The sequence below is a fragment of the Amphiura filiformis genome, chromosome 5, assembly GCF_039555335.1.
Source record: "Amphiura filiformis chromosome 5, Afil_fr2py, whole genome shotgun sequence".
NCBI classification, from domain to species: Eukaryota; Metazoa; Echinodermata; class Ophiuroidea; order Amphilepidida; family Amphiuridae; genus Amphiura; species Amphiura filiformis.
The window spans coordinates 7,797,253-7,909,600 of record NC_092632.1 but is presented as its reverse complement, the minus strand read 5'-3'; the positions used below and the strand labels follow the sequence as shown (position 1 = coordinate 7,909,600).

Sequence of the window (112,348 nt, the reverse complement as noted above, 5' to 3'; positions counted from 1 at the left end):
TATTTAAACTATTCTCCAAACTTCTAGCAAATATATTTCTCTAACATGACCTAAAATTACAGCTAGGTTAGATGTTCAGAAATAGTCGCACTTTCGTAGAATATGAGTGAGGGCAAAGCATAGCTAGCTCATAGCTAGCCAACTCATTGAATGGAGATTTGACCGAAAATATTGAGCTATATTGGTAACGGACCGCTCCGTTCTGAAGAATGCCACAAAAAACGGTACAAGCTACATTTAAACTATTCTATGAAATTCTAGAAAATTTAGTTTTGTAACATGTCCTAAATTTTTAGCTAATTTAGGTGTTTGGAAATAGTCGCACTTTTGTGTTTTAGGAAGGATATGTAAACGACAGATATCACCAAAAATATGAAGAAATTATTTCCAAACCGTGTTAAGTCAACAATCATTATGTTGCTCATTTTCAAGAATGCTGGTTAACAAAAAGCAGGCCATTGTCTCATTTCGTGAACAAAGGTCCACATACCATTGTTTCCTTGTGTTTCCTTTATAATCAGATACCCAACTGAAGCTGTATTATAGCACCTCATAGCGATACCGCACATATAAAACAGACACATGTGCGCAACCAGAGAAGATCCGATTTAATCAGTTGAGCTGTTTCAATGAGTGTTATCTTGGTTTAATAGCTTTTAATGGGGTTTAAGTCCTGCAAAGGTCGAGATGAATTCTACTGTAGACATGACTGCATCATGAGCAGCAATTACGGTAGGAGTGTTCCTTTTTTGATACAACCTTCAACTCTATGACATCCATGACTTTGAACTATAATTTGAATGAAAATTACTGTGTTACCAAACCAACTGCATACGTTTGATCGTACACCTGTGCCACGAATAACAAAACAGGTCTACTCCCTTTGTGGGCTACCCTCGTGGTAGACTGCCTTTGCTCATCTTGATCAATTTACTTGCTGGCGATATTAGCTTAAACCCAGGACCAACCTTACCGAAGTCTACAAGCCGTCGGCGCGGCCGGGTACCGAAATGGCCCTGTGGTATTTGTAAGTACGCTTGTAAAACGGACTGTATCATGTGTAGCAATTGTGAAATATGGTTTCATAACATCTGTTCTGGTGCATCAGATGAAACCCTAGCAACCCATGTTGATTACCAGGATGCAGTATGGCTCTGCCCCCTTTGTGACAACACCAATTTTACTAGCTCCAGTGACTCTGAAATTGAAGTAAGTAATCATTACGACTGCCTTGATCCTACCATTATCATGCCAAACCAGTCCTCCACGCCTATCAGAAGGAAGATTTCCCCACTCAAGCTTAGGCAGACAGAAGACGGATGGACACAGATGATTACTAGTAATCGTAGATTCCATGAACATCCTTCATCTACCAATACTACCAGCACGACCATCCAGTCAACTAGACCAAGCAGACATCCTTCACTATGATCTACCAATACTACCAGCACGACCATCCAGTCAACTAGACCAAGCAGACATCCTTCATCTACCAATACTACCAGCACGACCATCCAGTCACCTAGACCAAGCAGACATCCTTCATCTACCAATACTACCAGCACGACCATCCAATCAACTAGACCAAGCAGACATCAAGTTCATCTACCAACGACACCAATACGACTACTCAGTCCTCTACATGTACGCCTATCAGAAGGAAGATTACCCCACTCAAACATGACTACCCAGCCTCATACACCTATGAGAAGAAAGACAACACCACTTAAATTTGTAATACTTAAGGGCTGGGGTATGAACGTTTGGACAGTATTTATTTTGGGACATTAGAGCACATCAGACATATCGAATTGCATTCTGAATACGAAGAATGTCATTCTGATATCAAATAATTTTGACTTTTTGAAATTCGCAATTTAATACACATTTTATGGCAAATCATTAAAAATTGATATTTTTGATATTTAACAGTAATTGAAGTAAACTTTATAAATCTGATGATTTATACTTAAAGTGTATGTAGGTGGGATGAAAAGCCGACGATCAATTGAAAATTTTGACCTTTCGTATTGAAGATATGGATTTTTTTCCCCAAAACACACAAAAAAAATTAGGTCGTTTTGGGAAAAAATCCATATCTTCAATATGAAAGGTAAAATTTTCAATTGACCGTCGGCTTTTCCTCCCTGCTACATACACTTTAAGAATATATCATTAGATTTATATAATTTACTTCGAGGACTGTTATATATCAAAAATTTGAAAAATATCAAATTTTTATGATTTGTCATAAAATTTGTATTACATGTATATTGTGATTTTCAAAAATTAAAATTATTTGATATCAGAAAGACATGCTTCGTATTCAGAATGCAATTCGATAGGTCTGAGGTGCTCTCATGTCCCACAAAAATACTGTCGAAACGCAATAAACGCTCATTTTAGATCCCTTAATTCAGAGTTTTTTATTCTGTGAACAAGAACAGTATATACGTTCTGTGCATTGAGAATGTCTTTGATTTTGATTTCACGAAGAACCTCCTGATAAACTTGATGGTATCATTAATGGTCTATGGTAAAAGTGGCACAATTATGATTTTACCTCTTCGTTGTTAACATAGCATAAAATAAGCAAATTGAACAGAACAAACGGCAATTGAAAACTAAGACTGCTCCCTTGACGTTTATGTAAGCATCATGTCACAAAAGTATTTTCTAATTGTCAAACAGGGCGCTTTTCACTTGCACAATGTTTTTAGACAGGCTGTTGTGATGTGCCCTGAGTAATTTAATTTGATGATTTATCTTTGTTTACAAAGTTACAGGAGTGATGACATTTTGGGGGAATTCCCCTCTCAAATTGAGCAAAACAAGTTGAATCATATCTAATTTGGAATATTTGGAAACCCCCTGAAAATGATGTAATGGGATTTCCCCTCAGGAAGTGATGTAATGGGATTTCCCCTCAGGAAGTGATGTAATGAGAAAGGTTAATGTTATAATTAAGGCTTGGGAATTCCCACAGTCACATTTGGCTATTAATATTTGGGGATTTCCAACTGCTTGGTATATAAGAAAAGGTAAACATATTTCTTCACAGTTGATAGTGTTGATCTGGGCTAGCTAGCTAATATGCTTACAGTCCAATTCCTTCAAAGAAAGGAAATTGCAAACCAGAAATATTTTATGTAGTCAAAGTGCTACTATTTGCCAGTGTTGTCGGAGAAGATCTAGAATACGTCAAAGAACGTACTTCTTCCAAGAAAGGAAATATATTCTTCTGTCGACTTGCTGAAGTCTGGTATTTTGATTCAACGCAACTGTCAATATAAGTCGGACAACTGCATCGCAGTCCTGCTTCCTGAAGATATAGTGTGAAAGGTGGAAATAGCACCGAGTTTGGAGCAAGCAGCGCAAGGAGTTAAAGTTTGGAGGAGAAAGCAATGCCATTTTTGTGTGAGGATTTCATACGCAAGGATATTTATAAACGCAAGTGATCACTGGACTTCGCTGATTTTCGCAGGACAAGTGAATAAGGATAGGATATATTACATCAGTCGTCCAGAACATTGCAAGAACTTTATGATCACCAAGAAGAAGAATGCTGGCTAAGTACTAAATAGATAAAGAGTAATTATATTTGATTATTGTGTATGTGCATTTGTTGTCATATATTGTACCAATCATAACGTGCTTTCAATTTGTGATGTTATTAATGTGTAAAATATTGTCTGATACCGGAATATAACAGGCATCATAGTCTTGTATTTTTTGAGACATTTTTCTAGGTAATTCCTACTCTCAACATTGTGAATAATATTTTTAAAGGCCGATATCTCAATTTCCAATTTTATAATACCATAACTTACGAACTCAATATCTTCGCTTAGGAATGTCCGATTTCATTGGGGAAAATGGCATTGTGGAGCAAAATTTCTCTATATTTAAGATATGTAAAAACCTCAAAATTGATAACCTGCCCAAAAGTGTCTCCTTTTGACATGACATGTCACATATTATCATTTCTGATCTTTGGTATTTATTTCAGATTTAAAGTAATTGTAAATGTGCTATAGTTAACAAAATGCTATTATTATCCATGCAGTTGTTGCCATAATCATACTTTGGTTAGATTGTTATTTATGTATAGTCTAGTGTTGACCAAGCAGAAAATATTAATCACAGTGAGTTTGACTTGATCTTTTGAACTGTATACAATAAACTAGAACAAAATATGACGCTCTAGTGTAATTAAGCGGCTGTGTAATAATTATGTGTAACCGCGGGGTGCAATTCTCAAAATGATCTGCCAAAATTCGCTTGCCCCCCCCCCCTGGTAATTATATGGCGTTATTTAAAACGTATAGAGTGTACCCACTTGATAAAGCCCATTTTGAAATTTTGGTAAAATGCCCAAATGGAGCTTTTAGCCTAATATAGCGCTGTGCGTTTGGAGGTGTTATTTTGCTATATTAGCGCGACCCGAATATTTGCTGGTAAATGAGTGAATGTTCTTAGTCATCCAGTAGTTTCAAGCAGAGTTTTGGAATTAAATCTAATACTGGAACTTACTTTTTGCAACTAATGCGACGTTGTGTCTGGAACCACCAGACTTCATCAGGCAACTGACCCGCTGGGCTGGTCACGTGATAGACGAATTGACCAACCATCACTGAACTAGAAAGGGGGCGGACCGGGCCATCGGGACAATACCTATAGCCGTCTATCACGTGACCAGCCCAGCGGGTCAGTTGCATGATGAAGTCTGGTGGTTCCAGACACAACGTCGCAATAGTTGCAAAAAGTAAGTTCCAGTATTAGATTTAATTCCACAACTCTATTAGCTGGTATATCCTTACCCTTCAAATAATGAACCCCTAATTTAGGGGCTGTGCAATAATTATGACCAAACGGCTCACCTAAAATCGCTCCCCCCCCCCCTCTCCGACCGCCAAAAATTCTTCCCCCGCCCCCAACATGCCAAATTTTTGGGATCCCAATTTGCCAACCTTAAATGGTCTAGATGCATGTTGCGAGCAGGAAAATTTGCATATTTAAGCGTTTCTGTACTGTTTTCCTAAGCCATTTTAGAATTTTATTAAAAAGGCGCCCCATGAATGTGTGCCAAAAATCGCCTGCCCCCCCCTCCTTTTCGGCTTGCCAAAATTGCTTGCCCCCCCTTCGGCTCGCCAAAATTTCTTGCCCCCCCCTCAATTTTACCCTCCCAGGGCTCATATTCATTGCACAGCCCATAGGCGTAGATCCCGGGGGGATGGGGGGGATATATCCCCCCCAATATTTTGCCAGGGGGGATGCTCCATACAATCATCCCCCAATGTTGACGCCTGAATATAAGTTTCTGACCAAATTAACCTCATATTTGCCCATTTTAGCCCCAAAAGTACAAATTTTCGCGCGCTTCGCGCGCATTTATTCCACTTTTGCACCATATTTTATCAGTTTAGCTTAAAAATAGCAAAATTTTTCGCGCGCTTCGCGCGCATTTGTACCATTAACTTATTCTGTTGCCAAAAGGTGCTGCTTTCACTATACTTCAAGAATTTTTTCCAACCCCATCCCCCCCAATGTCAAAAAGAAATCTACGCCACTGGCACAGCCCCTTTAGTCATGAAAATATTATACGAATCATGCATAAAACTTTATCAAATATGCAGCAATAAATGATCAGCCTCGCAATTCATTCTGCATGTATTTTGCTATATAGGCTAAACAGAAACGTAAAGATTTATAAAAACAAGAGAAAACCTTACCTTGTTATTATATTGGTAACATCGAAGATTGTTTATCATGGAGCAAAACATTTGCGGGTAGAAATTGGTACATTTTGTATTAAAACAATTTAACAACACTGCTTGGTAAGAGTTCTCGTGAGTGGAATACAACAGCACGGTCTGTAACTCTGTATGCAAGATTTATTGACCAGAATACTTTGCTATAAATAACAGTTTATTTTATTAATTCAACAAGCGAATGAGCATAATTATTCCATTATTCAGCATTTGATCGCTTAAGGGCTGGGGTATGGGCAAGCTTAAAGTACAGGTAACTGGAGAGGGGAAGCGACGAGTTATCTCAAATCACCGACGAGTGTGAATATAGGCCTATGTACTTATTTTGGAAGGTTCATATTTGCTTTAAATTTTGGGACGTTTTTCCAAAATTTGATATTTTTGCTGATATTTCAAAAAAGCGACATGGCAAAGACAAAATAATATTTGGGCACATACTTAATGTTATTGTTAATACAGTCCTTTTCCACATACCTACGTTACCATTTGCTTTGGTGATTTACTAATATTATATATTTTGTGACTGCAATTTGGCGTTATAAATGCGTTTTAAGCTTACCATGAAATTAACCCTGATATCTGGACATGCTCCTTTTAAAATTTACGTCTGATCGTCGGCTTTTGCAGGGAACAGAATGCAGATTGGCTCAGGATAGATGTCATATTCTTCCATGTGGGTCTCTTGACGATATAATTACTTTGAATTCATTGTGACAACATTGAAATTTTCGTCTGGAGACAGGGTTCTTGGCTGAGTTCGGAACTTCGGTGCCGTATCAATATCTAATAAAAACAGCACGACTATCTGTTATAAAGCATACAGATAACGACTGAGTTGTTTAGGACCTGGCCAACACATAATCCTACAGGGAACACAGTAGTTTGACAATGGAGTGAAAGACCCATTATTGATTAGGCGCGGATATCAAAAAGACAGCTCCTTTGCGTGTATAGTAGAAAATTATAAATAATAGAATGTTTGCAATTTTGTAACTTAAATACTAACTGCAATCTGCATGATGTATTTATTTATTGATGCCTATTTATTTATTTGTTCATTTACTTATTTTTGGTAGATTAGTAAGTAATTCATATGCCATGATTCATCGGTTTATTATTGATTGTTGATAACTTAAAAACTTGATCGATTGATAGCCATTTTCCATTTTCCTAGTTTCTTTGGAACGTTTATTTGAATAGCATCGTCCGTTAGATAAATATAAGTATTGATTTATTCTATTCAGCAATATCAAGGATTACTATCAAACTCCTCCCAGCTAATGGTCTCACAACCGCGAGGTCCCGGGTTCGATTCCCAGCGCTGCCTTTTTTTTTTTTTTTTTTTTCAAGGCTGGGGAAGATTTCAATTTCTGAACTGCTAACTTATTTGGCGCGCGGGCTTTTCTGATGGCTGTGTCTCTTACAGGCACACTCCCTCTGGACATGAAGGTAGCTACTAGCCTACTACCTTCATGCTCTGGAATCCAAACCAGGTTCCCACCCTCTTTACATCCCTTAACCGATAAAAGGACCGTGGTGAAATCAATCTTTCGACCCTTATTTATTGCCAGTATTTTCCCCATTTATCATGTTTATTATCTCGCGAGGTCATAATAAGTTTATATCCGAACTGGACAATGAGCATTCGTATCCTCGTTGTCGCAGTTCATCTTCTATTCTTGAGCAGCACGCAGTAAACATGTAAAGCTCATCACATCAGGTTATATTATGCAATACTAGTTAGCTTGAAAATACTAGATAACAAATCCTTTAAAAGGGAATGGCCCCAGCTCTCTGATGTGATGTGCTGAAATAGCTTTAAATGTAACCGTTTGGATAACATTTACTAAGGCCTATTTAAAACAATTGTAACATTGGCATAGTATTCAGAAAAAGATTATGAAATTTAAGCCATATATTGCAGTGGGAGAGGTGTAAAATGGTACTGCATAGGATACAAGACTGAGGATTCAAATAAAAGGAATAAGCTCAGGTTGCCATTTCGGTTACCATGGTTACTATTATTAGGCAATCATATCATGCTGGAGGGTTTGTTGGAGCAGAATTATTCTATTTAGAATATACGTATGGATTGTTTTCCAAACAGGAGTATTTATGTCTTATGAGATGACTGTATTGGTAAAGAAGACAAAAATTAAGAATCTGAACGAGTGTTATTTGACTTTATATTTAATCAATATTGAAAAAGATATGAATATAATATATATAAATATGAATTATCTCTATTGTATATAATATTCTATTAACCCTCCTCGTCCCTGCATCTTCTCTAGGCGTTAGGCGGCTTTTATGCGCACAATTGGGCGGTCAAAACACCAGTTTGGTGCAGCGGGGACCCAGTAATGGCCGACCAACGTGAGATTCGTCTATAAACGTAAAAACGCTGTGAAATATTTTTGGAAAATTTCGCCAACCCCCCCCTTTTTTTTTTTTTTTTTTGTTTTTAGATTTTCGAGGACCGCACTGCCAAAAAAAATTGGGGTCAACAATTCATAACTCTCGACGGCAAAAAATATTTCCGTCGGTACATTTACAAGTTGTGCCCCCCGGTTCCGAAAACCTGGCTACGCCACTGACAGTCAGTGCATTAACAAATACATATTTGGTGCATACGCACCAATATGAACCTCGCGCCAATCGATCCGTGTTCAACGTAAAAGTGACGTATATTTATTGCTTAAGCATTGGAAAATAGGTAACAAATAAAGACCCAAATATTATAATTTTTTTATAACTAGAAAACTATTAGGTGTACGTCTGTACGACCCCCAGGTTTTTTATTGTATTTCTGATTTTTTTATTCTCAATCATTTGACATCATCCTGGGGGTCATACTAGACACCATTGACCAACCATATAACCCTTTGACCCATCATGATATTCCTTGACCAACCATATTAACCTTTGACTCACCATGACACTCCTTGATGATCCATGATACCCCTTGACTCGGCATGACACCCCTTGACTCACCATGACACCCTATGACCCACAATGACACCAAATGACCTACCCCGACCCCCTTATCCCGCCATGCACCTATCACCTATCATTATACCCATTGACCCATCCTGACACCCCATGACCACCATTACACCCTTACCATCCGCCCTTCCCTTAACGTACTCCCCTTCACCCAACATGGCTGTTTAAAAGGAAATTTGACCAATAAGTAAATAAATAATAAAGTGACGTATATTTTATTGATTAAGCATGAGAGAAATGGGTAACCCTGAAAATCTTATGATTGTTCTTATAACTATAAAACTGTCAGATGTACGACTCTCAGGTTTGATTGTATCCTTATTTCTCTCATTCATTTGACTGTGACACCCCGAGGTCATACCAGACACCATTGACCAACCATAAAACCCTTTGACCCACCATGGTGTCTCTTGACCAACCGTATTAACCTTTGAATCACCATGACACTCCTTGATGATCCATGATACCCATTGACTTACCATAACACCCCATGACCCACCATGACACCCCTTGACCTACCCCGATGCCCCTTATCCTACCGAAACACCCATTCACCTACCATGATACCCATTGGCCTATCCTGACATCCCATGACCCACCATGAAACCCCTTGACCCATCCGTCTTCCCTTGACGCACTCCCCTTGACCCAAAATGGCACTCTTGACCGACCATGACATCTTTTGACCCTCCTTAAACCCCTTATCGAGGATAACTTTAGAACCAAGGATCCAAATCAAAATGACAAACAATTTTCCTTTTTTTTTCCAATTTGACCAATAAGTAAATAGATTTTACTTTCAAATTGACGTATAAGTGACGTATATTTTATTGCTTAAGCGTGGGAGAAATGGGTAACCCTGAAAATATAGACCAGATTTTTTTATTCCTTATTTTATTGTATTCCTTCTTTCATTCATTCGACACCATCCTGTGGATCAAACTAGACACCATTGACCCATCATAGCCCTTTGACCTACCATGTCACCCTTGACCAACCATATTAGGCTTTGACCATCGAAGTCTACATTGACCCACAATGACACCCTTATCAACCATTGACTCACCATACGGTAACACTTTTGACCCACCATGTACATGACACCCATTTACTCTCAATGACACCTCTTAACCAACCATAGTCTTCCTTGTACACTACGGTTTTCATGGAAGAAAGGCCCAACTCCTAGTTGGGCCCTTCTTCCATAAATATTGGATTAAAGAGGAATTTTGTTCATCCATGAAATCTGCTTTTCCAAACAACAAACTTTCTTGCTAACATATTACATGCTTCTATATACTTATGCAATAATGGATAATTTCCAAATTTCTGTAGCTATTTATAACACATTTGCTTACGGAACTGGCACTTGCAGTATATTAGTGGAAGAAGGGCCCAACTCCAGCTCGTATAAAAACCTGCACCGTTGCCATGGAAACATCATATATGATTCCGAATGTATGTAATACTGTATGTATTAAAGGTCCCCTGAAGATGAAAACATTCTATCTATAAAACTTTTCCAAATAATTTTATTACGTTTTTTCTTAATATCTCAAAAACAGTTTTGATGGAGTTGGGCCCTTCTTCCACTCAGGTATTCAATTAGTAAATCAACCACTAACCAGAAAACAAACTATCGTTTTGTTTAAAAACACTAGTCTATTTTCTCTGCAAATAGTGATATTGGTTTTTTATATCACACACTATCATCGCTTGAATATTTGTTTTGATGAAAGTATCAAAGGCCTAAATATTTTTAACTATTTTTAATTTAAAAATTAAGGTAAATATAATTTACTTTCATGATTCCGGCTTTTCTTCAATTCCCCATGGTCTATTCAGAAGTAACCACAAATATGGGGTCATTCAAAAAGTTCTACCTCCATCATCGCATCTCTGTTATCTTACGTGTCAGGATATTGAAATTGCATATTTTTGTTGCATATTGAACATGTTGAATAGATATCAAAATGTGGATCAGGGGCAGGAATATTGGCAATAATATTCGTTTAATTTTAGATATTATTGATTATACTGATGCAAATGATATTCCTGGTGCATTGTTACTTCTCGATATTGAAAAGGCATTTGATAGTGTAAGTCATGAGTTTTTATTACAAGCTCTAAAACATTTTAATTTTGGGGATCAATTTATTTCCTGGATTGAAACTATCTATTCTTGTAGAAAAAGTTATATTATTAATAATGGCTTCTTAACTGATTCAGTTGATATGGTTAAGGGAATTTTCAGGGTGCCCTATCTCACCATACTTATTCTTGTTGGTTATTGAAACGATGGCCATAGCAGTCCGTCAAAATATTAATATCAAGGGAATTCCTATTGGCGATACTGAGTTGAAAATTTCTCTTTTAGCAGATGACTCGACTTGTTTTTTGGACGGCTCTCAAGATTCTTTTGATAATCTTTTTGATACTTTGAACAAATTTGCTATTTGTTCTGGTTGTAAAATTAATCTCTCTAAATCAGAAGCTATTTGGATTGGTGCTAAAAAGGGGTCTTCAAATTTTCCTTTCTCAGAGCAGGGTCTCATTTGGAAAAGAAACCAATTCAAAACATTAGGCATTAACTTTTCTTTGAATACTCGGTCAACATACATGTTTGATACTAATTATAAAGTTAAACTAAAACAAATTGAGGGTATTTTAAATTGTTGGCAAGCAAGAAATCTTTCTATGTTCGGTAAAATTTGTGTTATTAAAACTCTTCTCTTGCCACAACTTCTTTATTTCTTTTCAGTTTTGTGTATTAAAGTCCCTAAGCATTTTTTCAAAGTCCTGGATAAGATTTTTTATAAATTTATTTGGAATGGTGGTAATGACAGGGTCAAAAGAGTTTTTGTTCGTAACAATTTTGTTCATTGTGGCCTTCGTATGATTGACCCTTATAATTTCTGTTTGGCTCAAAAAATGACTTGGGTTAAATTGTTACTGGATAATAATTTTAAAAGTTTTTGGAAAACAATTGAATTATCTGATATGGATCGTCATTTTGGTGATTTGTTATGGAAATCATATGCTCCTGAGAGTTTTCTTAACAAGCTTGATAATATCCAATTAGCTGACTCTCTCAGGACTTGGTATATTTATCGTGAGCATGTCATGATATTTATAATAAAAGTTTTTCTGATTTGGGATATTTCCAGTGTCTATGGTTTAATAGCAATATTAAGTCCAAAACTACGAAGTTCTTTCTTTATGAGGATTGGTGCGACAAAGGTATTGTGTATGTAAGTGATCTTTTAAATCCACCTCTCCCAGGTAGTAGACTCTTTGAAGAATTGATTCTTGACTTTGGTATATCCAAGTTAGATAGAAGAAAATTTAATTTCCTTATGAAATGTATTCCCAGTTCGTGGCTTCAGGGTTCAGATTCCAACTCTAATATTTTTGATGATGTCACAGCGGGTCTTCTTAATGCTCAAAAGGTCCCAAAATTTGCATACTCTATTTTGACAGAGACATGTATTCCGGAGAGGTGTGTCGAATTTTGGGAAAAAATCGCTGATGTCGATAATGTGGTTGATGACCCTGATGACACTGAGTGGGAAGAAATTCATTTGCGTAATTTTAAATGCTCTATTGATACAAAGTTCCGCTCTTTTTATTTCAAGGTTTTCCATAAAGCTATTGCTTTTAATGATTTTTTATTTAAAATCAAACGTAAAGATTCACCTCTTTGTGATCTTTGTAAAAAATTACCTGAATCTATTGTTCATATTTTTTGTGAATGTGAGCTCGTAAAACCAATTTGGGATGATTTGGTAAAGGTTATTCAAGACAAACATGACATTAATTTTTCAATGTCAAATTTTGAAAAAGTGTTTGGGGTTTTTAAAGACACTTTTCTTACATATCTATGCTTGTCTGTAAAATATTATATTTATTTGTGTAAATTTCAAAATAAGAAGCCCTCTTTTATTGCTTGCAAAGTATATATTAAAAATAACAGGGAAACTGAGTATTACATAGCTAAAAAAAAGGGTAAACTTTCTGCTCATTATAAAAAGTGGAGATTTGACCTTTAATTTTGTTTTTGTGTATGTACTGGGCTGTGTTGAAGACAATGTTAAATTACATGTATTTGGTAAAGTATACTTTTATATGATGTAACATTTTTATTTTGATGCTGCATTTGTGATTTTTCTTGTGTGATTTTTATTGATTCTTGTGATTTTGAAAATATATAATGAAAATAAAAGCACAGGGCACTTTGTGTCTTGTGGAAAGATAAAAAAAATGTGGATCAGGCCTAAATGGACATGATAAGCAAAAACATGAATTATTATGAAAAGTTAGAGCGATCTGCTTCTTGCACGTGTTCCTACGAGGAAAAGCTTCAAAAAGCTCATCATCACATCTCTGTTATCTTACGTGCCAGGATATTGAAATTACCCATGGTTAGGCCTATACTCTTAAATCTAACCTATAAAATAAAAGTTATTTGATGAAGATATGAATTTTGGTTGCTCAGATATGTTTGTTAAAGCGAATACAGATTTGGTACATCGGAAACAGTTAAAAACTGAAACCAAAAGTTTAGTAAGCATCATTATATTGTAGCGTTGGATAATCAGCCATAAAACTGTTTTTATGATACAGTTGTCCAACTGCTTACTCAGGATAAATATGTGGTTCCTGTGTTAGCTTCCTGACATGCCTTGGGATTTCAAAACAAAATAAAACACGTTTTATATGAGAAGAAATCATCGAGGGGCTCAACAGACACACAAATGTTAGTGAAATTTGCCAGATTTCGACTAGACCATTTTTAAAGGACAGGCCCGGACAGTCACAATGTGTCCCAATGGCACCACTTCTCTATACAAAGCATAAAGACTTAACTTCCCCCAGAAACGAGTCACTTTACATCATTTGCTGTTTAGGGAGTAAAATGGGCGCAACTTCAAAAATATTAGGAGTAGAACCCCCGGTGTTTTTTCATTGTATTACTTTTTTCTCCTGCATTTGACACCGCTTGGGGGGGGGGGTTATACATAGCTTCGTGGCATTTCGCGATCTGTCCTTTTAAGACCAAAAGGTTACTCAGTAAGTTAAACTACTCCCCATTTCAGAAAAATACAGCACTAATTTTTTGGGATTAAAAAAATATTATCAAGTTCTGCCAAATGAAACACTACTCAGAGATAACTGGAGATAAAAGAAAAACTTCATCATTTTTCGGCATGTTTTCTGACAATCGGGTCACAAATATCACAGACTTGGAACAAGTCTAAGCAGTCAAAATATTGAGTATATGCCGCAATTTTGCTCTATTTTTCCCTTTTTTGTGTTACTTTAATTAAATGGTTGGTTATAAGAATTAGGTTTAGGATCATAGGCCTATGTTTCATTTGGCAAAACAGGATAATATTTTTACTCAAAAAAATAGTTCTGTATTTTTCTGGAATAGGGAGTAGGAAGCAAGTAACATACACCAGGCACAAAAAGAAACTCGTCAGTTATATTCATCCTTGCTGTTCAATATACATAACATAACATAACATAACATAACATAACATAACATAACATAACATAACATAACATAACATAACATAACATAACATAACATAACATAGCGTAACGTAACGTAACATAACATAAAATAACGTAACATAACGTAACGTAACGTAACGTAACGTAACGTAACATAACATAACATAACATAACATAACATAACATAAAATAACATAACATAACATAACATAACATAACATAACATAACATAAAATAAAATAACGTAACGTAACGTAACATAACATAACATAAAATAAAATAACATAACATAACATAACATAACATAACATAACATAACATAACATAAAATAAAGTAACGTAACGTAACGTTACATTTTAAATATAATAACATAACATAACATAACAAAGTAACATAACATAACATAACATAACATAACATAACATAACATAACATAACATAACATAACATAACATATACAACATATAGCATAGCATAACATAAATGACAATAACATACCGGCATGATGATAGCACAAAAAGGCCTAACATAATATATCGCACACTCGGAACACTAATAACATTGGTTATAAATAAGTTTGTAATCTGCAAATGTTGGTCAAGTTAAAATTTACAGTCGGGCAACACATTTTAGATAAATATTAAAAACATAGGCCTATTGTTGACTCAGTGATGAATGATGATGATGATGATGATGATGATGATGATGATGATGATGATGATGATGATGATGACGATGATGAAACATATATTAACATAATAGCCTAAATAACATCATTGTAATGCATGTGTCGGAATTTCTACGACTTTTTTAAGCATCAAACAGTATGTTATAAATATCTCGATGGTGTTGAACCAAGAATATTCGATCAGATAATCGTATTTTTATGAGCATATCCATAAATAGACCTACTCCTCGTGTACTGCACTGTCTGGTGGATGAAACACATCGAACTACCAATCAATACAATCAATAAACAACCAACCTCTGACCTTAGAGCGTAGCAGGTTGCTGTGATACCAATGTAAACGATCTTGGGCCATGCAGGCATGTGTGTGTACACAGGCCTATTTATAATGCCTCTTTTGTATATAAAAAGCTGATACAGTAAACAATAGGAGTATAAACGAAAATGTACTGATCGTCAGAGATGTACATGTATCTTTTTGAGTTCAGAACGACAGGTAAGTGATGTTCATTGTTTTATTTTTCAATATAAATTGAATAACAGAATTAATTCACATGTTTTATACAAAATTAATTTTTGAGTCCTCAATATTTACTCTAGGCCTGCTACTATATAGTACTTGTAGTAGGCCACTTTGCGCTTATTTGGCTTAAAACAATTGCTGTCTGTTATCGTTTATCATCATCATTATCATTATCATCATCATCATCATCATCATCATCATCATCATCATCATCATCATCATCATCATCATCATCATCATCATCATCATCATCATCATCATCATCACCATCATCATCATCATCTACATTGCAAAGTACTATGCCATACTCGCGGCTTGTGTGTTTAATCTTAGAAATGTACGAATTATGTAAGTCAGTAGGTGTAGGCTAACATATCCGGGATAATAACGTTTCTCTATCTGTTTAATTTACCCATCAGATGTAATACCCACATCAGCTTGCAAGTTCTTATAGTTATACCAAGTCCCCATCATCTCAGCATGGAGACTCTTGTTGAAATTCCAGAAGAAACTAGCTCACAGTTACAGGATGACTTGACCTCGACAGGAATGACTGAAGATGATGCTGGTGATATGACATGCGACCAGGATCATCTGGCAGAAGATGCATCTGGAGATGGCAAAGGAAAGCATTCATTATCAGAGGATCAAGGAGTAGCTGCTTTAGCAAGTGGTGGAGATGCTGAATCCAGAGATCATGGAGTAGAAGAAAATATGGTTGAAGCAGGAGGAAATCTTGATCTACTCAGAAACGTTCTTGATCATGCAGATATTGTCCATGATCTTTCATCAAGAGTGTATTCAACTGAAAGTGGGAAATATTGTCTGAATTTGAGTGACCAAAATCTAGCTTCAGTTCCTCAAGCGACGTACGATCTCGAATACCTCAATTGTTTGATGCTTAATAGGAATAACTTTCTTGAAATCCCGTCAGGCTTGAAAAGGCTTCAGAATATAGATACATTGGAGATTCAAGGCTGCAGCTTGGAGAGTTTCCCATCAGAGATCTGTTCGCTACCAGACTTGGAAGTACTTGATTTGAGTTGCAATGAGGTCACTACTCTGCCGTCCAAAATGTCAGAGTTAAGGTATCTGAAACAGTTCCATATGAACGATAATCAGTTGAGAGAAATACCAGACGGTGTTTGCACATTGTATCAACTTGAGGATCTTAGCCTGGACCAAAACCAATTGGAGAAACTTCCTGCTCAAATATCTAGCCTTCGAAGTCTCCACACACTGAGCCTGTGCAATAACAACTTATCTTGGTTGCCAAAACCAGTATGTAAACTTGACCAACTGGTAACACTTTGTTTATCTGGCAATCATCTTTCAACGTTGCCGTCAGATGTAGAATATCTCTTCAATTTACGAAGTCTTCAGTTAGATAGAAATGATTTCCAATACCTCCCTATTCAGGTATACTGGCTTCCGTGTTTAGAAGAGCTTTCATTATCACATAACAAGCTTCAGGAAATCTCGAGTGAAATCAAACAGCTCACCAATCTAAAACATCTCAGGTTGGATCACAATGATCTCAATGATATTCCACCGGAACTTTGCAGTCTTACAGAACTAGTAACGTTAACTCTGAACCATAATCATCTTGCGAGTATACCAGATGAGTTTCGCTATTTACGCAACTTGCAAGAGCTGTTCCTGATGAATAACAAATTAGAGTCTGTTCCAGATGATCTGAGTCTAATTTCGAACTTGCAGGTGTTGGAATTAGGATACAACGATTTACCAGATCTTCCAATAGAATTCGCTAACCTGTTCCATGTCAAGGAACTTGAACTGAATAACAATGTCTTCCCCAAAGTTCCTGCCGGTGTCTGTCTGCTTTCTGAGTGCGAAGTGCTTGCTCTCGATGGGAATCACATCAGTAAGATTCCAAAAGAGATTCATCATTTGTCTGCCCTGAAACAGATCTCCCTCACTGACAACAAACTATCTGAGTTCCCAGTGGAGGTTTGCCAGTTGCAAACTTTGGAGTACATGGATTTGAGTAACAATCAAATCAGCTGTCTTCCAGACGAAGTCTGTTCTTTAAAAGATAATCTTGCAGAATTGTACCTTAACAACAATGTCTTCGTGGATTTCCCGAAACAACTTTGCGAGATGAGAGCCATCTTTAAACTTAGCATGTTGAGAAATAAACTGGAAAATGTCCATGAAGATGCTCGCAATATGACTGGACTTCTTGAACTTGATCTTTCCGACAACAGTTTCAATACCTTCCCAACAGAAGTTTGCTTTGTCCCAAATCTGGAAGAACTCCGTTTCTCTCAGAAAAATGGATCTAGGGTGAAGTCTCTTCCTGCCATGATTTGTGAGCTTAGGTACCTGAAGGCCCTCCATGTCCAGCATAATGCGTTGGAAGGATTACCTTCATCAATATCGTCCCTTCACCAGCTTCAAGTGCTTTCCGTGTATGACAACAACCTGACAGAGCTTCCTCCTTCCTTCTGTGACCTAGCCCAACTGAAGGTAAGTACATTTACCCCATTTGAAAATACATATAGCATAATTAATTTACAATGAATGGGCAAGGTTTAGTAGTTGCTGACAATACTCTCAGCCAGGAACTCAACTTTCCTGCTCTCAGCAAACACAAAACGTTTTCGACATCATTCGTAAAATGTTAGGACAGGTTGCCAGAAAACGTTTAATTATCGCGGTTATATTTAAAGGATATATAAATGGCATTAAACGTTTTCATAACATTCAAAAACATTTGTTGATAACCTACTGCATATATTCTAACATGAAAAAATATTTGGTAAAAAATATTTTACAATAATATTTTGAAATACAAAACGTTTCAAAACGTTTCCATGACCTTTATATAACCCGACATTTAACGTTATTAAAACGTTCTTATCTCAACCAAAAACTCAAAACCTAAAAACCCCAAAATAACATATTTAAAACGCTTTAAAAACATGTAGTGTTTGCTGGTCTTCTGCCACATATGGAAGTACAGGGAGGATCAGTGAGAATTTCATTTTTTAAGGGGATCTTTTTATTTCTTAACGCAATTAGAGAATAATTTTATTCAAAAAGCGGCTCATTTAATGATATGTTATTATGAATGGAATCTATTAGGCGATGATCCCATTAAAATAGGGTCATTCAGTGACAGCACGTTCATTAATTCTGACCAATCATCCCCAACGCCACGTTTTAGGAAGTGTGAACTCAAGTGTAGCACTTGTAGCTACAGTGGATTGAAAAAGTGCGCCAAAAATTGGGCACATTTTGGAAAACACACCTGTTAGAAATTACACATTCTCATTAGTTTATGATAATTAAATGATCTCCTCAAACAATCCGTTTATCATATTGTTTACGTGTCTTATTTTCTAGGTTCTTTATTTAGATGGTAACCAGCTAAGTAGACTTCCACCAAACTTCGATAAACTGGAGCATCTAGAGGACCTGCGATTGGAGACGAATAAGTTGGTTCATCCACCGAGTGATGTGTGTGATGGAGGAGCATTGGAACCCATAAACAGGTTTCTACTTCAAGCCGAGGACAGGGAAGGTAGGTCGCACTTAAAATTGCAATTTTTATTATACATTTTTTAACGTAGTCATATTACCCTAAACATTGCATAATAACCGGCATAGAAGCAGCATATTAAAGTTAACAACAATAACTATAAATAAGTTATCAATTCATTCATCCATTGTGAACTTGCTAAAACTTAAAGCAACAAATTTAAGGATTAGGGCCTACACAGAATTAATCTCCCAAACTGAAGAAAGAGTAGCAGACATGATGACCAAAGCAACAAATTTAAGGATTAGGGCCTATACAGAATTAATCTCCCAAACTGAAGAAAGAGTAGCAGACATGATGACTCAGCTGCAGAAAGACCTAACTCCGTCGCTGCTTTGAGTACACAATACATCTATATATGTAACGTGCATTAGATGAACTCATAAGGTATTTGTAATTATAAACACGGCGACATGGAGTTATGTCTCTCTGCCCATGAGTCGTGAAATATAGTTCATTCATTGTGAACTTACTGAAAGGAGTATCCTCTTTTTATGTCATTTTTCAGTAGATATCCACGAAAAAGCTTATTCCCAAAATTTCAGTTGATTCCGATTTTGCGTTTGCGAGTTATGCATGATTATGTGTATTACACTGCTCCATAGACAATGTGTTGTAATTTCGTTCTGGTGCACCAGAACGAAATTCAAATTTCACGATATCTTTGCTAAACGAATTAATCTGCAAGAAATATTTGTACATATACGTAGCCAGAGGTTTCCAGTGATATAAAAATCTAAACTTTGTTTGAGAAAAGTGGGGGATGAGGCTGTGGATCACGAAATGCCCTTTTAAGTGAAAAATTTAAGGATTCGGGCCTACGCAGAATTGATCTCCCAAACTGAAGAAAGAGCAGCAGAAATGAAGTAAATGACTTAAAGGCAGAAAGACGTATCTCAATCGCTGTTATGTGTATAAAATTGTGGTACATGTATTGTGCATTGAGTGCACTCAGAGGTATTATTATTGACACGACGGCTAATGGAATTATGTCTTTCTGCCGATGAGTCGTGACATATATATTAATTATTTGAATTTCTGAAGTTGTTACCTTATACGACATGATTCATTTTTAAAACATTGATCTTTTATTTCAGTGGCTCTGTTAGAACGCATGTTTCAATTAACTGCCGCGAATGTACGTGAACGAGAATGCCACGACCTCATGCGTGTCTTTCATTTCACCAAAGAGGAGATGAAACAACTGGAGAAACAGTACAAGAATGAGCCACCAGAGGCGCTAACCATGGATACCTTACATCAATGGAGGGAGATGAAAGGAAAACTTGCGAATGGTGATGAGCTGATGAGGTATCTCAAGCTGATCGAGATGCCTGTAATCGCTAGCAAGGTGTTTGCACTCAAGATACATGCACAAACTCATAGATTGTAGAAATAATAAATAGACTTACTATACAGGTTGAGTAAAAGAGTCCTATGTTTTTTAAAACATAAAAGGACAGGAAAGAAAGGACAAAATCACAGGGACAAAATCAAGCTTGAACTAAGTTCCCATTGTGCGCTCTCATTCAAACTATACCACCAAGGCGAAGCCTGGTGGACACCAATTATAAAATGGTATCGAAGTAATAAAAGGCCCATTCAAATAAAATAGTTGATGTGATTCACTTCTTTTTTCTTTTTTTTTCAAGTAGGGTTGCTTTTAAATGCAGCATTCATAGACAAATCTTCAAAAACTGATAATTTCGACATAATTCTAAAATAAATGTCTCCTTTGCCTGTTTACACATTTTTATTCGCTATGTACAGGGTGTCCCAGAAAAAATTACAGAGTGAATAAAATTGAACGTAAGTCGAGAAATAGACATCTGAATTAAATAATTTAAAATGTGGCACATAGCCTATTTAATTGTGTATGACATACAAAAATTTTGTTTGATTCGGTTGACTGGTTGCGAAGAAATTAACGATTAAATAATGCAAACATCAATACAGTTCATTCCAAGTTTGATGACAGGCACTTTTTTCATACTCGCTGACCACTTCCTAAAGTTTGTGTATCTCAATAAATGTAGTCCACGTTATCTATTTTATAATCCGACGTTGTTATGTTATTAATGCTTTCACTGAAGATAAACAACAGTTTGTCCGAGAAAGCTTTGATTTCTGCAATTGGAAGCTTTTCAACTTTAATTATTTAGGTTGTGCAAATATCGAGGGTTGACAAACAGAAGGCCTTAACTCAAAAAGTGCCTTTTTGAGAAAAATGAGTAAAAATAGTATTTTGCATTGAGATCTGACCAAGTATTATTGTGCTATAGATGAAATAGGAAGTTGAATTGAGTTAAGGCTTATGATTTTAAGAATCTGTGGGTATTACAGATTATTTTGGTACCAAAATCTCAAAATGGCCAAAAGTGAGTTAAGGCCTTCTGTTTGTCAACCCTCGATATGTTATATTTTAACTTTCCAAAGAACATTTGAGCCAAGAATGACAAAGATCAAGTGCTTACAGCTTTACGTGTGATTTTTGATACTATGCAACATTACTGTTGAAGTTATAAAAGATTTAAACTTTGCATTACGAATTCTTCCAAAAACATTAATGTGTGTGAGAAATTGCTGGCTTTCTTTATGCAATATTTATATCAACATTAACGGAAAAAGATATTTACAAGTACCGATCATCACCTTGCATGCAAGCTTTCATTTTTAATATCGTGCAGGTTTTTAAATTTGAACAAAACCTAATTAAATGTTGTGCAAGAAACAGATTGTTTAAAAAGAACCAAAAGGATTTCAGCCAACAAAATATGACACCAGTTGACAGTTAACTAGTGCGCATTGTGTTGAATGATCTTTCTTTCAAACTTGGAATGAAGTGAATTGACGCATGCGTTGTGTAATCACTCATTTCTTCGCAATCAGTCAACAGATTTCAGCAAAATTACCATATAAGATGCAGAATAAGATAAGCTACAAGCTGATTTTTAGATTGTTGGATTCTGATGCCTATTTCTCGACTTACGTCCAAATTCATTCGTCCGGTAATTTTTTCTGGGACACCCTGTATCTTACAATCTTGTCTAATCAAATGATGATTTTTTAAACAGTTGTGCCAAATATATTAGCCTAAAGAGCATCATTGTGTCAAAATATATTTGGTAGTATGTTTCGTTTTTTTTTAATTTAAAAAGTCTTTGAATCATGTTAATTATGAAGCAAATGTCTGTAAAAGTTTGGACGAAATCCGAAAATGCGTGTTTTGTGGGCACTTTACGGCATATCAGGAACTATGCCGTTTTGATTATCCTTGCTTTCATCCCCGGGCTTTCATCTTCCGCCGCCTCTTCTTTTTGGTCGCCCTCTTCCGGGGGGTGGGGGGGGGGGCTCGTGTCTAAAGCTCCCCCAACATAAGATTGCCTTGCCATTTTAAAACATTAAAGGAGTATTTCGTGATCCTAGCATCCTCGTTTTATGGTTCTTGTCAAAAATGACCAAAACTTGGAATTTGAATGATTTGTCCCAGAGGGGGACTTAAAGCCATAATGTGTGATTTGCTTCACAGCGACGCCCTCAATTTTACTCGGATTTCTACTTTTTGCATAATTATAATGTATACTAAAATACCACGTAAAAGACTATGCCAGAAGAGCTTTAATAACAGTAAAATTTAACTTTATGTATTAAAACCGGGTCGACCTGGTTTTATTCAGAGTTCAACGATCGAGTACTTGTTAACATGTACCGTGGATGCCAGCTTAGTATGTACAGACGTCGAGCGCGATGCTCCGTGCAATTACATGTAAATCGATCGGCGAGCGTACATGTAGTACACGCATTGTTGGCGTTGGAATGAATCGCAATTGTCTTCGTTGCACCTCATTTGTTTGGCTCGAAATTAAAAGGGGATAATGTGATCAGTGACAACAAACATTTAAATAAGAACCTATTCTTTATGCAAATCACACATTATTGCTTTAACAGAATCTTGTCAAAATGAAATGGATAATCTTGACAAATAATTAGAGATTGGATATCTTGTCAATTTGAATAGTTACTTCTAAAAATAAAACGAAAGCTATTCATTTTGAACGGTCGGTTCAAAGTGATAAAATACCAGTGATAAAATACCTAATCAAAATGAACAGTATATCTCATCAAAACGAATCGAATAGTTAGCCAATTATTTTAATAATACCACTCATTTATAATCAGCAACATAATGTTGACCATAATTTGCCCAACAGCTTCTACCCAGCAAACACAAAACGTTTTTAACACGTTTTATGGGTTTTGGCTTTGGTAAAAATGTTTAATATCATTAAATGTCAAGTTATATAAAGGTCATGAAAACGTTTTAAAACTTTTTGTATTAAAAATACACAATACAAAAAGAATTTGAAAATGTTTTCAAAATGTTTATTGTAAACTATTTTTTGCAAACATTTTGTCAGCACTTGAAATCATTATGATAGAATATTTGCAGTAAGTTATCAAAACATGTTTTGAATATTATAAAAATGTTTTAATACACTTTATAACCCAACATTTAAACATTTTTCTGGCAAACTTTTCTAACCATTTGAGAATGGTGTCGAAAAGGTTTTTTGTTTGCTGGGTAGTTTCCAAATTTTATTCTTAACAACAAGTTCCATATGGTAATAAATGTGACAAGAGCTCTTAAAAAGACATACCGGGATGGGTATGTTCCTGTGAAAATGCATGGCTCTTTCCAAATCTTCCTGATTTTAATAATCCTTCTTTGATGTACATGTTCACTAAAGTTTACTGTCTGTAACTACCATTTGACCCCTAGATGACATTGGACCTCACATGACCTCCAAATTGATTTTCCCCCATGTTCCCCTAATATCGATGATGATTTGCATGAAGTTAAAAACTTTTTGATCCCATTTGGACAAATATTAAGATTTTACCCCTAAATGGTCTTTGACTAGAAATTAAATGGCTACACAACTTAAAAATATGGCTCCTGTCACCCCACTCCTATCACCTGAGCCAAAAGGATTCTCTTAATATATAATTCGGGTTTTCAGTGTGATGAAGAGAACTAGAGTACTCTGAGCAAGAGAAATAAACAATGCCTAGTCACTTTTATGTAGCAAATAATACATTTTAATACACAATGTTCACATGATGTGCATGTACATTACAGCATAAAACGCATTTCAAAATGCTTGTTCTATATTCAAGAGACAAAGTGCTAATATACCATGTTTAATGCTTCATCCTTGTGAGCATTAACTAGCAGCGAGATAAATAATATTTATTGGTCCAACGTACTAGTATGCAATCCCGTACAATATCCACAATTTCTTCCCATTTTTGCCATAATAACTTTTATATTGCAACTTTTATATTGCAACTAATTGTATATCCAGTACTCATGTATGGTAGCAGCAAACACATATTTCTTGTTAGACGGTTTTGTCAGTTACTTATTTTGTTTCCTGATCATTTGCTCTTTGGGAAGCACAAATGGGTGGTATAAAATTGCCACCCTTTGGGCAATATTCAATTTTCAAATTCAAAGTTAATATAGGCCAAAATTTAAAACTATTTAAGAAAATGTGATGTGATCAAGCAAAATTAGTTGGAAATCGGAAATATTGATTTTGAGATATAGCCAAACAAAGGAAATATTTCCTTTTGGTTCCTCTTGTTTTGGAAACTCTTCAATTGCTCATATCTTTTGAACGGGTTGTTCAATTTCAATGGGGTTTTCTGCAAATGTTGCTTTACAAATGCTTGTTACAATCCAATAAACTGAAAATCTAATATGACCGACTTCATACTGATTTTGCTTGATCACACCAGAAAGGCTGCTCTTAAACTTGCCATAAGGATTCAGAAAATGTAAGGTTTGACCTATCTACAACTTATATATCAAGAGCTGTGAGCAAAAAAAAAAGCCAAATTATATTTGGGGCTCTACATAGTATAATAAACAGATAATAACTAATGTCTTGATTTTGATGAAAATTGTCAGAACTTCTTTTTGTCCTGATAAACAATTCTTAAAAAAAATCCACTTCCTAGATGTTGCTGCTCTCTGTCATGGCTCAGTCTCTGGCATAGAACGGCAACAAACTGATAATCTTATTGGGCAATTGCGCATCAATGTGGTGGTTGGTGCAGAGCGGCGCTTTTGAAGCTTAGGAACACATTAACGGAGCATTCACATCAATCAGAGCAAAAGATTGCGGTATTTCTCTGGAAGCTAGTGTAAGTAACGTACCAATAAGGTTAGATCACTGAAACGTCATGGTTTGCTGTGTTAAATCGCCCCTCACTGACAAATATAATATGTACTATCCATTTCACTTACATAATAACATAATAGAACAATCTTTTAATTTATAAATAAGGGAAGAGGCTTATGCATCATACACTGGAACATGGAAACATTGAAACATTACAAACTAGCGCACGAGATCAAAGTAATGATGCTTAATCATTATTCTTAATATATCAACATACCTGCCTGTGCCTGCCCGAGATTTTACTCTGGTATATGATCTGCCTATGCATGTCATGTTTCCATTTGTAAAATTCACGTCTAATTGTGCTAGCGTGCAATGCATAATTCTTCTTTCCCATGTATTTCAATTCATACTTGTTTTTACCATAAATGGGGTGAATAGGGACAACTTTGACCATCTTAAGATTGTAGCTTTCTATTACAGACTCAAGAGCCAATTTTAATGGTTCATTTTATGCTTACACCCTATGCCCATGTATCCCCATTATTAAGTTGAATATCTTTAGTGGTTAACACTTTTGGTTCCAAATGCATATGTCCCTATTGATTTATCAAATGTCACATCCTACAGGACATGAATGCACCATTGCCATAATTTTTGTACATTTCTGTAAATGGCAAACCCAAAGGCAATCAATAAAGACAAAAATACACATTTGAAATAAAATTGCAATGAAAAGGAGAAGCAAAATTACCACAATTTACAAAGAGTGTATAATAAGCTGTTAAAAATTAATTAATAGTGGTTACTAAATTTGTACACCTGCAACACTGAAGGAGGAACCAGAGATTATTAACAAACAGATCCTGCACAAACAGGCAAAGTCTCCATGCTTTTGCATAAAATAATGAGGTTTCCCGCATATTTATGAGGTCCGACTGTTCTACTGCCCGTCTCAAACATATCACGCACTGTGTTGTATGCCATTGCATTTAGTCCACAAAAAATATCACAACTGCGATTTGAAAAATATGCCATTAATGTACACACAGTGGATGTAGCAATTTTGTCTAGTACACTAATTGGCCCTCATTACTGATGGTGTACAGTGCAGTGGTGTGTGGGTATTTCTTGAGGGGGGGGGGGGCTCAGAAAATTTTCTTTAAATTGGGCAATTACATCACAAAATTAAGGATTTTCAGTGACTTTTTTCTCTCATGACTGGGGGCATATGGGGGGGGGAGAAGAAGAAAATGATTTGGGCAAAAATGCACTCCATCCCCCAGTACCGCCACTGATAATGTCAGTCAGTCTATTTGAGTAGCATTTAACAGGATGTTTGTAAAACTACGGGTCTAACACTTTTCGTTTGTTAGATTATTTAGATGCCACGAGTATACTATATGACCTCCAAATATTTAGCATGACTATTTGTGCAACTGTACTTGACAACCACTGAAGATTTACACTGTTGATTACCAATAGATCCATGTATTCAACTCTTAGTCTCTTGAATATAGACAAGTCAGTCCTTTCATTTCCAAACTGTTCTCGTTCAGCCGTTGCCATTTCTGATTTACTTGGTGATGGAATTCCTGCATAAGAAAAGCAAATTGAAGAAAATTGCATATAGAGTTTTAGTTTACAGTAACATACTGTATAAGCTAAAATTTTCCCTGTGGTTTTATTTTTGAACATTTGGCGATTTGACATAGGCCGCGAATTCAACACCCCACGAATGTAATCTATGAAGCTTAATTACTAAGAAATCTACACCCGCCACTCATCACCCGGTGAAAAAGCTTAAAAACCACAAAAATATCTGAATGTGAAAATCATGGCTTATATTATAATCCCACGCTTTTTTTGAATCAAATTTTACAATAACTGTCCTACAACATCAAAATGTATCTAGTGTCATTCTTTATTTCAGCTCAATAAATGTTCAGTTTCCATTTATATAATTTCCATTTATATAATTTCTATTTGTACAATTTCATTTATATTTCCATTTTGAATGCTTCAGTGAGAACACACATGTATACACTTTCCAACATATTTTAGCTGCTCCTTCCTCATTATTTATTATAATTCTTTAGAACTTTTCCTCCCAATTGATTCAGAGATCCACTCAGATATCCATTCAGAAAAGTGACATTAACAGACTCATCACTGTTGATACCACACTTGTCATATTTTGTAGCAGTGTACAATGTTTTCTATTGTAGCATAATAAAACAACTGAGAAATGTAGTCGCAAATTACTGTGTTTGTGTCCGGAGAGACTAGTATCAGATATTGGTAGTTCTTTGTCCCCATACACTATATGCAAGCAAGGAAGTCAACTTCAGAAAACATGCTGATAAACATATACAGACTACACTTGGCTAGACCAATGGACACTTGAATGACTTGACCAATTTGTAAAAAAGCATGAGTTATATCATCAAATGGAACTATTTATGCTGATTGGTCAATTCATAAAGCAGTTAGGTAAACAACTGTGTACAAAACATATCTGAATGCGAATTTAGAATACTTACGTGGATAAAGCCTTTGAGCCACCACTTAGATACACATAAGGCAATTGCATCTGTCTCTGCTTCTCCTGCATCATAGCAACAGTTCCTAATGGAGTGTCAGTTGAAGACATTTTCTTCATAGCCTGAAAACACAGCACATACATATTACTTTTAATTATTTTTTGTGACCATCCGCTTAGGCCAAAAATGAAAGTTTGTCTCTCAAATATTTAGCAAAAAGCTGAGTGCTTTGCAAGATTTTATTTCTTTTGTTTTTAGGCCATTTTTGCTCTCTTTTTTATATACTAAAAAATTCTATAGGCCCTGATAAAATTTGATAGAAATCATCAGGGCAGCGAAAAATAATTTCCTTTCTGGGAACGTGAACTGTTGTTTGAAATATTTTCTGCGTGGAGCCGGAGCGCGAGTATGAACACAATTATTAAACAGGTGGGGTCCAGGGGCAAAGTCCCAGCGCAGTCTTAGAATTAATTTGCGCGAAGCGCACAAAAATTGGCACTTTTTATTTTAAAATGACCAAATATGGGGTTAATTTTGGTTAGAAACCCATATACAGGCGTCAATTTTGTGGGGATGATTGTATGGACCATCCCCTAACAATATATTGGGGATTTATGCCCCTCCCACCCCGGATCTACCCCTATGTCATTAGCTAAAAATGACTGTTTGGAGTTATTACTCATTGGAGTCATAGTGTTACACCCAAATTGTAAAGTGCGCACATTTTGTTGATTTGTAGCTTGAGATTACAAAATTGAATACTTAACATTCGTGCTGCTGAGCGTGCAAAATTTTGGAATGTACATGCCTTCTTGTACATTTTACTCCGAATTTTGATCCCCTCTATTAAGGACTGAATTTTTTTTGATCCCCCCTTTTTAGGACCCCAAATCCTAGTTATTGAACATTAATTTAGTTCCAAAGATGTGAACAGTTGAAGTTTTTCCAAAACAATATGCAACAAAAGAAATTATTTCCCTTGGCAAATCAATGAAAAACCTGCTTTTCTGGGGAACGAATCCTACTTATGCTATATTCATTCCTGTCACTGGCGTTAGTTTTATTTATCAGTTATCGTCGCAGAAAGTTCGCAGAAAATATTTCACGAGTGATCGTGTTCACAGAATATTTTCAGAGCTTCAGAAAAATGATATTAAAGATTATTTTTCCCGTCTTGATTTTTTTCTGCGACTCTGATTTTTTTTCTGGGAATGCCGGTACCACGATACCGGTGATTTCGTAGCCCTGGAAATCATATATGGCTTTAAGCCGCACAAATTAAGTGTCCTATTGCAATATTGAATTACACACCTCTTCTTCCTGCCATTTCTTTAATCTCTTCTCCGTCTTCATCTTACCAGAACCTTTACCATGGAAGCGATGTGATAACTGCCTAAATGCCTGAAATCAGAAAACAACACATTATGAAGTGGTCATGGTTCTCGGATGTATTAAAGGGGTGAGAGTGGTGACATAATAAAATCCATTTTCTTACATGCACTCAGAAAGTGAAGATTAAGTTTATGGCAAATCTTTTGTGAGTCAACATTGCTACTGTTCATTCAACAATTTTCAAGTTCATCTGCTGTTAAATTTCAATGGTAGCTTGGATTCATCATATCTTCAGCCTAAAAGATAAGGACAAAGATATATGCACCCAACAATCTGCACGATAACAAAAGCTCCACACAATATATCATCATTATGAAGATGCAAATCTGTTATGGACGGTGCCAAGACAGCAATTGACCTCCCACTGAAAGTACCGCATATCGCTACTTACAAATGTACAAGCCTTACCTCTTTTTGATTTAGCAGCCTTCCCGAGTCATCAATGTATTCCAGCTTGACATCCGGTTTGTAAGTAGGTTTTTCCTTAAAGTCGGTTATTGGACCTCTAAATCTGTCATGCTTACTGTACTTGGCATCTATGTCACTGGAATCAAAGTTAAATGTGAAGTATGCAGGTTACACATGATACGTGGAATAAACAGGCTTTAGTATCACCATAGCTGTATAAGCAAGTTTAGACTATAAGCAGCTCTAATTTAAGAGTTGACAAACCATTATCAAATAAATCATAGGTATACCTGAACTAGCTGTAAATTTAGTCGTAAGGTGCGCACAGAACAAAATTTATACAGATGGACGGACTTGCTTAATAGGGGCCGTCGGTCTGGAGTTTATTCTTCTGGATGAGGCTAAATGACCCTTTAAAAATCACTGAATGCTTGAAAAATCTGAAATTCTTTTGTAAACATAATTATTTTAAAATAATTCTGATTTTTATTTCCCAAACAAATTCAGTCAAAATCAATCCACTTTAGCCAAGAAATGGCCGTTTTAATTTCATAGCTATAAAAAAAATCTTCAAAATGCTAAATCTGGGTAGGTCAGCCCTGTAGAACAAGATTTGTTTTCCATCACCTAACACACAATCAACTCACTTATAATTCTTTTCCTCCACCATGAAGTTTTGTGACTCCAATGTACTCCTTTGTTTACTTGCACCTTTGGCATTTTGCTCCTCATCTGCCAAGTAACCCTTGTTAACGGCAAGCTGCAAAGCCCCTGCCACGCCCACTCGCAATGCCGGTTCCTCTTCAAGTACTGGAGCTTGTTCATCCTAAGAGGGAAGAATAATAATACAAAAATTGATTTCTTATATGGTGCACCTTTAACATTTTACTCCTCATGCATCAACTGGTTTCTCTTCAAGTACTGGAGCCAGTTCATCCTGGAAAAGAACAACACAAAACATATTTTTACGACTCACATCTCCCTCTCGTTTGTCTAGGTAGACAGGACTCCATGCATGTATGCCCTCAATACCATCTCTACTAAGATTGTACTCCTTACTTTCCTGTGCATGAGTGCTTACTCTTAGTTTTCACTTTGTACTATGACACTTATGTGACTCTTCTTTTCTTCCTCTTGTTTGTCTGGGTTGACCATGATCCATGCCTGTATGCAGGATTGTACTCCTTGTTTCCTGTTCATGAGTGCTTACTCTATCTATACTTCAATGACTCACCTCTTCCTCCTCCTCTTCTCGTTTGTCTAGGTTGACGGTACTCCATGCCTGTACTCCCTCATCATCATCACCTCCAGTAGGATTGTACTCCTTACTGTCCTGTTCATATGCCATCATTTCTTCATCATCAGCTTCATCTTCCCTGTTACCTGACGTACCTGAAATAAACAGCAAAATTGCAACATAAGAAATTGCAGAACCTTTACTAATCCAACCCACGGCCCTCTGCGACTTCCAATGTGGCCTGCAAAACTCCAAGCTTGCATGTTTAAGGCGTGCAGCCGTGCAAGTGCAACACACACAGAGCACACCTTAAATCGCCTACCCAAGTGCGATTTATTGCTCAACTTACAAATTTGCCAGAGCCTTAGCTTCTTCACAATGCACCTAACAGCTCGCCGAACATTTCAGGAAGTGTGATATGTAGCACCTGGTATTTTCAAAATTCAAACCCTGAAACCCTCCTTATACAATTCAAGTTGACTGTTATTGTTACATAACCAGTAAATCATAGATATATTATGCCCAGGCATACAGACATCATCTTAAAAATAACCAAACAATTTTTTGGGGGGCTTACATTTTTGTACTGTGACAATGTTCTAGCCCTGCTTCAATACAATTGCTTAAATTGTCACTGTAGTCCAGTGCGGAACATCAATTATATGATGAATGCTGTAAATATCTATTATAAAAATAACAACTTAATAAATCTATAATAAGCTACCCTTACTTTAATATTGAGTTGTACAGATTGACCTACTATACCCATCATGCTATCACTTTGTAAATTTAAATTGGTAATATATACTGACCATAAGTAGGAATATCTCCCAGTTGTCTACAGAATTCTGATGTTGAGTTGAGTACTATTGATGAGGCAAAGGAAACACCGGCTGTACTGGATGTAACAGGTGATGTAGGTTCATCTTTGATTTGTGATATATCACCAGCTACCTGCCAACACAATATCAACAATTACATCACAAATTAGATTAAAGACAATATAACACCAGCTACCTACATGTACCAGCACAATATCAACAATTACATCACAAATTCCGACTAAAAAACAAATCTGTTTAATTAATTGAATTGATGAATTTTCATCACATTTCTAAGTGTAATAAAATACCATTGTTTTTACCTTTTCTTCCACTGATGGCACCATGTGTTTCCTCTCTCTTTTTTGCTTGAGTTTGCGAGCCTTGTGTAACACCATTTGTAGTTCATTCTCCGCCTCGTCATCAATTGCTGGGCCCAAATAAGTATCATTGCCAAAGTCTGGCCCTTGAATGGTACCTAGGATGGATCAAAATGCAGATTTATGTAAGGTATAAGTATCAACTATTGTTCAGCTACATCAGACGCGACATTACAAGTTAACTTTACCAGTGACTCACTCCAGTAATGCAGAAGTTACAAGAATCAGTCCAGCTGGATACTCTCTGTTTTCCCACTGAATGGTTATATTTGTCTCTCTTTAGGGAAATATAGAACCTTGTCAAACCAAGATAGTTATAAAGATCAATGATTCAATTGTAAAATGTGTTAGTAACATAACAAGTATTCAGAAGAGTTTGAAAGTTAAATAAATGTGCAGACTTTAAAAAACATTTGCATTAAAAGCCCTTGGTTATGAATTACAATAATGTAATAAAATTATTTAATTACAATAATATTAAGTATATTTTACATAATATTAACCCTCAACTTGCTCAGCCAGGTTTCTGTAACACTGTACCTTATGATTACTTTCACAGATCAATATCACAACAGATACATGTAAACCTGATCATCCAAACCAAATCCACTTTATATCTCTTAACCCCGTGGTTACTACTGCCTTTTCACAGTGATTGGTTAATTACATGATATAATAATCGGAGTAACCAATCAATTTTTAGACCTCTTTTAACCTTAACCCCCTTCAGTCCTAGAGACAATTCTTACCACATCTCTGATTGACTCAATAGATAATATCTTCTTTCAAATCAAACAAATCAAACAAAATAGTTCCTGGAGGCCGAATCAGCTGGTAGTGCCCATAGCATTAATTTAGTACTTTTTATTGGACTTTCAAGCCTAATATTTGGACAATCCTGGTGCAATAGAAGATTTTCTGGTAAAACTGAACCCATCCTTTTTACCATGTTTGTGATTTACCGGTTTTCACCCACCTTGATCCACATTAGGCAAGTCTAGTTCCATATCCATTTCTCCTTGCATTTGCCCCTCAACACCATTTCCTGATAACCCCTCTACAGGATTGGAATCTTCCTCACCGTCTGAGTCATGTCTACTTCTCCTGTGAATGCAAATTACACAAAATGTCAAGTTGCTACTTGAATTTAATCAAAAATACATTTTTGTCTTCCTGTGTTTGAAAACGTGAATTTGATGAGTGGCTCTGCAAGTGTTTTTAGGGTCAGTCAGTTTATGGCAGCAAAGGTTTGTTCCCAGGCAGAAGCAAGCGAGACCGTAAAGATTGTCATTTTGACAAAGCTTTTGAGCTGTACCTTGCTCATGATCATAACTCCTTACAAACAATTTTGATGTGTCTTATAGTCACCCATTAAAAAACGGCACAATTTCTCTATGCATTTGCCAGATCTTGCTTCACAAAACTGTTTTGTGGGATTTGTACAGTAAATAGTATTGAGTTTGTATGCTTGGTGTATAAAGTAGTCATATATTCCAGTAATTACAGGCTCCCTGTTTATTAATCACCAATGACAAAATTTTGTAAATAATACCTTTATATTTTTATCTAATTGCTATTCTAAAAAATAAGCCAATTAGTTTTCTGCTTCACACAATATTAAATAGATATTATCCTAGTTCAGCTTATAATTATTCAATAAATAAACCTCTTTTTAATAAGTACTTTTAAGGATCTGAAAGTCCACTTAGTTCCATTTTTTTGTTATGGGAATGTCATCTTTAGAGGCATATTACTCAAAAAACATGTCTAGGTTTTATTGGAGTGGGTCACATATAGAATGTTATCAGAGCACATTTTGTTACCTTGATCCGTGGTCTTGAGCTGATGATGATTTCTTATCTGGCATGAGTTCATCCACAGTAAACTTTCCTCTCAGTTTTCTTTTGATTTTTTTCCTTCTCTTTGGCTTCTTAAATGACTCCATTTCTTGGTAGGAGTAGTACTCACTAGCTATTGTGGGGGCTCTGGACTGAAGGGTAATCTGATGACAGAACAAAAAGAAGGAGAATATTATCCTCAGCTTTGCAAAGATAAGTCCTCAACAAAGATGCTAAGATGTAAGTTATTGTTTCATTTCTTGCTATTTGTTTGGCCAAATACATAATTTTTTAATCTACTAATGTAATACTCTGATTCTTTCCAACAGGTTACCGTTTTAAAAACATACTTCAACAGCCAAACATTGAAAAAAATAAACCTGAAGTCTTTGGTAATGAACAATGGATTCTAAAAGAAATGCTTTGAATACAGATGGGTGATACTTACAGCTTGTCTCTTAAGGTTGGCCCGTATCCTTTGCATCCGTGCCTCCTCATTCATTGATGCTCCTCCAGCTCCATCCAGAGTAAATGATTCTATTTTGGCTCCTTCAATCTCCTCATCATACTTGTCTAAGATTGCACGAGGCTTGAACTGAAATTCACACAATAACACATTTGATCATAAATCAAGAATCTTAAAGGAGTGTGACCCAATCAACAGGCTCATACTTCATTTTTATACATCACAACTGCGAGTTTGGTATGAGCCGAAAGCTCATATTTTTCTAATTTACCCATTAAAATTTAACACCCTAGATATGGTTTTTTTAGATGGTGTGAACAAAATGTAGTGAAATGAATTGTGGTAACCACAATCTAAAGTATACTACCCTATGGGACATTGTTATACAACTCAAAATTTGAAAGCATGGTAGGCTTCAATGTAAGATAGAAAATTTGAAAGCATGGTAGGCTTCAATGTAAGATAGAAAACAGGACATGAAACAATCAGACCATCCCCCTTTAAATTCAATCACACCCCAGTCCACACTTAGATTGCATGAGGGTTGAACTCTAACACAATAGGGTTACATCTTGTCATAGATTTAAAAAATGTTGAAATTCAATATCACTCAGATGTAATATCTTTAGTTTATGAATCCCTTCTTGAGGTAGGGATGTGTTGTTAAATACTTTGGTACTGGAAAAACCACACTACAAGTAATAATAAGACTATGATAAACTGTGCTTTACATTAATTTATTTATAACCAAATAAACCCATTTCTTTGGCCTTGCATAGTTTAAGTTGCCAAGGATACTTACAACACCAAACTCATCATATTCAGGTTCATCATAGGCCCGATATGCAGGTTTCTTTTTCTGTAACTCAACATTCTTTGTGGCCTTTTCATCATCCAGGAGGTTGTAGTTCATCAAAACATCATCGTCTTCTCCCAGGATATCTAGGAATCAAAACATATTTTGAATTATCATTTATATCATTATCTCTGAAATGGAGAATCAGCTGAACTAGGATCTGTTCCAGACACATGAATAATAGTTCAGACATAAAAAAAAAGAAAAAAAAGAGACAAATTAAACAATAATGCACTGCAGCTCTGTCTGGTAGTAGACATCAATACTATAATTCTGCTGTTACAACTACCCGAGGATACACCCTGGACATCAACCACCTACGAGCACTCATACTACTAGTGTCAAGCATCTTTGGGAGGATACACCCTGGACATCAACCACCTATGAGCACTCATACTACTAGTGCACAGTGTATTTTACCCATACGAAAAATCATTCCGTACGGACCGTACCGTGCATGCACAGATCACTGACAGTAACGCAATCAACCAATCAGCAGTTGAAAATCGTTAACCCAATGACGCTCATCGCTGCATTTTCATTGATAAAATTCAAAATCGCTCAAAAACACGAAGTTTTTAATTGCGGATATTTAATTTTTGTAATCATGAATGTCAATGCCTAACTCAAATTAACATCGTGTATTATCGTAGCGTTGAATGCGCTGAAGCTTGTGAGGCGGATCCTTTGCAAATTTGGCGGATCTTTTGTTTTTTGTGACATTAAAATCCATCTTTCGCATGGCCGCTGTGTGTGTGTGTATGTGGGAACGGGGTCAGCTGTGCACGTGGATTCTATTAATAGCGACCTGCATGCATAAACTCTAGTACTGTTGACTGAGTGTACCAATCGTAGCAGGGTGTAAAATATAAAACAAAGTCAATGTTAAATCTCAAATAAGTTATGGGTTAAATATAAGCATTTGAATAATTTAACAATAATTTGAACCTGAAAAATAAATGAACATGAAAGTTCATGAGTGATTTTTCAACATATTTGACTGTTGGATAAATATGGGTGCTGCAGCTTTGGAGCTAAGGCAATATTGCGCATTACTTTGAAGTTGGTAATGGGTAAATTACACTGTGTAGTGTCATGCATCTTTGGGAGGATACACCCTGGACATCAACCACCTACGAGCACTCATACTACTAGTGTCATGCATCTTTGGGAGGATACACCCTGGACATCAACCACCTACGAGCACTCATACTACTAGTGTCATGCATCTTTGGGAGGATACACCCTGGACATCAACCACCTACAAGCACTCATACTACTAGTGTCATGCATCTTTGGGAGGATACACCCTGGACATCAACCACCTACGAGCACTCATACTACTAGTGTCATGCATCTTTGGGAGGATACACCCTGGACATCAACCACCTACGAGCACTCATACTACTAGTGTCATGCATCTTTGGGAGGATACACCCTGGACATCAACCACCTACAAGCACTCATACTACTAGTGTCATGCATCTTTGGGAGGATACACCCTGGACAGCTTGCAAGCAGCTGTATTTTGAGATACCATACTGGATGCATTCAAGTAGGGGCTGTCCAGTGTCAACATCAAGCGACTTCGCCTATTCTATTGTTTTACCTTGCACTACTGTACACACATTTTTACAACAGTTTTCTGTTGAACTTTTTGTGCCACATACATGTGTTCCCCCACCAACCTCTTGGGTGTGATAATATACTCTGTTGGATGGATGCCTTATCCATCATCCCACACTATCATGCATGCACACCTGACTGACACAATCATGTGTAAAATGGCAGTACACAAACTTACCATAATCTTTTAGAGTTAAAATGACTTGCTTTCCTTCTTTGAAAGCTTCTTTAGAATGAACCACCCTCATGCCACTAATATTCTTGGCAGTGTACATCTAAAATGACAAAACAGAATAGCAGGATTTGTAAAAAAAGTTAAAACATAAATACATAATGTAAATGTTAAGGAAAGAACAACTTTGAAGTAACACCTTAAAAAGAGAAACAGGGATAACTTAGGGAAAAAATAAAAAGGTTGCTAAAACCCTGTGAATGAAAACAGCTTCATCATGGAAGGAGGGGCTTAAAATCTTAAAAGATAGCTGCTATCAAACTGCTATTTGAATACATGAGACTTAACCAGGGATATATAGTAAACTTACAGAAGTATTTGTGTTTTCCATACCATAGTTTCAAGAGGTGCTTATTTCTTCCATGACTCATATGGTATGTTTCCATATACATACGTACCAACTCGATGTTAGAAATTTACAAGCTAATACGTAGGTATGTTTCCACAGACTCCGAGTTATAAAGTTTACAAGCTAACATATAAAGGGTCATGCAGGACAATACATCTCAAAATCTACAGACCTTTGTACATTTTTAAGGGCCCAAACTCAAATTCCAAAAGTATTTTATGCTTATCTATACACAGTGTTGGAAGTACGCCAGAATTTCTTGGTCTATTCAGGTCCTTAAATGTAAGAATCTATGATCACTCATCAAATTTCAAGGGCTTTTGGCCCAAGGGCCTGCCTTAGGCTATAACATTACCATGTAGCCATAACCTTACCTCTTCCCGTTCTCGTTTCATCTGATCCTGCACCAATGAACCAATACCAAATTCTTCATCCATTTCTGCTAACATTTTTGCCTGAAAAATAAAGCCACAAAATATTAAAGCACAAGAACATACCTTTTTCAAATTTGGTACAAACTGAAACTATGTAAGTACAAAATCTGCACCTCAACCTTTTTATTTGCTCACTACTAAAACAATATATAGGCCACAAAACAGAAAAAGCATTACATATCACTAGTACCGGTATACAAGATCTGGAATGGATGTTTCAACCCACACAGTCAGGCCTCAAAATTGCAAAGGCCTTTGGTGCCATAGTACTGTCTTTTGCCTAGGAGCCCTTTTCAAATTACCTTGTATTAGATCCTGCCCTATTTTCTCATTCTTAATTTTTGTTGGGCTATGTGTTTTGCACCTATTTTCATCCAAATACTTCCAATCACTCTTTTATCTACAATTCACAAGATATCTGCCTTCAAGCCAAACAGAAACAAGACAATTCAGGATACATCAGGCTTTTGTACATTTGAACTATTTTGAAGTATATCGTTGATATCATAAAACAATAGGCCTATTTCATGAATATTCAAATTTATGATGAAATTAAGACTTACCTCTGTGTTGAGAACAAAATAATTAATTATAAAGTCTACCAACACAAATTAACTTTCATTCTGATATTCAACACTAACTAAACACTACTTAACCCTAACCGTACTCAACAACATAAAACCACAGTTCACAAAACAAAACATACGCACGGGCAGGTATCCCACGTGATGTGATTGCGTCATCATGCGAACAAAGCTACACCCCTGTGGTATAGGTCCGTGCATGTGTCTGCCACCCAAAACGCAGCGAGGGAGTTCGGCTTAAGAAATAACACCTTAATTTCCATTTTTCCTCCTATATGTGTATCTTAACCCTAACCATACTAAACAACACAAAACCACATGTTAATAAAAGATAGGCATGGGCAGGTAGCCCACGTGATGCGATTGCATCAATGATCATCATGCGAACAGTCATATGGTCGCGGAGATCTTGGCCGGGCAAGCTTCACCCCCGTGGCAAGGTAGGCCCGTGCAGGTGTCTGGCACCAGAGGGGTCCGTAGTTCAAAACAGCACGTGAGAAAAAATTTTCTCTTCTTCTTCTTTCTTTCTTTCTTCCTTCCTTCCACCTCACCAAAAAAAAGTGAGGGTGTTAGGGTGACCCACCTTTTTCTCTGCCTTTTCTTTCTCCTGTTGCTTCTTCCTGCTCTTCTCAATCCAGGCATGAGCATCATCATCTTCATCATCATCATCACCAAGTGTCTTCACTTTCCTGTTGGAAGATATTGAACATAAATAGTATTAAGTAATGATTGAACTTCACAAATTTATCATAATATAATACAATATTACATGAACTAAACATAGGTCTTATTAATAATCATTTCAAGGAGAATGTTCCGATTTTAACAGTAAAAACATAATCTGACACAGCACCAGAGTTCATCATGTTTTATCACCATATCAAATTTCAAGTTGTATGTCATTTCTGTGATGTGCATGGTATGGTGGATACTGTCTGGACAAGGGGTTGGTTGGCCCACTGGCCATCTCTCTTGTGAACCCTTGGCCTGGGAAAAACACAAAACATGATGTAAAGTGCAATAAACAAATACCATTACATGTAGTATAACATACACAAATTGCCAACAAATAAACTTGTAATATTATTTTCCACTCACTTGAGCTTCTTATTGATTTGTCTTTTCTCTTTGATAAGTGCCAGTTTCTCCTTGATCTCATTTGCTTTGCGTTGCTCCCGCAAATTAACTGCTGGTTTGTGGACATCTCCATCTTCTAACCTGGTCTCTCCTCTGCCTAACCTGGTCTCTTCTCTGAACTCAAGGGTAGGATCCGACGAAGAAGAGCTAGCAGCAGCGGTACTTTCCTTGTCTTTTTTAGCTGGAGACTTGCTATCTTCCAGCGGTGGCAGCCCAAGTTTAGCTCGTATTTTACTGTGAAATTAAATCACACATTAAGGTTACGTAGGGTGAAAATTCCACTCAACTTGTCTTTTGTTTTTTAATTTTTATTTATGAAGTATATGTATATATTAAACATCTCAGAGATGTAGATTGAAAAAATTGTATCAACAAAGTATTTTTTTAAATTATTTTTGTGTATCAATATTTGCTCTAGATATCCCACAGCACTAATTCTTTTTTAAAGACAGTTCTTGTTTTAAGGGGACACTACACTAAATCCTTCCGCATTTGGTGTAACTCATGGAAGAAAGAGAAGGTCTGAGGGCTATCATTTTCTTTGGAAGGGGAATCCCATATATACATGGGGGGCCCGTGGGTTAGATTTTAAAAGGTATGCCAACATTTCCTGTCATCCTCCCCTGGCCCTGCTCTCGGCCAGCCTAACTTTGCCAATGTGGAAACTTTAAATGGCCTAGATATTATGATGCAGATTTGAATGTTTCTGTAGTGTTTCCTAAGCCTTATAAAGATGCACTGTAAATGTTTGCCAAAAACTGCTCCCCCTCCCCCATTCTACCCCCCCCAGGACTCATAATTATTATGCACCTAGTTATTTAAATTGTATTTTAATGGGACATTTATTTAGTGATGTGCCCCCTTATAGTGATTATTATTCCAGTGCATGAACTGGCAACCCTATCATTTTCATTTGATTTCTAAAATCACTGAAGCATAAGCACAGTGGAGCATGAGTATTCAACCAGCACTATACTAGACAAAATCAATAAAATAAGTACTATCACCTTGGCCCTGGCAACACTAACTAGCATTGTAAACAAGTTAGCACATGGTTTGAACATGATATCTGATAGTGTGGAAGTTTTGGCAGAAATTTGTCAATTTCTGCAAGTTTTGTGAAAATCAATTGATACTTTCCATGCAGTCAGGATTATCAGTAGTAATACAGGAGCACTGCACCTGGAATATTATGGGATTGTGAATTGATACTGTGAAATAGCAGAAAATGTGAGTACTTGAAACTAAATGTGTGGCTTTGTGTGCATATCTCAGAACTCCATTTTGGACCATTTGGCCTGATATGCTGAGATAAAATAAATTATTTTTAATGTTTCCCGTAGCTGATTCATAAAATTTTGATATGCATGTGTTAGCTGATACTTCAAAGAAATAATGTAGGGAATAATTGTGTCATTATATTGGCACACTAAATTAATATTGTTGTTCCAAAAAAGACGACATTTACCCCATCATTTTCATTGACATTCTGTGAACATGTAAGCTTACTGTTTCAAATCAGGAGGACCTATCGAAAGAATAAATAGGTACATTATTTCATTGGTTTGTTTGTAACACATATCCGAAATCGCAATGAAATCGGACCCTCTCCCCATATTTTCCTGGCCTCTTTCCCAAAAAATCCTCATGCTCATGAAATTGAACACAAATTGAAACACTTACAAAGTACATTTGTGTATGAGCTATGACGTTAAAAGTATTACAATAATAATCATTAGAGTGTCAACTTTAAGATGAAGTATGATTTTTAGGCCTGCCATGTTTATTTTTTGAAAAACAAAATATTTTAGGTGGCTACGTGCAGCCAATTTGCCTACACAAAATTTCAAAATCCTGTATAACCTTAATCACAAACATGTACACATGAACTCTTTGACCTTTCCCTGACCCTCACTTCAGTAGTAGGACCTACAGTGCAAGCTTCTGCAAATGGGGGAAATGGGGGAAGGGGATAACACAATTATTTATAAAATAGGTAAAAATAATTATGAACCTTTCTAAAATAAAAACATAAGTAAATAAATAAACAATCAAAAATGCTTGCTTCTTGTGGGTTCTTTTTGTGGGGTTTGGTGATTGCAATTTTTAACAAATTACATACCGGTACTTCTTTGGTACTGGTAAATCATTAGATATTTAAAATATTAACCATTAGGACTCACTTTGTTTCTTCAATGCTGAGTGATTGAACCGCTTTTCCTCCACTTCCTCCTTTGCTCCGATCTGATGGTATAATAAAAGGCCGAAAATGTAATCATTTCATGCTGAGATCATGCTGAGTAATCTGACTTGTTTATTCTTTGATTTACAGTTACACATTACATGTACATTACATTGAAAAAGTTGGAAGTTCAAACAAAATTATATTTATTTTTACATTCGTTTGAACTTAACCAATTAACCCTGCCCCTTCCATGCAGAGGACGACTCTTGGACCCATCATTTGCATAGATATTATAATTTACATTTCCGGGAACTTTAGGCTCAAGTCATGAAACCGGGATAAATACCCGCGCAGAAATACCTGGAGAAATATGTGTGGCCATGGTCTTCGAAGTCGCAACATTAAAGCCATATTATAACATTTCCATACAAAATAGATTAATATTTCTTTGCCATAAAATGTTAGCTTTTATTATCAGATATGTCCCCTTTTAATTTTGAGCCGAACAACTGAGTATAAAAGCAGAGAAAATTGGAATTTACTACCACCGCCGATGTCGCCAATGTGTATCAATATTATCTAGTGAGAATTATGCACTTTCAGTTTCCCACAGGTTTGAATAGGAATTGGATTGCGTACTTTCCCAATGTTTGGTGAGCATATTTCTCCAATATTTTGAGAAGTTGACGTCGAATTTTCTATTCTATATTGTTTGGCAATAATGTCTTTTGCCAATAGTATGTTTAAAGTTGTAATTTTGTGTTTTTGATCACAAAGATCGGATATTTTTATTCCCGATTCGGGAACTAAAGAACTTTGACGATAGTTTTGCCTTTTTGGACACTAAAATGCATTCGATCCTTAATTTTGTTTCAACCAAGTCTTAAATTACTAAGCAAATAAGGTTGGTACAACTTTTATATACATTGATGAAATTTTAAAGAATTTTTTTCAAATTTCTGACCTGCGCAAATCGTTAAGTATGTATTTCCCATTGACATCCAAAATGGCGTAAGCCAGTCCTAAATATATATAGGTACGGCGTAAATATAAGACTGGCAAGCGAGTCTATATCAATCCGTTGGTTGTGTTACGGTACTATCCTTTGATGTGTATATCCGTCCAGCATGCCATGTACATCCTACGCCTAGGCTACGGTGTTGTGAACATCGTGATCGTGTATAGCCGGGATGCACTTTCAGTTTCCCACGGGTTTGAATGGGAATTGGATTGCGTACTTTCCCAATGTTTGGTGAGCATATTTTTCTAATATTTTGAGAAGTTGACGTCGAATGTTCTTTTCTATATGTGACCCGGCAGTACAAACGAGCCGTAAATTCCCTAAATTGTATTCTGTGTTACGGTGTAAAATGTGTACGAAGGTCGTATTCATCGATAACTTGCTGGCCCGACATCCGCTTATTTTGATAGTCAAAAACTAATCAATAATCCTATTGTTGAAGGGGATAATAAGCTTCTACATGTACCTTAGATGGCCGGCTATAGAACTTTTAATAGCTCTGGTCTTTGTTTGCTTTTGCTAAATCCTGTTCAAGTGGTGGGTTACCAGGCATTGTATTTTGTACAGGTATGCATAACCAACAATTAACAATGAGAGAACTTTCTTAAACCTCGTTGACTTGGGGATGATTTGAAATGACCGCCAATTATGACTGTTTGATATATATTGCCAGCAATGTGGAAAAAGAGACACATGTAAAAACGTATAAAGCTATAATTTTGTTGAAGGAGCAAAGTTTAACAAACCATAACCCCGCTTCTGGATATCGTTTGAAGTCAAATGATATACCATTTTTAAGTTTATGATGTTTATTTTTAAACACGAAATAAAACAAAATTGACCGGGAGGAATTTACGGCTCATTCGCCGTGGGACGGTCACATATTGTTTGTCAATAAATGTCTATTGCCAATGAATAGTAGTATGTTTAAAGTTGTAATTTTTGTGTGAAAGCGTGATTATTTTTCTACTTTTGAGCATGTAAGTTTATTGTAACGCATTATGATTTGGCCCCCCAATTCATGACACACGACCTAAATTTTTAATAATAATATGGCTTTATGCAGGGGTCGCTGTGAGCCTGAGACCCACCCTCCTCAAGCCTTCACCTCTCTTCACCCAAACTGAATAATTGTAAGGTCAAGATTTCACCCCACTTCACTTGCTTCCCAGAAAATATAGGCAAAGCATCAACCTATTGGCAAATGTGTTAGGTTAAAGCATCAACCTTCCAATTATTTTCATCGTTGAAGCTTCACTTGGGTCTATTTTCCACAGGTTAGGCTTCACCAGTGTTTCACACTTTCAGCCATTGCACAGTTCAAGTTTCTCTCATAGACTATCACACTTCATCAATGTTTTTACTGTAACATTTTGTTATTCCACACTTCAAAATAAGGACAAGTCAACCAGGTTTCAATCAAACAATACAGTCCACATCTTTATTTGCTCAATTTTGAAAGTTACAGACATGTTGTAATTTTGTCATAGGTTCAAGAACTATACTAACTACATTGTATAAATTGTGTCTCATGACCATCCACCATGCCTGCCTGTCATGACGTATAATATAATAGAATGAATCCAATCAAAGGTTATGCGTTTAATTATTGTTATTTTTATTATCATTTCTTTGCAAAATAGTAATATTTTTGCAATAAAAGAGGTGCAATTTTAATTGTTTGACATGATCATATCATTATTTTGATAATAAAATAACAACAACAAATTGTAATTTATGAAATAGAAAATAAACAAAATACTTTTGAAATGAAAGTTCCTTCGACGTATCCATTTTATCAAGCTGTCAAATGTCAAAATTGGATAGTCTCATGCACAGCCGTGTCTTGTCAGATCGATGCTATGGCATACATGAGTGAATGGACAAACTGTGTAGAAGACGAATTCAGATTACTATCTCTGCAACAGCATTTCAATTTACACTTTCGTAACACTAGCGAAATCAATGATGACAGTGGTAGAGGCTAATTCGCCACAAGATTGGTTGTTTACAAACTTCTTACCAAAATTATGCAAATTTCCTAGCACTGCCCCGCGCACCCACTGCATGACATCACGTGCACAGAACTGACCAATCGTGTGCGTAGGATCGGTGAAATTTCTGTAAAATTTGGTAAAAAATACGTCGTGCATATTGTCCGTCTCCGTTGAAAAACTGGATCCTCCGTAGTAAAATCCATCATGACCACTTGAAATGAGCTTCCAGCAAAGTCAGAAAAAATATACCATGTCCACCAAAAAATTATAACCAAAATTACAGATAAATGAATGGGGGGTACCGGTAGTCAGTTCTTGCACTGAGAAGTCAACGACCCACTTTCGGCCTGAGAAAATATAATTACAGCTTTCGACACTGTTTCTGTTTCGACACTGTTTCGACACACTCAGCATATACTATTCGATGTCACTTCACCGGAAAACACAAAATGTATGTCAAAGCTTCACTACTTTTCAAAATTTGTTCGGTAAAGCTTCACACAATTATTGAAAATGAACGTTAGGACATCACATCAACAAGAAGTTACTGACCAAAGACTTCGACGTGAAGCGTCGTCGTGAGCCTTAAGCTGAATTTATACTCGCTCGCCGAGCGATTGCGATTAAACGCTTTTGAAAAGCGATGGGCAATCGCCAAATTTTGCGATGCATCGCTCGTCGCTTTTGCATTTATACTTATCACGGCGATAGCGACTGCAGACGACAATTAAAATATTCTAAATGCCACAAAATACATTTTTAAAACATTCATTCCTGTCAATAATTATTGCTTTGAATTAATTCATCACCAAAAGTTAATAATCGAGAAAGGTAAATTAATTAGCAAAATAATAGATCCAGTTGGTTGTATATGATTGGTTGACGCATTCACGTGTCAAGCGATATCGCAGGGAAGTTGGGATTTCTTCAACTTGCAAAAGCGACATCGTTTTTGCCTCCGCGATTTGAATCGATTGATCGGCTTGACACTCTGGAAATGTAAGTAAACACTGAGCATGCGTGAAAATCGCTTTTCTGCAAAAGCGATCGAGTATAAATTCAGCTTTACCGTTGCCAAATGGGGTAATCAGCTTCCTGATTTCAGCAGTAGAGAAAGGTTCGAACTCGTCCATATTCGGCTCATCAGAGTTATAAACCTGATCCAACAGAGCAACTTTTTGGCTGACTAGCAAATGTGTTAACTGACGTTTCCCTCTCATACCTACTTTACTTAGCGAGTCCAGCGAAAACGGGATTTTCCCATTTGTATCTGACCGTATGTAAAAATACCTTCAAAGATCATTTGTTTTGAAAGCTTTCCAAAGTCTCTAAATTCAAAATAAGAAAATATCTTGAAAGAAAAACCTTGTACCTTTACATCTATTCCTATTTTGTTTGAAAAATGACGTTTAGGTAGTCTAATAGAGCATGCATCATAGCGTACTTTGAGACATCGAAATCTTCATGTGATGGTCGCCATTTTGAAAATTCAGGGAAGGGCGAAATTCTATGCATTACTTTTCTATTCAAATCACCATCTGACATCATTAAGGGGGTACTACACCCCTGCCCAATTTTGTGCCTATTTTTGCATTTTTCTCAAAAATTATAGCGCATTGGGGACAAGTAAGATATGTATATTATAGGGCCAAGGATTACAACTACTGCACTTGAAATTTTATTTCAGCACAGGCAACAGTTGTGGAGTTACAGTCAAAAATGAGGGAAAACCAATATTTGATCAATAAATCAATAACTACTTGCTTTGAGTTGCTGAATTTTCAGTACAGTAGTTATAGTCCTTGCCCCTATAATATACATATCTTACTTGTCACCAATGTGCTATAATTTTTGAGAAAAATGCAAAAATAGGCACAAAATTGCCAGGGTGTAGTAACCCCTTAATTAAATGAATATTCATATAATTTAAGACGTCAAGAAGTGACCTTTAACCTCATACCAAATTCATGCCGATTTACTATTCTAGGGAATGTAGGGAAAGGGTGAAAGTTGGACCAAAAAAGCAAGGTAATTTTGATGATTTTCACGGTAAAAATGTGTAAAAATGACATAGAAGGGATTAATGAAACCTATATGAAACTGGTATTAAAATAAAATATGGACTTTTTGTGCTGGGTTGCCAATGGCAACCCAGCACTTATTGCTTGGGTTCTGTTTTCTGTTGTTTCTATAAGTAATTCATGGAGAAAACTGAAACTTGTAAAAAAAGTGCACAAAATTGATCAAAATGGTTATGACAAACAGAAATACTAAAATTGGTCTGTGCAGATATCAGAAATATTGTGTTGATTTTGCATGTTAAGGTAAAATAGGCATATATGTTTTAGGAAAATAATTTTTCTGAATCTAGACTAGGAAGTTTTGCTGGTTCTCTTCACTAGAACACTGATCTTGGCAGGCTATGGGATCTGTGGGCAGACCAAGGGCAGACACACCGGGTACCATGCATGCTTTGTTGGCGTTCAGTATCTGTGTTGTATGGTATGTGATCCAATATCTCTGGTGAGAGCTACCTGCTGAGCAGTGAGCAATGATGACATATCCAATTTACACATGTTCCTTACTCTAGTCATGTTCCTATAGTGGTCTGTCTGTAGTTGTCTGTTATCAAATATGTGTTGGATAATTTTCAACTATATGTAACATATTTGACCATGCAACATGCAGTAAATATGGTAAAAGTTGCATCCCTCACATCGAAGACCTGTGTTAATAAATAAGCAAGATCACTGAATATTGGAAATAGGATCGGCCTGTGTACATTTGCTGCATGGTAACACAATGATGATCAAAAGCTATTGATGCGCACATCACCTTCAAATATTTGGGTCTATTTTTATGATGACAAAAATGTCACAACTAGAATGAAGCATTAGGGCATAGGTCCTACGTAATGATTGGATTTTGTTACTAAGAATATTTTGTTACTAAGAATATTCAATTCTTTGCTATAAAGGTGCTATTTTGGGGTTCAGTATGTGTAGGCCTGTAATATGTACTGGTACTTTCGAAAAATAATATTTCTCAAAATGATTTTGCTTGCTACTTTCTATGCTTAAATTCTCAAAAAACAAAAAGAGTTATAAATTAATCTATACTAGTTATAAGGTGCGAACATTGGTTGTTTTTTAGGCCACAAGATCATACAATCCATGTACTAGTATGTGGGGTATATGTGCAGGGGTGTTTGTACCGTAACAGAGTCTGCTTCCAACTCATGCCATCCAAACCGGGTGATAATAATATTTGAGTAGGAGGACATTACGTGAGTGGAGATATTTGAGGTCAAAGGTCATCTAGGTGTCAAATGAGGTCACTGTTGATTTAGATTAAGCGATGGGGAAATTGCTCTCCTTTGTAAAAGTAAATTTCAATGTCAAACATTACCTAGAGATAATAATCTCTGCGTAAGGGAGCATCAGGTGAGTGAAAATGTTTTGAGGTCATATGTCATCTAGGGGTCAAATTTTGAAATTGTTCGTATTGGGCTTTAAGCTGGTGAACGTAACAACGTAAAGAGCATAAGAATTGGAGTATAAGAATTGGAATGGAACTGATGTAATGAATCCAAATGAGTCATCAGCATCTGGGAAAAAGTGTCTGATTTTGGGGTGTGAACCAACCGAATCTTTGCACTTCAAATTATTTTAACTATTTTTACAAAAAGAAATAATGAAGTTACTCATTGTGAACAACCATGTCCCAGCACATCCCTTTTTAAAGGGATTTTTATTTACGTATTCTTGCAAAGTTTTGTTACGATTGGAGATTCCGCAAAATTCCTCACCTACATATTGTGATAGTACATGCCACTGGCTTATTGCTGGCGATGCATATGGCCGCCTGTTCTGTCACTACGATGTTTCGTGTACTGAGGCACCATGGGATGCGTAATGTATAACCATTGCTCAGTGAGTCAGTGTAGTATGTAGGGGTTACTGTCATTGTATCAAATGCCTTCCCATGATGCATTGCAGTTCAGAATGTCTGTATAATGCTCAATTTTTGTAGAATTGAATTGTTAGGTGTGCTGAAGCACCATGGGTTGTGTAATGTATTTAACCAGTGTACTACACTGTAGTATAAGGACCGTCGATGTTAGGATTTTTTTAAATCGATATATTGGTCACTCATTATCGATAATAATCGATAAATCGATTTTCCTCCCAATTTTAGTGACCTGAAAATTCAAGTCACTAAGCTTCAAATGTTTGAATACTTGTTGTGAAAAGATGTTTAAGTATGGGCTTAAAATCATCAACATCACTCGGTCTCATTGATTCTAGAAGTTTTTACATTTCAAAATATGTCTGTACTGACATAATTGCGGCGGTTAACACACTGCTTACGCCCAATTTTTTGGGTTTTTTTTCATTATCGGCAACTCCGATATATCGATTTTCTTCCGAAAGTGATATCGGCGATATTGATATTATTGGATAGCCGATTTTTTGATTATTATCGATTCATCGACGGTCCTTACTGTAGTATGGAGAGGGGTTACTCTTTCTTTCTTCCTTTCTTTCTTATGGAAAGGGGTTACTCTTTCTTTTTCTTTCTTATGGAAAGGGGTTACCGGTACTCTTTCTTTTTCTTTCTTTCTTAATATGGAAAGGGGTTACTCTTTTTTTTTTCCTTTCTTATGGAAAGGGGTTACTATTTCTTTTTCTTTCTTTCTTATGGAAAGGGGTTACTCTTTTTTTCTTTCTTTCATTCCTTCCTTTCTTCCTCCTTTCTTCCTCCTTTCATTCCTTCCTTTCCTTTCTTTCTTTCTTTCTTCCTCCTTTCTCTCTTCCCTTCTTTCTTTCTCTTTCCTTAATTTCTTCCTCCGTTTGTCCTCCTTTCTTTCTTCCTCGTTTTCTTTTTCCTTCCTTCCTCCTTTCTTTCTTTCTCCCTTTCCTTTTTCTTTCTTTCTTCTTCCTTTGCTTCTTTTCTTTCTTTCTTCCTCCTTTCTTTCTTCCTCCTTTCCTTCTCTTTCCTATCTTTCTTCCTCCTTTTCTTCTTTCTTCCTCCTTTCTTTCTTCCTCCTTTCCTTCTCTTTCCTTCCTTCCTTAAATTCTTCCTTTCTTTTTTCTTTCTTTCTCCCAAGTTCCTTCCTTTCTTTCTTCTTCCTTTGCTCCTTTTCTTTCTTTCTTTCCTTCTTCAACCAAATGTGTTACAAAAATTATGTATGGCCAGAAAGTTGACAGACAAAAAAACGCCATCTTGAAACCTTAAAACATGTAAAATAGACATAACTCCTGCATACTTTCATGTATTGAGCTGATTTTTGCACCATTGTCTTTCTTTTTTAATTATCTTTACAATGATACCACATTTAGCATGATTAGGGGTGTTCAATAGGGAGTGTTCATTAATACTTTGGTAGGGGGGGCTGGTCTACCTCAAATTTTTTGCTCGAAAACTTTTTTGACCCCCCCTTGATGGACCGCAAAACTTTTTTGACCCCCCTCTTTTGACAGATAAAACTTTTTTGACCCCCCCCCCCCATTATCGTATAACAAACATTATACTTAATAGTGTTGTTTCCAGTGAATTGTGCATGAAATACAAGCACAAGGAAATTTTCATTTTATACTTAATTTAGATTTGTCCCAAATCAGGGTGTTTATCCCTGTGTTTATCTGATTTTACAGGGATACGGTAAGTGAAATAGAGGATTTATTTGGAGGTTCATAGGCATAGCAGCATAATTTGGATCCGTGGCTATTATGATAGTACAAATGCGCGCGATCCGCGCACAAAATTGGCCATATTGAAGCTTGAATGGTCAAATATTGTTTAAATTGGAACCAATTTATGCAAAAAGCTAAAATGGTCAAATATGAGATTAATTTGGTCACGCAAATGTTCACAGCTAAAAACACAGGTATCAGTTTTGGCCCCCTAAGACCGTGGCACCCAAGCCTTGAAATAAGCAGGCGCGGGGAGCAAATTTACCCTCGTAAAGCCACCAATTGCTCCTGGTCCTTGTAAAATTCACATGAACCAGGAGCAATTTTTTAAAATAAATTGCTCCTGGTTACAGTTTTGCACTTGATGCAGTCGTGCTGGTATGCTGTATTGTAGGCCCCTATATATGCAGAAAAGGATTTAATATTGAAAATTGCTCCTGTTTCTTCAGAAATTGCTCCTGGTTCTTGTAAAATCCCAGTGAACCAGGAGCAATGTTCAAAACAAATTGCTCCTGGTTCCAGTCTGCTTATTTCAAGGCTTGGTGGCACCTGGGCCTGTGCCCACTCTGCCCTTATGGTATATACCTAGGGCTGCTAAGAATACGCAATTGCGTTATTTGCGCTGCAATTTGCATATTTTGGCTCCAATTGCGTTTTTTGACATTTTTGAAAAAATCTAAAAAAAAAAAAAAAATTTTTTTTTTTTTTTTTGATTTTTAATTTTAAAATTAAAAAAAATAAAAATTGGAAAAAGATACAAAAAATTACAAGTTTGTATCCAAATGGGACCAATTTGTAACTTGTGTTCACTTCAAAATCTATCTAAGATACAGACTTGTGTACAAAACCAATGCATTTTATATCTTCAATAGACTATGCAGTGAACACAAGTTACAAATCGGTCCCATTTGGATACAAACTTGTAATTTGTTTTGTATCTTTTTTCCAATTTTTTTTAAATCAGCCACAAATGATTGCAGTACCTCACTCAAGGTCAAGGGACAAATCCGCAAAATATTTTTTAAAAAACGCAATTTTTTATTTTTTTATTTTTTAATTAATTTTTTTTTTTTTTTAATTTTTTTCAATTTTTTTTTAATGATGGTAGCACTTGATGTTAGGCCCAGGTACTTTCCAAATCCGCGAAAAAAAATTAAAATCGTAAAAAAAAAAAAAAAAAAAAAAATTTTTTTTTTTTTTGATTTTGCGTTTTTGGCGGGAAATCGCGGATTTTTGCGTTTTTTGGAAAATCGGGGTGCGTTTTTTGGCCTCCAAAATCGCGTATTCTTAGCAGGCCTATATATACCCATGGGCCTATGTGTACAAAATAACTTCGAGATGAGAAATTTATAGCAAACTGAAGTGTGCAGTTTACGTGCAAAGAAATCCAATTTGATTGCAATATTTTCTTGATTTAGTTTTATCATTTTTTATCAGATTGGTAGATAATCATGTTTGTAGCCTACTGAAAGTGTAGAGATATAAAATTCTATGATATATAAGTGCCATTATTTCTTAGACCAACCCCGATGTTGCATGTTGCTGATCATCTTTAATGTTATATTAATTAATAGATATGTGTACACTAAGTGCCATCATTTTTTCAAACAAAAGCACAGAAAACCTAGTTCACCACGTAAACTTGTATGGCTCAAAATTCGGACCGCTCGCCATTAAGTTTACTGCTTTCTGTGTTTTGAAATTTGTTGACGTTTTAATGATCCCTGATCAATTATTTTAGCTGTGTCACATCACGTGCATGACGCTAGTAGGTACCAGCCAAACTTCAGAAAAAAAATCAAGATCGCCAATAACGATGTGATATGGGACTTACATAGGATTATTTCTTGCCAAAATTTGACCATTTCTAGGTAGCTTGGCTCTACTTTGTCTGCGTATATGAAAAAGGACAGTCTTAAGTAAGTAAATGTGCAACGCTTTTGATGTTTTGACGTTTTGGGAGACTGGGAGGGATCAGAACAAAAAATGATGGAGCCTATTCTTGACTGTGTAATATTCCTTCAACCAGCTGCCGTGCGGTAACAGTCTTATACGATGGACAGATAGTATCAGTTTGTAGTACGAGGAACCCATACCGTAGTAGCTCTGCACAATGGTATGGGACGAAGTGTATACAAAAAGCTAGTGCAACGCAATTGCATGGTTTCAATTAAGAGTTTGCTCTAAAAAATACAAGGCTCCTGTAGCTTAAAGGGGCATTTCGTGATCCACAGCCTCATCCCCCCACTTTTCCCCAAAAAAGTTGAGATTTTTACACCACTGGATACCTCTGGCTACATAATGTTTATGTGCCAAATATTTCTTGCAGATTAATTCGTTTAGCAAAAATATCGCCAAATTTGAATTTCATTCTGGTGCACCAGAACGAAATTACAACACATTGTCTATGGAGCAGTCAGCAGTATAATACACATAATCATGCATAACTCATAAACGCAAAAATCGGAATCAACTGAAATTTTGGAAATAAGCTTTTTCGTGGATATCTACTGAAAAATGTCATAAAAAGAGGATGCTAGGATCACGAAATCCTCCTTTAAATAGTTGCATGTTTGTCATAATATATTACACAGCTTCTTGTACTTCTTACCTAACTTCTATCATGCTTGAAATTGTAATAAATACTCCATTATTTTATCCAGAATAAATAAAAATTCATTAGCACATGATCCAAGTCGGCGCACCAAAACTGAGATGGCACTTCAGTGCAAACTTTGATAGGGCGTCACCAATTACGAAAATGTCATACCGATAAATGATGTGTCTGTTTGCCCGTTTTTCTAAGTTTGCGTTGCGAACTAATCAGTTTGTGAATGAGGACATCGTATAAGTTCCTTGTACTACGGAAAACCCCAACTTGTCCATTTTTAAAGTGATAGAGGGTCTCAATGGAATGCGTGCGAAGCGCGCGAAAATGTTGGGTTTTAAAGCGGAAAACTTTTTTGCCCCCCCCCCCTTTCCTACCACCTAAAACTTTTGGTTCCACCTATTTTAAGGTCCAAAACTTTTTTGGCCCCCCCCCTCCCTTTTTACCAGCCCCCCCACCAAAGTATTTCTGAACACTCCCATAAATATAATACTGAATTCCATTTTCCACCGGACTCGCTACTGATCCTCCATCGTATATTATATTTATACATGAAGAAATTATACAAAAATAAAGAAAGATAATAAGATTAAATAAATTTACCTGGGCTCCTTCTTCCTTCAACATCACCTTCAACTTCAAGGCTAGGACTTCGACGTTTTCTTCGACTCGACGATTCGTCCCTATCTTTTGAACGGGATCGATGTCGACGATGTTTGTGCTTCTTTTCTCTGTCTTTATCACGATCTTTGTCTTTTTCTTTATGTTTATGTCTTCTTTCTTCGCGATCCTTGTCCTTTTCTTTGTGCTTTTTGGATGATCCCATGATAAAAGCCGAATTAAAAGCCAACGGACCCACAAAACACTTCAAAGATTGAAACTCTGTTTACGACGTTGCGGTTCCGAAATTCTTACAAAATGGCCGATTTCCCATAATTCCAGAGCCGTCCCAAGACGCTTCAGTCAAATAAAGTCTGATTGGTTGGTTTTCCACTTCACCCAATTATGAGTTTATAAGCACCAATCAAAACATCTGTTGCTGACGGTCAGTCGTAAGGGTACAAGTTGTGTGTACGCATGCGTAAATGGAAAGCAATTAACAAATTGAAGGTCAACATGTGAGTGCAGTTGAACTTGTATAGCATGTAATTGTAAGTTGGATTTATGCTTCATAAATAACTCGTTAACCCCATAGGTAATTATACAACCTAAAGCTAAATCCCTGGCCTAGATCTGTTCTTAAAAGTGCTAATGCATTAGTTTTTAAAATGATTTCAGTTTTAAGCTTACTCAAATTTCAAAGCCATCATGCCCATCATGGTGGATGGCAAAGGCCCCATATTTTATTTGCCAGGCATTTTTGCAGGCAAACCTTAATTAACACATTTGCTAAAGTTTTATTCAGATTTCCTTTGACAGCTTAACCATCGCGTCTATATACGTGTGCATTGGATTGGACCTTGTGCAAATAATACGCGCTGGACGGCTAGCAGTACTCAGTATAGCCAGCACGCTTTAATTGTAAAAGGAAATCTGAATAAACCTTTAGTCAACCAAATTCGCCTAGAACACAATACATATATGACGTACATAGAAATTTAAAAGAACAGGCTGGTCAAGGAAACCTACATAATTCACAAATATGTTTTATATACTTCACTTGACCCAAATATATGATTTTTTATGGTGATAAGAGTAAGACAATCGCACATGGAGTTTTAGAGGAATTTTGATACATGTATCAGTTCCATTAAAAAAAGCAATTTTGCTACATTGTGTAGCAGAATCTTTTTGATGAAAGTCAATCTTTGACAAGATGTAACTCTGCTACGGAAAGTGCTATGACAGAAAGGTTTTCAGTTTTGGCTTTCTTTATTCAAGGGCTTTAATTTGATATATAAAATGATGCAGTTTGATGGCAAATTTGAATTCACCTGGCATACCTATTTTATTATTTACTGGTATACCATTTTCATACAAAATAGATTAGCATTTCTTTGTAAAATGTTAGCTTTTACTGTCAGATATATCCCCTATTATTTTTGATCCGAACAACTAAGGTCTAAGGCAAAGCAAAGAAAATTGGAATTTACTACCAGCGCGCCACAGTCCGACACGAACCAATCCTGTCTAAAAGTGTATTTTCTTATTTCTAAAGATTGGTTGCGCATCCACGAGATGCTAATTTCTATTGTGTTAATTTCTGTTGTGACGAACACGCATTTATTAGTGTATGAGAGGCAAGCCTCAGTTAACACATTTGCTAGTCAGCCAAAATGGCCTAAACCGGGGCCCAAACACAATATATATTTACATAGAAATTTAAGGGGGTACTACACCCCTGCCCAATTTTGTGCCTATTTTTGCATTTTTCTCAAAAATTATAGCGCATTGGTGACATTGATGCTAATTTCTATTGTGTTAATTTCTGTTGTGACGAACACGCATTTATTAGTGTATGAGAGGCAAGCCTCAGTTAACACATTTGCTAGTCAGCCAAAATGGCCTAAACCGGGGCCCAAACACAATATATATTTACAATGTACATAGAAATTTAAGGGGGTACTACACCCCTGCCCAATTTTGTGCCTATTTTTGTATTTTTCTCAAAAATTATAGCGCATTGGTGACAAATAAGATACATGTATATTATAGTAGGGATGACCATGAAAATTAGTTTCTCCTGTATTTTAGAATCATGAAAATTAGTTTCTCCTGTATTTAATAGAATCATACCGTACCTTATATTAAAGAGCTCATTTAAATGGAGCATTTCAGTATTTAAATGACCTCAATAGGATAAATGGTTCTGAAGTTATGGCCAATTTTATATGCGTGTTACGTGTTTTGAATAGGCAGTTTGGACAGATTATGGACACCAAGGAAAAATGGCACAAAATTTACTAATTTCCAGTTTCAAATTCAGTATTTTCAAAAAACACCTTTTCAGTAACCCTTGAAAATGGATTACGGTACATGATTTATACAAATTAATACTCACAAGAAAAAATCATTTATAAATACTGGTTTTCATAAATTGCATTCGGAGATCTGGTCTTGTGAAATTGCCTTTTTGTTCTATATTTCTTTGTGCAAATCCAAGATAGCAGACATGGAAGAAAAATTATGAACAAATTTGACCAAAAAAATGTATCACCAAATTTTGACAACTTGTTATTTAAGTCACAAAACATGTATTCATTCTGTAATGTTTTGTTAGAAACATTAAAAAATGATCATATCCAACAACCGTGTTTTGTTTGCCAACTTATAAATTTAGAAAATACCTATTTAATATTTCAGCATTAAGGAATAAGGATGGATTTTACTGAAGCATACAGTGATAGGTGTTCTTCCGTAGGCCATGCAGCAAGGATTGGCAATGTTTCCGCCTTGACCAAACTAATCCAGAGTGGTTCTAGTGTAGATGTCAAGGACAATCGTGGCTGGACCCCACTGCATGAAGCTGCTGCCCATGGACAGCTGAAATGTGTGCAACTATTGATTCCTCATCTAGAAGTTGATGGTAAATACCAAGATATAATTTTCTCTCAATTGGTTTACAAAGGTTCTATATGGCTGGCATAGCACTGGTGCAGTGCTAAGATGACAGGCCCTCTCTGCACAGCCGGTTGCCACACCGCCACCCTCCTGAACTGAAACCGGTTCTATGTGAGGCTGGCATTCAATGCCTTTAAGACTGTTAATGAACTTAAAACCTTTCCAGAATCCAGATGTACATGTATAGAGACATGCAAAGGCATAGCATGCTAGGAACAAGGACATGTCCCAGACCCTCCCAATTGGAATGAAAATGCTACACATTTTTCATTGCATTGAGAAATAGCTGATCCCTACAATTAGGCCTTGTGTCCACCTCGCCCAAATGGATGGCACACCTTAGCTGTACACATGTGACATTCATTGAATCAACAGTGTGGACATTCCAGTTAAATCCTTAAGCATCCCCTTCCCCCTCCTGCCCCTCTCCCTGAAAATCTGAAGATTATATTTGGCAACTCCATTATTTTGATAACATGCTGAACTCATTACAGGAACTATTACTATGTATCCATAATATCTATTCTAATGCACTCTTCAAGTCCTCCTGGGTTACTTCTCAACGCTTCCTACAAAACCAGGCAAGAAGGGTAATGTGCGCAGAATGTCAGATGCTTAGTTGTTTCGAGCTGTGCTCCTCCTTCCATCCTGGGATGTGTAGGGCATTGGTCGAGATTGCAAGCTTGAATTACATTAGGATTAACCAGTTAGTGTGCCCCAGGCTGCAATCCTACATTGGTCCCCATGGTCAGGGAATTTATTTAAAGGAAGTGTGCACGGCAATCACAACAGTACGTCTTTTATGTTAGAAAAATAATTATCAAGCACCAATCATCACATGGTTTTATTTTAAACAAACTCATATTGACCATAAAAACCAATAAAAACAGCCAGCTCACAACACATGATATTCAAAATTCTTGTGCCGAAATTGTCTAGAGCAATAACGTCCCAATGAAGGCTGACGACAAATGAGCACAAATAACCATGATGTCATTGCTCTAGACAATTTCGGTGCGGGGATTTTGAATATCACGTGTTGAGAGCCAGCTGTTTTTATTCGTTTTTAAATACCAAATGACAATTTGAATGACTTATCCTTCACATTCAAGTGATTTATAAACAATTATAATTTTTTTGCACTTGCGCTGATTACTGAATGGGCTTGTGTAATTTAGTCTAAAAATAACAAACCCATCATATTATCCATATTCCCGGGATGGGTGGGGAGAAGCACTAAGTACTTGAATAACAATTGATATTGTAACACTTGACAAACATCTTATATTGAGCACCATTTTATGTTAAGAAGAAGAAAAAATGAAAAGCAACAACATTGACCTATTTCATTCCAGATATCAATTGCCGTAGCTTTGAGGGAGAAACACCGCTATGGCTTGCAGCCAAGAAAGGACATCACCCGGTTGTGCTGACTCTAGTAGAAACAGCTGCTGACCCAAATATCAGCAATAATGAAGAGGGCTCTCCACTGCTGCAAGGTAATATGTTAGAATTAAAGCAGGGAAGGTGGTTAGCTTGGTCAGGCATTTGGAGAAATACAGTCTGCACCAATTTTATGCAGTAAAGTTAAAATATGATCTAATGCATGAAGTAATGTCCCCTGTTTTGATGTTCAAGTACCTGCATTCGGAGACTGGCAAAGGTCAAGCTTTAGACTGATAAAAACCAGTGCAAGTTGGTAATATTCATCTCATTAGCATAATTAATGCAAATATTATTCAAGAAAAGACATTTTGTTGTTTATAGGATTGTTTTTTAATACTCAAGATCTTTTAAGATCTTAAGTATATAAAAAGGAATTCTTGATGCTAAATTTTATCCTTAATTAATAAAAAAAATTTAACTTTTGGCTTTAGTTGTGTTATCTTGACACCATGGAATATATATTCATGATTTGTGGACCATATATAAACAGTCAAAGTTAAGTATATAAGTGGGGATGTGGAAGACTTGCTAGCCAGGCCACAGACTGGGAAGATCACTTTCTCAATTTAGCCTGGGGGAAAGTCCCCGGACCCAAGACAGCAAGTGTCAGGTCCTAGTAAGACCTCTACCAGACCCTCTTCTCATAACACTGGCTGAGATGTTGTATAACTGAGCCATGAGATGGGTCTGGTAATAGTCGTAGCACAGTGATGCAAGTGACAGGAAACTGTTAACACAATGGGGCTCACTCTCCATATCTCCTATTTTTTGTCCCTCCTGAAGCATAAACATATTAGGACCTACCGTTTTGCAATTGCATGTTTTCTGCACTATTGTACAATTTGATGTTACAAGAAATGGTTGCACAAATGCAGGGACTGCCTTTTGAGGAGAGCGAGAGCAACCGCTTTCTTTACTGCTCTCCTAAAAAAAACCTGATATAGGAGAGTGATTTTTAGCTGTCCTTAGTTGACCATTCTCTCCTTTCTATTGTAAAGCTCTAAAACAGCTCTCCTTGTAGCAGGGGCTATTTTAACGTGCCTCCTGGCACGTTTGTGCAGTGAGATTGAAATTCCGTGCAATGAGAATTAAAAATCCGTGCTTAAAATATTTCTATGCATTTTGACAAACTCAATTTGGATGCTTGTCATCACTTTCAGATAAAATTTCAAAATTTTCGCGCTGCGCTGCGCGCACTTAACACTTCATCACCCCGTTCCTCATGTTTTTCGAAAACTCCCAATTTTTAAAGGGCCTCATGTATATTATAGTTATACACATTACATAGTTTGTGAACCGCTTGTATCGACAACTCCCTCCCACATGCTTTGTTATTAAATGACAGTGTTTACCACCTAAACCAGGGTCTGGTAGCTTTCAAAGTTGCCAACGTGCGTGCTATATGGGGTGGTCATTCGTCAACGCCAGTTACCTACATCTTGGGGAAAGGGGAACGTTGCCCGGGGAAAGTTGCACCCCTGCTCGTAATATCGAGATCAAATTTACAAACATTTGCAATTTATAGCATTAATTTTTTCACGCTTCGCGCAGGACATCGGAACAACTTCGTAATTGTTACCTGTACCCTTTTGAAAATGTTTTTTTTTTAAATCTTGACCTTCTGAAATCTGAGATTTTAATTCAATCCTTTCTAAGTTATATAATCATGAATATGTTTTAGGGGAAGCTCTCCGGTCTGATGCCTTGAAAAGGCCTAAATGTTAAAACCTATGAGCTTGGGGTTCTACCCCCTGGGCCCCCGCCAGGGGCTTTGCCCTCGATCGACTCCACCTGGGGATCTAATATTATAAGGCGGATTCCCGGACCCCACCTGTTTGAGCTCGCAACATTGATAACTTGCCAATACAAAATAGATAATCCCTACAAGTGAGCAAAGCGTTGAACTGCGGTAATCCGAAAATTCATTTTGTTAGACCTTCGGCCAATTTGCTTTTTTTAATTCAATGTTATGGTGATTTTTTTAGTGAAAGTGGAAAATTGTTTGCACTCATTTCGTGGGTGATTTTTTTCTGTGTTCAAACAGTAACAAAATAAAAATATTTTGCAGGTTTGTTTGCAAACTGGGCTAAGTGTTGCTTTATAATTCAAGGTCAAGTGTCTGAATCGGGTTACTAATACGGTCAAAAAATAGTGATGGGTGATTTTTAAAATTCTCCAAAACTCGAGGGGGGAAACTCCCCTCCAACCAGGGGTGTAGCCAGGATTTATTTTGGGAGGTGGCAGATTTTGAAAAGGGGGACCTTTTTTGGACCTTTTCCCAAATGTTTGGACATTTTTGACCACGAAAGCATAAACAACCTAATTTTTTCGCTCGCAACGCTCGCAAAATGGGGCTTTTTGGTCTTTGATGATTGCAGGATCCTACCTACGCCACTGCCTCCAACACCACCTCCCCGCAAGCTCACCACCGCCGCTGGTTGATCACCGAGACTTTACATCGCCAATGTGCAGTGACTTTTTTCTTCTAAAATAGCCCCTGCCTTGTAGGCTCCTGAAGAGCTATTAAATGCTCTCGTGCAAATTCCAAAAGACAGTCCCTGCAATAATGGTGTAGTGCTGACTGGTTAACCATGCACGCTATTGAATAAAGTAAAGGCCCCAGTTGTCTTGGATGTTTTTTGGTTTCTTTATACCTTTAAATTTGTATGTTTAAATTGTTTGAATAAAGAAGATTGAATAATAATTAATCATTAGGTTTTAATTTAAATGTCAAATTGTGTCTTTATTTGGCTTTTATGCATCTTTCAGCTGTGGCAGGAAATCACCAGGAATGTGTGGACATTCTACTACAGCATGGTGCCAACATTAGATGTCAATTCTGCAATGGCTGGTCTCTGATGCACGAGGTCGCTTGTCAAGGAAATACTGTTATGGCTAGACACCTTCTGGATGCTGGTGCACCGCTAGACTTGGCAGATGATTTTGGGATTAAACCAGTATTTACTGCAGCACAGTATGGAAGAGTTGAGTGTCTTAGGTTGATTCTAGAAAGAGGTAATGATGTGCTAAGTTAGGAATTCTTAATTGACCTTTTTGGTAAATCCCATAAGCCTTTGCGACTACACCTGAGATGTTGTAATATGATGTCACGCCTATCTGCGCCAATGTGCACATCGTTTATTGAACATCGTTTACTGCGCATTTGCAACTCAGCGTGACGTCAAATGACGACATCCCAGGTGTACTCGCAAAGGCTTATGGGATTTACTGAAAAGGTCAATTAGATTACGTAAGTAAATGTGAATGAACATGAGCCACTATTCATAAAACCAAATTAACAAAATGTGTCACGATTTGAGGTAAAGGATGCAGAGCCCCTGGATGTTTCAGTCTCATAAAGTGGCCATGAAAGGGTCTTTTTTTCTTGCAATTCATTCAGTGATATAATACTCTATTATTGCATTTCATTCCTCAGGTGGAGATGCCAATACACAAGCATATGACAAAGCTACTCCCCTTTACCTTGCTGCTCAGGAGGATTACCCACAATGCATTGAGGTTTTGCTGAGTCATGGAGCTAATGCTAACCTAGAGACAGAAGATGGTTTGAAACCATTACATGCTGCAGCACATAAAGGTCATGAAAGGTCAGTTGGAGAAGCCACTACTTTTAATCAAAGTCTTTAACAAATGTGTCTGTTTTGCTAGAGGGTGCATGTTTAGCACTTAATGTAGTGAAATTCATCGAGATGCTTCGTACATTTACAAGTACGGGTCTTAGTAAGATATCTATTGTGAGCTTGTCATAAAGAACCAAAAATAGAATCAAAAGAGTGGTAGCAGAATTCCTCAGTACTACTGCATATTACACAATCATTCCATTTTGGATTGTCATGCATAAGGACCAATATAGTGTGCAAGTAATTCTGCCCAAGTACAACATATTTTAGAACATGTGTATGTGGCTGTTGGCTTATAAGTTTACAGTTTTAGACAAGCATGCACTAAAGCAGATTTCTCCAGACAAATGTGGAAGTAAAGGTACAATATCCAAACTCATTTTGCCAGACAAATATGGAAGTATGTGTAATACAAAAGAATAATTACTTTTTCTATGCACATGTGAAACTTGCACAAAATGGCAGAGTTAAAGTTAGACTGTGAATAATTTTGAAATTCCGTTGAATTTTACACAATTTGGCCCCTACTTTTGGATTTTGTTTAGAATTCAAAAACTCCACTGTTTTTAATAAAACTTGTCGGATAATGGCTGTAACTAATGGATTTTGTTGGTGAGGGTGTGGTTTTAAAATGGAGTAGGCTTTTACGTTCAATCCTAATTTTATGTACATTTTATCAACAGATGTGCAAGACAGCTGTATCCCCAAACCACCATTCCGCCTCAAACCGCTCCCTACACACCCCTCCATTTTGCCTGTGCTCAAGGACACATCCAAGTCATCAAGTACCTCCTGGAAGCTGGCTGTGATGTGAACACTGGTCTTAAGAAACAAGATGTAAACAATAAACCAAAGAAAGATGGTGAAGGTGTCGATGAGGAACACATGAATCCAGAAGCACCTCTCCTTGATGCCATAGAGAACCAGCATCTTAACATCGTCAAGTGTCTCCTTGAGAATGGTGCCAAGACGGAATGCTTAGAAATGTTCTGTCCTCTAAAAACTGCATTTCCAAGTGAACCCCTCCTGCGTATGTTGCTTGAGCATGGTTGTAGTGTGAATTGTGGACATGTGTCCAAAGGTCCTGAACTCTTGTGTGAAAATCAAGACTTAAAAGCTGTCAAGTTTTTGTTACACTGTGGGATGGAACTTGACTTGAGTTGTCTTCATGAAGGCAATGGTTGTTGTCTTGGTGTTCTCACTTCATCTAATACTGATTTCATGGCGACACTAGTCAAGATGGCAGCAGAGTTTACTGATAATTTACACTTATGTTGTCATCTGGTAGCAAGGCTTCTTGATACAAGTCACTGGGACCAGATTAAGAATCTAATAGGTGAGTACAATGTAGTACTTCAGTGGCATATCTAGTAGTAGAGGGGCACAAATTGCAAGTACGTACCAACAGCCCCAAAATACCACAAGGTTTATATAATTTAACTGTAATTGACTTTCAAATGATAGAATGACTGAGTTCAACTCATCATACATAAGTGAAAGTATGTGACCCTCCACCACAAATAGCTGTAATGTTGGCATTTTCACTTTTGAGATATTGGACAGGCAAATTTTCCGCCAAGTAAACTTTACAATATAATATCGTCAGCCTACTACGCTAATTGCCTAAGTCATTTTTTTGTAATTTTGAGAACAAAGTACAAAATATGGTTGAAACATGCACTTAAACATTTTATTCACCAATCTTTGCACAAGAACACATGATAATGAGTCAAATTAAAGAGAATAATCTGAAATAATGAGGGTGATTATGTAACTGATGCATGCTTGAACCATATTTTGTACTTTGTTCTCAAAATTACAAAAAATGACTAAGGCAATTATCGTAGCAGGGTGACGATATGTGACGTGATCTGGTCTATGGGGCCAAAGCCCTGGGGCCAAAGGCGGCAAATTTAAAATCAAGATTAAGGCAAAAATATTGAGTAAAAAGTAATAAGATGCATAAGAAAATATGTGTGACAACACTTTAGAACCAAGTGTGCTAGGCCTTTGGTGTTTTCAGGATATGATAGCCAAAACAACTTTCAGGGGAGCAAACTTTGATGAAATTGGGCTTAAAAAGGCCTACAAATCTTAAATATTAGGGCAGCCAGTATCCCACATAGGGACAAGAGAGGGACAAGACTTTTCACAGGGGAAAGCTTGTCCCCCTGACTACGCCACTGCTCCTAACAAATATGATTTTATCAATTCCATGGCAAGGTGAGTAGAGAAAGCACAAACTGGAAATATATCAAATATTAAATTGTATTATGTTGGCTCAATTAACCAAAATATGATGTTTTGTCTGTTTGTTTTTAGAAAATCCTCCTTCGTTGCAGCACCTCAGTCGGATAACAATCAGGAGACTTGTAGGTTCCAAGCGACTTCTCAACCCAGAAAACATAATGACACTTCCAATTACTCGGGTCACTAAGGAATATTTGCTGTACAAAGAGTAAACTTAATTATTTAAAGAGTGTTTTAATTTAATTTTATACTGGAACCCAAAAGTTTAACTAATATTGTACTGAGTTTGTAAGATTATTCACCAAAGAAGAAAAGTTGATAGCTCAGTGTAACACTATCTCATCTTCATTTTGAGAAAAAAAAGACAATTGTAGATTTGCTCATACTATATTATCACTTATTAAATGAGGCCTTGTTATTCTTGTGTATATCTTTGAAATAGGTGGGTTGTGGAGATTAGGCTTTATATTTAATACCGAAACCCGAAATATAATTTCTTTGTGAAAATTTTGGATCAAAATCTAATTTTTGCCCAAATTGGAGATGAGGCTGTGTTATGCAGAAGGTAGACTATGCCATAGTCGAATTTTGAGAAATTTAGAAATAGGCCTATGTTATCAATCTCGATATTATAATGTAATAAATAGTCTAAACAAATCTAGTTGCCCTAGATGTAGGCATTCTAAGTGATCATTTGTGTCCTGCCTTACTTTTGTTTTTTAATATTTTTTGAAAGAGGGCTCCCTTCATGCCTACCAGTGATTTTCTAGCAGTCTGTTTTATTTTGGAGAATTGCTAATAACGTTACTCACGAAAAATACGACTATGGACAAACGATTGCGGTTAAGTCAGTGACGCTACGATGAGAATAAAATTGGCTCCACCCCTTGACCAATCAGAAACAGCGAATAGTTTCCGTCTCGTCCATAATTGTACAGGGGTTCTTGCATTTGGCAAAAGATAATACAATTTATTTAAAGAAAAATCAACGGTGGTACAAATCGATCAAGATTATATTTAGTATTTACTGTGATAAATATCGAATAATAACCCAAATAAATAAGAAATACCTGTATGGAAAAGTCAAATTATACAACGCCAACTATTTGTCATGCCCGTGGGAAAGTGCAGCAATTTATTTGCCAAAATCGATCAGCAGGAGAAAATACCCCTAATTTGCATATAGCATCTATCTTGGCCTGTTTACAGGTATCACGAACCTCACTTGTGTAGTGCACAACCCCACAACTGAGTGCAAAATATTGGCATGAGACAGGACATTGTTTTTAAAAATAGGCCGGCAAGATCACATCACAACACAATGTTGACTTTTCTGTTATTTTAGGGGGCTGGCATTTTTTTTTTTTCGGAAGAGGGGGGTCATAGATTTTTGGAAAGAAAAATAGGGGGGTCATAAAATATTTGGTGAGATAGTTTGTTTATTTTTAATTCAAAAGACTGATTTCAATACAATTTTAGTTTGTTTAAGGGCTAAGGTGTATTGGTGGGGGCCCGGAGGGGGGGGGGCATAAAATTTTGTTGCCGAAATAGGGGGGGGGGGGCGCAATTTTATTGACGCGGATGTTTTGTTAATTTGGAAGAAAATGCCGGCCCCCTTAATTAGCACTAGTTACTTCAGGTGCTTTTGATATTTAATGGCATGCCGAAAGACGGAAAGAGCCACGTTTTGTGTGCCGTTTTGTCCGGGCCTTCATGCAGCCAAACCTAGCTAGTTACATAACGCTCAAAGAAGATGTATAGTCCCTATCACTGGCTACAAAGGCCATATCAAAATAATGTCTATTAGGTAAATAGTCATGTCCGAAATTCTAAAATAGCTACAAATATAGACGGATTAAGAGAGGCATGAACTAATTTTCCCGTTATTATGAAATATTTATCTTTAAAAAAATGATTACCACAATAATTTAATAATCCGCAGAATCGTTCTCCATGTTTCGCTAATAATTTCTTTCCTTGAAGACAATATTGTCCCTGGCTAGAACTATCGATGTAAATGCGTTCATATTTTGCTTCCCAACTTGAGGTAAACTCAAATTGTGTGCTTCTTCTAGTCTCGGATTTCCCACCCGACAAAAAGTCCTAGCAAACGGTGCTGCTTTGGTAGAAAATATATTTCCCATATTATATCTAGTTGGTAGCTTAGGAACGGGGGGGCTTGAATACTCTTCACCCGCCCCCCCCAATAATTTCAGGTGAAGTGAAAAAATGTCATTAAAATCCAGGAAACTAGGTATTTTTTTTTTTTTTTTTTGACCTAAAGAATGGGTCATCAACAAATTCCATTTTGTGAGAGCCCCCCCTGCTAAAAATCTGGGTAGAATGGTGAAAACGTGTTTACCAGCCATGGAATGATGAAGGACTTCTTCCTGAGCCAGTTTACAATTTTCACATCCTAGTGAGAATGCATAATGAATCGCAGTTTGTTTTGTATCGCACCCGGCCTCATCAGCAGAATTCCCGGAAGAAGTCTCGGGTGATATTGGCCATGTCATGGTCCGTCTCTGTAATTTAGTGTAAAACAGCGGAGCTAAATAATTATGTTTATAAATTAATTTAGGTAGCCGGTAGAGACACATTTTTGAAGTTATTTACCCGATCAGGATTTATCCACACACGTACAGTACATTGTACCACACATGACAAGTGCATGAACGTATTTCTTCCACTGGTTCATCACATATAAACAAACTTTGAAGTTTTACCGCAAGAGAGCCAAACACCACGGGAACAGCATAAAATGAGGTCACAATAATGCAAATGAAATTGATTACTATCGGGAAAATGGTAAGGCCCCGCCTACTACAGAAATGCTGCATCACAATTGGTTAATTTATATGAAATGCATTACATCATGCTATTCTTAGTAGGCCAAAAATCCGACATTCTTGCCATAGGGGCCTGTGTTAAGCATTTTGACCGCAATCGAATGTCAGTAGTCCACTTGGGTATCAAGCTAACAGAGGGCGTACGGTGACTGAATAGATCAGGAAAATCTATCAATTGTGCACACAATCGGAGTTTTTAAAAATTGCAAAGGTAATCCTGAATATGCACAATGGCAAGTGGACTACGGAGAAGTCTATGCAGAAGGCTGCAATCACCATAGGGCAATTATGAGGAAGATGACAATGTAAATTGGCAACTTGCTAATTACTTGGCCCTCTTTCTCATGTAATTAACATTAACTTTGAATAAAATAAAACTACTTCAAGGTTACAAGGTCATGGTAGAATTCATGAGCAAAAGATGCAAATCAATTCTTGCAACAGCTAGTAGATAATGTGTGAGAATCAAAATAATTCCTGCAAAATTCCTGCGACTGTGCAACATAATATAACCCAGATTCTTAATGGAATTGTGCAGCAATTACAACATTATGTCTTATATGTTAGAAAAATAATTATCAAGCACGAATCACATGGTTTTATTTTAAACAAACTCATATTGACCATAAAAACGAATAAAAACAGCCGGCTCTCAACACGCTATATTCAAAATTCTTGCACTGAAATTGTCTAGAGCAATGACGTCATGGTTATTTGTGCTCATTTGTTGTCAGCCTTCATTGTATTATTGGGACGTCATTGCATGGCTCTTTGAAATCAAATCCTTCTATTCAAAAGTTGACCTAGACCACTTGCCCATTGTGCATACTCTAGCTATTATGTGTTTACATAAAACTCTGATTTATATTAATTTGTGTACAATCGATTGATTTTCATATCTGATCTTTTCAGTTACCATACTCCCTCTGTTTGCTACTTTCCCAAGTGGACTACTTACTTTGAATTGCAATTAAAATGCTTAACACAGTGGTTTATGGAAAGCTGGCCGCTCCATGCCTTGTCATTCTCTCACTGTACCAGTTTCAAGAACCATATACTGGCATGACCTTCATCCACCCTGCAGTTCACGTTTTGGAAAAGCCTACCAGATGGAGTAGTCTGAGACATATCTGACAATGGTGCACCATCCTTCAAGAGCAGAATTCATAAGCATCTTATTTCACACGCCTGATGCTTTACTGTACCCCTTCACGCTTGATGTTCCTGAGCTGCTGTGAACCACTGTTGGCCCATGTGGTTGTCTTTTATAGTGCCCAGGTGCCAATATAAGTTCTTGACTTGCATCACTCCTCTTGGGCTATTATTGTTCACTCATGCATTTTATTTTTTTTTAAATTTATATATATACTATAATCAGCTCGTAATAGGCGAGAATTATTTGGTTTTTGTTACTGCGCAAGTCAATACAAGTCCCAAATTACGCATGCGTAAATTCACAAAAGCGTGCATCTCACCACATAATACGCAAAGCACAGTTTGTGTAGGTGCTGCGCCCAACTGTATGTACGCCATTCTATATCAATCCATGCTGTTATGAGTCCCGCCTATTACAAGCTGAGCAGAGTCTAGTAGATATCTGATACGATTTATGGCTTCAGCATTCTCTTACTTGGTACTTTGGCAGTCCATAGAAATAATTCTGCCTTCCTGTGAACTAACAAGCCAATATCAGAAATTAGCACTGTTTATATAACATCACTTGGGGTGTTTTAAGCTTTCTGGCTATTCAAAAATACCTGCACCAATTTGTACACTAAATCAACAAAAATTACACACAGTCAGCAATTTGTTGCAGCTGCAGTAATTTATTTCAGTTTACAAGTCATCCCAATATATGTGACACGATCTGGTCCATGGGGGCCAAAAGACGCCAAATTTTAAACTGAGATAAAGGTAAAATATGGAGTTAAAAAACAATAAAAAACAATAAAAAACAATAAAGTACATAAGAAAATAGACATCAAAAAACTTCATAACTTTAGAACCAAGTATGCTAAATGGTGTTTTCATTAAATGTATGTTTAATGTAATAATTACCGTAACTCAATTTTCAAAAATGCCTCCTTTGGCCCCTATAGACCAGATCGTGTCACATATTATCTGCCCCTCTCAAAACAGTTCTGCAGGTTTCATACTGTCATGCCACTTTGCCGACTGTGATTATATCACTCATACATAAATTCTAGAGAGTTCATTGGTTGATTACCATTAATCATTTTTACCATCACCCTCTCCGTGTGATAGTCTTTACTATCATAGTGCTCTGCCGTAGTGCGCTTGCGCCAAGCCATGCGCTGACTCTTGGACTCGCCGATTTAGTTATGGGGTGGACCCCAAAATGTGAAGTATATCACTGCAAAACATGGTGTTATGTTGATGAAAAAATTTATTTCCTACCTTAAATAGTATTTTAGTAATAGAATTTATGCATGAGTGATATAAAACAAATATTAACTGTCTTAAATTAGTGTAATGGTCGAAATATAATCACTCGGTGAAAGATGTAATGTTCCATTCCATATTTCGACCATCACACTCATAGACAGTTAATATTTGTATATTATTGATGTCAGTACCCAATCAGGCCAGCAACACCACCAGCAAACCGATATATATCAGTCACTCTACCACTTGGCTCAAAGCAGCAAATCGCTTGGAGTTGACTTCAAGTCATCTCAGGAGCGTTGCCACTCTGACGTATGGCACAGGATACGACTTGCTCAGTGATACGATGAAACCTGCCTAAGGTCATTTGTTGGACTGGACTATGGTTATGGACTGAACACTTTATGATGTCAAAGGTCAAATATACATGGGGTTATGGCAATAATATTCTTTATCAGACATAAAATGACCATGACACAAGTCTCAAATAATTATTTTAAAAGTCAAGTTTATTTCTTATTCATAACTTTAAAAATAGTTACAAATTGAAAGCAAAGTTCAACAATATGCATACTCATTTACTGCTAGCAGTACTATATTTATTCAAAATACTTCAGAATCTGAAGATGTTGAGAGGAATTGGTATTTGACTTCAGTACTTTTCGTTAACTGTGTGTTTGTATACACTCCTCGCTTTCAGAATATCAGGCTGGAAGCGGATGTGATCAAGGAAAGCAAGTCCAGTTCCTGTTTGATTTTGAGAAATAATTGAAATAACTATGCAGTTCTGTTATTTCAATGCATCGCTGAATCTGTCTGTATGTCAACAAGTATGTGATCCAATTTTGATGGCAAAATGAAGCATTTAAGAAGTGTGACCAAATGGAGATTTTGGCATCAAAAGAAAGCTTGCATTTTTTTTTCATTTAATCCCAGTAAAATTTGACTTATAAAATAATGTCCCATTAGATGTTATGAAGGAAAAAGTGATAGTCTATCCCATGTCATGGTGGTTACCACCTATACTGTTCTTTGGCTATATTTTTTTATTCTTATACCAAAACAGCTGGTGCAATTTAACTCAAAAACTTTGGAATCAGATTATTTTGCTACACTCCTCCCACCTTTGTGCAATTTACCCATGTAGAAAAGAAAATGATAGCAGTTGACATTGACATTTTCTCTAGGTGTCCAAAGTACTGCCCTTTCATGCTAGATCTCAAACCTTCAAAGCAGTCTTGTCCTTTCTGCTTGTGTTTTTATGAGATTTGGTTTTAAACCAATTCAATTTAATTTTCTTGATCATATCACATGCACTGGTATTCAAAAGTGAAGAGTAAACAAACAGATATTATATACTTCCATGAGCTGTTACTATTGACTTCATTGAGAAAGAGTTTAATAAATGTTCCTATTTTGAAAGATTCATGCATGTTTTGTAGTTTCAATTTAAATCAAAGTCTGTGTTACAGATATCATTAATACAGACCTCCGGTTAAGCTCAGCTGTATGATCCCTATATTCAAGGGACAATCTGAGATCCATCAATCCAAAATTACATATTTCTCTACATGTCATCTTTTTAGCAAATTTAAGAATATTTACTATGTAGTAAAAAAAACAAGAATGAAAAAGCTAGACATGGCATCTTTTATGTCAAGAGAGACCAATCTTGAAGTCTCTATGCCCGGCCATATGGAATTCTATGCAAATCCAATTGGGGAGGCAATCTCAAGGGTGGACTTAACCTTTCAGTTATTTTGTCATATCAACTACATTTAAGCAACTTCAGGAAATGTTACATATTGTTTGGTCACTGTGGATCTCTGAAAGCCTCTTACAGTTTGGCCAGGAATTCATATTATCAAATGTGGGGTATTCCTTCATACTGACTTGGTTTCAATCTTGTATTGTATAATCAATATTTTTTAAAGCAAATCTTGCAACTTCTTAGGTTCCAAAGGGCCCATTGCCTTTGATGTGTAAAACAACTCCAAACAGGATGGTTTCTGCAAGAAATTTTTAGGGTCATTTAGCCTCTTCCAGAAAATAAATAACAATATCCCAACTGACCAATCCTACTTGGCAAGTCCATCCACCCCCAGAACAGCGGATTTTTATTTTTGTTTTCTAGGTGCAATATATTTTTAACAACTTTGTGTAATTTAGGATGTGATTGGAAGGTGACCTTGACTGCCCTTTTTTTATATAAAAAAAACCCGAATAAATTATAAAAATCAATATAGGTACCCTAGTGGAATTTTGTACGAAGGATTTCCCCAATAGGTCAGTGTATGGTATTTCATGCTATTCATCAATGATGACAATACAACCTAATGAACCCAGATTGCCTTTGATATAAAGTCACACAGGATTTCAATAACTTTTGTGAATAAACAAATTATTTCCTCGTAAATTGACCAACCTACTAAAATTGAAATTCTTTTAGAATTCACACTTGCATGGTTCTGCCATACGCAAGGAGAGCCTTGAACTGGCAATAGTCATGAAAGGTACTTTACACAATGTTATATGACTGGTTCAATTCCCATTCATGTATGCTGTCAGATTGAAGTTCTCGCATATGGCGGAACCACACAATGAGAAAATACCCTATACTACTAAATTTTGTTTTTAAAAGCTTTTAATCATATACACTTGTGAAAGTCAAAATGGTAGGTGTTATAAAAAATAGCCAAGAAACCTAAAAGTATATAGAACCTATATATATTGTAGTTAAGTATCTATAGGTGGATCACTACATGTATGTTCTTTTGTGATTGGTCATACATGAATCCTATATTGCGGATTGGTCCCTTAGGACAATGGAGGGCATATAGGCATAAAAATATATTTTATTTGCTGTAACCAAACCTGATATCATCCTGCAATCTAAATGTTTCTTCAACACACCGCCGGACCAAAATGTTTACAGCCCAATTTGTAAGACATTTAATTTGACATTGCAAAAGCACTGCTGGAATTGTTGATGGTTAGTTGTTAATTTTAACCATGTTGAAAACTTGTTACTACTACACCAAACATGCTATTAACTGTCAACTATTGATTGCACATTAAAATTACACTCTATGATTTACACATTGATTGAAATACAAATATATACAATATACAGAAACCCAACCAGGCCCCAAATAGGAACCACACAGCAGTTTTATAAACATCTTTGGACAGTTACATAATAAACATAAACATACATAAAGCCACAAACAATTGTACTATTAATAAGAGTGGCTACAAAGTAGCTAATATGATTATTATACTCTACTATTGCATAAATTCCAGCATGATATATATGAAATTTAAAATGACTTGACTATAACTATGCCAAAATTAAGCTCAATTCTTCACAGCTTTACGCTTTACACAAAGGACAAAACCAGCAGCTCGATTATGTCCCATGCACAAAGGCTGACCCCACCTCCAGTGCCTGAAACATAATTGTCAAATGTTGACAATTCATTACTTTCAGTATCCATACATTACTCCCCCATTACAAACGTTTATCACACACACCCCTAATGAAACTAGTTTATACAGGGGCATGAGAGTTCAGCTTTAGGCTAATTTCAGTTTTGTTTTGTTTTTGGGTTTTTTTGTTTTTAATTTTCAGCTTTATTTTCCACACTTGTTCTGAACAAAATTGTTGGTCACTGTTTTTAGTTCTTTTTCAGCTCATTTTAATATGTGGTGACAATCTTTTGGTCTGTTCCCTAAAACACGTATAACAACAAATCCTAAAATCATATCAGCACCAAACAGGTCCCAGAACTAGAAGTGAATGCAAGTGCCTGGTACAAGTGTATTTTTATCTATGATATTCTTGCATTACCACATGTCCATTTTAAACAGAAGTTGTGTCTAGATGTTACACTTATGCTGTCTTAAACTTAAGCTTATACAATTGTACTCGACTGGCACTGGTACGGGGGACAGCTTATGTACTATGTGGCAAACACTACTGGACATAACTGAGTGTGGCATACACTACTGGACATAACTGTGTGTGAAGAATTTGTATCTGATGCAGGCGTTATCAATGAAGCACATGCTCATACATTCTACACATAGTTATATGGAGTAGACTTATTAAACTAGTTAAGTAAATTAGGACGGCTTCATATATATATATAAATACTCATATAAATATATATTGTGATCCCATTAGCAGCAAACACTATCAGGCTATCTTCCATAGGGGCAAGACTTATAGTGCTTGTTCACTAGCTTAAGTACTACCTGGAAGAGATAATTACCCCCTTGTTGCTTGTTCCCACTTTCAAGTTTAAGCTGCACTCCCAAAGCTCTAATCATAAAAGCTCCAGAAGTGTGTTACAAAAAATTAATGCAAAATAAATAAGGCTGGTATAACAAAATGGAAAGTGTGTCTAGTCAAATAACCAGAAACATGATCATACAACATACTGTATTAGGCCAAACAAAAAAAAAAGGTTTGTCTCAAAGCTCACAAGTGGATTGACAACAAATGCGAAATGCAATTTTTTTTTAAATATTATTATTCCCAACTTTAAATTTTTATGGTATTTTGAGAAAAAAGTCTTTTTTTTTTAAATAAAAACATTTCCGCATTTCTTTTTTTTTTCAAATCTTGTGATTTTACAAATGCGCCTACAAACTTTGAGACGAACCTTTTTTTGTTTGGCCTTACCATTTTGGTTACGAAAATATTCCATGTACATGTAGGAGCATTAAAAACCAAAATGCTTGCATTAAATATCAAGTCAACATCCGAATCCATTAGACACTCAATAAATGAAATCCACTACAATATCACTTCCACTCAAGTAAAATAGTTAATACAAATTGAACATATACAATCAATGCAGAAGTGTTTTTAAGTAAAATTCCAAACATTCATTATGTCTTGAATCAAGAGTTCACTATAAAATCTTGAAACAATTGTTCCCTCTTTTGCCCACATCTCATATGTGATGTTTAAATTATAAAGACATGGCATGATTCTAGCATCCTCTCCTCTTAAACCATTGCCAACATTGTCTGTCTCACGTGTCCTGTCCGGTCTTTGTCTGCACATAATTATGTCTTGATACGTCTTTTGATTATGTTTCATCCTAAATGTTTAACTTATTGTAAAGGGTGGCCAAAATTGTTCGAGCCCTGCTCTGTTTGGTCTCCTACCATATGATTTTGCTATACTTAAATGTAAAAGTTATTTAATGGTGAAATAAAACTAAACTAAACTAAACTGTTTGGGTATGGTTCAATAATATATCCACGAATAAAGTTTATTACCAAAAGTTGAGTTCATTCAGACACTGAATTAGGGATTACACATAGTTGCATGTATTACAGTGGCCACTATGTTGTAATGTCTGTCTACTGACAGACAGAAACTACAAATTGGATGATGTCTTTGTCAACAACCAAATCTAAAAAAGGTTATGCACACAAACATGTAATCCTAGGTTTCTGATACTTTGGTATAAAATTTCAACTTTTTAGAAGTGGTGAGGGATGATATGAGGCTGTGAATCATGCAGTGCCCCTTTGATTTAATCAAAACATTTAACAAACATGAGAACATTAAGTACTTTCTTCAAAATAATACTTGCACAAATTAGATAGGTACACCTGGCTGAATGAGTACCTATGTGTCTTTTAATAAAGCTATAAAAGTTCTGTTTCGGGTGGATATGACTATTAGCAACAATAATATAATTCTACCCGTAAATAAAATACTGCTTATGGTCAACCTCTTCTGTATTTAGCATGTAGCAACATAGGGTGGTGGAATAGGGCACACAAATTTAACAAAAGCTTCAGACATGTCCACACATTTTGCGAGGCATTCAACTGAAATATCTAAAAATGTCCTTATTTTACTTTATAATGTGCCATGTGGTACATTCAAAATTTAATAAATTTATCATGAAATACCTACAAAATTTGCAACAACGTGTTTATTTTGACAAAACAGCAAGTTTTATCGGATCTGATAATCAGCTTGAATGATTCAACACTTCTAAAACTTGGAAGGTATGTTCATCTCAAACTTGAAGATATGTTCGTGTGTGACAGCGTTTTGGCAATTTTGTGTGAAAATTGTGTTGTTGCAAGCTCATTGTAATGCTACATAAATAAAAGTCTGAATTTATATAGCTACAGATGATCCATGTGACATGCAAAAATTATTTTCCTCAGATGTAACTTTTGAAATGTGCAGATGAAATAGGTGGACAAATTATAATAATCAAAATCTGTGACTGACTGTTAAAGCTTTTAAAATCAAATAATAAATATCTGACATTACTTGGAATAGTAGTATACCACTGTGAGTGGGGCAAGAATGTACAGCTGCATAAAGGGAATTTACATCTATTTCTCAGATCCATTATATACTGAAAACAAGGTAATGTTTGCACTATTAATTTCTGCTCGTAGCTTTTATAGTTTGTAAATTTTCCAATCCTTTTTTAAATTACTTGGTACTCTAGGTCGGTAAACACAGGTAGGACTTAATCCCTTCCCTAGAGAGGTCCTTTTCAGAGGACTGATCTATCAGAACTTCAATGAATGCCATCCCTACTCATATTTTACCATCCTCTTCATAGTTACCCACACTAAACACTACAGTTTTTAATCTGAAGGTTATTATACCTAGTTCTCTGGGTTGATAGGATGAACAAATTTTAATCTTTCCCCAGAGCAGCCAGCGCACATAAACGTTGAAAAAAACAAACCCAAAAACAGTTTATATGCACTGGCTGCTCTGGTGAAAGATTAAAATTTGTTCATCCTATCAATCCAGAGAACTAAGTATAATAACTTTCATACCCATGTGACTTAGTGTATTTGTTATAAATATGTAGTTCTGATGCCTTCCGATAGGAATGCAGCGAACACCATTCGAACCTAATACCTATAGATTTGTATCTTCTGCTCTTCTCCAGCGTGCCTTTGTGGATTAGTTGGCAGAGCGTCATGCTAGTATTGCGAAGGTCGTCGGTTTGAATCCGACCAGATGCACTGGGTTTATTTTCAATGTGTATGTACGCTGGCTGCTCTGGGGAAAGATTAAAATTTGTTCAGTTTTTAATCTGGCGCAAACTCGGAACATGAAAAGAGCAGAAATGAATGTAGTGCAAACATTTGTCAACAGGTCATCATAAAATATAACTTCACTTTCACATTCCAAGGGAACAAACAAAAAGATTGATGACGTCCTATTTAAACGTTTTGTAAGGGAGGAAGGGGATTAAAATTGTATTTCCTTATAAAAGAGCTTACGGTTCCGTTACAGACAGGCCAGGAGGGGTCAGTTATGATACAAAACTGATACAAAAACGTTTACAGGACATTGTCAATCTATTGGTTTGTTCCCAAAATATATAAAAAAGCTGCTTATTATTGAATCAGTACAGAAAAATGAAATAGACTAAAGAAAGCACACTTTGTTATGTTAAAATGTTTACAAGTCACTCGTTACATATTGGTGTTGAAAAATGTCCCCATCCTCACCAGGATAACCTCTGCTTGATTTTAACATGTTTCCCTCTTCCTAAGATTTATGTCTATCAACATTGAGCCCAATCAAGCAATTTTAAAATTTGAACCCTTGTGGCCTCATTTGACCCCTAGGTGACCTTGGCGTAAGTACATAAAAAATAGAGATGTGATCAAAAATCAATCTGTTTCTGCCATGGCTCGAAAAAGTGGGGAAGTTGGGAAGCTCATTCCCAGGAAATGTTGGTGTTTGGAGGGAAATTCTGGTATTTGGAGCCTTGGAGGGAAAATTTGTCTTTTTTTTGTATACAAAACATTCTTTAAATTGTGGGAAATTTAGCTTGCTTCCCGGGAAATTTACAGTTTTTCGAGCCCTGGTTTCTGTGGACAAAGAAGCATCACACAAACTACAAAGGTTTGCTAAGTGATCCTTTCAGCTATGCAGGCGGCCCACAAACACTTGATACCGTGATCCCGATACCATTGAGTTAAGATCCATCAATATGTAATGTACATTAAAATTAATTTGCGAAAGGATATTGCAATGATAATTATTTTATGGCAGATGCCGCTGTATAAAACCAAATAAAATGAACTTTGTAACATACATCAAAATTATTTCAATTACTAATTATTTACCGTATAAGTATCCTTATATCTATGGACGTTTCTTCATGTATTGATATTTTGTTTTTGTGATACTGTACCCAAATTCTTTGATACCTGAGGAATGGCCTGATTATCTTAAATATCAAGTTTGAAGATGATATACTTTGGTCATGAGAGCACATCTAAATTTGGCCATATTGGATTCCTAGTTTGCATAATTTATGCAAAAATTACCATTATGCATACAATTCATTATAATTATATTTTCATATCAACCATACAAATACAGAGAGACATAAATATGCAATTCTATACAGAGAAACATGTTAAAATAAAAATGTTTGATTAACACCTTTGAGCCTTGCAACTTGCTAGGGAGCCAAGTGACATGGCATGTCATAAAAGGTTGGCCTATATAGGTGTTTCCTTGGGTCAAAGGCAACCACTTTTGGGTGGCCAACTGACCAATCTTCTACAGGGGGTCCCAGCATGGGGGTAAAAGTTTATAAGGGGTAAAATTTCAAAATTGCTCTAATCTTGTTTCTATCCCCACCAAAGTATTCCTCTGGTCATAAGGATTTACAAGAGTATAGTTTGACCTACCTATGAAGTACGTTTCTTGAGTCATTAGAAAAAAGGTCAAAGGTCAAAGTTTGACCTCAACAGGGGTCAACATCATAAAAGTGCATCAAAAATGTCTCAAATTGTATCTCTTGCAAAACTATTTAAATAAAAGAAATTTGCACCATCTAGGATGTTTTGTTACATAGATTACGTAGCAAAATATGTCAAGATGAATAGAGCATACAAGGGGATCGACCCCTCACCCTGTTACCTAGGTAACAAAATATTTAGGATGGCAAACATTTCTTTATTTTGAAATGGTTTGTTAAGAGGAACAATTTGAGACTTCTTTTTTATCAGACACTTTTTTACGATGTTGACTCCTGTGGAGGTCAAAATTTGACCTTTTTGCTTGTAACTCAATAACTGTATGTCACAGGTAGGTCAAACTATACTCTTTCTGAATTCATAAGACCAGAGGAATACTTTGGTGGAGTTTACAACAAGACTTGAGCCATTTTGAAATTTGACCCCATGTAACCTGACCCATGCTGGGACAGATTTAGTTGGTCACCCAGAAATTATTGCCCATGACCCATAAAAACACCTTTTATGCCTAGTTTTGTAACTCAACATGTCACTTGCATCCAAAATATGGGAGTTGGCTCCCTAAGTAGCTATTAAAATAGCTGAGTTTCACAAAAAAACATCTGTCACTATACAATACACCCTATCATATAAGAGTTTGTGCACGACTTCTTGGCCTTAGCAGCACCATTGGACAGGCATGGTTATAGAAACATATGATGCTTGCATGTTTTAAACATATGAGCACAATTCCAACCCAAACTTGTAGTCTAGAATTTGTTGACTTAATTGCTACTTAGCTCCTTCTTGTTGTTCTCCTCTCCACCAATTCATGCCTACAAAAAGTGTCCAATTCAGGTGTTGCACTTTCTTTATACTCCAAATACTCAACATAGAATATTTGTTCAACAAGTATCTGTTATTCAGTTGAATTCATTTTTAGCTTCTATATAACAAATGTTTGTTCATGGAAAACCAATGAAATTTGATGGCAAATGTATTATTGATTTTACATCATTATTTTGTTAGAAGTTTAACATGACAAGATATGTTGCATCAAATATTCTACATCCAATAAAAAGTATGTAGCAGGCCTTAGGTATAGCCCTTAATTGCATTAAGAGTTGCTCAACCAAGTCCATCTTTGAGCTATTTCACCTGATTCTAGTCAACATGTTTGCATTTGGAAGAGCTCATATGAATTGCAGAGTACTTTATAAACATTTCATACATTTTGGCCAAAATATTATTACCTAACTTTTGTTTTATCTGCTTTATTATTCATCCACTGAAAAGATTTGATGGTCAAAGTTTCAATCCCACCATAAAATATACCTGTGATTATAAAGAAAATAGAGGCAAGAACTAAATGCCACCTAACTATAGAAGAGTATAGAAGGCCAGATAAGACAAAAATGGTAAAAGCTCCCCAGAAAGCTAAAACATATCCTACAATCCACTTGCTTGTCCATTCCAATATCTTCTCCTTGTACGTTTCCACATCAAGTCCGTCTCTCTCTGTGACAAACACCTTATCTTCGGTGTAGAACTGCTTGAGTTGGTCCTCCTTCTCCGCCCACTTTGTTTCGCACCATTTGGTCAGTCCGTCTTTGTTGATCGGTATTGTTGCAATAGCGTGGCGCTTCACATGAAAGTGAACTTCTGGAGGTAGGTCGCCTTTCATGGTGTTTACTTCGCCTTCGGTGGGTAGATTATAAGGGTAGCCTACAGTCACATCGTATATAGCATCAATCATGTTTCCTATGAAGGGTTCAACAACAAGAAGTGCTAACTGTGTCAGTATTACTTATGAATGTTTTTATCCTAAAATATTATTTTTGAATGTTTTTGTTTTTAACTATGTAGCCCAAACTGTGCTACTGATCCATTATAATTATTCACCTCCTGTATTCAAATTAATACCATTTGCCGATTCTGAGAAAATCACAAGTGTTAGTACTGTGCAGGTAGGTATAGCTCAAATATTTAAATTATCCAACTGATTTTTTCCGGACCCTTTAAGTCCTGCAAAACACAAATTTAAGGGGTCTAATGAGAATTTTAAGGGGTCCAAAGTTCTGAAAAGTTACTTGGTTCCTTTTTTGTATCGACAATGGCAAAATGTTATTATGAGCAACTCGTTAAAGGATTTACATAATTTAAGCTTTCGTACAGAGGTCAATGCAGTTTTTATCTGACGCATTGGTCAATTTCAACTTGTAATATAAGGGGTCCAAACCATCCAAAACAAAAAGTAAGGGTACCAAGATGTGCAGATGTCCAAGAATGCAACCCCTGGTACTATGAGATGGACAACCATTTATTTTAAAAGCCAAATCAGATGATATCAGTCACGGTAGCACATTTCTCAACAAATTTTAGTTTTGAGAAAGAAACTGTGTTAGCTTACGTCGTAATTTGACTTCTTGGAGCACAAAAATGTTAACTGCTAAGGCTATGAACCAACTATTCAAATTGCAAATTTCCAAGCCTCCTTTTTGTTAGTTACTCAAATCAAACCCACTTAATTAGCACTTACTCTTCCTCATTTCTTCAACAAGAAAAGTAAAGCCTGTCACCCTTGGATGTAGCACGTAGTCATATATTGGTAGTCCCATCTTGTTGGCATAACTGTCACTCTTGGGTTTGGAGGTGTCACAGAAATCAGTACCTGTTGGATCAAAACATTAAAACACTATCGATTATGAGTGTAGTTCACAATGACACTTAGTTCAATAACTTTTCCTTTGTACAGGACCCAACCAGTATTAAATGGTGATGAATCCTGTCCACACTTTTACAGTAGTGTATACGTAAACACAAGTTAACTGAAGTGCATACATCATTGTTTAAAAGAGATGATGTGTTAGCACATTTCTCAACAAATTTTAGTTTTTGAGAAAGAAACTGTGTTAATTTGACGTTGAGTGTGTAAATGCCTGTAAATGCGTGTATTTAAACACTTGCATGTTGAATTCATTATTTCGGAAGAAACGGACGGTCATACATCACCATTTTATTCTGTAGTTTTCAACAGCGAAATCAACTTTAAGAGATCAACCTTCTTGTAATGTTGAGAGGCGATGACTAACGGATATTTCTCATGAAATAACCATGTGAATTAGATGATCTTTAGCTTTTTTCTTTGTTTAAAGGGATTCAATGAGGTTACACAATGGCTCATCAGAAATGAACAACTCTGCACTCGACAAATCTGCCTATTTCTATATCACACTAGCAGCTAAAGGTGTCCTTGCGATATGCAGACATGTGAGTGCATCATTTCTAATGAACCACTGTTACATGATTGAATCCTTAAACCAACAAACCATTAATTAGGATTTCCAGTGGTAGGTTGTTTTTCACAATAACAACATTTTTGTTCAACATGATCACGGTGATGATACTTCGAAAAGTAACCATTATAGTAATGAATGGCTTTTTACCAAATATGGTCAAAATGATTATTGAGTAGGATAGGTCTGAATGTTGAGCTGCTTTGAAGCAAATCCTATTATCATGGTTTCTGGGTTAATTCTGATCTTCCTGCGAAGAGCTATGTACCAATATGCTGAGACGAATATACCATTCGTCTCAGCCATATGTTTGTGCAAAAATACAGGACATGGAGAGTGAGCCCCATTGTGTTAACAGTTTCCTGTCACTTGCATCACTGTGCTACGACTATTACCAGACCCATCTCATGGCTCAGTTATACAACATCTCAGCCAGGGTTATGAGAAGAGGGACTGGTAGAGGTCTTACTAGGACCTGACACTTGCTGTCCTGGGTCCGGGGACTTTCCCCCAGGCTAAATTGAGAAAGTGATCTTCCCAGTCTGTGGCCTGGCCAGCAAGTCTTCCACATCCCCACTTATATCCTGAACTTTGACTGTTTATATATGGTCCACAAATCATGAATATATATTCTATGGTGTCAAGATGACATGTCAAGATGACCCATATAATGCCAAAAGTTTTAAAAAGTTATTAATTCAGCAATAAGCATAAAATTTAGCTTAAAGAATTCTTTTTATAGACTTATTAAGGATCTGATTATTAAAAAAAAATCTTTTACCATGTAACCTCTCTACAAACAAAATGTCATTTTCTGAATAAAAATTCCTGCATAAATTATGCTAATGAAATGAATTTTACCAACTTGCACTGGTTTTTGTCAGTCTAACTTCCAAAAGCAATCTAAAGCTTGACTTTTGCCAGTCTCCAAATGCAGATATTCAAACATCAAAACAGGGGACATTAGGCCAAGTAAAATAAATAACATGTATATCATCCCCACCATCATTGATTTTTGGAGATTTTCAAATATTGTTTTTACTAAAGTATTTTTCTTATTTGCTCCCTTACCATGTTTCTGAAATTGTTGTGAAGCAAAAACATGTACAGAAGTTCTTGGTTAGATTTCACTTTAAATCTAATTGCACTGAACACAATTACCCTACAAAGCATTTATACAAGGTCCCCAGAATACCATACTAAGAGCCCAAAAAAATCTATGAGGAAAAGATGGCTAATCTGCATCAAACCAAAATAGCTTATTATGCAGTGGTCAAATTTCAAAGTGGTCAAATCTGCTTACAAACCATACCAATGTATTGCTCTCATCATAAGGATTAAGAAAAGGTAAAGTCTGACCTATCTCCAATGTAGAGTTCTTGAGTTATATGCAAAAGGGTCAAATGATTGCTTGATTGATTGGTTCATGCAAATTAGACCCCTTTCCTGTATGCTTTGTGGTGAAAAACATTATGTAGCAAACTAGCAATCAGTATGAAGTTGAGAGATATAGAGATATAGATAGCCAGATTGCCTGGATTATACAGGGCTGTTACTTGATCATAATGTCCAGGTCAATTGACCATTTCTTTGCGACCACGGTTTTGGATCATTAAGTGTTTTTAATTTTTAACTACTTTACCTTCAGGAAAGATCATTATCTGTCCAGTGTATCTGAGATCACTCAAATAGTCCACCATATTTATAAGATACGGTTGGTCTTTCTCAAATTTACGCTGTAGGAATATATAACTTGCTACTTGCATTGCCCAGCCTGAGGAAAAGAAAATAGTTGGATTTAGAAAATAATGTGTGATTTTGTGTGCATGGGTGTGTGTGCACTTAAAAACCTTCTAAGACATCTAAGGACCTAGAACAATTAAGCTATCTTGTATCATACACACATACTCCAGTTCTATTCAACTTAACACACACACAGTAATTTCCAAGCATGCGTTTCAAGTTTGGTGTCCAATACACATTACGCATGTGGATGTGCGTAGGTGTTTGCTGCAAACACAGATATATGAAACTTTACATTCCAATCATGGATGTTACTGCAACTGGGAACTGTCCTCATTTAGCTGTGATTTGTAATTGACTGCAAAAACCCTAAAATTAGTGCATCCTCTATTGTTGATATAAAAATCAGACCCCTGGTTGATAGGTCCCCGGTTAAACACAGAAAATCACAAAAAACATGTCAGCTTTTGGATAGTTAAGTACCGAGGCCACATTTGCCAGCAAATGTGTGGTGTGGTAGGGGTTGGGTGGGTTGGTGTTTCATCTCTGTTACCATTCATGTGCTACCAATTTCCGAAATTTACATTTTTGCACTCGTGGACAAGAAAACGAAGAGTTCACTGCTCAATTTATTTTGTTATGATACCACCAATCCCTGTACTGATGTCCAGTAACCCCCTGTCCAGTTGACAAGAAAATCCATAAACAAGAAGCCACTCATTGCTGTTACAAAGCCCTTTTTACTTTGTATCCTTGATACAAATGTACAAATAAAGTGTCCACTCACCCCAACCTGGTACATTCTTAAGGCCATGCTTCAGGATAATTTTCTCAGTTTTTACTGAGCTTTGACGTAGTAACGGTGTCCAGAAAAAGAGCCAATCCAGTCTGGTTCTATGGATCATTATGATCACACTCTTTGCATAAAGTCTTAATTTATCACCAGTGATGTAAAACCTTGTGTCAAACATACTCTCTGAAAAGCAAGTAAGTGTATACAAACATTACTGTCAAATACAAAAAAGAGGTTTGAAAAGCAAGTGAATTCTATGTACAAACTATACAGCCTGATACTCTTAATAATAAGATTATGTCTGTTGTTCTGGGAATCATAAAGTATGAACTATACAAAGTTTTGTGAGAGACAATAGGGAGCGGGACCTCTTCTACTCATAACCTCTTCGGATTTAAGCCATAATTATTATTTTGATGTTATGGTAACAGTAGAGTTTCAAATATGTGACATGATCAAGGGGAATGAGTCACATGTCGACCCTGATCAAAAATAAGTTTTACATAATTATGTTTATATAAAAGAAGACATTTAGAGCTTTCTGAAACTGAAAACTCTATGTTGATATGACTTTTCTTTGCAAAGTTACGTCAATTTATCAATTGCAGAAAACAATATAAAACAAACAAATTTTAACACTTTCTTTGCCAATATCTCAAAATCAATATTAGCGACATCTGACTCATTTCCCTTGATATAAGTGAATGGTGAGCATACTATATAGTATTACAACTTCCATTTAGATATTTGGCCCAAATCTTCAAAATAGCAACAACAAAAATGAAGCAGACAGACCCTAAACACATGGGTTTATTTAACTAGGCCTATTACAAGGGTAGTTAATGAAATGAATAGGATATTCAGTCATCAACAAAACAGATGGTTATATCATTATGCATCTTTTAAATAATATAACAAAGCCAGGTGGCAAATCATTTACTTATCTTACAATTTACTTCAATTATTATTTTTTAAATGGTTTTATTTTTAGCGTGTCATGTATTCACTGCAAAATGCATAAAAAGAATACTCACCCATCAATACCTGTATTTCCATGTCAAGAAGATGTCACATCATGAAAAAGAAACAAAATGAGTCAATTAATTATCATCAAAAAACAACAAAACTGAAATCGTAAATTTTTTGCTCTTTAAATTGGTTCATCTAATCATAATGTTGTATCATTGCTTGAAGCTCAGTATTGTCATAACTCTTCAGCAACGCATGACGAATCAGCCTGCCAGACTACGGTAAATTTCTCTGAAGTAGCTCAATTTTAAGAGTCTATAAGGGGCTGTGCAATAATTATGTGTACCCCCGGGTGGTGAATTTTCAAAATGGTCTACCAAAAATCGTTCCCCCCCCTCTGGCTGTGCCAAAAACCTTTGTCCCTCCCCTTTGATGTGCCAAAACACCTTTGCCCCCCCTTTGACATGCCAAAATTATTTGCCCCCCCTTACGCATGCGAGATTTTGGGGAATCCGAATTTAGAACCTTAAATTGTCTTATCATATAATGCGAGCGCAGCTAGCAAGAAATTTTGCATACCGTATTTCGTCAAATAAACGCCCCCGGGGGAGTAACATTTTCCAAAGGGCGGGCCGTTTATTCAAGGTCAATTTTAGAACGATAATTCCCATTATAATCATTAGGTAAACTTAAAACTCACGCTAAAATGACGAACTATAAACTAGAAACACTGACTTCTGGTTCACTTCCGGGTTTCCAATCCAGATTTTCGCCAATTATTGACGCTATTATTCATTCATTCATTCATATTTTATTTTCATCAATCATCAACATCAATATACAAGTGATACTAATAGCTCAACAAAGTAATAAAGTTAAATGTAAACAAGAGTCATTGGTATAAATAAATTTCAATACATTTAGGTAGTAACAATTAAATCAATATAATTAAATTAGAATAGCATTACTATGTATGATTGACCAAAATACACTTTAAATGCATAATGATATTACGAGCAAGCATGTAGTAGTTTATAACGGAAATACAACACTGCAATGGCAATTGATTTTGAAGTACTTCTACGATGTGGGCAACTTGGTAAGCTTACTACACAAGATAGCATGGAAATATCAGCATTTTTGAAACATCTTGGTTGAAAAAAGTGGTGGGGGGCGTTTATTTGAGGGGGGCAACTATTTGACGAAGTATGGTATTTGAACGTGTTCCTAGCGTTTTCCTATACCTTTTTAGGGCGTAATAAAGATATGGTGCCTAAAATATCTGTGCCAAAAATCGCTTGCGCCCCCCCCCCTTTGACCTGCCAAAAATCGCTTGACCCCCCCCTTCGACCGGCCAAAAAATGCTTGCCCCCCCTTTTGGCCTGACCATTTTGAGAATTCACCCCCCCCCCCGGGGTACACATAATTATTGCACCACCCCTAAGGATCCAAAGCCCGAATATTTGGGCAATTTTAGTGAATCAAGCAAAGAAATATTAACCACCCTGTAATTAGATGGAAGAAAATTTGAATGAATAATCTGACCTGAGACTAGTCTCAGATCTGACCAACAAATGGAAATAGTCAGAAAATGCATAGTTATAGTAATTTGTGCACAAGATTGACACAAAGGAGGAATGGTATGGTTTCTAAAGGAGATCCCCATGCTTGATTATAAGGGGTTTCATTTCCACCCCATGTGCACAAATTTTCTCAGGAGATGGAACCACCAAAACTTTTTGCATGACCTATGCAAATGCGATTATTGGCTCCCTTGACTCATATCCTACAAGATCAATGTATTGATATTAAGAAGTACACTATGTGCAGTTGTGCACACAGTAATGTTTTTGTAAACGGCTAAACTGGAAAAAAAAAATCTGGAAATCTGGGTCCTGTCATCCCACTTACCTTAACAAATCAGCTAAGCAAAGGGAAAATAAACACATACCAAAAAGTAATTACCCCTCCCCTTAATTAGACTATGCCATAGTCGAATTTTATTATGTTATTAGGCCTATTAGTCATGATGAACCCATTTCGTTGAACTCTAAATTATACTGATGTTTATTAAAATTAAAGTATTCAATAGTAAAATGGTCATAAAGAGTTAAAAATATCAGATGATTAGTGACAATAAAAGTAATTGAATGCAACATTATCTTGCATAATATAATGGCTCACTTTAATATACTGAACAATTCTGATTTTGGAATCTACCAGTTTATTGATAGCGAACCCCGAAAATTCGACTATGGACTTTGAATTGTAAGCAGAACTTTACCCCCTGGACTTTGCTCTCTAAAAACACACTGCCAAGCATACTTGTTTATCAGTCCATTAACCACAAAATGCACGCTAGATGTTTGATGAGAGATTAACTTTCAGCGTCAACACAAAAGCGCCAAAATACCACAGACAGTTGTGTACGGTGTAGTTAATGGTAATGGCGCGGGCCCAGAAGATTTAAACCATAGCGAGATATGGGCGACCAATCACAAGGCAGATCCATTTAAGATGCATTACATCATGGCCAATTTTAGTTAGGCCAGAAATTGGCCTAACTCTCCATAGAGTCCCGTGTTAAAAATCTTAACCGCAAGTCAAAGTCAGTAGTCTACTTGGGAAGCTAACAAAGAGAGGGAGTAGGGTGACTGAAAAGATCAGATGTGAAAATCTATCAATTGTGCACACATTAATTAAATCCGAGTTTTAAGCTAAAATACAATATCCAGAGTATGCACAATGGGCAAGTGGACTACGGGGTAGTCTACCCCTTAATGAAAGACCATTACTCCAAAACGGTTTTGTCTTATGCCAAATTTGGGATATACATTCGAAGCAGAATTTATTTCTGCGCATTATGACACCTCATTTGTGCAATGGTCCTAATTTTGATGTCACATCATACATTTAAATACATTGTGGACAATTACGTGACAACTGTGGCATTTCTTGTGATTTCCGTCAAGTGCACTACTTACCACAGGCAATGCCAGCCATATGCCTATCATGTGATCGGTGACAACACGGAAGAATCGTGGATTAATTATCATCAATGGCAACACTGGTCCCATCATGAAGATAGAACCCAGCAATGCTGTGAAGAACAATGCACCAGGAACAGCATGCCCCCAAAGGCATTCTTGAATATTGCTGGCATGAGGAAATACTAGACGTACTTTATCCCGGTAATGACTGATGCTAAAAAATAGACCGAAAGAAAGAAAACAACATCTTTAGAATAATCAAAACACTGTTATATCAGCCTATTTGTGACAATCTGCTCCATGGGGGCCAAAGGCAGCATTTTTGAAAACTGAGTTACTATGGTTATTACTTTATACAAACATTAAGCTATCATATACTGAAAACACCAAATGCATAGCATACATGGTTCTTAAGTTCTGAAGATTTTTGATGTCTATTTTCTTATGTATTTTATTGTTTTTGCTCCATATTTTTGCCTTTATATCTATTTCAAATTTGCCACCTTTGCCCCCCCGGACCAGATCGTGTCACATTTAAACTATTTATAGTGACTGTTGCAGTACGAGTACAAAAAGCATAACATGACATGAGCTCCCTTATGGTATAGAGATGGAGGAAGGTAACAATTACCAATACGTTAAGTATACAACTCTCTCCTGAGATGACCAACATTGTCTGGTGTCAATTTAAATATCCCAACAGAACCACTACATATCAGATTGAGGCTGACCCCGGGTGGGGGGGGGGGCACTTCAATATGAAATGGATATAGGTGTAGGGCTGGCACTTTCGCAGTAAGGGGCAATCGGTGAGAGCAAAATGTAAAAAATATGGGGTCAATGGGTGAGAGCATAATTTTTGGCATTCGGTGAGAGCAAAATGTAAAAAATATGGGGTCATTGGGTGAGAACATGACCTTTTTTTAAATGGAACCTTCGGTGAGAGCGAAACAGCGCCACAGAAACCTCGAAAGTCGACTTAAATGGCTCCAATTTTTTCAAAATAAGTAACAAAATCAGTGATAAATGAAATTTGCTGTTCAAATTGAAAAATAAGGGTCTTTGGGTGACAGATCAAATGGAAAAATAAGGGGTCTTCGGGTGACAGAGCATGTCTTCTTCAAATGATGCCCCTTTCAAAAGGGTAATATGTGACACGCTCAAAGGGAAATGAGTAGCATGTTGCTAATACTGATTTTGAGATATTGGCAAAGAAAGTGTTCAAATTCTTTTGTTTTACATTGTTTTCAGCGATTGATAAATTAACATAACTTCGCAAAGGAAAGTCGTATCAACTTGGGGTTTTCAGTTTCTCTTTAGGAACCTAAAGTTAATGAACTGGTGAATGCGCTGGTGAATTGCGATCACGTAGAAGTGACAAGGTCGCCTACTAGACGCACAGCTCGGACCACAGAAGTTAAAAAAAATTAACTTTATGTAAAACTTATTTTCAAACAGGGTCGACATGCCAGCTGAGGCATACCGTAGGTCTACTGAGTACCAGTTCCAATAATTGAAACTCCCGACTCCGGCCAGGAGTTCCAAGAAGTGCTGTGTAACAGTGTATGTATTCGCTGTCGTAGACGTGACGTCACATTGGTCCCCGGAGTGTTACCATAGCGACTGGATCACGCTTTCATGAGAACCACAATGGCGGTATCAATGTATGGAATTTATATCCAATTTCTAAATTACCAGTCATATAAATTTAAGCCCTGCAACCTCATGCTTTCAGAAGGAAAACATCTTGCAAAAGGTTACTAGGCAGTGAAACCATAAGAAATGGCTACAACTTGATTTTCAGATGATGATGATTACAAATTACACATTTGTAATCATTTTTCGCCACAAAATATGATATGAAAACACAGGTGAGCAATGTATGAATATATCATGGAGTGGTCAGTCACACAGGTTGTTTATTAATTTAATAAAATATTTTGCAACATTTATAATGAAAACAATAAACACTGGAGACACATATGGCACTTCCTACAACTTGGTCTTGGATCTGGATCTTATCCTCTGAATAAACGGGTACCTGCATCAGAGTTGGGAACAAATCCTGCCGATCTTTTCTTTTAGACCACCCGAGCTATGTAAGGTTATAACTATGAATTTATCAAATTAAACTTTTGCATCAAGGTTAAGCATGTTCTTAGCTTTACAAACATACCTTTTATTTCGTCAAACAAGCTTTATTTTGTTCCAAAATCCATGTTTTTATCGCAATATTTGACGTAAAAGAGCTGAATACAAAACCGGTGATGCAAACTCAAAAAATTTCGTGTAGCATGAGCGCTTGATGTACGCTCGTTCTGATAGTGAACTCGCGTATCAAGCATTTTCAAGCGTGTTTAACCATGTTGACACTTATTTTACTGCATGACGCAATTTTGCATTCATTCAAGATGGCTAATTTCTCGAAAACACGTTCATAATTTCTGATTTCGCTTGCGGCCCGAGGGCATAAACAACATTTAGTCATGAAAATATATGAATGAACCCCGTTCAAACATTCCAGAACATTTTGTGATTCTTAATTCATCAAAATTATAACAAAAAATTACAAGTAACATTATTCAGAGGTGTAAGCGAGGTAACGATCCACTCCCTGAAAAACATGCGAGCCAAAGGCGAGCACCTCGCCAAATTTCGAATTTTCCGGAAGTGCACGGGGCTTGTCCGGGGAATAGGCTGCAGGGTATCACTCCCCTCAAAAAAAAATTCTTTTTGCTCTTTTTATGACAAATTATCATTTTTTTTTTTTACATTTCCCTCACATCCGGAACACCGGGCATAAACGCTGTTTATGCCCGGCCCTCGACCAATCATGTGCGCTGTTACATAGGTAGCGTGTATGTATGAAATGTAGTTCATAATTTCTCAAATTTTTGTCACTTTCCACTCATCTGATCATCTTTTTATGTGACGGAAGTTATGCCGATTTTATGAAGGTATGTTTCTTGCTTTTCCGATAGTTTTTAAATTGATTTTTGAGACAAAAACTTCCCAGCAAGAATAGCTGTTTTCACTTGTTTCCAAAAAGTTGTTTTAACCTTGTTTTTTACCCCATAATTTCCCTCATTTATCGAAGCCCTGCCCTCCTTTAAATACATGTACATTAAACCTTGTGACTTCAAAGTATTTGGCAATTGACTGTTTAACCTTGATGCAAAAGTAAATAATTTAGATAGCAAGTGTGATCTAAAGAAAAAGATCGCCCTCAAACGATCAAAATTTGAAGTTACTATAGCTGCAGGTATTAAAACCGACCGCTATGCACACTTCCGCTTACAGTTCCGCATCCGTCACGGCGTGCATTTCCGCATGCGGTCATGCAGGTCGTGATGTGCACTTCCGCATGCGGTAAAGTTAATTTTTTATTACTTCCGTGGTCCAGGTACGCGCTGGTGAATTGCGATCGCTTAGTAAGTGACAAGGTCGCCTACTACGCGACGCGCCGAAGACCAATGGGTCAACCGGCTTGTTGTCAAACCCTTGTGCGTTGATCATCCAATCAGCGTGATTGTTTATTTCTTCTGTGTGTACGCTCGTCTACGCTTGGCGCACAGCTCGGACCACAGAAGTAATAAAAAATTAACTTTAGTGCAACATTTTTGGTGCATTCCCGCATGGGGAACTGCAACATTTTTAGTGTATTTCCGCGTGGGGATGTGCAATATTTTTGGTGGATTTCCGCATGGCATGGGGATGTGCAATATTTTTGGTGGATTTCCACATGGGGATGGTGCATTTCCACATGGGAATGTGCAATATTTTTGGTGTATTTCGGTTCCGCATGCGGAACTGTAAGTGGAAGTGTGGAGTGTACCGCATGCGGTACTGCACATAAACGACTAACGAGTAGTCAAAAAATAGTTCATAGCTGACTGAGAACTGTATAACACTAACACAACAGATTAACAGTACGTACTTGCACAGCCTTACAGGGCTGTCAACTTTTTGGAATTGCTTGGTGTGAGACAGAGGCATACCGGGATTTACCGACTACAATGTTCATTTTGACCATGATTATTTGAGCCACGGCGCTCGAGAATCTGAAAAGCGGGGCCGGGGGAGGGGGGGTACGGACAACAAATTATTTTGACGTCAACGATATGCGTGAGATTTTACTAATTTTCCAGCTTTCTTCTTCTTCTTGGTTGAGTCGGTAGATACAGATTATTAGCTTAGATGCAGTTCACCAACTTTTTGGGTCATGGTCGCGGATATATGGTGCGTGTCTGTGGTGTCTCTATCTAATTGTTCTGTTTGGTTGACTGTTGAGCGGTTCTTGAAGCTATCAATTGTGCTTGCCTTGATTGCTTCTTCTCCTGTTATGTTCCACTCCCTAATTGCTCTTGGAAAATAGCTGTACTTGTATGTGTTGAGTCTTGCATAAATTGGTTTATAATTGCTGCTGTTCTTCTTCCTGGTTCTTGTTTCTTTTATTAGCTCCACATGGTCGTTCTTGTTTATGCCCACCATGTTGTTTGTTATCTTATACATCATTGCTAGTCTTGCTTGCTTCCTTCTATCTTCCAATAAATCCCATCCTAACTCCTGTATCATCTTGGCATCGAGATAATGATCTTGGTCACACTACTTCTTTGCTTGAAGTCCCCCATGCAAAATCTGGCAGCCTTACGCTGCACGGCTTCAAGTTGATTTATTGCTCCATCCTGGTATGGCCCCCAGACTGTGCTTGCATATTCGAGTATTATTTTTTGCGAGTATTACTTTTTGCGTGAGATTTACTACCTAGGCGTGAGATGATACTACCTTGCCGTGAGACCGTGAGAAAGTGACCCGATGCGTGAGGTTGCCCTGCTTGCATAGCATGACATGTATCATCAATGATAAATGGTGCAAAATTCTGCAACCAAATCATGAAAATTGAAATGAATTTTCACAACATCGAAACTGTACAGGCAACTAACCAATAATCTAAAGGTCCTTAACCTGGTCATATACCAAATACTTAAAGAATATATTTAGACTTACTGCTAGATTAATTGATGTAGTTTCTACTATTTTCTAAGCTGCAAAAATAGCCCAACAAATTCCACTTCCCTGTCGAAATACACATAATCATACAGCAAAAAAAAATTGCAATGACAACAATAGGGGTGGGCGGTATCAGAGTAACGGTATCCGTTTTATTCTATATCGCTGATCCGAAGTGATGGCAGGTAGGAATCATTATTTCAACTTGTTCTTGGAAAGGGGGCCTATAGATAGCTACATCATATTTATTTCAATTGTGCTATATCTACTGGATATAGCAATAGGCCTATGTACCATATTTAAATTGTGTTTTTTACTGAAGATACAAGAGCTTACAAAGTTACAAGATAGCCCCCCCCCCGGGAAGAGTAGCACATCATTGTTGCATTGTTCATTTAAATTATGTTATCTACTAAAGCATTATTCAGCATTTTTAAATATTGTGCTATTTATTGAAGATATCATTTTGTACCATAGGCTTATTCAAATTGTATCATCTACTGACGAGACGATAGCATTTACACCAAATTATACTTTGTGCACATAGCATTTTGCATAAAGATAGCATAATTAATACACTTTATCTATAGGCCTAAATGTGTCATCTACTAACAATAGCATTTTGAATCATATAGAAATTGTGTCCATCCACAGAAAACTTTAGGCACCATATCCACATAATTCACATCGTGCCAGCTACAGAAAATAGTAACATGCGCGTATTGTGCTATCTACTGAAGATAGCATTGTTTAAATCAGTGAAGTATAACATCATTCAACCTGGTCTACAGTAGATAGCAAGATAATAAAACAATGACAGACGTAAAAGCAAATGTCAACGCCTACGCCTACCGTAGATAGCAATAAATAATAGTAGGCATATCACCTCAAAAATAAGCGCAGCAAAAACACGTTATTTAATGTTTCTCTCACATGAATTTAAGCTTCATTAAAGCATCAAAAATCAAAAACCGGAATAGAAATCGGTCAATGCATTGTGATGTAGTGTCAATTTTAGGATGCTCATAAATGGAATGGAAATCTGCCACAAATGGCTATAATCACAAAATTGGCACATGACTTTCGATGGTTTATTCGGACGCTTGCTTGAAAAAGCAGCGTTAATTTATACCACAGGATAAATGCATATCTTTTAACAAAAGTTAAAAATCTATAAATAATTATAATAAATTAACCAAATAGGCCTATACTATTTTAGCAATTTCGGCCAATCTGCAGACAAATTAAAGCTGAAAAAATGACTAAGTTCAGCTAAGGGGCTGTGCAATAATTATGAGCCCTGGGGGGAGGGTAAAATTGGGGGGGGGCAAGACATTTTTGGCGAGACGAAAGGGGGGGGGCAAGCAACTTTTGGCAGAGAGGGGGAGGCAAGCGATTTTTGGCACGCATTCACGGGGCACCTTTTAATAAAATGCTTTAAAAACTTAGGAAAACGGTACGGAAACAACTTAAATATGCAAATTTTCCTGCTCGCTGCGCTCGCAACATACATCTAGACCATTTAAAGTTTGGCCCCTGGGATCCCAAAATTTGCCATGTTCAAGGGGGGCAAAGAATTTTGGCGGGCCCAGAGGGGGGGGGCAGCGAATTTTGGTGGGCCGAGAGGGGGGGGCAAGCAATTTTTGGCGAGCCGTTCGGAAATTTTACCCCCCGGGGGGGCTGATAATTATTGCACAGCCCCTAATTAATATGCAAAATTGATGCCAATAGAAAACCGTACATGGTATCAGGGTGCGGTTTTTTTGCACACATAGGCCTATGTATACAAAGTTCTTTCAATTGATAACAAAAAAATACACAAGATTTGTCAAGTATGAACCTTTTATGATGTTGAATAAAGAAACTGCAGTTAATTACTTTAATATAATACAAAAAATGCAAAGTTTGACATTTTGACGGTGTCTGGAATAGAATTTTTTTTTCTGTAAACATGGTATGTGTCACCATTGCTCAAAGCCAAATCCGAAAAGTAAATATAAAAATTCAGTTGCAATGAGACTTTAAATTAACATTTTGTTATCTGGATTAACATGGGAGGGCAAACGGCAAAAGGAACCGCCATCCCACTCTACCGTGTATACAAAAATGGTGTGGCCTTGGACACACACAATGGCTTAGAGCTATTGTGGTTTGTGATATTACTCCCTCTAAATTCACTTTGATAATATTATATTTCAACTCGTTTTCCTCAAGTGTGCCATTCGTTGTCGACGGAAATAATTTACATGCTAAGAAAGATTAGTATTTCAGCTAAATGGTGCTAGGTTTTTTTTATTTCAAAAAAGTCTATAGGCCTATTTATGAGGGATCTTCAACAATCCATAAAAACAGGTAGTAGCTCTTAAACGAAGCAAAATTTATTTTTTGAAACCCGATGGTAGTCAAAGAAAGGTTTCACACACCAGATATTACAAATTCAAATAACTGGGATAAAATTATAGCACATGAGGAAATTAATTTTGCGACATGGATGTGTGCCAATATTGAACAACTTTAAGGCGCGCGCTTTTCAATTTACTGTTATGCTTGCATGCACATGTGGCAGAATAATTGAGCAGCCACTGTGACATACCTAATAATAGGGGGCCCATACACGATGCATCGCACAGGGTGAAAACGCCAAACAATGTAGGCCTACTATAATATTACTATATTTGTAAATACCATTGCGACGCGCAAGTCAACTGAATAATAAAACGACAATTTTCAGTGTGCAGACTATAATGAGTATATCATTTTTTATAACTTGGTTTTGCTTCCCACGTCTGTATGTACTTTCCCATGCTTCCGGTGTTTTATTTATATAAAGGATGAAATGCAGTGAAGCTGAAATTTGCGCATCTCAGTATGGGAAAACATGAAATAGTTCAAATTTAATGCTAACTGAACGCCTTCGTAACGACACGGGGTAACGACCTCCAGTGGCGTTGCCAATTTTCGGAACGGGAGCACTTGTACATATACCGACGGAAATATTTTTGCCGACGGAAGTTGTGAATTGTTGACCTGATTACTTTTGGCCAGTGCGCTCAGTTTTTGTGCAATTTTGGCCGGATGGCCGGGTCCGATGGCCATATGGTACAAGAGCATGTGACTTATAAATATTTTCAATTTAATTATACATGCTCCAAGAGCATGTTTGACTACTTATCATAAATATTTTCAATTTAAGTACATAGCCCATATGGAATGCCAAGCTAGGTGATAGATAAGACCCTCAAGTTGAGATCAAAAAGAGATGCAACCAAGAAGATACCTACTTGTTAGAACTCTCCACGCCAAAGAAGTGTGGGGAAGGCTCAACACCCAGCTCAACGAGCCAAGGGCTGACGAACTTGCCTCTATACTTGTAGATGGAAGACCTGCAAGTAGCGAATGAAAATGGCAATTATCACACCACGTGGAAAATGATCCCTGACATCTCGAGGAAGAAGAAGAGATCAAATCCCAAAGTGAAGAAGAGAGATGGCACAGTCCCCTCAAGTGACAAAGAACTACTTGCTGAGTGGAAAGACTACATGTACTTTGCTGAACAATGACAATGGACCACCAACATGATCTCCCACCAGTGCCGATTAAGTACTATTAATTTTGTGCTGATCTCCCTACCATGGAAAAGACAACGCCAAGCAATGAAAACAAACAAAGCTGCTGGACTGGACTGTGTGATTACCACTGAGGCACTCCAGGGTGGTGGTGAAATTATATAATGGTAAATCTACATCATCCATTTTTACAAAGCTTACGCCGCCAGAACAGTGGATTACCAATAGTTACTGTTCCCCTTCCAAAGAAAGGAGACCTCAGTCTCATGAACGATATAGGTATCACACTGATGTCCGTTGCAACCAAGGTGTATAATAGGATCTTATACTGAATAGAATTAGAGACCATGTTGGTAACCAGGCTGGATTTAGACCATCGACCAGGCAGAAGCTGTGCACAGCAAACACATATCCTCCGTAGAATCGTGGAGGCTTTCCAACTCCCATGCACCATATAACATTCATTGACTATATAGTGACTAGTGGAGTATTGCAGGGGGGTGTTCTAGCTCCATTCCTATTCATTGTCCTAGCTCATCGGCTATTTGATGAAGATGGCTACCGAGGGGACTGACAGTGGTGTTGAAACACATCCGCGTCGCTCCAGGCGATATCCTGCCAAGGTTTTGAGCGACTTGGATTTCGCTGACGGTATATATTGGCTTACTTGAATCTTCCATTCCACCAATGCCCGCGGGCACAGGCACACCTGACCAGAACAGCGGCTGCAGCAGAGAGCGCTTGGGTCTCATCATCGCAGTGTTCCTAAAACCGAGTACATGCCCATCAACTGCAATCCACAGCCACCACTCCAAGTATATGGAGAACCCTTCAAGTATGGCACCGATCTTAAATATCTTGGTTTCATGATGGGCTCTAGCACCAGTGACCTCTCCCGACAGAAGGCGCTTGCATGGTACGCGTTTTGGAAACGGGAGCATCTATGGAGAACAGCTGTGGAGAAGTCCAACAATGTTGCAACAAAAGTCCAGCTTTTTCACACCACTTGTGTACACTTACAGTATTGCTCTATGGCTGTGAGTCCTGGGTGATATCTATTGACATGGGAAATAAGATAAACGCTTTTGGTACATCATGTTACAGGATAATGCTGTCAAATCACGACAACTACGATTCCTGGGATGGGACATATCCTGAGGATGCAGGAAGATGAACCATGCAGATACTCTCTACACCATTGTATAAAAGAAGACCTTGAAGGCAAAGAGCATCCTACTTGTCTTATGTGCAAAAACTGTTGGGGGACATCGACAACTTTTTACTGCTAGATGCCATTACCACTTTGGCTTCAAATCGTAGTACATGGAGAAACTTTGTATAGTCGCCTGCTTCGCAGCCGAATGAAATGAATCATGTCTGTACAACAACGCCACAAGCAACACGATCATAAAAACATGAACATTAATGATAAAATGGGGAAAGTGATGAGACAGCATAATATTATGTTTAAAGGAACTAAAATTATAAAAAGCTATCGATTAAGTTCAAGTTTACGTATAATGGTGCTACTTTTGATGATTCATTTACATTTTTGGAAAACCGCAGATTAATTTATATTTCAAATTGAACGCCTACGCATATCGCTATAGCCTGCGACAACTGAAAAAAAAACCGTGAGAGTTAAACTTATTTGAGACAAGGGATCTGCACTGTAAAGAAGCCTCGATTGACTCTCTCCTCCGGCTCCCCTCTCCGTCTCTCGCACGTTTTCCCTTTCTTTTCTCTCCTCTCTCTCTCTCTCTACCTGTAGGCACTCTCCCTTTCCTCTCCTCTTTCTCTCTCTCTAGATCTGTCGCAATATATACATTGTCGATGAAAGTTAAGAAAACTTGTACGGCTACATAAAGATTTTTTCAACAGTCTCCTTAAAATACGCGTGGATCGGCCAAGAATGTGAGAGAAGCCTATTCGACATGTCCGAGGAGCCCCAGGAATTATGTTTGGAATACGCGGCCAAGATGGAGGAGCAGCCTGCAATATGTCCTACCGCCAAAGTAACCCCTAAGCAGGGGTCTAAGCCGGTCTACACATCAAAGGACAGGTGAGAACAAGACTAGTAAGTTTTGGGACATTTTGTATACAAACCATTAGCATTAGTTATAAATATCCCCGGGAAATATCCTAATGGGGAATTAATTTTCAATTTAAAATTATTTAAAGCATGTTTAGAATCAATTGAATAGTCCCTGCCAAATATACTGGTAGTGTGCAAAATTCAAATCCTAATTCAAGTAGATGAAACGGTATTGGTAAATCAAGCCAACACATAATATTATATTTGGGTAATCGCCTTTCCATTTTCCTACCCCCAAATCGCGTAGTATCCCTTTAAATTTGATTTTTGGTTCGGAGAAGTGAAACCCGTTATTTATGGTCGCTCTGCGCATATTCGATTCAATTAATTATCACCGTCAGCCAATCAGAGCGCACGTCGGCCGGGGCTTTGTCAGACTCCCTCGTGTAAGTCTTTCTTTTACTTCATCGGATTCGAATTCATAGGTGAGGGAGGGTGCTAGCTGAGTAGTATTACAGAAGCCGCATTAATTTTAAGTCTCGTAAGCGATTTTCCGACGCCGTACGCATGATGCTCCGCGAAATTGGACGCATCCTCCGCGCAATTTTCCTTTTTCCCACCCAATTCATTATTTCAGTGTAGTTTCAGCAAAATTCGCACCAAATTGCATGCCTATTTATCTATGCCCGTGCAACGGGGCATAGATATTGTATTTGTTGTGTTTAGTCTTCGACTTCTCCTTCTTCTTCTCACGCTTCCTTTGCACTCCTCTTGCTCAAGAACCAAAGTAGCTTCGGGGCCCATACTTGGTACAATGATGGCCCATGACCCCTAAAAATTTCCTATGGTACCCTCGATCCCAGAGGTCAAAGGTCATGGGCTACAGGGGGCAAAATGTGTAAAATTTGAAACATCTCTAGCTCAAGAACTATAGCGCCCTCAGGGTTCATACTTAGTATAATGATGGCACATGACCCCTAGAAGTAACTTATGGTGGCCACGACCCCAGAGGTCAAAGGTCACAGGCTAGAGGGAGCAATATGTGTAAATTTTTAAAACCGCTTTAGCTCAAGAACTATAGCGCCCTCAGGGTTCATACTTAGTATAATGATGGCACATGACCCTAAAGTAACTTATGGTGGCCACGACCCCAGAGGTCAAAGGTCACAGGCTAGAGGGAGCAATATGTGTAAATTTTTAAAACCGCTTTAGCTCAAGAACTATAGCGCCCTCAGGGTTCATACTTAGTACAATGATGACCCATGACCCTTAGATATTTTCTGCAGTAACATCGACCCCAGAGGTCAAAGGTCATGGGCTATAGTGAGCAATATGTGTAAAATTTCAAACAGTTCTAGGTCAAGAACTATAGCGCTGTCAGGGTTCATACTTGGTACAATGATGGCCCGTGACCCTTGAAGAATCATATGGTAGCCGCAACCCCAGAGATCAAAGTTCATAGTCTAAATGGAGGAATATGTGTACAACTTTAAATACAGGAATACTCTGTTCAGGATATTGAAATTTAAGTACGTATTCCTATGCGTTGAATCAGGTCACAACCAGTACTGATAAAATTCCCATAAAAGGGAATGATGTCGATGGGGGTAGGAAAGCTTATAATAAGGGCTTCGACGTGGTCGTCACAAGGTTTTCGTTTGTGAGCAGGGGAAGGGGGTTAGGTGGGGTCACGGGCATAGATATTCGTGTTTGGTCAAACACATTTACTGTAACATCTAGTTTATTTTGTCCGCGATCAATCCCCGCAGAAATGTGCTATCCCCCTAGCCCTTTCAATTCCTATAACGACATTTGCCATTCGAAACATGACTGTTTCTCGCACATTCTTCCATGTTCTATGTTGCATGAGCATTAATTATTGATGATAAACTTTCATACATTTTTTTTCAGTTGCAACTTACTAAATCTGCACCCAAACGATAGTGAGCTTCGGAGAAAGCGAGAATTGCCCGAATCACATAACACGGTCCCGTGCGACAGTTCGCAAATAGTTCATACTCTCGACATGACGGATGATAATACGGGTGAAGGAGTCTCGGAGCCCAAACGTCCGAGGCACTTTCCAGTATCAGAGACTTGTATGCCTCGTTCGTGTGATTGTTAAGGTGATCTTCGAGAAGGCGTTAGTGTTTGCTGATATAAGATAACGTTCCTTGATTGAATGTGTTATACGTGCCTCCATGGTCATCTCATACCTTCCAACGAGTATTTGTTGACGAAAAAGGTATTCGACATCTAATAATTATTTGGTGCAGATAGCCGGGGCAGATAGCCTGTTCGATAATTGCTGAATTCTTCTTTCGTCAACACCTTCGTCAGAAGATAAAAAGGCTGACTTGAAACCGATCCATAACGAATCGTCACTTCTTTACAGCATTCGGCATCAAGTACCAAGTCTGGACCAGGCCTTACAGAAAGTCGCTGGCCCAAAGCACTCAATTGAAAACAATTTTCATCATTCAGAGACACAGCCCGTTACAGGCGCAATACCACTCTTCATTTTGCCTCATCTAGAATAGCAGCTATATTTGTCGCCACAGCCGTGAACACTATCATGAGAATTCATCATCAGAATATCCGGACACTGATGCGGTGACTCGAACTACACACGCATTAGTAGAGCGATTGAGCCGACTCGCGAACTTGACTGTTTGGGTTCATTGAGATACAAAATATCGTATTCTATAGATTCGTTTCATGAATTATTCAAGGCTGTCATATTAATGCAACATTTAACTCTTATTATTTTTCCACGGGAAGAACAGAATAACCGGACACACTGCATGGGGCTCGAACTTGTACCATCACGCGCCTGAGTGACACGTTGAGCCAACTTACTGGAGAACTTTTGTTTCAGTTGTTTTATATCATTAACCATTAAATGAGATCCAAAAAGACCATAAGCATCCTTTTTCGTACCTACATGGAATGTGCCGTCTGTAAAATATCGAGTTGATGACAGTTTGACAGACCCAAAAGAAGCGCCGTCAGCTCACCAGGCGCTATAGGCTTTAACCCCGATGCACATGATACAAGAACTATTGTCAGAAGTTTCACAATCAAATTGGCTGTTCTTCGTTGATTGTGGCTCCTTTCCTAAGAGATATATGATTCTGTAGCTGATTTACTGTAGATGGATTTTATAGTCTATAGTGAGGGGTGTGCAATAATTATGAGCCCTGGGCAGAGGGTAGCCTACATGTTTGCACACCGAGAGAGGATGGGCAAGCATTGTTTGAAAGAAATTGCTTGACCCTCTACTCGGTACGTCAAACAAATCCTCCTGCGCGCCCGGCGTAATAGCACATGCCATTATTATTAGGAACACAAGCCTAAACCGGTCATGAACTATACAGCCCCTAGCTTGTCGGTGGCTCATAGTTATAATTGCACAGCCCCTCCTCAATAGTATTAAAAAAAACAATAGAAAACAATACACATGTGTCAATTATTGCATATAAATAAAATAATGAAAGATGTTACTGTATATAATGGTGTTCCCCAAGGGTCGGTTTTAGGCAGGATCTTTAATATTCTCGCCCATCCCTAGCTTATTCGGTTTAGAGAGGGCGGTGTTGTTCTTGCCCTGTGATTTTCGCACATCGATTTTCCACAGCGTTTGTCCACTCACGTTTTATCCATTTCGATGTTTTCAGCCCTGCCAGCAGTCACGGAGCATCAGTGCCACATTCCTTGATTTAAACGTAATCCCATTAATTTTTGATAAACTAAGTGTAAACTTCATAGTCACACCAGGCCCATACACGGTTTTGTTTTTACTACATCGGAATAAAGCAAAATTTACTGAAAAAAAAAGATTTTCTGAAAAAAACAATGATTTTACCACATAGGCATATGTACGAAAAAAATAAGGGGTGGCCCCCCAAAGAAAATGAAATATTGCTTTAAATTCATTCCTGCTCTTTGATCATGAACATGAAAAAGTGGTTCCTTTGTTAAAGACCCATTCAGTGATCCCAGCGCAAGTGCAAAAAAATTAAAATTGTTTATAAATTGCTTTAATAAAAGTGAAGGATAAGTCATTCAAATTGTCATTTGGTATTTTTGAAATGACAAATTTGGCAAAAACGAAGAAAACAGCAGTACTGACGAAGTTGAAACCCCATTCAAATACATGTAGCTAATTTAGATAGGCCTACTGTAGTGTCATTATCTAAATTACAGATTCGATTAAAATGTCTTATATTATCTTAAACTAGGCGGTTACCCGTATTTCGCGGTTTTCGGCTATCATGGTTATTGGCTTTTGCAGATCTTAAATTTAGGGTGTGTCCTTTGGCTGGGATCACTTTCCTCACAGCTGAGCTCAATTGCAGCTTTTTGCAATTTGACCCGACTTTCGTCCTTAATTTGAAATGACCTTTGACCACGGATGACCTAACAAACGCAAACCTGAGCTTCCTTGGCCAAAGTTACACTCACCCACAAAGTTTGAGCTCCATTATATGAACAATTTGAAATTGTTACATTTTTTGACCTATGACCTTTTAACCGTAGGTCTGACAAAAAGGTCACAGTGGAAACTTTTCTTTGTTAGTCCAAGATCCACCCACCCACCAAGTTTGAGCTCCATAGGGGCAATTTGAAATTTCTACCTTTTTGACCTATGGACCTCTTAACCGTAGGTGTGACAAAAAGGTCACCATGGAAACTTTTGTTTGTTAGTCCAAGGTCCACCCACCCACCAAGTTTGAGCTCCAAAGAGGCAATTTGAAATTTCTACCTTTTTTGACCTATGACCTCTTAACTGTAGGTGTGACAAAAAGGTCACCGTGGAAACTTTTGTTTGTTAGTCCAAGATCCACCCACCCACCAAGTTTGAGCTCCATAGGGGCAATTTGAAATTAGACTTCAATTGGACTTGACCCGGTCGTTGACCTTTGACCTTAAAAAATATAAACTGGTTCTTCCTCATACCAAGCTGCACCCACCCACCAAGTTTGAGGAACGTGCGACCCCCAGTCTCCGAGAAAAGAGGCGGACAGACAGACAAACAGATGGACAGATGGACAGATTCTGGTGAATTATAGTAAGAAGATACACGATACACGGCTTTCGGCTGAACCACTCGCAGACTATGTTAGCACATCTATGACAATGACAAAGGTACCAAAATCTGAATTTTGATGATTTTTACGATCGTCCGGATGAGCAAATCACTGAATGGGCCTTTAATTTCATTCTATAACTTTGGATCTTCTCGGGCATTTTTACCTGTTTTAACCTGAAAAAGGGGAGGGACGGATGATCCCTTAAATTGTGCCCTTGACTGAAATACAAACTTTAGTTTGAGGTTTCCCTTAGAACAATGGGGGCACAAGGATATGGAGGGACCGGGGCAAAAATTTGGAATATTTTTAATTTTTTGGCACAATAGTGGGTTTTGGGGATTGTTCTAACGGATGGGACAAAACAACTTAATTAACCAGATGGTGGGTGGGCAAGAGTTGGGGGATATATACACTGAATGGTGATCCCTGGTTAAGGGACGCACCATTAGACTTCAAGGGGGGTAGGAAGTTTTCAAAAAAAAAAACTTCCCCACTATGAGCAAAAAAACACTTTCCCCACCACAACACTAAAAAAAAAAAAAACTTCTCCCACCTATGCATGACATTTTTTTAAAACTTCACCGCCTTCGGCGGCGAAAAAAAAAATTTCCCCGACCCCAACTTCCTACCCCCCTTTGAAGTCTAACGGTGCGTCCCTAAGTATGAATATAGCTATCTGATAATTAAGGGAATTTTTATTGGCGCTGACACTGAACTCAATACAGCAACATAATATTTTGTTCACTGGATGATTGCATTCTAAATAGTATTGTTCTCTGAATTCTCATTTACAAAGGAATTCCTCGCAGTGAAATAGAAATAGACACAGAAAATGCTCTAGAAAGTTTATAGACATATTAATATAATTTAAAACTGGACAACACCATTCCCACTTTTTCTACGCACTGGAGATTTAGGTAATACTATTATTTAGTAGAGAGGTACAATAATTTCTCAATTAACCCTGTGAAATTTAACATGTTTTTAGGGCTGAAAAATTTAGTAAACCAACATTAGGTCTAGAGTAGGATAACCCATTTACACTTCAATAAAAACACTAAAATTTGGTGGAGGAATTCCTTTTTCAAAAAGGAACATTCTCATGCCTGTTGCTCCTATATATAGTAGGGGCCTAGCCCATACAATATAAAACACTAATTAGTGCAAAACACTTATTTTGCTGCTAAAACTTTAAAAGGCAGAATGTGAGTAACATTAAGTTATAGGGGTCGTTTCCACATTGATATTAGCTGATATTGGCATAGGCTATATTATATAGGCCTACCCTCCGCACTCTGTGCTTTCAATGTTTTAGGGTTTAGTGATATTGTATACAATGTCAAAATACAATTTTTTGAATTTTCGACTTGCGGATACGGTATTCCCTCAAATAATCAAAAATGTTTCTTTGGATCATCCGACCCAAAGCATGACATGAATGGTCACAAATTTTGAGCATAAGAAAGTGCTATATTCCATGTCAACTCCAGGGATGTGCACCGCAGCACCTCTTCAATTTTTTTCTTTTTCTGTGTGGTGGTAGATATTGATGAAAAAGTAAAATTCCGAAAATTTGAGCTTCATACTCCATTTCGTTTTCCCGTGGCATCAATTTGAAATTTAGGGGGTCAGCGTAAAAATGTTTCGCAACGCGAAAGACAACGTTGGAGGTCCATAAATGTATAAAGGGAACCATTTACAACTTTGAAAAGTATGTATTCTGGGGTACTTATTTGTGTAGAATTCAAATCTGGCATCAGAAAACTTGTAACTCCTTCACTTTAAAAGATATAGGGCCCTCAAAATGCAACTTCGTCCATCCAGGACCAACTTTGGGGGGCCAAAACTCCAAAAGTAAAAATAATTTTATTGTCCATTTTTTTGCCAGTCAGAGCCCTTTGGTAGGACATTACTCTTATCCAATATTGAGCCTATTAGAATACTTTTAGCTGAGATATTACCCATGCAAAACCCCAATTGTACTGTTTTGTACATTTTGACCCCCCTGAAAACCAATGTCAGACATTTTGCCCCACCATCAACTTCAGGTATGTTGAAGATATGTCCTTGGACAACATTTCTGAGAGATATTGGCTTTGGGACTCGATGGCTTCAACACATCAGTAAGGTTTGCATTCTCCGTAGAGTTGTACACATTTTTGATTTCGCATGTATAATGTAGGTCGTTACCATTTTTTAATCAATTATTACAACATCTATCTTATGACGTCATCATGATAAAACTAAATCTGAAGAGAAGTTTTAATGATAAGATAAAATTATTGTATCGATATTTTGACGTCATCACGCGCCCCAGAACGATTGTTCCACATTTTCCACTCGTAACTATATCATACTGCAGTGCAGTGCGTAAACTATTCCTCATTTTTCTGATTTCATTTAACTCATATCTGACCGATTCAGAGATAAAGGATTGTATAGGCCTAGTTATTATTTTCTCTCCAGGGTCGTGGAACACATAATACGTATAGGAATTCATATAATAGGGAAGTGAAAAAAATCATACGACCGCGACCATAGCGTCGTTTCGCACAGGTCAAAGTCTGAACGACGTAATGACATGAACCCGAGTAAATTCGCAATTGTGACGTCTCTCTATCCAGTAAGACTTTAATTAGGTTCAACTTATATTAATTAATTATATAATTGTTATATCATTTTACTGATAGCTTGTGAATTGCGTCACACAGGTGATAATAATGCGTTTCACATTTTGATAAAAATCATACCAGTTGCACCATGATAGTGCTATTAGGCCTATACCAGCTGACACTGAAAAAAATTACATGATTTCACTATAAAATTATGAAAACTAGTCAAAGTGTTACAACAAAGTACTGTAAAGTTTACAGTAAACTGTAAAGTAATGACAGAAAACTCCTGTTAAATCTAATTTTACGGGATTTTACTGGCAGTATTTTGTAATGCTCTGCATGCTGGCCAATCTTTGAATTTTGTGACTGAAATGGTAAGAAAACGTGCAAAAGTTTATAAAAATTCCAACAAGTTTTCCATTTTGTTCTCAATATATGCCTATACAGCAATCTCGACAAGACCCAAAATAACTGCAACATTTTGCCGGCCCTCCAGTAGGCCTACCCGTACGCCCCCCCCCCCCCCTAAAATTGATTGAAAGGGAGGGAAAGGGGAAAAGGTTTTGCTTGAAATCAAACAAGTCGAAAGGGTATGAAAAATAGAAGGTCTGAAATATAGGGAGAAAAGAATATCTCTATTTGCAGACTTTCTTTCCTCTCTATTTCAGACCTTCTATTTTTCATACCCTTTCGACTTGTATCTGAGAGCTTTCTCTATTTTGGACAATTTGACCCAAAACCTGTATAGGAATTCATACAGATTATTGTAATTAGGCATGAAAAATGTGGCCATTGCAAAAATGCAAAAGTATTCCAAAGAAAGCGTGAAAGAAAGAAGTACAAAGGTTAGATGGGGAGAAAAGAAAGTGCGAAAGAAAGAAAGAAATCCACAGTGTTAAAGAAATTGTGAAAGAAAGTGCAAAAGTGCGAAAAAAGAAAATAAAGAAAGTGCGAAAGAAAGAAAGCGGGAAAGAAAGAAAGAAAGTGGAAAAAAGAATATAATATAATGCGTAAAAGAAACTGCGCAGAGTTATCATGGTTATGATGATGTGTGTATCGGTGTCATGGTGATGATCTGTTTCGTAATCATTATACAACGTTCATTCAACCATCGGACCATGAATGAACTCGTGTAGGCTGCTGATAAAATCTCCCGATATCGAAATTGGTGGCTGTCCAGGTTTCATAAATGCTAAACTGGCCTGAGTGGTTGGGTTTTGATCAGGATAAACGACATTTCCGATCATCATCTTCATTTTTCCGGTTGAATAAGTCTATGACCTTGAAACATCTAAGGCCATAAAGTTTGTTGAAAATCTCCAGCATATGAAAATGTGAAGGCATCACTGTTGTCGTAATGTCGAATGATAATAATTTATGAGTTGAAATTTTAGTCATTTTGGGATTAATTATACTCGTGGTTGTATAAAAATGGGTGTGTTTGTAGAGGTTTTTTTTAATTGCTAAATGTTAATTGATGCTTAATTTAAACATTAGAAATCGGACTATTAAAGGGCCATTTCGTGATTTTAGCATCTTTTTTTTTAGGGTGCGGTTCAATAGGTATCCAAGAAAAAAAGCTTATTTCCAAAATGTCAGTTGAATTTGCTAGTTATGCACAATTCCATGTATTACGAGTAGGCCCCCTACATTTTGCGACTGCATGCTCATTATTTTTCATTCCGATTTGTCCCGTATAAAGTCATTCTTCTTTGAGCAGGCAAATCCATGGTGTGTTTCGACGTTTTTAATTCTGTAATTTATCACGTATTCAGGAATTCCGCCTCTTTGCTGCACTGTAATGAGGGGAAACTAATAAATATACAATTTTATATAGGCCTACAAAATACAATATAATACATGTACATGGTACATAAAGATGGACAGGTAGACACAGGCATAAAGGCCACTTAGACAGAAATATCAAATCGACAACGACAAAACCACAGGGTATCAATTCCAAAAGGACATCCAGTGACTGGAAAGATAACATTGCCCTCGCGCTTGAAAGGGCACACGTTACTGTTTGCCTAATCGTGTTGTATCATGGACTGTAGAAATAAATCGTGCATGTCAGTTTGTAGTAGTACCAATACACTGAATGGAGTTACACGGCGCAACGCGCTCAGATATGTTTTGATTGTCACATGGAGAACATTTCAGTTTGAAAAAAAAAGCACATAAATGACGTAATAGACTAGGCACTAGACGATTCAACAGACTTGTATTATAATTTATATTGCCATTTTTTATTTGTTCTTCGTCTTTAATTACTCAAATATAATACATATCTTTTTTATCAGCCCCCCTAATTTAATACTGGCATATGGTGCTTCTTCCCTCCCAATAATGGATTATAAAAATAACATGTCAAATACCAATCAGGACCAGAGTGATCGTGTTAGGGGCCTATAGTATAAAACATTCAATACAAAGAATTTGGATCAGGCCCGTACGCAGGATTTCATTTGGGGGATGCTAATTTTGAAAAAGTGGACTTTTTTCCAGGGGGCGATTTTGTGAAAAGTGGACTTTCTTCCCAAAATTTGGACCTTTTTTGTCCAAAAAAGCGTAAAAAATCTGAATTTTTTTGCTCGTTACGCTCGCAAATTCTGAAATTTTGGGACTTTTTGTATACTTTTCCAAATTTGGGGGGGGGGGTGCGTCACAGCACCCCTCCCCCTGCGTACGGGCTTGGTTTGCATAAATCGGACAATCTACATTATTCCGCGTAGCGAGCTATCAAGTCTGTAAGTCGTGAAGTGCAAGGACGTGGAGAAAATAAGGCATTCAGCGTGCAGTTAACCTTTCACTTACTACACATTTGACATCAACATGACTGACGTTTCGAACAATACAGGAAATCCGAATATATGTCAATACGTTGTGCCAAATTCCAATACTACCAAAGTTGGTCTGATAACCAACAACCAGCTATTAACCATGAAGTGTCATACTAGATACCATCCGATTTAACATCCAATTTGAAAATCTGATATTCTATAGCTTAATTAAGATTTTACTCCCGATTACAGAAAAATAGAACACTATAGTTGGGATTTTTAATTCTTTTAGTTGGAAATAACTGGCAATGAAAGTCAAATTTTTATCTTTGAGCTATTTGTTTTGTTGAAAGGGGGGTAAAACAAGAGGAAACCTCGTTTGTTTTCTTACCATTTCAGCAACGATCTTGAGCATAGGCATGCCTCGATATTACCCTTAATGTTACTATTGTTAATTATTAATAATTGCATATAAAATAAAGTAGAAAATGTGATTGGTAAAATTAAGAGTTATGCTTGATTGTCACAGCATACAAAACAAAACACCCTAAAACCGCATGATTTTAGCCTTATTTCCAAAAATATATATATATTAAAATATGACTTATTGCCGGTTAGTTCCAAGTAAAGAATTTAGGATTGTGCTATGTTTTATTTGACAAACCCCGGGTTAATACAGGATAATATTTGATTAACCCGTAGGCCTATACCGGCACAACATTTAGGTCCATGTATAGCACTAAACGGCATAGGCCTATCACCAATGAAGCTTTACACGGAAAATGCAGTACCTTCTTGACAATGCATCTCGATTCGAGCATTGTGGGTTGTTGTTGTTACTATGTTAGTGTTGTTTTTCACGATCCATGCATCAGTAAATAAAAATATGAAACAGAAAACAAGATACATTTATGTACAGTCGCATTATCTAGGTAGGCCTATATCCAAATAAGGAGTTTCAATTTCGGATTCATACGCTGCACTATCATGCACAAATGAAGCGACCTCAAACGGAAGCGGACAGGGACGATATGCCTACATTGGATTTGTTGCATACTTGGCCTAATATTAACAATATAAACAACAACTTTTCTAACCACCGGCGGGTAATCATATTATAATAGGCTTACACTAATTGTATTTCTACCCTAATTTTCAAAGAAAATCATAATCCGCTGATTTACATGTAACTCGCAGGAATCAGGATTTCCCATGTCCTGATTGGACAATCTCGTATTAAAACACCCGTGACGTCATACAATCGCGGAGTAAACCTTACACTCAAGCTACCTGTCATCGGTGCACGGTATAATTAATACGGGATTGCCTGACCATCAATTTTGGAATTGTGTCACTGGTGGGAGTGTCGGATCCGGTGCGGAGGGGTAGGTCCTGGTAGTCTACATGGCCAGAGAAGGATTTAAATATCCGTTAATTATAATAAGTAAATGATGAAAATTAACCCGACTTTTGCAACAAGGTCTAGGGGTGGGAAAGAGGGAGAAAATGTGCAGAGGGGATTGTCTCCAATAACACTTGTGTTACCCTACTGGTGACACCATGCACTCTAAGATGTTATATCCAGTAACAATAAAACACACCAAATAAACAATCAAACGAACAAAACCAATGATGGCGGATAATTAATCATTTAAAAGCAGGAGCCTAAGAAACGATGTAGGGCATATCTCCTTAATACAAAGCAAGACATCAAAAAACAGTAAAAATTACTGTACATATAAAACACAAGAAAGCAGGAAATGGATTACAGAGGTCTCATAAATATGAATGTATAATTTTCCTGATTTATAGTTATACAAAGTATAGTAACATTAAGGATCAATCATAAACAAAGATCAAACTGGCCAAAAGGCTTCCTGGTTCTCAACCCTCGATATCTGCCCTATTGGGAAAGCAGTTGGACTAGATCATATAACTAGAAATGCAGGACTTGGACTACACTCCATTGAAATCATCTTAAATGGGGAAAACGTCCGGGCGAAACTTGCCCGGTGTGGGTGTTCCACATGGATACATCCTTGGTCATCTTCTGCTATTATCCTCACAGACCACATCACTCGTCACATTCGACTGTGTGCTTGGTTTGGGGCGTTCGGTTGGGCCCGCTGTCGAGCCACTTCACCCCTGCTTCATCCATACATATCCACCATGCACACACATACAGGGTGTCCCAGAATGATTTATACCGAGAAAGATGGAATTTTTTAGGTATGAACGGCATTTCTATTGGTCATATTGTTTTGCATTTTAAGTTCTACATATATTTAGCTTTCTCAGATTTTTTAGATTTTAAAAATTGGACGTTTCTAGTAGAAGTTAGAGAGGATTGCGTAAAAATGGTGAATTCCAAGTTTTGACAAATCATCCTATTTTGAAAACCTGTAAAATTACTAACCGTTCATTTACAGTACAAAGTAATGTTATGCAGTATATTGCTGTGTCCTGTTCTTACTTCTAATCAGAGAAGATGTAAAAGAAGGAGATAGATCCAGCTATCCTCAAACAAAATATGTGTGTTGCCGCTCATTCAAAAGCAATCACGCTATTTAGGTTTAACAATAAAATACAACAAAAGGGTTCGAACCCATGACGGGTGTGATACACAAGTTGCTGCTTACTGGTTTTAGGGAAAGGTCAGTGTCTGTATACCATCAATACCATGCATACCATGCATGCAGATCCTAACATCCAGTTTATTTCAAATAAAATATGACCGAAGTTCCATGGCAAATAATAATTTTGCACGCTTGGTTACGCTTTCAACCTCTACGATTTATGATACAGACTATTTTCAATTATCAAAATATCTTTATTAGGTTTGCAGGAAATGACAGGAAAATACATTAAAACAATAAAATATAGATGATCAAAAATCATCCCGTTTCTAACAAAATCCTAAAACACTCTCCTAAATAATTAATATATATTCCAAAATGGGCGGATTTTTTGGAATCTTTACAAAACTACATTTCTTTCTTATAGTATCCACGTGCGGTATCCCTGCAGAGCAACATCAGGTTCTTAACACACACGTGTCATACTTTCAAGGAATTATCTATAGAAACATTGGATATGGTTTCAATTCTGGAGTGAAAATTAATCAACCGTAGTCGGCAAGGCACATCACATCAAAGGCTACTTTCAAGTAGATGTGTAACTACTTGAGAATAAAGGACTATGAATAGGTGCGACAGGATAACCTACGGGATTATCTCAAGGATATAATTCCGTTCTTCCTCCTTCTTTTTCAACTTTCCTGCTTCTAATAAATAGTCGATATCTATCGTTTATTTATGATGTTACGAAGCAATCATTGTATAAAGGATTTGCTACGCTTGAGTGCATTCTTTCTTTGGCGGCAGTTTTGAAGACAATTGTTGAGGTGTGTGAGTTTCATAATTTGAAATGCCGGCAGAGATGGATTTTTCATAAAAGTATAGAGAAGGTTC

General features: G+C 36.9%; 5 protein-coding genes across 6 annotated transcripts; 3 read left to right on the top strand and 2 right to left on the bottom strand.

Moving 5' to 3' along the window:
* Positions 1 to 9,005: 9,005 nt before the first annotated feature.
* On the top strand, positions 9,006 to 12,919 carry LOC140151764 (uncharacterized). The gene is given in 3 exon segments (XM_072174100.1): positions 9,006 to 9,081; positions 11,032 to 11,895; positions 11,898 to 12,919. Coding segments are annotated over 3 exon segments (1,869 nt in total). The 3' UTR covers positions 12,827 to 12,919.
* Positions 12,920 to 15,928: 3,009 nt separating this feature from the next.
* LOC140152561 (uncharacterized) lies at positions 15,929 to 20,907 on the top strand. Its single transcript, XM_072174951.1, has 3 exons — positions 15,929 to 17,996; positions 18,876 to 19,053; positions 20,169 to 20,907. The coding sequence occupies exons 1-3, from the start codon at positions 15,987 to 15,989 to the stop codon at positions 20,462 to 20,464; spliced, it is 2,484 nt and encodes an 827-aa protein (XP_072031052.1). The 5' UTR covers positions 15,929 to 15,986; the 3' UTR covers positions 20,465 to 20,907.
* Positions 20,908 to 26,394: 5,487 nt separating this feature from the next.
* LOC140152565 (U4/U6.U5 tri-snRNP-associated protein 1-like) lies at positions 26,395 to 54,006 on the bottom strand. Its single transcript, XM_072174953.1, has 18 exons — positions 53,673 to 54,006; positions 41,746 to 41,806; positions 39,524 to 39,796; positions 39,009 to 39,114; positions 37,782 to 37,862; positions 37,005 to 37,101; positions 35,147 to 35,286; positions 34,327 to 34,473; positions 33,864 to 34,042; positions 33,017 to 33,144; positions 31,984 to 32,138; positions 31,652 to 31,793; positions 30,837 to 30,994; positions 30,250 to 30,428; positions 29,603 to 29,738; positions 29,114 to 29,203; positions 27,803 to 27,924; positions 26,395 to 26,854 (listed from the first exon to the last, which is right to left on the bottom strand). The coding sequence occupies exons 1-18, from the start codon at positions 53,893 to 53,895 to the stop codon at positions 26,836 to 26,838; spliced, it is 2,436 nt and encodes an 811-aa protein (XP_072031054.1). The 5' UTR covers positions 53,896 to 54,006; the 3' UTR covers positions 26,395 to 26,835.
* A 92-nt stretch (positions 54,007 to 54,098) lies between these two features.
* LOC140152566 (dynein axonemal heavy chain 12-like) lies at positions 54,099 to 70,644 on the top strand. Of its 2 annotated transcripts, XM_072174955.1 has the most exons (9): positions 54,192 to 54,264; positions 56,373 to 56,595; positions 57,986 to 58,129; positions 60,846 to 61,091; positions 61,513 to 61,684; positions 62,401 to 63,053; positions 64,040 to 64,532; positions 67,082 to 69,270; positions 69,384 to 70,644. In XM_072174955.1, exons 2-7 carry the CDS (start codon positions 56,388 to 56,390, stop codon positions 64,177 to 64,179), a joined length of 1,563 nt encoding a protein of 520 aa, XP_072031056.1. In that variant the 5' UTR covers positions 54,192 to 54,264; positions 56,373 to 56,387; the 3' UTR covers positions 64,180 to 64,532; positions 67,082 to 69,270; positions 69,384 to 70,644. The 2 variants fall into 2 exon arrangements, with proteins under 2 accessions (XP_072031055.1, XP_072031056.1); XM_072174954.1 differs by lacking the exon at positions 69,384 to 70,644 and having other exon boundaries at positions 54,099 to 54,220; positions 67,082 to 69,347.
* Positions 70,645 to 74,878: 4,234 nt separating this feature from the next.
* LOC140152568 (lysocardiolipin acyltransferase 1-like) lies at positions 74,879 to 87,986 on the bottom strand. The gene is given in 7 exon segments (XM_072174958.1): positions 74,879 to 79,746; positions 80,525 to 80,656; positions 82,924 to 83,055; positions 83,812 to 84,000; positions 84,852 to 84,861; positions 87,771 to 87,904; positions 87,907 to 87,986. Coding segments are annotated over 7 exon segments (1,152 nt in total). The 5' UTR covers positions 87,950 to 87,986; the 3' UTR covers positions 74,879 to 79,234.
* Positions 87,987 to 112,348: the final 24,362 nt, after the last annotated feature.

What these genes read in the sequence shown, in the direction of transcription:
- LOC140152566 (XM_072174955.1), top strand. Translation starts at nt 56,388, where the DNA reads ATGGATTTTACTGAAGCATACAGTGATAGGTGTTCTTCCGTAGGCCAT. An exon ending in TCCTCATCTAGAAGTTGATG is followed by an intron (nt 56,596 to 57,985) that starts GTAAATACCAAG and finishes ATTTCATTCCAG; the next exon opens with ATATCAATTGCCGTAGCTTT. An exon ending in TAGGTTGATTCTAGAAAGAG is followed by an intron (nt 61,092 to 61,512) that starts GTAATGATGTGC and finishes TTCATTCCTCAG; the next exon opens with GTGGAGATGCCAATACACAA.
- LOC140152561 (XM_072174951.1), top strand. Translation starts at nt 15,987, where the DNA reads ATGGAGACTCTTGTTGAAATTCCAGAAGAAACTAGCTCACAGTTACAG. An exon ending in GTGACCTAGCCCAACTGAAG is followed by an intron (nt 17,997 to 18,875) that starts GTAAGTACATTT and finishes CTTATTTTCTAG; the next exon opens with GTTCTTTATTTAGATGGTAA. An exon ending in TCAAGCCGAGGACAGGGAAG is followed by an intron (nt 19,054 to 20,168) that starts GTAGGTCGCACT and finishes CTTTTATTTCAG; the next exon opens with TGGCTCTGTTAGAACGCATG.
- LOC140152565 (XM_072174953.1), bottom strand. Translation starts at nt 53,895, where the DNA reads ATGGGATCATCCAAAAAGCACAAAGAAAAGGACAAGGATCGCGAAGAA. An exon ending in TGAAGGAAGAAGGAGCCCAG is followed by an intron (nt 41,807 to 53,672) that starts GTAAATTTATTT and finishes TTATACCATCAG; the next exon opens with ATCGGAGCAAAGGAGGAAGT. An exon ending in GGCTGCTAAATCAAAAAGAG is followed by an intron (nt 29,204 to 29,602) that starts GTAAGGCTTGTA and finishes TTCTGATTTCAG; the next exon opens with GCATTTAGGCAGTTATCACA.